The 123,767-nt window shown below is 42.8% G+C and overlaps 2 protein-coding genes across 2 annotated transcripts in view; both read right to left on the reverse strand.

Annotated features, from left to right (window-relative positions):
• LOC142210290 (tyrosine-protein kinase receptor Tie-1-like) overlaps positions 1-1,963 on the reverse strand; it is a 9,994-nt gene extending 8,031 nt beyond the window's left edge. Inside the window, exon 1 of the mRNA XM_075279396.1 lies at positions 1,937-1,963. Coding sequence (XP_075135497.1) covers positions 1,937-1,963 — 27 coding nt within the window. The remainder of the gene's footprint in view (positions 1-1,936) is intronic.
• A 19,768-nt stretch (positions 1,964-21,731) lies between these two features.
• Positions 21,732-119,268, reverse strand: TEK (TEK receptor tyrosine kinase). The gene is made up of 23 exons (XM_075279360.1): positions 119,022-119,268; positions 79,233-79,544; positions 74,188-74,298; positions 72,435-72,587; positions 62,672-62,803; positions 58,045-58,185; positions 57,159-57,284; positions 52,910-53,064; positions 51,455-51,599; positions 48,895-49,056; positions 47,772-47,912; positions 43,404-43,691; positions 41,435-41,731; positions 37,715-37,872; positions 35,677-35,887; positions 34,828-34,938; positions 30,646-30,836; positions 28,657-28,770; positions 27,062-27,132; positions 23,910-23,950; positions 23,063-23,159; positions 22,396-22,495; positions 21,732-22,126 (listed from the first exon to the last, which is right to left on the reverse strand). Exons 1-23 carry the CDS (start codon positions 119,071-119,073, stop codon positions 22,052-22,054), a joined length of 3,384 nt encoding a protein of 1,127 aa, XP_075135461.1. The 5' UTR covers positions 119,074-119,268; the 3' UTR covers positions 21,732-22,051.
• Positions 119,269-123,767: the final 4,499 nt, after the last annotated feature.

Genomic DNA, 123,767 nt, shown 5'->3' on the forward strand with positions numbered 1-123,767 from the left:
TATATACTAACTAACTATACTAGTATATACTAACTGTATATACTATATACTAGTGTGTATATAGGGGAAACTGTTCAACAGCATCATCAATAACAGAATCCTCACCTTCCTCACACAACACGGGGTCCTCAGCAAGAGCCAAGGAGGGTTCATGCCAAACCACCGCACCACAGACCATATCTACACCCTGCACAGCCTCATCAAGACGCATGTTCACAACACCAGAAGAGGCAAGATATTCGCCTGCTTTGTGGACTTTAAGAAGGCGTTCGACTCAGTATGGCACCCAGGCCTACTCCTAAAACTCCTAGAGAGTGGAATAGGAGGAAGAACGTACGACGTCATCAAGAGCTCCTACACCGGAAACCAGTGCAGTGTGAAGGTGAATGGGAAAAGGACAGCATACTTCCAACAGGCCCGAGGGGTCAGACAAGGCTGTAGCCTGAGCCCAACGCTCTTCAACATCTACATCAATGAACTGGCTACAGCCCTGGAGGCCTCACCAGCCCCAGGCCTCACCCTGAACGACCGGGAAGTGAAGTTCCTGCTGTATGCCGATGACCTCCTTCTCCTGGCCCCCACTGAGAAAGACCTCCAAGAAAGCCTGTCCGTGGTGGAAAAATTCAGCACCACATGGGCCCTACCCATCAACCAGAAGAAGACCAAAGTCATGGTATTTCAGAAGAAGGGCCACAATAAAGCCTCCACCACCCCACAATTCACACTGAACGGCTCCACACTGGAGAAAACCAACAGCTACACCTACCTGGGGCTGGAGCTCAGCCAATCAGGAAGCTTCAAAACAGCAATAGAAACCCTGAAAGCAAAAGCCTGCAGAACCTTCTACGCCATCAGAAGACAACTGTACCACCTCAAACCACCGGTGAGGGTCTGGATGAAGATATTTGACGCTGTCATCTCCCCGATCCTTCTCTATGGCAGCGAGGTTTGGGGCCCAGCCACCTACCCAGACCAGTCAAAGTGGGATTCCAGCCCAACAGAGAACTTCCACCTGGAGTTCTGCAAATACCTGCTCCATGTCCATCGCAACACCACCAACATAGCCTGCAGGGCAGAGCTAGGCAGACTCCCCCTATGGCTCACCATACAGAAGAGGGCGCTAGCTTTCCAGGCACACATCCAGGGGAGCAAGCCCGACTCCTACCACTACCAAACCTGGCTAAGCCACCCGAGCAAACCAGACATTCACCAACCAAACAACAGCCAACCACCAAACCAAAAACACCAACAGATGATAACCAAGGCCGAAATAAAGGCGACCACAGAGGCAAACAGAGAGCGGTACATTGAAGAATGGAGAAACGAAATAAATAACTCCAAGAAACTCACCGTGTACCAATCCCTACAAAGGGACTACACCATGGCCACCTACCTGGAGAGAATACGCCACCCCAAGCACAGACAGACCCTGAGCCGGTACAGACTGAGCGCCCACAACCTAGAGATAGAGACGGGGCGATACAGGCAGACGTACAAGCCACGGGAGAACAGACTGTGCCAGCACTGTGACCAGGGGGCCCTAGAAGACGAGACCCACTTCCTGCTACACTGCACCAAATACTCAGCTGTGAGGGCCGTCTACTACCAAAGACTCTCTGCCCACATCCCAGACTTCATATCTGCAGACGAGAAGAGGAAACTCTACATCCTACTGGGAGAAGAAGAGGCCACTGTGGAGATCGCTGCCCAATACGTGGCAAGCTGTCACCAAACAAGAGGAAGATAAGACTCCACGGACTATTATATTTATCCCAATACACCCACCACACCCCACCCCCACCTCCAACCCCCCCATACAGCAGTCGCCAACGAAGAGGAAGATGAGACTCCATGGACTCCAGATGTTGCAAAAAATGTCTGCATGACAGTGAAAACTGCATAGTAACAAATAAGGTCTTAGAACGGCGTAAAATACCTCCGGCACTTGTGCTAAGGTCGCCATTTAAGCCATGTTTACTCGGTACAGTGATATAATGTTTAATAAGTAGTCTCCCACGTTGCGGAAATGCAGAGCTTGCTTTTGTTTTTTAGAGCCAGAGATGGGAGTGGATTGAGCAGAAGGTAGAAGTATAAGATAACTATACATTTTCCATTCCTTCTGTAGCCACTACTGGGTTTGGCTCAAACGCAGCAAAATCTGCAACAAAAACAGCTGCTTTTCTGCAATGTGAGGCCTCATCTTAAAGCTGCTTCTACTGTGAGCTTGAATAAACAATTTTGGGTTGCTAATTTTTTATTTTTTTGCTTTATAGAAGTTTTATACATTAAAAGTGATGTGCCATAGCAGGAAGACTTGTAAAATGGAATTCTATTGTCAATTAGCTTATTTGCCATGCCGTACAGAAAGTCCTAAAATGTATATGTTTGAGAACACTTTATTGTAACACTCCTTCAAATATATGCATAGGTTGTCTGGTGTCACAGAAGAGAACCTAAAGAATGTAACAACATCCATTAGAGATGTACAGGCCATTATGCTCAACCTGTTCAGTGCAGATACTGTTCTTATAGGACATGGGTTAGAGAATGACTTAATAGCTCTCAAGGTAAGAATAAAAACTACTGACTTATATATGGGTGCTGTTTTTTCCCCCCGGGGGAAGGTGTTTTGGGGAGAATTATTTATTTTATTTTTTTTTTAAATGACACATTGAATTTGTCAATTGATAATTTCTTGAAGAAGTCTTCAGTTTATGGCAGAAGTGTGTTTTTCAGAGAACTTGTTTACTTCATGGTAATGAAGATTAAAGTGTACCTCCAGTAATAACTGTGCATAAATGAATAGTACTGGTGAATAGTAGACACTTTTTAATTTTACTAAAGAAATGTTTGTTTTTGGATATTTATTTTCTACACTTTAGTCTATGTAGACTGGAAGTGTGAGAGAGCGGCTGCTAGAAAACTAATTCAAACTGCTTCTGCTAAACTTTTCTACTTTGTCCTATAACACTGCTAGGCTTATAGATAAGAGGCTACCGGTGCTCAGACTGTGGCAATAAATGAATTAACCAGTTGGAAGCAACCTCCTACTTAACCCCCTCTTTCTTCATAGTTGTGTGTGAGGCTGGATATGAAGAGGAGCCAGTCTTGTGTAAACAGATAGTTACAAGGACAGCAGCTTAAGTGGTGAAGGAAGCAATCTCTAGATATTAGAGTTTCTTATATTCAATATATTCATATATCATGCATTATTCATTTGTGAAAACTGGAGGGAAGCTATAAATTTACAAAGCAACAGAGATGAGATTTGGGTAAGTATATTTAAGTTTTCACATAATGGTTAACTACTGTAATTCAATTTTACTTTTTGTTTTACAGCTAATTCATGATACGGTGGTCGATACAGCAATGGTATTCCCTCATAGATTAGGCTTGCCTTATAAAAGGGCTTTAAGAAGCTTAATTGCGGACTATCTACGTCGCATCATCCAAGATGATGGTAAGATTGTGCATAGCTTTAGGTTTCCTGGCTTGGGCAACAAAGACTTTGGCAATGGTGTAGCACTAAAGCAGACATGGGATCTGATATTATATACAACGGTTTTTGGCTTAGAAAACAATGGTGTAGATCTTTAAAAAAAAAACAAAAAAAAAAACAGTGGCTGATGTTGGGTGACAAATCTGAGTTTTTCAACATTCTAGTCTAATTGTATAGATCCTTTTTGTTGGCTTACTTTGCTCCAGAATTTTGGCCCAATTCTGCTAGAAGAAAACGGAACCCATTGAAGTCAAGGCTTTTATTCAGCGCTGAATCCAGCACCATTTTCCTCCGTGTAAATGCACCCTTAAAGGGGCTCTATCAGCAAAATCATGCTGATAGAGCCCCACATATGCGTGAATAGCCTTTAAAAACACTGGCATGCCAGGGCAAATGATTAAGGCTAATGTTGTAGAGCGCATGTTGTATGAATACAAAGACATTCGAGGTTCATACTAGGGGTTGCTATTGTGGTTTCTGAATAGGGGTGGGGAAGTTAGACTCAGAAGAACTTGTAAACAGATTAGTCAATAAGAGTAAGTTTAACCCCTTAGCGACCTTTGATGTACTATTACGTCATGGACGCGAGGTACTTCACGCACCATGAAGTAATAGTACGTCATGGTGATTCCGCCCGCTCACTAGCTGAGCGGGCGGAATCGGAACTGGGTGATAGCTGTTACTGACAGCTATCACCCTTTTCCATAACCTCCGGTTGGTACTTTTACCGATCGGAGGTTTTAACCCTTTGATTGCGATGGTCAAACATGACCACCGCAAACAAAGGGTGCCGCGATCTCTCCCCCCCCGCCGGCACCCCCTGCGGCGAGATCGGGGGGTGCCGGTATCTGTAATATGTAGTCTGGGGTCTGGTTTGTGACCCCAGACAGCCCTGAGCACTCACTTACCTGGTGATGCTCCCGGTGTCTTCTGGAAGTGAGTCTGTGCCGTCCGCACAGCTCACTTCCTGTTTCTAGAGTGAGACACGTGCAGGCTGTCACTGCAGCCTGTGTCTCAGTCTATAGTAGAGGATCAGTGATGCAATCATCACTGATTCAAGTGTCTCTTAGGGACACAAGTGTAAAAAAAAAAAAAAAAGTATTTGAAAACAATTAATAAAGTTATAAAGTCCCAAAAATCCCTTTTTTCTATAAAAAATGAATTCTGTAAAAAAAAACACAAAAAATTAATAAAAACAATACATATTTGGTATTGTCGCGTCCGTAACAACCTGTACAACAAAACTGAAACAATATTTAATGTACACAGTGAACGGCGGTAAAAAATAACGGAAAAAACCCGCCGGAAGTAGTGATTTTTCGCCATTTCACCTTACAAAATGTGCTATAAAGTGATCAAAAAGTCATATGCACCCCAAAATAGTACCAATAAAATGCACAGGTTGTCCCGCAAAAAATAAGCCCTCAACCAACACTGTTAAGCGAAAAATAAAAATGTTACGCCTCTCAGAAGATGGCGATGCAAAAATCACTGATTTATGTCCCCAAATGTGTTTTTGTTCTGCAGAATTAGTATCGCATAAAAAATAACATGAGGTATCGCCGTAACCGTACCGACCCGCAGAATAAAGGTCACATGTTACTTATACGCTGCATGGCGAAAAATGTAAAAGGTAAAACTCAATACCAGAATTGATTTTTTTTCTCTTTTAAATCCAGCAAAAAAAGTTAATAAAATGTAATCAGTAAGTTTTAGGCACCCCAAGATGGTGTCATTACAAAATACATCGTATCCCGCAAACAACAAGCCCTTATATGGCCACGTCAGCAGAAAAATAAAGAAAATATAGCCTCTACCAACGTGAAGACAAAATTGCCAAATTATTAGAACACAACTGGCTGCGGCAGGAAGGGAATATATAAGCTGTGCGAGCGAATATCAGGGGACACCCCAGATTTACAGCTTATGAGGGAAAATATACCAGAAGTGACCCCAGTGTGACTCCCCCAATCATAGGAGCTACTGAGGGAATTTAGTGTCTGCAATGTCCTCCGCACCGCTTATACATTCCCTCTTCGCCATCCGCTGTGCAGTCACGTCCGGGATACTAATACTCACTACACCCCCTGATAAATTCTTTTAGGGGTGCAGTTTTCAAACTGCGGTCACTCCTTTGGGGAATCCACTTTCTGGTACCTTACAGGCTCTACAAACATGACATGGCGTTCAGATACCAAACATCTGAATCTGTACTCCAAAAGCCGCATCGCGCTCCTTCCCTTCTGCCCCCTGCTGTGTGCCCAAACTGCAGTTTATGCCACATGTATGACACTGGTGTAACCGGGGTAATGTCATATGTGAGTATAAACTGATATTAGGGCACATATATGACACTGTACCCCGGATAACGTACGTAATGTCATATGTGGGTATAAACTGATATTAGGGCCCAGCCGGACACAGAAGGGAAGAAGGTTATTTGGTTTTTGGAGCACAGACTTAGACGGTTTGGTTTTTGGATGCCATGGCACTTTTGCAGAGACCCTAAAATTTCCCCTACAAAATGGGGTCACTTCTTGGGGAATTCCAGTTTACTGGCACCTCCAGGGCTCTGCAAAAACAACATGGCACCCAGAAAGTCCCTCTAAATCTGTACCCCAAAAGCTAAAAAGCGCAGTGCTCCTTCCCTTCTGAGCCCTGCTGTGTGCCCAAGCAACAGTTTATACCCACATATATAATTTTTTTGCCCCTCGGGATCGCCCACTTAATAGTTTTAGGAGTGCAGGTCTCTGACAACACAAAGTGGGTGCAATGTATTGGATACCAAAATGGCATATTTCTTTAAAAATTTCAATTTTTGGGAAGCATTTTTAGTCTCAAAATGATAATACCACTTGATACATTCCTTGACGGGTGTAGTTTCTAAAATGGGGTCACTTTTGAGGGGTTTCTATTGTATTGATACTTTAGGGGCTCAGCAAATGCGACATGGCACCTCAAAACTATTCCAGCAATATATGCCCTCCAAAATCCAAATAGCGCTCTTTCCATTCTGAGCCCCAACATGTACCCATACAGCAGATTATGATCACATATGGGGTATTGCCGTGTTCAGTGAAATTGTGTAACAAACTGTGGGGGGCTCTTAATTCTCTAACTACTTGCAAAAATTAAAAATATGGCGCTAAATGGACGATTTTTTTGAAAAAAAGTAATTTTTCATTTTCACAACTCAATGGTAAAAAAATCTGTGAAACACCTGTAGGGTCCAAGTGCTCACTAAATCCCTTGATAAATTCCTTGAGGGGTCTAGTTTTCAAAATGGGGTCATTTGGGGGGGGGGGGTTTCCACTGTTCTAGCACTTCAGGGGCTCTCCAAATGCAACATGGTGCCTGAAACAGATTTCAGCTAAATTTGCCCTCTAAACTCCCAATAGCGATCCTTCAGCTCTGGACTTTACAGTGTGCCCATACATCACTTTACATTCACATATGGGGCATTTCTGTAGTTGGGGCAAAGTACTTGACAATTTGTGGGGTGCATTTTCTTTTTTAACCCCTTGTGGAAATGCATAATTTGGGGTTAAAGCAACATTTTATAGCAAAAAATGTCACTTTTCCTTTTGTTGGGCCAATTCTGTTACACTCCTGTAGGGTCAAAGGGCTCACTAAACCCCTTGGTAAATTCCTTGAGGGGTATGGTTTCCAAAATGGGGTGACATTTTGGGGGTTTCCACTGTTTTGGCACATTAGGGGCTCTGCAAAAGGGACATGGTGCCTGAAAAGTATTCTAGTAAAATCTGGCCTACAAAATCCAATTAGCGCTCTATCCGTTCTGAGAGCGACCGTGTGCCCGTACATTAGGATACCAGCACATATGGGGTATTGTCGTGTTCAGGAGAAATTGTGTAACAAAATGTGGGGTGCAGTTTCTCCTTTAACCCTTTGTGAAGATGAAAAATTTGGGGCTACAGTGACATTTTATTATAAAAAAAGTAATTTTTCATTTTCACATCTCAATGGTAAAAAAATCTGTGAAACACCTGTAGGGTCCAAGGGCTCACTATACCCCTTGATAAATTCCTTGAGGGGTCTAGTTTCCAAAATGGGGTGACATTTTGGGGTTTTCCACTGTTTTGGCACCTTGGGGGCTTTGCAATTGGGGCATGGCGCCTGAAAAATATTCTAGCAAAATCTGGCCTACAAAATCCAATTAGTGCTCCATCTGTTCTGAGAGCGACCGTGTGCCCGTACATTAGGGTACCAGCACATATGGGGTATTGTCGTGTTCGGGAGAAATTGTGTAACAAAATGTGGGGTGCAGTTTCTCCTTTAACCCTTAGTAAATGTGTAAATTCTAGGGCTAAATGAATATATTAGTGACAGAAATTGAAAAATGTAAATTTGACCTCCATTTTGTTTTAATTGTTGTGAAATGCTGAAAGGGTTAAGAAACTTTCTAACTGCTGTTTTAGATTCTTTCAGGGGTGCAGTTTTTAGAATGGGGTGACTTTTGGGGGGTTTTATTAGAAGCCTTTCAAGTTCCCTTCAGAACTGAACTGGTCCCTTGAAAAATGTGTTTTGGAAATTTTCTTGAAAATTTGGAAAATTACTGCTTGACTTATAAGCCTTATAATATCTGAAAAAAATGAAAGGGTGATTAAAATTTGATTGCTACATAAATCAGAGACATGGTTAATTATATTTATGAAAAAATTCGGGTAGTATGACTTTCTATTTGAAAGGCTTGCAATTTCAAAGTTTGAAAACTGCATTTTTTTAAAAATTTTCACCAAATTCCCTATTTTTTCATAATTAAAGACAAAACATATAGACGAAAATTTACTACTGACATAAAGTACAATGTGTTATGAAAAAACAATCTCAGAATCACTTGTGTAAGTTAAAGCGTCTCAAAGTTATCACCATTTAAAGTGACACATGTCAGATTTGAAAAAAGAGGCCTGGTCCTTAAGTCACTTTTGGGCTGTGTCTCTAAGGGGTTAAAAGGTTAGCTGGGGAGCAGAGAAGAGTGAAATGAGGTAATTGGTGGGTGGCCCACTTTTTGGGAGGGACATGGTGGAAAAGATTAGAGTTCAGTGAAAGGAATGGTTGTCTAAGGGCCCCTTCACATGGAGTATACGCTAGCTGATTCTGAACGTGTAAATGTTCCGAATCAGCGGCGTTTATAACAGATCCCATTGATTTCTATGGGAGCCGGCATACGTGCGCTCCCCATAGAAATGAATGGAAAAAAGCATCCCATTCATTTCTATGGGGAGCGCCCGTATGCCGGCTCCCATAGAAAGCAATGGGATCTGTTTTACACGCCGCTTATTCGGAGCGTTTATATGTTCCGAATCAGCCAGCGTATACTCCGTGCGAAGGGGCCCTAAGGCATGCAAACTTGTCCACAGAGGCTCATATTTACTGTGTGATGTAAACTACTGTTCCGCCAAAATTTAGCTGCATCTCATTTTAGAAAAACATATTTAAATGCACCAAAAAACCCTGCCCCACCAATTTTCCTATTTTTAGGCTAAAACTTAGAGCATATTCTGCTTATAGCTGTAAACTAAGCCAACAAATAGGTGGTACAAGCTGACTACAAATCTGCGGTTTTCAGATGTGTATGTTTGGATCTTTAAAGTATGGAATACAAATTGGCTGCATTTCCTGGACTCAACACTGAGCAGGGACCTGGAGTGATTGTGCTACACTCTTCCTCCCTGTGGTACTGTTCTCCCTTACTGTAAGTGTATTCAGTATGGGACATCAGTCCCATGGGGGAAGCAGGGACTCTTGACATCATAAAGGATGCTGGGAGCTTGGATCCTTGCACAATGTTGGATCAGGAAAATCTGAACATCATATTGTATCACACTAACCAAACAAGTCCTAAAGCTGGTTTCAGTGTTTGGAGGATATGACTATAATGAAAGCAATCATAAGTGCCTGGTGCAAGGTCAGCTGTGTCAGAAGAATGTTGGTCATGTTTGATTCAGGAAAAACTGAGAAATTTTTTATAATAATCTTTTATACTCCAGAAATCTGGAGTGCAAGTGGTGGGCAAATATAGGCACTGTGCACCAAAGGCACACGATTTACCACTGTGATGGGTTTTTTGCCCTGCTAGCCTCTTTCAGGTGTAGTAAATGTGATTAGCCAGTGCGTCTAAACCTTAATCCCCTCCTCCACCCACTGAAACTGGCATGAGTTATACCTGTAATCTACCGGGCACAGAAATTTCCACGGGGAGGTGAGAGCAGGGAGGCTGATGATGATGATGACGACTCATCAACCTCCCTGCTCTCAACCCCCCCTGTTTACACAAAACACACAGTGCTAAGTGAACTTCTGGTGCTCTGTGTTAGTTAATTGGCATATCAATAAAAGCGGGCTAATTCAAAAACTGCTGAGAGGATTAACAAATTAAAGGTATTTCTGGAATAGCCTTTCTAAATAAAAAAAATCACTTGGGGGGGGGGGGGGGGACTACTGATGAGCCCTTTAAAGGAGGACATTTCACAACCTCCAGTTCTCGGAATCTGTTAATAGATGCTGCTCCACTGATTCTGGCACAGTTAGATATTTTTCCTCTTATTCCCAAGCGATCAATACCATTTATTTTGGTGCCTGATATGCTATTTAGTCTCTGTACTGTCAGAAGGGCAGTGTAAGGCAGGAGCAGACAAGGGGTGGGATTCTGAGATCTGACATGGTGTGCCTCTGATTGGAGCTCTGAATCTCACCCTTGTGTCTGACACAAACAACATGGAAAGAGACGTGAAGTCCAGCGAAATCCTTATTAATAAAAATTGTTCACTTTATTTAATCCATGATAAAAAATACATGCATCTCCATATATAGTGCGTGGCTCAAGGCGTATGGATGACTGAGACCACAGCAGATGTCAGTGACAGACTTAGACTGACCAGCTTGTGTCTGACACTGCCAACCTGACATTACACAGCTTATATAGCATATATAGAACAAAAACTGCTTTTTTCCTTGGAAACTGTTTGCGCTAGAAAAGACTCCAACTGTGCTGGAATCAGAGCAGCGGCACCTATTCAGATGATATAGTAGTGTTCAAAATAATATTAGTGTTTTCAAAAACATGAGTTAAGCATAAAACCTTTATAATGGTTATTTCCATGAATTGGGAACTTTGCACACTGTTTTCTAAATAAACACATGAAGAGAAATGTATATAATTTAAAGAGGACCTTTCATGGGTTTGGGCACAGGCAGTTCTATATACTGCTGGAAAGCCGACAGTGCGCTGAATTCAGTGCATTGTCAGCTTTCCCAATCTGTGCCCCGGATAAAGAGCTTTCAGTCCCGGTACCGTAGCTCTTTAGTCAGAAGGGCGTTCCTGACAGTCTGTCAAGAACTTCCTTCTCAACAACAGCTCCTATTGCGCTGTACTGTGTGAGCGGGGAGGAACGCCCCCTCCCTCTGCTCACAGTGCTCGCCCATAGACGAGTATTATCAGGAGGGGAGGGGGCGTTCCTCCCCGCTCACACAGTACAGGGCTATAGGCGCCGCTGTGGAGAAGGACGTTCCTGACTGACTGTCAGGAACGCCCTTCTGACTGTAAAGAGCTACGGTACCGGGACCGAAAACTCTTTATCCAGGGCACAGATTGGGAAAGCAGACAGTGCGCTGAATTCAGCTTTGGCTTTCCAGCAGTATATAGAACTGCCTGTGCCCAAACCCATGAAAGGTCCTCTTTAACTACTTTTACATGAAATGACGAAAAATGAACATTGGGCTGTTCAAGAAAATAGCGGTCTTTACAAACGCAAAATTTACTTTTTTTTTTTTTTTTTCTTTCTTTAGCATTCCTGTGAATCAGTAACCTAATGTTTATTTGTATAACCACAGTTTTTTACAACTGCTTCACATCAACCAACTTCTGGTCAACCTGTCAATTGGTATTCCAACTTCTAATTTAAAGAGAAAGCGAGACACCGAGCAACCACATAGTGTAGATATGAGAGATGAGCGAGTACTGTTCGGATCAGCCAATCCGAACAGCACGCTCGCATAGAAATGAATGGACGTAGCCGGCGCGCGGGGGGTTAAGCGGCCGGCCGCAGTCAAAGCGGAAGTACCAGGTGCATCTATTCATTTCTATGGAGCGTGCTGTTCGAGTCAGCTGATCCGAACAGTACTCGCTCAGCTCTAGTAGATATGTTTGAAGACCTCAATAGATGTTAAAAAAAAAAAAAAAAAAAAGTACAGACCAGTTGGCCTCTCACCTGTTGTGGTTACGACAACAAAATATAGGTAGTTGTGCGTGTGTATATTCGATTTCCAGGTGGAGGTGGCAGCAAACCCACTGACAGCACCGAACACCAGATGGAACAGGACAGGCCTATAACAAGAAACCAGTTGGGACTGCACTCAGGTCAAGGAGGATGAACAGTACAAATGTTTTTATTGAACAAAACACCTGTTGATTGCTTGTTCAGCCTCCTTAACCTGAGCGCAACCCCAACTGGTTTCCTGTTATACACTGCTTATCTATTTTACTCTCTTTAAAATATGTATAAATAAATGGGACCATCCTAGGCACACGTTCTGATTTCCTGTGATGTTCCATTTCGCCATTCCCCCCCCCCCCTTCCCCACCCGGCAGAAGCAAAGAAAAGTAGCATTCTATTGCGCATGTGTGGCTTCTGCTGGCGCGCTGGATCCCAGGTGCAGGGAGAAGAGGGGACAGTGGACCTCAGTCATTTCCAGGATGAGAAGATAGGTAAGTATGATGGGGTGGGGACTGGGGGGCTGAGTTAGATAGGTAGATAGGGCTACTAGTCTGTGGGCTGGCTAGGGAAGCCCAGGTGGGTGTTGTAGGGAAGGAAGTGTGTGTGTACTGCAATGCATCATGGTAGTTGTAGGCTAAGACAGCAGGAAGCTACCCATGTAAACAAATGAAGAGAATACCAGGACCTACCAGAGAAATCCAGAAATCACTCAAAACACAGCTAAAGATATTTGGGTGCATTTCTTAACACATTAATGGCACTAACAGACTTTAAAGGGTTAATTTTTTTTAAAAAAAATATTTTTTAAAGGGGTTTCCTGGGCAAAAAAAAGTACTGTTCTTCTGAACAATGTCTTGAATGACCCGTATTTCTTAGGCTTTCAACGAGAAATGTATGCACAACATGTGCAGGCTTTACTCTTAAATAAAAGCCTTTGAGTTCACACCTCTTTTGTTACACAATGCTAGACCTCTGCACTGCTATTATTCTGAACACGCCCCTTTCAATTAATCATTCAAAGAGACAGAGAACTAACAGCCTCGGCATTCATGATCTGCAGGTTTCTAAGAATCAACTGCTCCAACTGGTAAATTGTTTGACATGTAGTAATAGAATTTATACCCAAAACAGTGATTGATCTGGTTAGTCATATTGAACTGCTATTATTGTGAATACTACTGTAAGAACTGGAATTGTTGAAAGTTTTTTTTTTTTCATTCTGACAGTGTTCTTTTTAAAACCCATGCACATGTGATGTCTTCCCGCCACAGTCACACTCCCATCCAGCCCCCCCCCCCCCCAAACTGTGGTATTTATTTATTTCCATATGGGGAAAATATCTTTATATATTTTGGTACCCCTCACATCTGAAAATGCCCAATGTGTTTACAGTCTACAACAGTACAGTTTATGGCAAGTCCTCAATCTAGGTAAAGTGCTTCTATTATAGGCTATTTGTGGTAGCTTGTAAAAGAAAATGGTACAATGAATTACCTGGAAGCCTCCAGTAGGCTCCTAGTACTCATAGAAACATACTACTGCTCCAGGATGGCAATTGGTGTGGTGCTGCCAGTGATCCAATGCCCCAGTTAAATGTGACCAACACATCTGAAGGGTTAATGCCAGTGATGAGAGGGGACCCTGATATTGGGAATGGTCGAAGATGGTGCCTGTTATAGTACTCCTGATTGTTTTAAAGCTTCTTGGCCTGCCAGTACAAAGTTCATATTGAGCCCTGCCTCAAGGACTAAAATATTGGTTATCTAATAAATCCTAAGGAAAGATCACCGATGTCCAACATGACACCTCTAGTAATTAGCTGTTAGAAGTGGTGCTTAAGCCTGTGACATAACATTAAACCTTTGTGTACAGAAACCTGAGTCTAAGTGTATTTACTTGTTTTATTCTGAGTAGTTAGTGGCCATGATTCAAGTGAAGATGCTACTGCTTGTATGGAGCTGATGATCTGGAAAGTGAAAGAAGATACGAAATGCCGAAGATAAGTGGCATCGGCTAAAGAACCACACACTTACCGTACTCTTAATCTATGGATGCCTTAACTAGCAGAACAGATGTCCTGTTACCTTTACTTTCTTTAGTGTGCTTGTTGGATTAGTGAATTGTTAATTTACATACTGTAATGTCCATGTTTGCAGAGCTTATTCATGTTTATACAGTGCATTTTTTGTGTTTTTCCTTTCTTTGTAGCATAATGGTGGTTCTTTCTAATGTTTAATTAATCTTTCCAAATAAAGATTACTGAGTATGTGTGGATTTACTGTGGAAAGAATGGTACGCCATCTTTATAAGGTCTTCTGGTTAGACTAAAATACAAATTCCATAGATGGTTTAAAAAAAAAAATAAAACACACCCAACCACCTTTGGTTAACCTATATTAAAGAGAGTTCATCTCAAAAAGGGTGAAGTTTCACATGAAAGTTCTAAGTGGGTTTGTTTGTTTTTTCCTTAAATGTATTACTTTGACTCTGCACCCTTCATTGTGGGGAGAAAAAAAAATTCATTCCCCCCCCCCCCCCTGGATTGTGCATACATAGTTACATAGTAGATGAGGTTGGATAAAGACATTAGTCCATCAAGTCCAACTTATATCCCTACATGGTTGTTAGCTCAGCTTTTACAGTATCCGAGTTGATCCTACAACTTGCATGAATCCTTGCTACGCAAGTATATCTAGCCAAACCATATATGTACCGAGAGCAGCATGACTGGCTAGTCTGACAGTCTAGGGTTAACACCAATCATACAGGTGGACACTTTTAGGCTGGTCTTACACGACTGTAATGCTTATACGGTCCGCATGTTGCTGATCAGCAACACTATTTGGTGATTATTAACATACACTCCGCAGATGCCCGTAAACTGCCGCACTTGCCCATAAAGATCTATGGGCGAGTCCATGCAGTGCTGTGAATTGCGGCCATTATGGATCTGTTCTAAAAAGTGCGGACTGCGGTTGCGGCCCGGCACATCACTGAGAAAATATCCAGTGGTGTAAGAGGCCGCATTGAGTATAATGTGTCCGCAAATGGTCCATAATTGAAAACCCTCAATTGCGGACCATTTGCGATCTTAAACTATGGTCATGTAAGACCAGCCTTAGTGAGCCTTAACACAGAGTATACGCTCCGCTCATTCTGAACGTAAACTCGTTCAGAATGAGCGGCGTTAAAACAGATCCCATTGATTTCTATGGGTGCCGGGATACACGTATATCACATTGAAAGCAATAGATAAAAAAAGAAAAAAGCCTCCCATTGATTTTAATGTGTACCGTGCATGAGCCAGCACACATTGAAATGAATGGCATCTGTTTTGAGCGCTCACACTCTGACACGTGTATATGTGTCTGAATGCATGGTGTGTTACTCCGTGGGAACGGAGCCTTAAGGGGTGTTTACACTACCGTCTGTGTCCAACAGCTAGTGTTCATGAAAAATCTTGTGGGGACACTAGCTGTGTCCGTGACATTTTGCATTGATTTAAATGGATATCAGGTGTGTTCTTTTACAGTCTGTGTTTGTCCTTAAGTGTCCGTTCCCAAAGATGTCAGACTTTTGGGGTTGAGCCGATCTTGACTTTTCAGGATGAATTTTAAAATCCGATTTCCGATCATTTTTCATTCGAACCCGATCTCGATCCCAATGCAAGTCAATGGGATTTTTTTTTTTATTAATCGGAGATCGGATTTTAAAAGCAATCCTATTCACTATACAGCATGGAATCTAACAATTGTTAGAATCCACGCTGTGTAGTGAATCACTAAAGTAGCCAGAGGATTTTTTATTTTAAATCCTCTGGCTACTTAGTCCCCCCGGTGTCCACTTACCTCCAGAGATGGCTGGTCCGGTGCCCAGTGCCTTCCTTCTTCTTTGCCTCACTGCCGCTCCATGCTGCTCTTCTCTAGAGATGAGCGAGTACTGTTCGGATCAGCTGATCCGAACAGCACGCCCCATAGAAATGAATGGATGCACCTGGTACTTCCGCTTTGACGGCGGGCGGCCGGCCGCTTAACCCCCCGCGTGCCGGCTACGTCCATTCATTTCTATGCGAACGTGCTGTTCGGATCAGCTGATCCAAACTGTACTCGCTCATCTGTGGGAGGAGAGATGTCACGTCTCCCCGCCCTATACCCACCCACACTCTCCTAAGCCACAAGCCCTGCCTACCTAGCGCTTTAAACACTAACCTGGGAGGCGAGGCAAGAAGAAGGAGGGCACCGAAGCAGCCATCTCTAGAGGTAAGTAGCTGCTAGAGATGTTTAGTTTAGCCTTCCATTCCAATGAATGGAGGCAGGGGGTTAAGGCTGTGTGCCGGCTGCTTCCATTCATTCCTATGGAACTGCAGCAGAGCCCTCACACTGAGTATACAGCGTATACTCTGTGAAGGCAAAGCCTTGTGGGAAAAGATCACCGATCTCGATCCCACATAAAAAGATAATGTTCGGAATTCCGATCTTGAAATTTTCTCGATCGCCGATTGGAATCCGATCTTTCTGAACATGATCGCTCAACCCTACCGACTTTTCAAGCGGATAGCAAAACCCGACATGAAGGTGTTTTCTGTCCACTTGAAAAGTCGGACATCTTTGGGAACAGACAGTTAAGGACAGGCATGGAGTGCAAAAGAACGCACCCGATGTCCATTTAAATCAATGCAAAATGTCACGGACACAGCTAGTGTCCACTGATAATGTCCGCACAAGATTTTCGCGGACACTAGCTGTCAGACACCGACGGTAGTGTGAACGCTCCCTTAAAGAGGCCAAAAAAAAAAAAAACCCAAAACACATCAAATGCGCAACACACACACGCACGCCAGTCTTATTTCAGTTTTTCTGTCTTCTTTCACACTTCATAAACTACTGAAAAAATACTCAAGTGTGAATAACTATCTATTTTGTATATTGCGGCCTTTTGTTTTTGATGTATCTTGAAAGTAGCATGCCTCACAAACAGCCCTGCTCCAGGAAGAGCCATGCAGTTTTGGGTGCAGCTTCTTAATTATATGGGTGCAATATGTTAACTATGTCTCACAGGTAAAATTAAAAAACTGAATGCCACATCAAAGCTGAATCCCCCCCCCCCATGGCAGCTGAAAATTGGTTCACATAATTGCAATTTTAGGTGTTAATCTGTTTCTCATGGACTTTTCACTTCGTGAGTGTGGCCAACTCTGTTTCTGAACAGGTTTTAGGCTATGTAGATGGTGCGGTTTCACACACATACTTAATAGCACATGAAGAATTAACAGCACGTGATATTATATGAAAGTTTTGTTACTGTTGGATGTTATGCAAATGAAGAAAGATTCCTTCTACGGAAAAATGCCACAAAAATAGCATATGGAGGTATTTGGGAAAACTGGCATAGGAGGATATTGTGGTCATATTTAGGTCATATTTAGTGCAAGACCCTATCTTGTGGCACAACTTCCATTCTGTACCTCACTCCACACATTGTGCATATTGGGGTGGGGACCCCTTGGCACAACAAATTCATTATAACTAGTTTTCTGGTGTGAGTTGTAATGGAGATCTACACCAGTTCCTAACTCACATAATTTTCCAATCGATGGCAGGAATGGCCAACTGACTTAAAAAGAGGCCAGAGCCTAAAATCTCGTTCCCTATGCCAGTCGGATTTTATTAAGATTAGTGATAGGCCAGACAAAGGGACTCCCATCATTGGGAAAAGTAATTTTTAGATAAGCACATCCTTGCACAGCCTTTACAAAGGCTATTCTACACTTACCTTTAGTATGTAAATTGCCTCAGTAGTGTTTGAATAAGTCCATTTTTATATATATGTTAATGAGCCTCCACTGTGCACCAGAAGGCTGCTGTGCTGATGACTCATCTCTGCTGTACATACACATAGAGCAGACAGTGCACAGAGACACTTCCGGTGCACGGTGGAAGCTCATTAACATATACACTCACCGGCCACTTTATTAGGTACACCATGCTAGTAACGGGTTGGACCCCCTTTTGCCTTCAGAACTGCCTCAATTCTTCGTGGCATAGATTCAACAAGGTGCTGGAAGCATTCCTCAGAGATTTTGGTCCATATTGACATGATGGCATCACACAGTTGCCGCAGATTTGTCGGCTGCACATCCATGATGCGAATCTCCCGTTCCACCACATCCCAAAGATGCTCTATTGGATTGAGATCTGGTGACTGTGGAGGCCATTGGAGTACAGTGAACTCATTGTCATGTTCAAGAAACCAGTCTGAGATGATTCCAGCTTTATGACATGGCGCATTATCCTGCTGAAAGTAGCTATCAGATGTTGGGTACATTGTGGTCATAAAGAGATGGACATGGTCAGCAACAATACTCAGGTAGGCTTTGGCGTTGCAACAATGCTCAATTGGTACCAAGGGGCCCAAAGAGTGCCAAGAAAATATTCCCCACACCATGACACCACCAGCCTGAACCGTTGATACAAGGCAGGATGGATCCATGCTTTCATGTTGTTGACGCCAAATTCTGACCCTACCATCCGAATGTCGCAGCAGAAATCGAGACTCATCAGACCAGGCAACGTTTTTCCAATCTTCAATTGTCCAATTTCGATGAGCTCGTGCAAATTGTAGCCTCAGTTTCCTGTTCTTAGCTGAAAGGAGTGGCACCCGGTGTGGTCTTCTGCTGCTGTAGCCCATCTGCCTCAAAGTTCGACGTACTGTGCGTTCAGAGATGCTCTTCTGGCTACCTTGGTTGTAACGGGTGGCTATTTGAGTCACTGTTGCCTTTCTATCAGCTCGAACCAGTCTGGCCATTCTCCTCTGACCTCTGGCATCAACAACGCATTTCCGCCCACAGAACTGCCGCTCACTGGATGTTTTTTCTTTTTTGGACCATTCTCTGTAAACCCTAGAGATGGTTGTGCGTGAAAATCCCAGTAGATCAGCAGTGCCCTTCTGGCACCAACAACCATGCCACGTTCAAAGGCACTCAAATCACCTTTCTTCCCCATACTGATGCTCGGTTTGAACTGCAGGAGATTGTCTTGACCATGTCTACATGCCTAAATGCACTGAGTTGCCGCCATGTGATTGGCTGATTAGAAATTAAGTGTTAACGAGCAGTTGGACAGGTGTACCTAATAAAGTGGCCGGTGAGTGTATATAAAAACGGACTTATTCCAGATCTACTGAGGCAACTTACATACAAAAGGTATGTTTGGAATAGCCTTTCTAAAGCTATGCAAGTATGTGCTTATCTAAAAATGACTTTTCCCAATGATAGAGCCCCTTTAATAAATCTGTCCCTATGTGAATGGCTCTTCAGCTTACTGATAACATTCTAATGATAGGCTGATACAGAGTATTTATTTATATAACTTGGAATACAGTATTTACTATAGTGGTTGCCACTCTACCTTGGCATAAGGTGTGCCAAAATCTAGTTTGAGATCATTATTCAACTTTTTAAAAGTTAGAGCAGCGTAAAATATATTAAATAAACAGTAATAAGTAAACATGCACCATTTAACACATTTTATGCAGTTCCCTACCAGTTATTTTCAAGCTGAGATATGAAACAGTCTCTATAAATGTGGACCTATGCCTTTGTATTAAATGTATATATTGTGTATATACCTTATGTGCATGTTACAGATTGATATTTTCTGGGAAATTCATAGTGACTAGCTAACCTTAGGGTAAATCAGATATTGATAGCCTGTGGAGGGATGGATTCAGTGGCGTAACTAGGAATGGCGGGGCCCCGTGGCGAACTTTTGACATGGGGCCCCCCTCCCTTCCTGACCGACACCAAAGACCTTGACCGACCGACATCCCCCCCCCCCCCCCCGTGCCGCATTCCTGCACGCTCTATTATGTCCCATAGTGGCCCCTGCACACAGTATTATACCTCATTGTGGCCCCTGCACACGGGATTATGCCCCATAATGAACACCCACAAACAATTATTGGTACTATTCCGTTATCGGGCCAGCAGCAGCGCATTTCAGCACCAGCTTTCGGGACAGCAGTTCAGTTCAGCAGCGGGAATTACAATGACATCCGAGGACTGCTGGCCCGATGCTTGTGCCCAGTAGCCAGTACATCAATGACCCCCCCTCCATCTCCTCCTCCTTCCAGTGCTGCCCCCCAGCTCTCCTTACATCTACCCCATACCCTCTCCCCGCCACATGACTAAGCCGATGCTGGCCCGATGATAGAGGCTGTGCTTGTGTGTAGTAGGCAGTACATCGATCGATGCCCTCATCCTCCTCTTCCTTCCAGTGCTGCCCCCCAGCTCTTCTTACATCTGCCCCGTACCCTCTCCCTGTAATAGGCCTCACCGTAAATCTTGAGCAATGAATGCTACTAGATAGCCGCTGGACGCTGCAGAAAGTTTGTCCCTCCGGCTCGCTGTAGCTCACCGTTCCTATAGTCGGCGTGTTTCTTGTCAGGGCCTGGATTGAGCCCCGGTGTCTTTCCTTTCGGTCTCGGTACTAGCGCTGAGGTGAGGTCTAGTCGTGTGGCGGGGAGAGGGTACGGGGAAGATGTAAGGAGAGCTGGGGGGCAGCACTGGCAGGAGGAGAAGGATGGGGGAGGGGGGTCATCGATGTACTGGTTACTGGGCACAAGCATCGGGCCAGCAGTCCTCGGATGTCATTGTAATTCCCGCTGCTGAACTGCTGTCCCGAAAGCTGCTGCTGAACTGCGCTGCTGCTGGCCCGATAACGGAATAGTACCCAATTATTATACTCTGGGGGATTTTCAGACCCCAGAGTATAATAATCGGAGACCGAGGGGAGATACAGACATAAAAAAAAAAGTTACTTACCTGTCTCCGGCTCCGCTGCAGTCTTTGGTGGTGTTGGCCATCTTTAATAACGCACGGATGTCACATGACGTTTCATGCCCTCCCTCCATCTGCTCCCAGTTTCATGCACCCCTCATCTCTACCCCCATTTTCATGTCCTCCCCTCCATCTCTGCCCCTAGGTTACTGTTGCTCCTCACCACACATACAGACACACACTCTCCATCCTGCATCTCACATCCCCATCAGTTCAATACAATACACAGAGCGCCCCCTGACTACTATTAGATAGTCATTAGTAACAGCAATTGCAGGCAAGTCTGAATACAAACAATGTGTAGAGTACTGATCCAGCTACTGACACTGACCTCCCCCTCCTCCTAATACACAGATCTCAGCACACTGTCCTCTCCCCTCCTCCTAATACACAGATATCAGCACACAGACCTCTCCTCCTAATACACAGATATCACACTTACACACAGACAGACACTCTCCATCCTGCATCTCCCTTCCCCCTCAGTACCTAGCAGCAGATCTCTCCTTCTCTTCCAGGACTGCACGGGCTATAGACACGCCCACCTAGTCATGTGACGGCTGACGTCACACAAGGTCCTACAAGCTTTCCCCCGCTCTTATCTCAGTTACAACAGTTTGTCTGTGATAAGAGCGGGGATAGCAGAGGTAGCTGTCACCGGGCCCCTAATGTTTCGGGCCCTGTGGCAGCTGCCTCTGCTGCTATGGCGGTAGTTACGCCACTGGTTAGATTCCTTGCAAGCCTTCCTATTAGCTGAGTACAACAGCATAGCTTCATATATGGCATAGTAGTCTGAATGATACTGAAGCACTGTACCCATTTCCATTTAAATAAATGGGAACAGCATTTCAGTACAATTCATGGCCGCTAGCTTGTGTACAGAGGAGTGCAGCCCCCCCCCTATATGTAAATGAGCAAAGGCAACACCCTAATTATGGACAAAAAATAAATAATTTACACAATGCCTGCAGCGTTGTCCCAGAGACATAACCACCACTATCAACAATACAGCAAGTGGGCTGTGGAAATCCTCATGGACTAAAACCAGGCTTACAATGTGAAATACTGTACTTTATTCCAACAGACTCAGATCAGGTCATTCAAACACAAAAAAGCGCTATCCACACACTGTACAACAGTTCAGATATCATAGTACATAATCTTTCCATGTATAGAACAGTGTTCCAAATGCTTTATTATACTGATCTATGAAATACCCGGGACTACAGCAATATACTGTATATAGTTAATAGGATTTGTTTACAGTTAGGATTAGCCAATAAAAAACAAGCAAATCAACAATTCTGTTCATATAAGTAGTGTGAACAATAATGAAAACAATTTAAAGATGAAATTATATTTACATAGTTCTTTAAACATTTACATATGTAGCTCCACATAAAACATATTATACAGATTATAGACATTTTTGGACAGACAGAATATTGCACACCAAACCAGTCTAAGCAAATACATAGGACTTCACGCAGCTTCTTCAGCTGAGCAGTCAATGCCAGCATATGCAAACTTCTCATAAAGTGTTGTATTCACATAGGTCTAAAGAAAAACAAACCAATAACCTAATTAGCATAAACACTTTAGGACAAAAGGAAGTTGAATATAGAAATGATCCTGCCCTGCTTGTATGGGTATTCTCCAAATACTTAAACCCTTTAAGGATGCAGTGTGGTTTTTGTTGTTGCTATGCATATTTTCTACTTTTTTTTTTCCTTGGAGGGGGGGAGGGAGTGGGTTTGCTACAAAATAATAGTGAGAAGTACAATGTATAGCATTACATCATTTAACACCGGTTTTATAGTTCTCACCTTCCTTTCCTCAAGCATTCGTGTTAGAGAAAACAGTATTTTGCCAAATGATGGCCGCTCATATGGCTTTTCACGCCAGCACTGCCGCATAAGGTCAAACCTGTAGTTCAATAAATACACAAGTTATTACCACCAAGCAACAAAGACCATGAGGAATCATTTACAATCCCTGCACCCCTCACCTGTCTGTCACTCTCCAGGCTTCTTTCATGTATACCGCCCTCTTATCTCTACAATCCTCGGCTCCTGCCCAGACACCAATTTAGCTTCCATAATTTCTTTCTCATTGCTCTGCTATCCATCCCATGATGCATCAGTACAGAATTGTATGGACAGCTCCAGACTGTACTATATGTACCTGCTGAGGGCAGTGGAGTTGTCCTTTTGTCTATATCTTCCTAAATAACCTTAGTGACTGTGTATATAGTTAGGGCAGGGGTGTAGCAAGGGGTTGCTAATAAGCCACTTTTATGTATGTAGATATAGAGCAAGGGCAGTGGCTATATCTATATGGTAACCAAAATGGGTAGAGCTGTTGGTTCCATTTCTTATGCAAACCCAAAACAATAAGAAATCCTGCACCAATAGAGTTTTTTTCCTCTTTATGTGTGTTCTATTACAGCTGCTCTAAATAAACAGATACTGTAGACAATAAAGACTTTCTTACACTTCATCATCACAGTTTAGTGGTTTCTCAAGTCTGTACCCTTGTGGTAGCTTCTCATAGAGTTCTGCACAAGTCATACCACAATATGGAGTTCCACCTGTAAGCAAATAACATTTTACCATCATCTCATTTTAAAGTCAACATTAGAGCTTTACTGGTCTATTCCAAAATAACCTTCTTAATATTCTGCCATGTTTAGAAGAGTAGATAGTAGAAATACCAAACTGGGTTTGATACAACCCATGATATCACTGGGAAGGGGGGAGCATTAAACCACAGCATTATAATATGCAGTTGGGGGTCTAGCTTCCTAAAAATGCTCCAGATAATCATGAGGGTATAAATTATTGGAAAGATAAGTCAAGTGGTGTCAGGCACACAGATTTAGCCAAGGAGCGTTCCCATTGAGTGCAGTATTTAGCAAACCCCAATAGTTGATAGTGAATGAGTTATGAAAAGGTCACCTCACCCCCATGGGAAGAAGAATGGGTCTGCATATTGTTGTATATGTCACAAGGTAAAATGAATTATCAGTTCTCTTTTATAAACATCCCAAAGAACTACTAAATCCATGCTACAATACTAAAACTTCAATGAGTACCGTATGTATGGATCTGGGTGCAACACTGAAGAATTTCGTGCTAATGGTATCAATGCTTTGAATATGAATGTGCACCCATTGACACAGGGCATATTATATTTTGTATATTTTACATATAGAACACTGTTACAGAGTATCCTATCTATTCTAATATGACAGTAGTATGGTGTAAGGTATTGCAATCCCATGTGACACATACCTTACAAGTGGGAGATCTATTGCATGTATTAAGTAACACATACTTACCCAAACTGACAATTTCCCATAGCAAGACACCAAAGGACCACCTAAAACAAAATGTAAAATGTATCAGTGTCATTTATTGGCCAGACAAGTATGTTTAGGAGAAGGTTGGAAGTTCCACAACATCTGCAAGGAGTTTGTTTGCTCTTTTGGGTTTCTTCCAGGTACTCTGGTCTGCTCTCATACTGATAGAGAATGCAGAGTGTGAGCCCTACATGGAACAGTGACTGACACTGTCTGTAAAGTTCTGTGGAATATGCTGGTGCTATACAAGTAAGCATCCTAATTTTATTATTCATCTCTATTATTTTGGCTGTACTAGAGACAAAACCCAGTGCCGCACCTCCCATGAGGCGACCTGAAGCGAGCGCTTCAGGCGGCACTATGCCAGGGCCTCAGGGAGGGCGGCATTTTTGCTAACCTAAGCCAGTCCAGGACAAGCTGTCCTGGACTGGCTTATCACCGAGCGGTGGTTTGGGGAGGCCGCTGGAGCAGCGCTGCTCCAGCAGCCTCCCCTCACGCTCAGGCAGAGAGCAGGCAGTCTCCGGGCCTACTCTCTGCCAGCGAACGGGGATAAGCCCCGCCCCTTCAATTGACCACGCCCCCGATCCGCCGGCCCCGCCCCCGCCCCGCCCCCTCCTCCGACGTGGGGGGGCGGCTTTCTGCAGTTAGCCTCGGGCGGCGAAAGGAGCAGGCTCACCCCTGACAAAACCCCTGCTGTAAGGATATTGATTTGACTCAAAACTCCCTTAACAAATATTATTGGAGTGCACTATGTTTGGATTATAAATGTTTTTTTCACCCGAGACCCCTAGTCATCAAGAGAACAAGAGACCCACTTAACCAACCTGGAAGACCAAGTGGAAATGCATGTTCAGTGTATCATTTGCGGGCTCTGTTTCATCCCCTCTTTCCCTTGCTGTTGGGGTTCCTCAGGGCTCGGTCCTAGGCCCCCTGCTCTTTTCTCTCTACACAGCCCCCATTGGACAAACCATCACCAGATTTGGCTTCCGGTACCATCTTTATACTGATGACACCCAATTATATACATCTTCCCGTGACGTCACCCCTGCACTAATACAGAACACCAGTGACTGTCTTTTTGCTGTCTTAAATATCATGTCTTCGCTCTATCTGAATCTAAATCTCTCTAAGACTGAACTACTACTGTTTCCACCATCTAATAGATCTGTGCCTGATATATCCATTGTAGTCTCAGGCCTTACTATAACTCCTAGGCAGCAGGTCCGCTACCTCGGGGTCATGTTTGATGCAGACCTTTCCTTCACTCCCCACATTGAATCACTCGCACGCTCATGTCACCTCCACCTCAAAAACATCTCCAGAATACGCTCTTTCCTTACCAGATTCATTCTCGCCTTGACTACTGTAACTCCTTACTAATCGGTCTTCCCCTCACTAATCTCTCCCCTCTACAATCTATTCTGAATTCAGCGGCCAGGCTCATCTATCAGTCTAGACGCTACAGCGATGGTCTGTGCAAGTCACTACATTGGCTGCCTATTCATTATAGAATAAAATATAAAGTTATCACTCTCATCCACAAGGCTCTCCATAATGCCGCACCTCCATACATTTCCTCCCTCATCTTTGTCTACCGTCCAACCCATGTTCTCTGTTCACTCAATGATCTAACACTTACATCCTCTATTATCATAACTTCCCACACTCGTATACAAGACTTCTCCAGAGTTGCACCACTTCTCTGAAATGCTCTACCCCGGACAATAAGATTAACTCCCAATTTCTACAGCTTCAAGCGCAAACTAAAGACACATCATTTCAGACAGGCCTATCACAATTCCTAATGTAAACCCTTCTGTACCGTCATTAGAATCCCCAAAATTTAACTCTCCTCTGTTCCAGCTCCCACATTACCCCACATAATATGATGGCATTTCAGGCTAACTCTATATGTCCAAACACCATCCACATGTTAAAGGACACGAATGGTGATGGATCATAAAGTATTATGTTTGTGTAATGACAGTCACCTCTATTACAAAATTATCTGACCACTCTATAAGCAATGCTGCCCCTGCTACCTCTTGTGTCACCCCCTCTACCTCATAGATTGTAAGCTCTTGCGAGCAGGGCCCTCAGTCCCATTGTGTGAAATGACTTTCTTTGTTATGTATCTTTCTGTCTGTATTTGAACTCTACAAATTGTACAGCGCTGCGGAATATGTTGGCGCTATATAAATAAAATTTATTATTTAAAAACCTGGCACCATCATACGGTATACAGGATAAAGTCATTCTTTTTCCATCGCCTACTCTCTGTAACTCTGTGACTTTCTGTTACAAAGTGAGGTTACAAATGTTTGAAACCATAAAAAGTCATATAGAAATTACCCTAAATAGTCATGGTGGGCAGGGAGTAGCTTCAGTCCAGTTCAAAGAGGGACTGGATGCCTTTCTTGAAGAGAACAATATTACAGGTTATGGTCTCTAGATTTTAAAGACACGTTGATCCAGGGTTTTATATTGACTACCAGACTGGAGTCGGGAATGAATTTTTTCCCCAGAAATGGTGCAATTGACATAAGCCTTATGGGGGGGGGGTTGCCTTCTTTTGTATCTACACAGTAGGGGACTGTAGGGTTATAGGTTGGACTTAATGGACTGTTGTCTTCACGCAACCTCATCTACTATGTAACTAGTCAAACGTCCTGCTTGCTAGTCATATCTCCTGGCATGATGGACATCTCCTCCATAGTCCCCTGCATGATTTCATGACGCAAATGTCAGTCATTCCCAGGAGGCAAATTAAGCAGAGGGAAAGTGTGACTAGGCTGAAGTTCCTCCCCACCCACCGTGACTATTAGGCTAATTTCATATAACTTTTTATAACTTCACGTTGCTGCAACAGAAAGAATGCAGAGGTCCAGCAATGGAAAGGGAATTACTTGATTTTGCACATGATGGGGCCAAGTTATGGTAGAAAAACCATTAACCTTAAGTCTATAGCTGTTAAGTAAATAGCCCAGGAAAGCTCATATGTGGCATATTCATTAAATGTCAGGCTTGTATAAACACAACTGCAACTATGGATCTAATATCTAATATATTCATACATTGGAATACATAGATTATATCAGATGAACAGATAGAGAAAGCAGCAGTACACTTACACATCACTGTTTGATGTATACACACTGTAGTTTAAGGACTCAATTGCCATCCATCGGACTGGAAGTCTTCCCTAGGAAAATCCATAAAATGAGATAAATGTGCTTTGGCTATTTTATTAATACTTCTATGATATTATGCAGATATTATAATAATCTTGCTAGTCATTATACACACTTTGGTCTAACTTAATGCCAGCTCTAGGTTAGGTGACATATTTTTTACGACATTTTTTAGCATATTTAGGCTGATGTCCCACGTGCGGGTAGGCAGCTTTTTTGGTTGCACATTTTTTTCAGCCAAAGCCAAGAATGGCTACTAGAGGAATAGGAAATATATAGGAAGTTCTTATATTTCTACCTTTATTGCAATCCACTCCTGGCTTTGGCTCAAAAAACTGCAGAAAATCTGCACAAAAAAAGCTGCAACATGGGGCCCCAGCCCAAAGGGAATTTACAGATAAGACACTTTTATAATCAACTAAATAAGGCAGCCCACTGATCCCAAGAACTAGCCATTTTGTTAGTGGAGTAAGAGTGACAAGTAAGTCATGCACCTTATCAATTAGGTGTGTAAAATTAACCTGCATTTATTACATTTGTTACATTTAGTGGCATCCACATAAAGATAAAAGATATACAATGTAATCAAGGCTGCTTTAACCATATGGAAAATGGTACATCTGCACTGGGCCCTATAATAGTGGGGGCTCCCTCAACCACCTCGGATCAAATGGGACAGTCCCACACATCAGGTGCTGTCCCACTGCTCCAGTCAGCAAGTAGCCATTTTTACTCTATCAGTGTCCTTAGGATGCAGATACAGTTGAATACAATGATTGATCTCTGTGCCATCATTCAGGCTTCGACGTACAATGAGCTCTGAGCTGGAGATATCATTACAGCTGGAGTCTGCAGGAATTTTTTTTTTTATATTTGTATGTAATATATTGAATAGTCACCGAGGGGGCAGACGCATTATGTGGGGGCTACTTGAGGAGACACTATATTGCTTGAGTCATTTGAAAAGACATTTTGAATGGAGGGCCCACTAATGTTAAAATGGAGCTGAGTGTAGTTGATATTAAAAAAAGGACTGCACCAAAGACACTTATTGGCAGTTTACATGTCTTCAACTGGGGTCAACCAAGTACAAATGCTCTGGTACCAGATAAAACTGAGCACTTTCATTAGAAAACTACACATGAAAGTGAATAATGGCCATGGAAAGTCCATTTTATTAATGGATGTCACATGGCAGCTCTGAATTCAATGTATGTAAATGGGGACTATTCACATGACTGTTATTTGATGGTTCATTGTAAAGAACCGTCAAAATATAGGCCATGCTCTATTTTTGTCCATTTTCACGGTTTCCTTCATGCAATGTAATGTATGGGGGATTGGTGAAAACAGGTGCCCTTTGGTGGAAGACGGCTATAAAAAATGGATGCTTTTCACATCCATTTTGCACCTCAGTTATCTGAATGTAGACTTAAGGAATCAAAGCTTTTGTTAAATGATATTTTGATAGTTTGTGTACCATGATGCACGAGCATGTAAAACTTCATGGCCTTTGGCTTTGACTGCTTACTTACCATTGTTTTTTTTACGTAAACCTCTTGCCCTCTTGATAAACCAAAATCCGCAATTTTTGCAATAAAGTTTTCACCAACCAAAATATTTCTGGCTGCCAAGTCCCGATGTATGAACTAGACAAAAACCAAAAGCATATAGTTATTAATTTTGTAAGTTCAATGCAGTGAAGACCACTTACATAGAGAACCACTTCTGTGACAGATTTTCAATTTCCATGCTAAATAATCTTTGAGACCACCACTCTAGAAGGTTTTTTCATGAGATTTTGAGTGGTCATGTTGAAGAGGTTTCACTGTATTTCAAAGTAGATCTGGCAGCCTAATATGCTCACTGTGCGGTATACAGTCTTTCAATCACTGCCGTGGGGGGAAGCTGGGGAGGGTCCCACCAATGACAGACTCATGAGACTATGAGACCACTGTATTCTTTTAGGAATCCATTTCCCATTGACTTAATAGGAGTATGGACCTGCAGATGTAATTTCCTGCCTTACAGAGGACAGTATATTTAGAAGGCAGATATGCTTTACTAGATAATACAGAAATGGTTTCTACTATAGGAAGACAAACAAAATCTTATAAAAAAGCATGGCAGACAATGGTAACATAATCACAATAATGAGAACTGTGATAAATTGGGCACTTTATTAACCCTTTGCAGGGACGATCATTTTTTTTCCAATTCTATGGAAAAATTTTAATTTTGATGGCAGATTTTAAGAATAATGTGTTGCCATATATTGAGACACTTGATTAGCCTGTGTCCTTATATATGCAGTTATTTGGGCATATTTTAGGTTAGGTTCACAGTACATTACTTTGGCAACAGCGGCCTCTGTCACCTATAAGCTATAATGTCATCTGTCTTACATATGTTATTAGCTTTTCATGTATAGTTTATCATGTTGAAAAAGCATACAGTGTGGTATACATTTTTTACTGGACTCTTTTTATACTTCATCTAACTAAGCCCCCTTGCAGACAACTATATGACTGGTCAGTGTGTTATCTTGGTTTTTCCTGGATAGCACACAGACCCATTCATTTCTATGGGCCCGTATACATGACTGTGAATGATACGGTCACGTGTGTGGGCCAACAGTCCAGGTCACAAAATATGGAATAGGTCCTATTCCTATCCGATTATGCAGGGAAGCAGAAGCACGGCCGATTAATGGGGGGAAAGTGAGGTAAGTATATAATGGGGTTGAGGGTTGGGCTAAGTATGTAGGGAAGGGTTAGCAGTGGGCTGGATAGCTAGAGAGTCAGTGAGGGGGGAGGGGTGTATGGGAGGGAGAGAGAAGGAGAGAGAGAGGAAGGATTGGGGAGTGAGGTGAGAGGGAGGTAGTATGGAGGTTACATAGCAGGAAGCTGAACCAAGTAAGCAAATGCAGAAGACACCAGGAACTCCCAGAGACACCCAGAAATCATTCAAAACATGGCTAAAGGTATATGGGTGCATTTATTAACCCATTAATAGCACTAACAGATTTTTTTTCTAGAAAAAACAAACAAACAAAAAAAAACATTTTTTGGCCCAGAAAACCCCTTTAAGGCCTAAAACAGGGCAGTCACTAAGGGGTTAATTTTCCACAATTAGTGTATATATAATGGACAGAATATAGAAGAACTAGAAATATCTTTACAACGCTACTTACATACAAACATCTAAAACTCTTGAAACGTCATCTTAAAAATGACATACTTCTTACACTACAGCATCAAATAGCCGCTCTGTAATTTATAAGGTGCTTCCAATTTCATCTCTTTAAATAAATCTGTAATATTTTCCAGAAACTTGCGCTAAGCTATGTTATGTAACGGAGAATATCTCATAAAATATGTGGCTACAACATATTTATAAACCATTTTTATGACTATTTATAATTGCTGTACAAACTGGGTCATAACTCAGCCAGGATTTCCGAAATGACATATTTTAAATCACACTTGTATTTTATGGCACTAGAAATTATGCAAAGTATTAACCTGCTTTTGGCTCAGGTAATCCATGCCTCGAGCGACATCTGCTGCAAATTGTAGAAGCTGCTGCGATGACAAGGTTGATGCTGTGCTGTTGGCTATGGCAAATGCTGGGTCTGTTTCCAGTACTCTGCTTTTCCGTAGAAAGTCCAAGAGGTTGCCATGGGGGGCATATTCTATAGCCAAATACAAGTAACCTGTATGGAAGAAAAGATGGAAAGTGTGATGGAGTTAGAATGTATTATTGTAACCAGTCATAAAGTGCTTATTACTGTATTTCCAGAAAATAAAGGTCCCTTTTCTGAGTAAATAAGGAGAGCGATATCACCTAATAAACTCCAGTTACCCACAAAATAATGAGTATTAACAGATATATGTTCCTAGCTGCTGCATCCTGAAGTACTACAAGTGTCAGAATAACAGCACATGCTGCTAATTTTGGACTTCGCTTGACTATTGGCTTCCTCTCCCACTTGCATAAGACTGTGAGTTTACTATTGGTTATCCCTATTTGCATATATATGGGCATAAATAATGTCATATTCCATTTTTTGGCAACAATTATTACACATGATTAAGGCTAGGGGCACATAGCGACTTTGGCGTGACCAAAGATCCCCTGGTTGTCCTGCAACTCCTTCACTAAGGCTGAGTACAGGCGGGGATTTCTGATCAGGATTTTGAGGCAGAATCCGCCTCAAAATCCTGACCAAAAAAACGGCTCCAAATGAAATCAATGGGAGCTGGTCATTTTTTTTTCCGCGAGCGGTCTGTTCTGGCTCCCAGAAAAAAGAAGCGACATGCTCATTCTTCAGGCGGGGTTCAGCCCCGGACATCCGCTTGAAGACACTCCCTCCCGACTAGGCACATTCATTTGGGCCTAATCCAGAGTGGAGTGCCGCAACTGGATGTCGGTGCACCGGCATCCAGTCGCAGCTACCAGTTTTTTGGTCCGGAATCTGCTTGCTTTTTCCTTCAAGTTACAAGTATGGTGTCACTACAATGCTTCCGTTTCAGACACACATTTAACATATTAATATGCAGGTGTTGTTGAACAAATGGAAACACAAAATATAAAACTAGAAAAGACAAAACTAATGGATTTCCAGAACATCATCTATACACAAGCAGGGTCAATGTTTAATAGATCTAATTTAAAAAAGTTGTCCATGAAAAGCCATATACAAGGAATATGGCCGGAAGCATAAGGGAGTGGGGCTCAGTTTCAGGTGTCATTGCTACATTGTATGTAACCAAAACTATATATAGTGTATGGAAATAACTGGTAGAAAAAAAGAAAGTTGGGAAAAGAAAAAAAAGAAGAAAAATGATAACAAGAGATTTTGCTTACACACCGCCAACAGGTTATGCCCGTTTCACACTAGCTTATGTGTTCCGTCCGGTAGGAGTCCACATGAGGACCACCCCGGACGGAATACAAGCGCGACTGCAAGCGCTGTGCAGTTAAAGTACACGGAACCCATAGACTAAAACGGGGTCCTTGTGCTTGCCGCACACTGCCCGCACAAATGATTTGTGCGGGCAGTGAGCAGCAAGCACACAGACCCCATTATAGTTTATGGGGTCCGTGCGCTTTAACTGCACAGCGTTTCAGTTGCGCTTGTATTCCGTCTGGGGGGTCCTCATGCGGAACTCCTTCCGGACGGAACACATAAGCTAGTGTGAACCCAACCTTATTTATATACAGAGCTATTCCTGGAACTGAGGGTTTTTTTGTGATTATTTACAGTGCCTTGCGAAAGTATTCGACCCCGTTGAACTTTTCAACCTTTTGCCACATTTCAGGCTTCAAACATAAATATATCAAATTTATTTTTTTGGGGGGAAGAATCAACAAGTGGGACACAATTGTTAAGTGGAATTAAATTTATTGGATATTTTAAACTTTTTTAACAAATGAAAAACTGAAAAGTGGGGCGTGCAATATTATTCGGCCCCCTTGCATTAATACTTTGTAGCGCCACCTTTTGCTGCGATTACAGCTGCAAGTCGCTCGGGGTAAGTCTCTATCAGTTTTGCACATCAAGAGACTGAAGTTCTTGCCCATTCTTCCTCACAAAACAGCTGGAGCTCAGTGAGGTTGGATGGAGAGCGTTTCTTTCCACAGATTCTTGATTGGATTCAGGTCTAGACTTTGACTTGGCCATTCTAACACCTGGATACGTTTATTTGTGAACCATTCCATTGTAGATTTTGCTTTATGTTTTGGATCATTGTCTTTTTGGAAGGTAAATCTCCGTCCCAGTCTCAGGTCTTTTGCAGACTCCAACAGGTTTTCTTCCAGAATGAACATGTATTTGGCTCCATCCATCTTCCCATCAATATTAACCATCTTCCCTGTCCCTGGTGAAGAAAAGCAGGCCCAAACCATGATGCTGCCACCACCATGTGTGACAGTGGGGATGGTGTGTGCAGGGTGATGAGCTGTGTTGCTTTTACGCCAAATATGTTGTTTTGCATTGAGGCCAAAAAGTTGGATTTTGGTTTCATCTGACTAGAGCACCTTCTTCCACATGTTTGGTGTCTCCCAGGTGGCTTGTGACAAACTTTAAACGAGACTTTTTATGGATATCTTTGAGAAATGGCTTTCTTTTTGCCACTCTTCCATAAAGGCCAGATTTGTGCAGTGTACAAATCTGTACAAATAGGATTGTTGTCCTAAAGACAAACTCTCCCACCTCAGCTGTAGATCTCTGCAGTTCATACAGAGTGATCATGGGCCTCTTGGCTGCATCTCTGATCAATCTTCTCCTTGTTTGAGATGAAAGTTTAGAGGGACGGCTGGGTCTTGGTAGTTTGCAGTGGTCTGATACTCTTTCCATTTCAATATGATTGCTTGCACAGTGCTCCTTGGGATGTTTAAAGCTTGTGAAATCTTTTTGTATCCAATTCGGGCTTTAAACTTCTCCACAACAGTATCTCGGACCTGCCTGGTGTGTTCCTTGGTCTTCATGATGCTCTCTGTGCTTTAAACAGAACCCTGAGCCTATCACAGAGCAGGTGCATTTATACGGAGACTTGGTTACACAAAGGTGGATTCTATTTATCATCATCATCAGTCATTTAGGACAACATTGGGTCATTCCGAGATCCTCAGTGAACTGAATAGAGTGAGTTTCCTGCACTGAAAGTAAAGGGACCAAATAATATTGCACATCCCACTTTTCAGTTTTTTCTTTGTTAAAAAAGTTTAAAATATCCAATAAATTTCGTTCCACTTCACAATTGTGTCCCACTTGTTGTTGATTCTTCACAAAAAATGTAAAATTTGATATCTTTATGTTTGAAGCCCAAAATGTGGCAAAAGGTTGAAAAGTTCAAGGGGGCCGAATACTTTCGCAAGGCACTGTATTTTAATAGTCCACAAATCATATAAAATTTCATTAATCTGTGTTCAGTCTGTTGGAGATCCGTTACTGATCATGTTTAAAAATGATAATATCTATCTTTATATGTCACTACATTATGCCTGTGTATTATGCTATTTTGAGGTAATAATACAGGGAATTATTTTGTTAAAATTTAACTATACTTACAATTTCCTGGCAGTATTTGTGCCATTAATACATTTTGTAATATAGTATATTTATATTTTTGTCTCCTTTCTGTGCTTCTTTATTCTTTCCCTTGTGTCTCTTGAGATCTGTACCTTGCTTCTTACTAAGTCTGGTGCACAGGCATGAGTGTAATGCAAATAAAATAAGGTTGGGGGAGTCACTTCAAACAATTATATCTCAGGTATTATATTATATAGAAATACTTCTGTTGTATGAAAGAGGAGATTCCCATGTTTTCAACTGATGATGTGTCTGGAAATACTACAGCTAGAACTGTAACTTTAGTGTCATAAGAAAGATGTTCATATGACACCAGAAGCAGGGTACAGCTTAGCAAGGGTACCCATAGTGTGAACCAGGGTATAGCCCTCAATAGAGAAACAATGCTAAGAACAAAGAAATACAGAATCTCACAGGAAGGAGCCAATATTTATTAATAAAGTATATTACAACATGTATTAATGACACAATTTCTGCCAGAAAATCACAAGTTGTTAGAAAGTTTAGTTACACTTTAAAAGCTGCTGAAAAGGAGAGTCCAGTAAGTATTAAAATGAACAGAAATTCTCTGAGACATAGAGTATGGAAATATGAATCCATTTATACTGACCTCGATGTTCACAGGCTCCCAGAAGATTTATAATATTGGGGTGACTTCCCAGTTTACAAAGGACTTCGAGTTCTCCTGCAAAATCTCGGTGATCATCCTTCGATGCATATTCTTAGTAACAAACAAACAGATTTCTATTATTGACAGTAGAAAGTTTAGCACATAGTTTGTTAGTTTCTTTTACTTTATTTTCCCTTCAGTGATATATCAGTAGGAAACTAATCATTGGTCTACATATTCAAGTTGTATGTCTAGTCGATTCACGTTGGCAGCTGTGGCATTGAGAAGCTTTCAATAATCTGCAGACCAAACTGTTTAAGGCATAGGTTATAATCTGAGAGCAGCAGGGAACAAGCAAATAATTCATCACTATTTTATGTAAAACACCTACAACCAGAGATATTCAGCACTTTAGCTATGTGAGTCTAGGATACACGCTCATACAGCAACAGGTCACAGGTAGCAGCAAGATGTGAAGAATAAGTTATTAGCAATTGGGGCCACCACAGCAGCATCAAGAAGCTGGAGCTCAGGAAGGTAGGATACTGGTTTGTCTGCATTTGTGTATACGTGTTCATAGACACTGGGTAGTTTGTTAAATAATCTTCCCAGTTTATTATATGTATGCATATAGTGGTTGAGATCTTTGTATGTAGTACAGAGATATCTCAACCACCTGATGTGCCAACAGGATGTACTAGTAGCAAATCCTGGCTAAGGGGCCTAGAATGGCTAAAGGAACCTGTGGGCCAGTTGCAACCTGAGAATCCCCTTCTTGTCCAAAATACAGAAATTAAATATGAACATATGATGTATAGATTTTCAGAGATAATTTTATTGCAGATATACCTTTCATCCTCTTAATAGCTGCATCCATACGGAGACCATCCTTTTTGATACGAGCCTTAAGGACTTGTCCAAAATTCCCTTCACCAATAACATCTTTAAACTTTATATCGTTCCATTCCAACACCGGGTACTCCACTGGATCTGGACTGTTCTTAGCTTTCCTTAAATGGTTGAGTGTTCCTGCATTAAACTGCACAACGGGTTCTTCCCTCTAAATATTATGTAATGTGGATTAGAATGGAGTATTGTCAAGCTGTGCATGCTATACAGTACATGTGCTGCACTCACAATAAGGTAAAGTAATTGGTAACTAACATACAGAACTAAAATATATGAAATTGTAATAGTATTGACCCAAAATGATGATACCACTGACAGTGCTGTGGATTGTTTCACACTTTATAATCCATGTTACTGTCATAATGTAACAAAATAGCTACTTATCAGCCATTTTAATTTACTTCTTTGATCTTGCTAAAATAACCATTATTACAATAAACCTATAAATATTCTGATAGTTGTTCTGCTATCTACCCTGCACTAGGCTCTCCATTGTCTTAGCAAGGACAAAACCCCCCAAAACCGAGCTGATCAGACTCCCACCAATCTAAACTTGATGGCCTATTAATTTTTAGAAGATGGACAGCCCCTTTAAGATTTCCATTCACAAAAACTAAGGAGCTTAGGTCAAGCCCTGAAAAGAAACAGAATAGAATTTTCCCTCCTCTACCGAACTTTACAGTTGGCACAATGCATTCAGTCAGTTAATGTTCTCCTGGCATATGCCAAATCCAGATTTGTCCATCAGAGCGCTTGATAAAGATGCATGATTTGTCATTTCACAAAACATGTGGAACATTGGTGTGAACAGTGGTGATGTCTATTGCACTACCCCATCCAAAGCTTGGCATTGTGCTTGGTGACGCTTACATGTAGCTACTTGGCCGTAAAAAGCCACGCTATGATCCTCACAACTGTTCCTTACAAGGTCTTAAAATTAGATAACCATAACCTCAGATGAATAACAACAGGACAAATGATACCATGTCATATTTATTTATCAAAAAATAAGTCAAAATGGAAAACACATGTGTGAAAAACTAAGTATATCCCATGAGTCAATAGCTTGACTTATATTATATAAGCAGTACAATGATTGCATAACAAAGTCCCTTAGGGTGATGAAAAAATTATATAATAAATAAAACAATATTATATTAAAAAAAGTTCCACAATAACAACTGAAAATGTATCTCCCCCCCCCCCCAAAGTTTTGTAAATAAAAAAAATACACATAATAGGGAGGTGCTATAGTACTGTAATGCTATTTATCCTACATGGTAGATACACTAAAATAAATAAAAAGTAAATTGCTGGGGTTTTCCCATCTGAGAAAAAGTGACCAAAAAGTCTTGTGTCCCAAAATAGCTTCCTTGTTTTCTTAAAATAGTAGTAATATAATAATATATATAAGAATATAATAATATATATATAATAATTATACCGGTGTGTGTGTGTGTGTGTATATATATATATATATATATATATATATATATATATATATATATTTCTAGTACAGAGCAGCATCAAAAAATAACCTGACTCAGCTGGTGGGTGCAAATCCTAAAGATCTGGCAATTGATTCAAGGTAAGTAAGGCAAAAATGTACAGCATTCCTAATATGTGAATCAAATGGGTGAAGATTTATTCCATTGCAATATTTCGGTCCTAAGACTACAGGACCTTTCTCAAGCCTTTTTTTATTTTCTTCCCCTCCCCTGGCCTATTTTAAAAATATTTTTTTTGTGCCCAGACAACCTCTTTATGCGGTTAAGGATAGGCCATCAATTGTATAAAGATGGATAACCCCTTTAATTATTCTGCCAGAATAACCTCTTATTACCTTAAAGTACTGTATGTTTCAGCTAATAGCTAATTTTTTCAGATGAAAAATCTAGCAACATAACTAAACATTTCATGGTACTTTTATACAATATTGTTATTGATGTCTTCATAATATAAATATTACAAAACCTACCACTCCATTCTGGAAAGCTTGGGCCATTCTGTGCTGGAAATTGGCACGTTTCAGTTGAAGCATTATAAGAAATGCCAGTAAAATGGTCAGACAGGTCATGCCAGCGGAGCCTAAGATTGCAATAAGGAGCATATTGCTGTCTTTTGAGTCATAAGTCCCTGAGTGAAAGATGGAGAGATACAGAGATACAGTAAGACTTGTGTATGGAGGGCAGTTTGATGCTTTAGTTTTGTAAAATAATACCCCTGAATTACATTATGTTTATATTTTGTTCCTTGAATAGCCACAGGTGCTGGAGAAAGACCCTGATCATATTGAGGTTAAGGCCCCAACGTTGCGAGCTACAGCCAAAAAGTGCTGCAGAAAAGACGCATTGTGTTTTTTTCCCACAGCGCTTTTCACAGAAAGTCCTCTGCGGAGCGTCTCTATTATGGCAGTTTTGTGTATTTTTCATTGTATAATCCCTTTCTAACGCTAGATTCACACTAGCGTTCTCCTGTCCGTTCTGTGGTTTCTGTCTTCTGCATGCCAGAAGTCGGAAAGCTCAGACCGGGTCCGGCCGTGAGCGGCGGTGAGCGTTTTATGCTCTCCGCCGCGAAAGCGGATTTTTTTTATCCGGACACAGAGTACTGCATGTCCGACTCTGTGTCCAGATTATAAAACCCGGTTTCGCGGCGGAGAGCCTAAAACGCTCACTGCCGCTCACGGCCGGACATCTCTCTCACCCATTCTAATGAATGGGTGAGAGAGACTCCTGCAGGTTTCCGTCTCCTGCCTCTGTTTTAGGCAGGAAACGGAAACCTCAAGTACGGAGTTCACAACGCAGATGTGAACGAGCCCTAATTTAGCTAAAACAAAACCTAACCAAGTCAGCCACACATGGTGAAAATGTTCTAGCAAACAGGTTACATATACAAAAAACATGGAAACATTTAGGCCTCCTAAAAGTTGGTTGTTGCTATTGGTTTGTTGAGTCTCTATAAAAAAAAAAATATGCATATCCAGAAAAGAACCCAGATCTGTGTTTAAAAACTAAAACACCACAGATAAAAATGTATTTCTTTGTAGAGAACATTTAATTTTCCAACTGACTTAGAGGAAACATCTGAAAAAACCCCAACTATGCACAGTTTGCAATTTAAGCCTTAAGGATGGGGCCCCACGTGGCGTAAACCTAGCGAATACTAATGAAAAGTTGGGCAAGTAAATTATTAAGTGGGATAGAAGGTTTTTATATATCACAGTTGATAATGTTAGATGAGTGGAAAAAAGATTCCTTAGAGGTAATCTCGTTTATATGTGTAAGTATAGGCGCAGTCAGTAAAATGCACTGGCATATCAATTCACTGCAAAATGTGTTATACTTCAAAACATACATAGATATGACAAGCAAAAGGGTAACAATTAGGGTTGAGCCGATCTTGACTTTTCAGGATCGATTTTAATTTAATTTAATTTTAATTAAGTGATGACCTAATCTCAGGATAGCTGCAATGAAAACAGGAGGCAATCCCTTGTGAGGACTGTCAGATGTCAGGTATACCCCCCCAAAGCTAAGACAGATCTCACCTATGAAATAGATGATTGAGGCATTAAGTAGGGTTGAGCCGATCTTGACTTTTCAGGATCGATTTTAAAATCTGATTTCCGATCATTTTTCATTCAAACCCGATCTTGATCCCAATTCTGATCCCAATGCAAGTCAATGGGATTTTTTTATTAATCGGAGATCGGATTTTAAAAGCAATCCTATTCACAATACAGCATGGAATCTAACAATTGTTAGAATCCACGCTGTATAGTGAATCACTAAGTAGCCAGAGGATTTTTTTTTTAATCCTCTGGCTACTTAGTCCCCCCTGGTGTCCACTTACCTCCAGAGATGGCTGGTCCTGTGCCCCGTGCCTTCATTCTTCGCCTTGCTGCTGCTCCACGCTGCTTTTCTTCCTTCGCTGCCCCCTCCCTGCCAGGTTAGGAGAGTGTGGGCGGGTTAGGAGAGTGTGGGCGGGTACTGGGAGGGGAGAAGTCACGTCTCCCCGCCCTGTACCCGCCCACACTCTCCTAAGCCACAAGCCCCGCCTACCTAGCGCTTTAAACACTACCTTGGGAGGCAGGGTAGCGAGGCAAGAAGAAGGAGGGCACCGGAGCAGCCATCTCTAGAGGTAAGTAGCTGCTAGAGATGTTAGTTCAGACTCCCATTCGAATGAATGGAGGCAGCCGGCGCACAGGGAGTTAAGGCTGTGTGTCGGCTGCTTCCATTCATTCCTATGGAACTGCAGCGGAGCCTTCACACTGAGTATACAGCGTATACTCAGTGTGAAGGCTAAGCAAAGCATTGTGGGAAAAATCACCGATCTCGATCCCACATAAAAAGATTGTGTTTGGAATTCCGATGGCGATCGTGAAATTTTCTCAATCGCTGATCGGAATCCGATCTTTTCCGAACACAATCGCTCAACCCTAGTAACAATGCTTTGAACGTTTGATTTTCAGGCTCCATATCTCACCATCCACTACAGCTTAAAACGTCAGACTACCATCATTTTATAGACGATTATCTTGGCTATCTCATACATAAATTTGACTTGCAACTATTTAGCATATGAGTAGTAATGCAGATTCTTGTCATGTAACTGCATTGTTATTTTTGTGAAAATCTAAATTTTAATTTTTATTATTTTGTTAGTATCTTGGATTTGGCTTTCAACATTGCCTGAATCCTTCTGGGCATGCTCTTGATCACATTCAAGCATGTCTCATGCAAAATATGACTTGCTCCAAACAACTGGGTTTTAACAAGCCAATATCCTTCTCCCATGCATTCTCCCATGCATTTAAATGGATATGCTCAGGGGTGTTCCTGGGAATATGGGAACACATTCTGTTGTAGCAGAATTAACCTGCTAACAACTGGCACGGTTCTTTTTTTCCAAGGACTATACAGAGGACAAGATGTCCTCATAGCCATTAAAGAGGACCTTTCACCATATCTGGGCACAGGCAGTGTTATATACTGCCAGAAAGCTGACAGTGCGCTGAATTCAGCGCACTGTCGGCTTTCCCGATCCGTGCCCGGTGTAAAGCGCTATCGGTCCCGGTACCGTAGCGCTTTACAGTCAGAAGGGCGTTTCTGACCATTAGCCAGAGACGTCCTTCTGCCTCGCGGCGCCAATCGCACTGTGCTGTGGAGCCGGGAGGAACGCCCCCTCCCGCTCCTGATAATGCTAGTCTACGGACAAGCTGTGTGAGCAGAGGGAGGGGGCGTTCCTCCCGGCTCCACAGCACAGCTCGATTGGCGCCGCGAGGCAGAAGGACGTCTCTGGCTAATGGTCAGAAACGCCCTTCTGACCATAGAAGAGCTACGGTACCGGGCCGTAAGCTCTTCACACCGGGCACAGATCGGGAAAGCCGACAGTGCGCTGAATTCAGCGCACTGTCAGCTTTCTGGCAGTATATAGAACTGCCTGTGCCCGGATATGGTGAAAGGTCCACTTTAATATGGAAAAGGATTCTTTACAGATAGAGTAGTCAAACTGTGGAATACCCTACTCCTTCAGGAAGTAGTAATGGCTGTATATCTGCAAAAGATATACGTATGAAATATAAACGTATACGTATATATGATTTATACTTCATTGAGGAAGGTGGAAACTGTTCAGCATATCCAATTTTTTTAAACCTATGTAGCAATGTAAGAGCTAGGATAAAACGATAACTTACCAATAACTTTCTGGTGGGTTTTTACATCTCGTACAGGATTGTGAAGGCTTTGTCCAATATTGTTCTCAGTACATAACTCAATCAGGTATGAGGTATAAGCTTCAAGTCCCTTCAGCTGATATTGAGTGACAGTAATATTTCTGATCTTTATGTCATGATTGTATTCTGTGTCTCCAAATATTTTATAACGGATAATAACAGTTGAAATTGAGTGTCCCTCCTCAACTGCCCAGGTGATAATCGCTGAGGAATCCGTGATGTTAAGTACATTGATATGTGTCGGTGGTGGAGGAACTTCTGCAATGTATTTGGATAAAGCATTAAGCATTAAATATCCTCAATGTAATATATATATATATATATATATATATATATATATATATATATATATGGGCTATCCACTTTCTAATATTGATGGTATAGCCTTAGGATAGGCAAACAATATTAGATCTGTGAGATCTACACCCAAGACCCCCACAGATCATTTGCTCCAGGACAGCATGGCTCTCGGTAACCTTTGCATTTCTATAGCCTTAGTAACTTTTATTTCCAATGTTGAAGTCTATGGACAGTACTGTAGTACCCAAAGCTTCTGCTATACTTTATAAGGCAAATGAGCAATGTGACTCCCGGCATCTAAACATTACCGGATGGTCCCTATCCCAGAGCAAATGATCTGCCGGTATTCGAGGTATTGGATCTTTGCAGATCTACTATTGATGCTTGGAGCCTAACGATAGATCATCAATATTATAAAATTAGAAATTAGACAACTTTAATATTGAAAAAGGAATCTGTTTTCTGATTGTAGATTATTTTATTCTGTTTTCTGTACAAGATTATGGGAGCTGCCATCTCTGCTCTGTTAATAGCATTTAATAATATGCTTAACAACATCATGGCCTATGAGAGAGTTTTCTACACATACTCTGTGATGGGAGTGCGAGTAGATTAAGTGTGACCTAATCTATTGTCAGTGGTGAATGCAATGATGAGTTTTATATGCTGTTATAGAGATTTGAGCGTTTATTGCAATTCTTATAGAGGTGTTATCTTCTATTGTTACGCTATCTGTCTTGTCTGTAATATAAATGAGGTAATTGCTGCAAAGCTGTAAAAACATGGCTGTAAGTGTTGGCACCCAAGAAATATGAAGTATTTCTCACAGAAAATAATTGCAATTACATATATTTTGTTGTAAGTTGATTGTTTCTTTTCTATGACATCACGGTCCTACTTGAGCATCAACCGTGCTCCACAGAGAGCTGAAAGCCAACTTCTACTGCAGTAACTGCCTCATTTACATAAGACTTCAAAGTGATGATTCTCCAAATCTACAAATATGACATACATAGCAGACGTATGCTATGTCCTCTATTACCTGAATATAGCAGCTGAATATTCTTGGGGAGGTGGACTCCCTTTAACATAAAAACTTAGTTTAAAAATAGGCCATTTTTAGTGACATATTCCCCTTAAAGAGGATCTTTTATCATTTTCAACATCTCCAGTTCTTACATTAATTAATTGGTCTCTGCTGCACTGATTCTGACACAGTTAGAATTTTTTCTCTAGCACCCACTGCTCCTGAGCAATCAATGCTGTTAGTTTTGTTGTCTGATATGATATGTAATCTCTGTGCTGTCAGCAGCGTGGTGTCAGGCAGGAGCAGACAAGGGGTGTGATTTTGATCTCTGACACTGACTTTCTCTAAATCACACTCTCTGCCTAACAATTCCCTTCTGACATTACAGAGCTTAAATAGCACATCCGGCACCAAAACTTACTGCGCCTGTTGCTTGTGAATGGTGGGGGCTAGAGGGAAAAGATGCTAAGAATCTGAATTGGCGGATGTGGTGAAAGATCCTCTTTAAATAACCAACAGTGCTAATGAGAAGTTTTGTTCTAATCAGTTTAACACCTCCATCTGTAATAAAATATTAGAACTTCTGTGGGTATTTTCACTTACGGTCACTGTATGTCCATGTCGATATTGTCTCACTCCATTCTCCTTGTGATTTGGTGTTCACTCTTACTTTGCACTGGTATAATGTCTTTGGATAGAGCTTGTCTATTAGAACTGTAGTTACATTTCCTGGAGATTTTTTAGAAATTGCTTTGTCTATAGCATTTGGATTGTAGCATTCTGCTTCATATACATGTTCTTCTTCAGAGTCTTCCTCATTTGGTAACCAAGTCAGGTTTAGAGAGGTTTGACTGCTAGGTGACAAAGTGATCACTTTTGGGGGAGGAAGGCCTATAAAAAGAAAGACACAAGAAATACTGAGGTTAATTTATAGCTTTGTATGGCACTGTTCAGATTTATAACTGAGTCTTGACAACTGTGTCAAATAAATATACAATTATAGAGGTCAGCTGGGGCTCTGGTGTTTTTATGACAAGAAAATCACTGCAAATCGTGCTATTCTAGCAGTTATGAATACCTGAAAGTCTTTCTGAAACCCAATCCAAACCCCAATAGAAGCTCTGAATGTAAATGTGACTATCTGGGACATTCACAATTTTAACCTGAATTTACACACGGAAATTGAAGGCAAAGAATTGGATTAGAGAAAATTAAAATAAATTTAGAGCACAGCATTGCATAACTATGATAATTAACAATAATATGAATTTCATTAGCATCAAAGAGAGAAACCTCCCTATAGAGATGGGAAACCTAAGTGTATCTCCTCATTGTATCCAGTGGAGTAACAAGACTAAAGCACAAGTTCCAAATGTAAAGCACCATGGTATTAATGGTGCTATATAAATAAATAAATAATATTATTATTATTATTATTATTATTATTATTATTATTATTATTATTATTATTATTATTATGTACCAAGAGTAATTAAAAAAAATAAAATAAAATTTTGCAGGGGGTCTTAGTAAACCTGTTTGTCCAAAATCCACCACCTCTCTTTCTGTCTCTCTGTACATAAAGGGAGAGGACCAAAGAAATAATGACCACCATTCAGACCCCCCACCCCCCACCCCTAACCCTGACATATAATCTATAGTGTTTGAGAAAGGTAAAAAGGTAAGAACACAACGTTGCCTTACTGATCTGATCAAAGCTGGCTTCCCAACATTTTGCTCAAGAGGTAGAAATTGCCCTTGTACAGTAAGAATACTAGCTCTTAGGTGGACATATATTAAAAGCCAAATAAGTCTGAAAGATAGATTGCTTGACCTACTGGGAGATAGAAGCCTTATTAGCCTTTTTCCAGACAATGTGGATGAAAGGGCCCCTCCTTCTGCAGTACATTAAAGGATTGCCAGAAGTTCTTTTGTGTTTGAGGGCAGATGAACATTTTGCAATTGTTCATAGGTGTCCACAATGGGGCATAATACTGTGTGAAGGGCCACTATGGGGAATAATACTGTGTGCAGAGGCCACGATGGGGCATAATAGTGCATGCAGGAATGGGGGGGGGGGGGCATATCAAAAGTTCGCCTCGTGGCCCCAACATTCCTAGTTACACCACTGACTACAACCTATGGGGAGGCTAAACCATCAACACATTCTAGCTGGTGGGGCCCCAGGTAGTAAAAGGTTTAGAAGCCGGGATTTAGATCTATATCATCATGACTAATGCTGTACCTGTATTGCATAATAACTAGCAAGATTAGAGATGAAATGTGTGGCTGATAAATTATAATACTTTCGAGAAAAATGAACCTCTAAGCAAAGGATCACTTTAAAACCATAATGTACTGTATGTTTTGACAGGGTCTGGGGTTGCTAGTTGGGATGGCATAGATACACAAGTCCAGTTTCTTTAGTCCAAAACAAAGGTAAAGTTTTATTTTCACAAAAAAATATAGAGCAGCGACAAAAGGAAACAATACAAAAATAAATACCTGCCCAGCTAGGCTCTACCTAAACATAGAATAGGTTACCTCACCTAGAATAACAGAAATCCAAAAGCCAGTAGAATCATTCAGGACACAGCTCCAAAAATATGACCTCTCTGTCAGCTCTCCAGCCAAGCTCTGCCAAAGTGTTGCTGCTGGAGCTGGCTTCTTAAGCCTCCTTGATGAGCAGACTCTCTGCAGCTGAGTTGCTGTCGGACCATCCCCAAAGTGTGGACTGAAGGGGGGTGGAATGACAAGTCCCACTACCAGCCTACCTGCCATTCCTAAAAATCCAGCCGAGTAACTGGAACTCTGAAATAACCCTCAGCAGACAATAGTTATCTGCTGAGAAACGTTCATTCTGGAGTTTTCTCATCTCACCCACCTTAGTAGTCTGGGTGAGATGTGCACGCCCTCCATTATCTGACCAACCATTGGCTTACAGTTTACAATGGATCAATAAACCAATGTGGATTAAGGCTTGCAATCTCACCATAAACCTTACTGTTGGATTATTAAACACTGTGACTTGGCACATCACAAGTCAACTCATAGAAGTGTATAAATTACAGCTCATGGTTTACTCACTTACATAAGCTTTCCTGGGTAAGCATGGTAATAGTTAGGGCCAGGGTCATACCATACATGAGGTAAGCCTCTGGCATCAAGTGGCTCTTTCCCAGGACTACAAGGGGCGACAGTTGAACCTTTTGCCCTACACTCCTGTAAAACCTGCACACATCTGTATATATGGTGGAAAATGTACATAACTGTGTTCTATAGTAATCCCCATTTACACTGAAGTGTGCAGGAGCCTCCTGACCATGGTCTTCTTTTAATAGAATCTAGACAGGAGTGCATAATAAGTTGCTGTCTGGGATTCCAAGAAACCAGTAGGTGGCACCACCCACTGTGTCCAAATTAAACTAGGCAGGTTATGGTTACATACAGTAAATGTGCATATATTTTCTACTTTGACAATGCAACACCAGAAAATGCCAAGGCTCAAGGAACGCTGCATGGGAAACACTGTGTAAAGTGTTTATGTATTGTAAGTGTATATATGTGTGTTATAAGTGTATATATGTGTGATGGGCGTGTATATGTGTTGTGATTGTATACATTTGCTGTGAGTGTATGTGTATCTGTTTATTTCTGAATAGAGACACTGCACAGTACTACTTCCTGCATGCTGGGGTATTTTTTGGTATTTGCTCTAATTCTTTACATATGGACAGCACACAGTACCAATTCTCTTGTCATCACAGGTGTAATTGAAACTCCTAAGGCCCAATGTAAAATCTGTAATGGGGCCCCATTCCTACCTTATGTCATTTAGAATAGTGTTATATTTTATGTAGTAGAGGGATCCAGGGCCTCGTAGATACTACTACCAATCCTCTAGATATGCTCCTGCTTGTCCTGTATATTCAGACACTGCATACTACTACTTCTCTTGCCATGTATAGGTGCTGCATAGTACCACTGCTCTTATCCTGTATGTTGAGTTTAATTTTCAGTATCTGCGTCTTATTCTGTATATATGGATGGAGCATAGTACCCCATCTATGGTCCTGCATACTGGGTATAATTCTCAATATCTGCTCTTATTCTGTATACATGATTAGTGCGCATTACCACTTCTCTTGTCTTGTACACTGGGTGTAATTCTCAGTATTTACCTTTATTCTTTACATATGGAAAGTGCACAGATTCACTTTTATTATACTATATGCTGGGTGTAAATCTCAATAGCTGTCCCTATTCTGTATATGTGGACAGTGATCAGTAACATTTTTCTTGTCCTGTATGCTGCATGTAATTCTCAGAATCTGCTCTTATTCAGGATGAAGAGGATATTATGGAGCAATTTCACTTTTCTCCTCGGGCAGCAGAAAGGCTTGGTGCAGCTCTGTCTAAGGCTGTTACAACATGTGGATGAAGAAACTTGGTCAGTAAATATGGTGGTGGGCTGTAACGCTGAGTTCACACATGCGTCGGAGAGTCTGTTGCAGACTCAACTGCAGAAACCTCAGAAAATCAGCAGAGAGAAAAGTCCTTCATACAGGTTTCAGTATAAAAACATCAGAAACCTGTCAGGCACTCAGCGGACTCCATTATAGTCTATGGGGCCCATGGGTATCCGTGGGTAATTGCAGTTTTAGCAGTCCAACACAAGTATGAACTTAGCCTAAGACTGTTCCCCAATTGAGATTTAAATTGCAACAGCAAAAGATCCTACAACTGACAAGGAAAGGAGAAGCAGTGGAATCAGTTTATTCAGCCTTTACCTGGCACTATATACCTAAATACCTATATACCTAAATACATAAGACCACTGGTGAGACAATCCAATAATAAGACACTATGAAAGAGAGTAAAGAGGGACAGTACAAGCACAGAATATCCATTAATGACACCACTTATGAATCGAGGCCAACTAGGCAAAGAAAGCTATGTTTAGTCCATTACCAAATGCTTCAGTTGTGAAGGCAGATACTGGACCAGGATGTCCCACTCCTCCTTCTCCTTTACGTCCCAACTGAACACAAACCTTGTACTCAGTTCTTGGCTCCAGGGATTCGAGTTTCACAACTTTCAAATTCGCAGGTACTAAAAAGAGAGAGAACAATGGAAGTTTTATGCGATGGCTCCACCAGATCATTATATCAGTGGTTGGGGAAGTGTTTAACAAGGCAGCACTCTCTGCAAGGCCTCCATTCTCAAACCCGATCATTGTCAGATCTCTCAAACAGTCCCTGAAAATGGTCCAGGCATAGACATGGGGTGTAATCAAGGTGCCATCTACTGTATATCTCAATGGAACTGGTCATACTTGTCAGTGGATTAAACAATCCCCTCTATTGGTGGTCTGTCTGGGCCTTCCGGACCATACCCTCACATATCCATGACTCCCACACCTCGTAGCTGATAGATCAGAAAGGTCTAGATGGTGGGCAGTTTGTCAAAACGACTATCCTGTTTCTTTCAGTCCAGTCATGCATTACCTCTCAAAGCCTGTCAACTGAGCACAATAAAATATCTTTGAGCGCATTGTAGAAGCATGTCTAGCAATGAACAATCTCTCCTTAAGAGGTACACTCCATTAAGTATCCTCTGAGAGCCTTTTTACATGGCAAGGGGAAGCACTTTTACTCCACTTTGTGGCAAGACCCAGGGTCACCTGTACTCACTTACATATCTGAGACATAACTGCATGCTGAGTTTTGCAGCAATCCAACATTTCTATCTGGGTGTGTTATTTTTTTTTTTTTTTTTTTTTTGTTAATGAGTGTAATACATTATGATAAAGAACCTTGTTTTCACTATACTCATCAATATGGAGCTTTGCTGCAATTCATTGCACAATTGTGAAGGGATCACAGTGTTAACCTTATGCTGCAGCCCTTTGTTCTCAGTATGGGCAATCTACCTCCAGCAAATGATATACAGTACATCTACATCCAGATGCACAAAGGGGCTAATTTAATCTGAGACTCATTTTATGGAATATTTTATTCTTCAGTGTTTATTTTCATGTATTTCTGTGAATTGGATGTCAGAGAGTATACATTTAGGCTACATAATTTCTTACCACTTAATCTACTCCATCCAGTTGATGTCTGTGAGGGTTTATACAATACAATTGTAGATACAATGGGACCATCTCCTCCATAGACGTCAGTGTTAAGATGTACATGAAGATAATTTGGTCCACTTTTATTCAACATGGGACCATGCAGGGGGATCGGGGGAACTGAGCATGAAAAAAGAAAGAGTAAACTTTTTAAACATTAAAACCTATAGAAATCATAGTTAGAAAACTTGTCACATATTTGTTAAATGTATGGGAAATTTGACTGCAGCAGCTATGTTTAGAGAAAACCTGTCATGAAAATGCAGTCTGCATGCTGCAGAGTAACCCCTCGTTCACATCTGTGTTGGTATTCTGTCCGGGGGAGTCCGAATGGGGACCTTCCCCGAACAGAATACCAAACGCAATTGCAAGCGCTCTGCAGTAAAAGCACATGGATCCCGATAGACTATAATGGGGTCCATGTGCTTGCCGCCAGATCTCCGCAGGGATCATGCGGACAGGAAAGTAGTTCACAATCTACTTTCCTTTCCGCATGATTCATGCGGGTGCCTGCAAGGTCTTGTTTCACCTCTGCAGGTCTCCGGCCTCTTGTGCACACACTGCACCTCCACACACCTCTGCTCTCTCCTGCACTCCTGCACTCTCTGACCTGGAACTGAAAGAGAGACCCTCTTCCAGTCTGTAGCTCCACCCCTTTTCTTAAAGGGAAGGGATAATGGCTGTGGAACTTTGTGTATGCTGACAGGTTGACTGGATCTCACTATACCTTCACAGTACACAGTGTAGATCACATAAGATGACATTTGTAGTGACACACTCTGTGGGGCGCTACAAATCCATATATAAGAAGTCTGAACGATGACACAAGGAGTCCCTGCATCTCTATACTTCAGAACTATAGACACGTTGTATGCTTCTTTATGGTACCTCCATTTGAAACCATATTATATATTCTCCATAAGCAGAAATGCTTCCAGGGAATATGATGCAATGTAGCATCCAAAAGAACTTGCCACTTACATAAATGGAAGGATAATATGCCATTTTAGAATTTTTTACAAGTATAATTGATTTAAGGAGCAATGTTTTAATAAGCTGTAAGTGCACAAATTACTCTACACAGTAAAGAACAATATTACAGTGACAATGGGTTTATAGAGAACTGTAATCAAACATATTAATTGCACATATTTATAAAAATATAATCATTAGAGATGAGCATACAGTGAAATATTCGAGATTCAATATTCGTTTCGAATAGCCCCTCAATATTCCGCTATTCGAACGAATATCGAACCCCATTATAGTCTATTGGGAAAAATGCTTAGTTTCAGGGGAAGCCACTATTCGCCTAAGGAGGGTCACCAAGTCCACTATGACACCAGGAAATGATGCCAACACCTCTGCAATGCAACTGGGACAGCAGGGGAAGCATGCCTGGGGGCATCAAACATGCCCAAGTACCTGTATTATGCCACTATCTCATTGGGATCCCTGTCAGCTTGCGATATGCAGGAGCTGACTTTTTCCCATAGGAATGCATTGACCAGCGTTGATTGGCCAAATGCCATACAGAGTACAGCATTCGGCCAATCAACGCTAGTTCTGCCGGAGGAGGCGGAGTCTAAGATCGGTCCACAACAGTCTCCATTGTGGTCCGATCTCAGATGTAGCAGTGTTGAGCGCACAACTCTGCTACACCTGAGATGTAGCAAATCTGGCCGTGCGCTGAGCTCTGCTGCACCCGAGATGTAGCAGAGCTGAGTGTTCGCTGAGCTCTGCTATACCAGAGATGTAGCAGAGCTGAGTGTGCGCTGAGCTCTGCTACACCAGAGATGTAGCAGAGCTGAGTGCCGGGGGAGGCGGAGTCTAAGATCAGCCCACAGTCCGATCTCAGATGTAGCAGTGTTGAGCGCACAGCTCTGCTACACCTGAGATGTAGCAGAGCTGGCCGTGCGCTGAGCTCTGCTACACCCGAGATGTAGCAGAGCTGGCCATGCACTGAGCTCTGCTACACCAGATGTAGCAGAGCTGAGTGCCAGAGGAGGCGGAGTCTAAGATTGGTCCACAGTCCGATCTCAGATGTAACAGTGTTGAGCGCACAGCTCTGCTACACCTGAGATGTAGCAGAGCTGGCCATGCGCTGAGCTCTGCTACACCAGAGATGTAGCAGAGCTGAGTGTGCGCTGAGCTCTGCTACACCTGAGATGTAGCAGAGCTGAGTGTGCGCTGACCTCTGCTACACCGGAGATGTAGCAGAGCTGAGTGTGCGCTGAGCTACGCCCACTACGCCCGTAACGATCCATTGAAATGAATGGGATCTATTTTGAGCTATCACATTCTGACGTTCCAGAATGCGCGCCCGTAAACTCCGTGTGAACTTGCACTGACTGTAAAAAGACTACAAAACTGGACAAAACCAAAATGCTGAAGTTTTTAATTATTTTACTAAAGTTTAAAACAAGCCTGTGAAAAATACATTTAAAACATGAGTCAATACTGTTTATGAAAGGTGCTTAGTACAGATCATCATCATACATTTTTAAAGGTTTCCTACCTTTCACATAAATGTGCACATGCTGATCATCTGTCCCTGCTGCAGTCTTCACACTATAGATCCACCAACCTGAAAATCTAGGTACAATCTTTTCTACGGAAAATTGGGCAACTGTATACTGATCGACTTCAGTAGTTGACACAGCCTATGGAAAACCAGAATATTAGTCACTACAATGAATGGATTTATTCAGTCAAAATATAACAAGGTCACAGGGTGTTATTAGAACTGGTATGGAATTGAAAATAGTCAGAGAGTCAGAGTCTGGCACCAGCTTAGGGGGGGGGGGGGGGGCGGCAATGCAGTTCCAGGATGATGACGCGGGGGTGCTCGCAGCAGAGGGGGAACGCCCACCGCACTCCGAGAAGATTGATTTGAATAAGAAGATTATGAATTTTTCTTGAAATTGGCTGCATTGATCACAAACCAAAAGGTATGCCTTAAAGACTACATGAAGATAGGCTTAGTTAAAAAATGTAAAGTCCCAATGATAGAATCCCTTTAAACACAATGGTGTAAACAGCTGTATAAGCACATGATATCTATACTTAGTTGCACGTTTGCCAGATATGTTTTTTAAAACATATATGCTGAAGCAATCGTCAAACAGAGCTAAAGAAAACTTTTATTCTAAACATGGAGTATGCAGCTCTAGCCCCACTTCACTGCAGTATCTTTGAACACATGTAAATTCTTGTAGTGAGGGAACTTCATTTATTTACATGCACATGAGCATAAAATGCATTTTTGTAGGGACTCCATTTGATTCAGTCTATAGCATTTGCTCATTTTGGTGCAATGTATAGACAATCTAGTGAATCTGCTAGAGCTTCTGCTGTGGTCGGCAAAGGAAATAAAAGAAGCAAAAATTTGGAAGGAAGCAACAGATTGGATTCTTCAAGTTCCCCTACCAAGGTTTCTCAGATGCTTACTTTAGTTATTTGGCAAATAACAACTAATGTTGCTCATGTCAGAAATCAACCCAAACCTCTTCTATTCTACTTTCAAATGAATGGGTTTTGAAACTGACTGCCGGCAAGCCATCCACAAGCAGTTTTTCTGGGGATTTAGGCAGGATCACGGTGGACAGATCAATGCGCAAGTATGAACTTTCCCTAAGATTGAACTCAATCTGTATCATATCTGTACAAGGATACAGAACATGTTACATGACAGTAAAAGGAAGATAAACATTGTGCGGCTGTTCTCAATAATACCTCTTTGTCTAGCCATCTTCTCACATAGCCTAGTCACATGACTTTAAAGTAGACGAGATCAATGATACATTTCAATGAACAATTCATTATATATACGGTCTTCTAAACATATATTTCCTATGTAATCTAACATTCTGCATACCAGATATGACATTTTGGAAATAACTTCATATATCATATTGTATGTCTCTAATGATTTCCCCCAAAAACCAATGACAGATTTTCTTAAGAAAATAACCTGAAACATGGTGCCATCTTCTTTGAAAAGAAGGACCTCTTGAGCGGTTGGTTTTGGATAGCCACTGACTCTGCAGGTTGGCTTAAAATCAATCCCAGTGTTCAATTCTAATGTTGTTTCCATCTCCTGTATCTGTGGTGGGATGTATGGACTACCTGCAAGATAATATTCACTTATCAAAAGAGATCTCGGAAAAGCTGTGTAACATAAAGTACTGTGAAATAGTTTGTATTTAGGACGTAAGGAAAGGACAGGACTGACTGACTAGCTCATGTATATGAGAGATGATAACGTGTGCTGTGGAAGGAGTGACCACAACCCAGATGCATTAAACTAGTCAATTGAATACCAATGGAAAAAAAATTTCAGAAGCAGGCGTGCACAAAGAAGTTTGTTTACTGGGCCATTAACCGTCACTAAAACACCATATAAGTGGTTTAGAAGTGGTTATGGAGCTGGTAGACTCTTTCTAAAGCATTCCAAACCTTTCAGAAAACTTTTCATACACCACTGGCATAGTGTTTGTGCATGTGGAGTAACACTATTTCTGGCCATTATATTAATTATATTTTGAACAGTACAGAAGATTTCCCCTCTGCAGGCTATATCTGTAGTTTTATTTCCTCTCTGACCCTGTCAATGGAAATTAGCTGCCATACAATGCACACAGTAAGGAACGTCAAATCTGCTCTCTTTGTCAATCACAAACAGCTCCAGCACTATGTAGGACACATACAGAGGATTACTGACCTATACTGATGTAAATACAGTGCTTTGTTTATGATAGAAATCTTTTATTTAGTTCCAACATCAGGCTAAGCTAAGCCTGGATTTCTTCTCCTGCATGTCTTGCTCAGTCAACCCCTTCCCTTCTCTATAGACTTCTATAGACATGCGTTTGTTATCTGAGTCATGTCCTCCAGTCTAATCAAGATGAATAAAGCAAGGATTTTCAAAGTGAAAGGCAAGTTAGCAAAGGGAAGGAAGGCATCCTTATAAGAGCAGAAAGAGACACCCGTGTGGGATCTGTCTCTGCAAGGATGTCCATCTGAGCACACATAGTTTGCTTTTTCTAGCATGTTTCTGGAGTGGTTACATTAGAGTAGTTAACTAGCAGTTTAGTTAAATGATTTATTTTATGTAACATTGTTTTATGTAACTTTATATGTAAGGCAGGGTTCACACTAGCGTCGGTGTCCGACAGCTAGTGTCCGATGCTAATCTCCGCACAAAATCTTGCACAGACATTAGCATCGGACACTAGCTGTGTCCGTTACAATTTGCATTGATTTAGATGGGACATCATGCAGTGTCCTTTACTGTCTGTGTCTGTCCTTAAATGTCCGTTCACAAAGATGTCTGATTTTTCAAGCAGACAGCTAAATCCTACATGTAGAAGTGTAGAATACTTTATCTGGAAGGGATAAAATAGGGAATGAAGAGAACCTATAGTGACCATTGAAGGCAAGATTAATAGCTCTTAGGCATTTAAGGAATATCAACATGATAGAGCCATCTCTGGTGACTTAAAGGGGTTGTCCAGGATAAACTAGATAATTAACCAACACTTTCTGATAATCTGATGACTTTCCTTTTCACCGCTTCCATAACGGAACATCACCATCATTCTTCCCTCTCCCCTATCTCCATCAATACTTAAAGAGCCTTCCTGTGTCCAGGGATGGCTCCTCCCTGTCTTCTAGCAGTGGGCAGAATAGCTTAGCCAGGGATACAGGAGAGGGTGGGAGGGGCTGGTAATGGGCGGGATCACTATTTAGTGAGTGGGATGAGGGAGTTGGAGGGGCTAGGCTTAGTGAGAAAGGCAGGGTGGGAGGTCTAGGCTTAGTGAGATGGAAGGTTTTGTAACGGAGTGAGAGAGTTAGAGGGAGCTGAGTGAGAGGGAGTTAGTGCAGCAGCTTCCCAGAAATCACGCCAAACACTGCTAAAGGTATATGAGTGTACTTATTAACCCATTATTAGCACTAACAGATCTTTTAAAAAAAAGATTTTCTGCCTGGAAAACCCCTTTAAGTTGTGATGACACCAATTCACAGCTTCCACATTGTCTATATATTTCAACAGAGATATGGCCAAACTTGTGTGCACACCACGTCTCCATTAAAATGTATGGAGAATATTGTTACCTTTAACAAATAGTTTTTCCTCTCTGTTACAGTAATTTTTATTTTGTATGGTGTTGTCGGGGGTGGGGCTAGAACCTGTAATAAGGGAGTTAAATTGGCATATAATCTTACTTATTTTTTTAAAATTATTTTACTTTAATTAAAATTTTTTATCCTTCCTTCCTTCTTTTCTTTCTTACATTGTGTTCCCATAATGTCACAAAAGACCTTTTGAGACATCTGATTACAGTTTTTTTGTGTGTGTGAGGCTGATTTTCCCTGTAACTGGGGCTGATACTTATATCACCAATGGAAGAGGAATACAGCCTCCTGCCCATTACTACAGAGCAGATTTGGGTCCTGTAGGTCCCAGCAGCTCTTATAGCCTCTGATCCTGGTGGATCATGTAACTGCTAGATCAGAGGAGAGCTGCATCATGCGGTGCCTATAGCTCTGTATACAGCGATCGGGAAGGGAGGGACAGTAATAAACAATCCCTGCCTTCTCTTTCTGCTGAAAACTGCAAGGACGTAACAGTACATCTTTGCAGAACAAGAGAGAGACTGCCTGGCATGTATAGTCTATAGTCAGTTTGGAAGAGGTTAATACATATCATTACTACACAAAATAGTTTGCATTATTACATTACTTTTAAAGGAAACCTTTCATGTCCTCATCGATGTACTGTATTATATACTGCTAAAAAGCTGACAGTGTGCTAAAGTCAGTGAAGGTTCTCTTTAAATCAAATGCAGTAATGCAAATTATTTTGTTTTGTACTATTATCTATTTAAAGGGGTTGTCCCATCACAAGGATCCTATTTATATGGCTAGTTTATGTGGAGTTAAAGAGGACCTTTCATGGTCTGGGCACAGGCAGTTCTATATACTGCTGGAAAACCGACAGAAGGGCGTTCCTGACAGTCAGTCAGGTACGTCCTTCTTCAAATCAGCGCCTATAGTGCTGTACAGTGTGAGCGGGGAGGAACGCCCCCTTCCCTCCTGATAATACTCGTCTATGGACAAGTACTGTGAGCAGAGGGAGGGGGCGTTCCTCCCCGCTCTCACTGTACAGCGCGATAGACGCTGCTGTGGAGAAGGACATACCTGACTGAGTGTCAGGAACGCCCTTCTGACTGTAAAGAGCTATGGTACCGGGACCGATAGCTCTTCACCTGGGGCACCAGATCGTGAAAGCCGATAGTGCGCTGAATTCAGTGCACTGTCGGCTTTCCAGCAGTATATAGAACTGCCTGTGCCCCAGACCATGAAAGGTCCTCTTTAAGACTTTTCCTAAATACATTGCTTTATCAAAACTGCTTTGTTTGGCTGCTTTGTTACACTGCGTCTCCATAACCACAGGGCGTGCTGAGCTTATCTCCTCAGTTGACAAGTGACGTAGCTGCCTTCTCTCAGGGGGGAGGGAGGGGCTGACTGCTGGGAGCAGCTCTGAGCTGTTTATGTCTCTGCCACAGACATGTGACATAGCTTCCTGCTCTCAGATAGGGGAGGGGGAGGTGAGTGTTCCGGAATTTCTGAGCTCTTTATCTCCTGCTCTTCCACTTATCAGTCAGTTTAATTGAATTTGGCTGATAAGGGCTGAGATGAGGAAATCCAGCTCTGCTACATCAGCTGCTAAATCAGCTTCATACTGTGGTAATTCAGTTACAACCAATCCTTCATTACTGACTGCAAACATACTGCTATGAAGGGACCTAGCAGAGCAAGTGAAACCCCGCCCACCAATGTGCCAAGAAAACTAGGAAGTAAACAGAGCACACAGCCTGCAGGTTGGTGAACAAGCCAGCTGATAATACCCCTTTAATGTAAGGACTCCCAGCCACCATATTCTCTATACATTTTAATAGAGAGGTGGTGTGCTTTCTAGCAGTATATAATACCACACGTTGATGAGGAAATGAAAGGTTCTCTTTAATACTGTATATCAATGTTATAAAATACCATTTGATACTTCAACAACTGAACCCATGACAGTGGTATGTTTGGAGATCTTATGATTTAGGTATCGGATCTAGGTGTAGACACATGACTGCACCGATGAAAACTTATTCATCTACTTGTGTCCTGTCATCATTATATAACAATACAGTGTTACCTTGCTTTACCTTCATTTTCACACTGCAGCCCACGCCACCCTTGTGGACAAATACACCCTTTGAACCTGTCACATGTCCCCCTGTTGCAGTGACACTTCAACTTGCAGTCAGGTCCATAGGAATCTTTTGGACAAGCTAAAAGAGAAGATTAAGCATTGTTTCATTAAATATCTTCATAATATATTTCATTATTTCAATGCCGGTATGTATATGCAGTATTTATATAAATATACAACTATCTAAGGCCTTGCATAATACATCTGCATTGGTAATCCAATAGGGGAGTCCACATGGGGACCCCCCCCCCTCCCCCAATGGACTACCAAACGCATTGGCAAGCGGTGTGCAGTGAGAGCACACAGACCTCATAGACTATAATGGGGTCTGTGTGCTTTCCATGCGGTCTCCGCAGGGAACATACAGACAGAAAAGTACTTCACAATCTACTTTCCTGTCCACATGACTTGTGGACAGGACGGAAAGCACATGGACCCCATTATAGTCTGTGGGGTCCGTGTACTTTCACGGCACACCACTTGCCAATGCGTTTGGTATTCTGTTCGGGAGGGTCCCCATGCAGACTCCCCTAATGGATTACCGAAGCAGATGTGAACCTGCTGACATGACATCATGACAAAGGAGTAATTTTTACTTTAAACCATAAAGTTGTGCTGTATATGCAATAACTACAATTATCTACAACATTTTGCAAAGGCAGTGTGCTGCAAGGCCTTTGCATACAATATTTATTTACAATATTATTTAGTGTCAAATATTAGTTTTATAGTATAATGTATAATACAGCTATCAGCGGCTTGTTAGGGGTCTAATAATAGAATAGTGAATTATGTGATTCTGTGCCTGACTTAATTTGTTATAAATATATCTATTGTACCCTCATCACACATCAGTCCAGTCCAGCCTGAGGCACAAGAGCAGCCGTATGGATCTATGAGGCAAAACATTTGTGATTTGCAGGTTTCTTTTTCTCCACAGGTCTCCTTACAGGTTCTTCCAAATCTGTGTTCACCACATGCTAGGGAAAATCATTGTACATGGTTAGCATTCTGTATGTGTGTTATCTACTTGTATATTTCATAGAAATAGATAAAAAAAAAAAAATCTATGCACAACAAACACATAAAACCCACTCTCAGGTTTTCTTCACAGAAATATAATTATCTGCATGTAAAGCACCCCCAGTCTTAAACACGTATAGGTCTGTGCAAGTTATTCTATTCTACGCATACCTCTCAACTATCCCAGATTCAGCAGGACAGTCACGGATTCTGGAGCTGTCCCGCTGTCTCGATTGGTATGTCTCAGCTTCAACTCATCTGCGTCCCCCTCTATTTGCCTCAGTTTAAACTGGGGCACCAGGAGAGGGATCATTATACTGTGGGGACAATTGGAGGGGAACAATATAATGTGGGGGCATATCATTTTAAGGTGACTGTAGGAGCATTATACTGTGTGGGGGGCACAAAGAGAAAGGGATGGGAATGGGCACCACCTACTCTATCCTTTGAAAGTTAGGAAATATGATTCATTTCCAGTACAGCTTCTGCTGTTATTCTCTGTGAAAGAAGCAGGTATATTATTTAATCTGGATTTTCTTTCTTTCTGCTTCGGCTGGCCTACAGTATTTATAACCGTAATGCAGATGTTTTCATACAGACTTCAAGTAATGTCAAAAAAGTCGTTAGATAAAGCATAAATATCATACTGATATTTCCATTATCAAGGATATAGAAAAGAAAATTTGTACATAACAGAGCAGCACAAGGAAAAAAAATGCAGCACGATAATATGCAGCAGTGGCAATAGTATGTGGCCGCTATATGGAATAATTATTCAATCTCTATATGGTATTATTACAGTTCATAATGGCATTATTTGGTCATAGAATATGGGTATTATTAAGTCATGTTGGTATAATATAAGTTGTAAGTTATTCTAAGTTGAAGAATAGTAATATTGTTATGTTGATTGATTGCTGTATTAGTCACAGTATGGTGGCATTAGCAATTGTATGGTGGTATGATTGAATTACTGTAGAATGGCTTCAATAAGTTACTTTTACTGAATTCATGGTATACACTGTCTACCAATAAGTATTTGGACACATGTGGTAGAATAGAAAAACAACATTCATTCTTTACGGATGTTATTGATTGTCACAATACTCCCGGATGCCTGGTGAAACTCCTGGTCTATGTGAGCTATCGGATGAGTGCAGTTTCTCTGGCCAGCAGTCATCAGTCTCTATTTCCCAGTTTCGGGGTCTGTCGACAGGGGGCACATTACAACATCCACTTCGTAATCAGATAGGCCACTGTTGATTTTGGGTAATTCAGGTCACTTGCTATGTCCCTTAAGGATCGACCATTTCTGTGGTATCCGACAATTACCCCTTTCTCAAAATCAGACAACTCTGTACTTTATGGCATCTTGCACGTGACTAATGCCAATGCTGTTTCTCATTTAACGGCGGAAGGCGTGATGTACATCCCGACCACAGATATCTTCATTTGCATGGGTGTCCAAATACTTATTGGTATACAGTGTAGTAGTATACCATGAATATTATTAGTCAAGTTGTGGCGTTATTATACAGTCAGTAAGAGAAATTTATCAACATTTCACTAGTTTTCTCCCAGATAGGTGTTCTGTGCCTAGCTTGGCACATATTGCAAAATTCAATTTGCTCCCGCTGCTCTCTAGCCTAACTGACTTAGAAACTTCTCTTTCCCTTTTTGACACCACCACACCTGCACTTTCTGTGTTTCTATAGTATTCCCCTCAGATCAGCAGCACTGGGTAGTTCCCCCTGCACGAGATTTTGGGAAAATTACCAACACCTACGCCTTCTGAACTCTCTAACTTTTTCTCCTAAATCCAGAGATGTCCATTTGGTCCCCCTCTGGGATGTCCCCCCTGGTGCTACCATTCCTCTACTCTTTGTTTCTTTTCCCTAAGAGTGACTCTTTGTTTGCCAGTGTCTTTTTTCCCCCTGTCTTTTACTTATTTGTTCTGCTGGTGCCCCTCTATGTTGTAGCTGGTGTTGCAGCTATGGTTCCAACCATACGTGGACATCTCATCTCATTAGCAAGCTATACCTATCTCTGGTCCCCACGCCCGGTTCTCTTTTCTGACTCTGTTTTTCTAGTCGTCTCTAGTCTAGGTTGGTCTAATGGTGTTTACATGGTTACTATGTTATTTTGTTCTTACCTCTGAGACCTTTGTGCCCCTATGTGTTATGTTATACTGATCACCTTTTCCTGTTATACTGAAAAATTTCTATAAAAAACTGATTCAACATAAAAATGAACCCATCTATTGCTCATAGAAGTACAACCATTAGACAGAATTTTGTGTTTCATTCTACAAATGCAGTAGACGGACTGTGCCAGCAAAGACATAACTTGAAGCATTTGGGCCACAATTGAAAAACTGTAATGTGACCCTTATGTATCTTTTACTAAAGCTATGCCTCTGTGTGTCAGCTGTTTAGAGATTGAAGACTAGCCTCCAATGATACCTGTAATGATAGAAGCAGGCATGCTTCCTTCTGGGACCGCAAAATTGATAGAGGCAGTGGCGTAACTACTGCCATAGCAGCAGAGGCAGCTGCCACAGGGCCCGGAACATTAGAGGCCCGGTGACAGCTACCCCTGCTACCCCCGCTCTTATCACAGACAAACTGTTGTAACTGTGATAAGAGCAGGGAAAGCTTGTAGGACCTTGTGTGACGTCAGCTGTCACATGACTAGGTGGGCGTGTCTATAGCCCGTGCAGTCCTGAAAGAGAAGGAGAGATGTGCTGCTAGGTACTGAAGGGGAGGGGGAAGGGAGATGCAGGATGGAGAGTGTCTGTCTGTGTGTAAGTGTGTGTGCGTGTGTATGTGTGTGTGTGAGTGATATCGGTGTATTAGGAGGAGAGGTCTGTTTGCTGATATCTGTGTGTTAGGAGGAGAGGTCTGTGTCCTGATATCTGTGTATTAGGAGGAGGGGGAGGTCAGTGTCAGTAGATGGATCAGTACTCTACACATTGTTTGTATTCAGACTTGCTTGCAATTGCTGTTACTAATGACTGTCTAATAGTAGTCAGGGGGCGCTCTGTGTATTGTATTGAATTGATCTGATGGGGGGGGATGTGAGATGCAGGATGGAGAGTGTGTGTGTGTCTGTCTGTGAGTGTGTATGTATGTGTGGTGAGGAGCAACAGTAACCTAGGGTCAGAGATGGAGGGGAGGACATGAAAACGGGGGTAGAGATGAGGGGTGCATGAAACTGGGAGCAGATGGAGGGAGGGCATGAAATGTCACGTGACATCCGTGCATTATTAAAGATGGCCAACAGGTAAGTAACTTTTTTTTTTATATCTGTATCTCCCCTCGGTCTCCGATTATACTTTGGGTCTGAAAATACTCCAGAGTATAATAATTGTTCGTGGGTGTTCATTATGGGGCATATTCCCGTGTGCAGGGGCCACAATGGGGTATAATACTGTGTGCAGGGGCCACTATGGGACATAATAGAGCGTGTAGGAATGCGGCGTGGGGGGGGGGGGTTGGTCAAGGTCTTCGGTGTCAGTCAGGAAGGGGGGGGGGCCATGTCAAAAGTTCACCACGGGGCCCCGCCATTCCTAGTTACGCCGCTAGATAGAGGGCATGTGAGCTAGATGCAGTCTGAAGTCTGGATTGGAGGAATTGACAGCGGGTAATTATAAAGCAAGATAAAACTGAAAATAATCTACTCATGTGTGTAGGGTCTTGTTAATTGTAGTATCCTAAGAGAATTATGTCCCGTACCAATCACCATGTGTGTATGCATTCTGTTGTGTACAAATGTCTATGTGGTTCTTGGCAGAGTGTGGAATTCTAGCCAACCAAGGATATGTATTATTAGACATGGGGTTCTTAATAAACTCCTGTGCCAATTTATACTACAGGGCTTCTTCCCTTGAAGCAAGACATTATCTATAAGACAAGGTCATGCATAGCTTTGGACAGGGTTGCTTTGGCACAAACCAACCATACTGCTATAAATGAAAGTTTTTTATTTGCGACAGTAATAATTGACGTATGACCTTGATACAGGTTATTAATACATGATTGATAATGGGCCAAGTACCAGTCAATCAACAGAGTTATGGTGCAACTATGATGTTCTGCTGAATGAAAAGTCCCTTATACCCTTTAATGATACAGGGTAGTTTGAGTGTTAATGATGGGTGACTTTTTTCATTATTTTCCATCTTTGTCTTTCAAAATTCATAACTTCGTTATTTTTCAACATAGTAATGGGAGGGCTTATTCTTATGTAAAAAGCTGTAATTTAATTTCATTACTTTCAAATTAACAAATTTACATAGTTTTGATTACTTTTCTTCATAATTCTTCCTGTTTCATGCAAAAATGTATTTTAAAAAATATACACATAACTCATTTTACAAAATGTACAGTTTTATCAGTTTTCACCATAGAAGGCATGAAAAATTTTGCTGTGACTAATGCTCACCCATTTCACAAGTGGTCCCCATGAAACCTGGAGAGCAAATACACTCCCCTGAGTCCTCATGACAAACCCCACTATTACGGCATTCAGGACAGGTTTTGTTACAGTGCGGTCCCCACTTCTGAGCTCCGCATCCTGGAAAAAAGGAATACAGTTAATAATATTATATAAACTACTAAGTCCCATTAATCTAAGGCCTCACGTAGTGAACTGCAGCCAAAAACCACTGCAGAAAAGGCTGTTGTGGAAATGCATTGCAGTTTTTTTGCAGCATTTTTAACAGTAAGACCACAGATTTTTCTTCTGTGAACTTTTTTCTTTTTTTTTTTTTCTTTTATACCTATATGGAAACAGACAGCATTCAGAAGGTATAGATGAAATACTGCGATTTGTAAAAATGCTCACTTTTTTAAATCCCAGCATTTCCACTGCAGATTTTTTTCTGCAGTGTGTGGATGGGGTTAGCCAGAATCCCATATACTTTGTATGTACTGTAATATGTTGTTTTTTTTTTTTTTTTTGCTGCAGCATTTCAACACAGGACCATGGCCTAAAGGGTTTTTTTCCATCTCCCTGTCTCAGCAGCTTTACCTGCTGTCTTTTCTTTTTCTTTCCTTATTCTTCAACAAGCTGACTGTTTGATGAATAGGACAGTATGAAGTATCTCAATAGATACCGTCATTGCCTATACCATGAGAGATTATTTATTATGATTATTATAAAGCTAATATAAATACAGATCAAATATGCACAGTGAATATATATTAAATTACACAGGTTTATACAAAACACTTACCATGTTTTTATGCAGAACATACTTGCAGTAAACTGAATGTTATCTTTATGTTTACATAGTGAAAAACTGACATTGTCTGAGATTTTATCAGCAAACTGCAAATGGCTGACCTGAAAATACTGATAGCAGAGCTGTACATAACAATGCGAAAACTCAGCCCCCAGAGAGCAGTGAGTCATCATCTGACCTGTTATCACAGGACATGAATCGGACCAAGGGAATGCGGTATAAACAATGGGAGGAATAATTTAACCTGGCAGGCAAATGAAGCAGCATTTCTAAAGCAATGTATTTAGAAAAACTCTTGAATTTACATAAGCTAGCAGTATAGATAAGATCCTTGAGATGGGAATACCCCATATAAGGGAGCGCTATTGATAAGTTGTATCATCCAGTCTAATATTTATATACAGTCATGGCCGTAAGTGTTCTCAACCCTGAAATTTTTCCAGAAAATTAAGTATTTCTCCCAGAAAATTATTGCCATTACACATGTTTTGTTATACACATGTTTATTTTCTTTGTGTGTATTGAAACAACACAAAAAAAAACTGAGAAAAAAGTTGGACATAATTTCACACAAAAATCTCAAAATGGGCCAGACAAAATTGTTGTCACCCTTTCAAAATGGATAAAGTGGATAAATAACTTTGTTTCAAACATGCCATGGTCATTTAAACTCACCTGTGGCAAATAACAGGTGTGGGCAATATAAAAATCACACCTGAAACCAGATAAAAAGAGAAGTTGACTGACTCTATACATTGTGTGTGTACCTCACTCAGCATGGAGAATATATAAAAATATCAACAATCTCAAGATTTACAACACCATCTCCAGAGGTCTTGGTGTTCATTTGTCCATGGTGCTCAACATAATCAACAACTTTACAACCCATAACACTGTAGCTAATCTCCCTGAACATAGATGGAGGAGAAAAATTAATGAAAGATTGCAATGCAGAATAATCCAGATAGTGGATAAGCAGTCCCATTCAAGCCTCAAAGAAATTCAAGCTGTCCTGCAGGCTCAGGGTGCATCAGTGTCTGTGCGTACTATCCATCAGCATTTGCATGAAATGAAGCTCTATGGCATGAGACTGAGGAGAACCCAACTGCTGACACAGAGACATAAAAAAGCTAGATTGCAGTTTGCCAAAATGTACGTGAGGAAAGCGTCTTGTGGACAGATGAGATCAAAATAGAGTTATTTGGTAAAGCATTTCATTCTACTGCTTACCAAAAATGGAATGAGGCCCATAACGGTAAGAAAACGTTACCAACAGTCAAATATGGTGGAGCCTCAAAGATGGGGGCCTTGACTATGTGCAAGGCATCATGAAATCTGAAGATTATCAAAGGATTTTGGGTCTCAATGTAGGGTCTAGTGTCAGAAAGCTGGGTTTGCATCCTAGATCATGGGTCTTCCAGTAGGACAATGACTCCAAACATCCTTCAAAAAGCACCCAGAAATGGAAGCAAATAAAGCACTGGAGATTTCTGAAGAGGCCAGCAATAAGTCTGGAACTAAATCCCATTGAACACCTGTGGAGAGATCTTAAAATTGCTGTTGGGAGAAAGGACCCTTCAAATATGAGAGACCTGAGGAAGTTAGCAAAAGAAGAGCAGTCCAAAATTCTAGTAGAGGTGTAAGAAGCTTTTTGATGGTTATAGAGAGCAATTGATTTCAGTTATTTTTTTCCACAGGTTGTGCAACCAAATATAAAGTGGAGGGTGCCAGTAATTTTGCTCAGCCAATTTTTGGTGTTTTGCATGAAGTTACATCATTTTTGGCTTTTTTTTCAGTTTTTTTTGTGTTGTTCAAATACACACAATTTTCAAAATTTCAGGGGTGCCAATACATAGAGCGATGACTGTTGTCAGAAGGTGACAGGCGTATCACTGCCATACCCTCAGTGTTTGAGAATAACATTATCCTGACAGATGGCGCGCTACACTACTGAATACAGCTCTGAGAACAGAGGAGTCTCCTCTGGTGAAATGTCCACAAAGGGAATTTGGTCATGATTGTGCCTAAATTTAAACCTTTTCCCCCTAGACCAGGGCCAAATGTATTCATGTCAATAAATTGTAGGTGTTTTTTTTTTTTTTATTCATTTACAGATAGCAAAGTGTGAAAGAAACAATACCTGGATCATGGTGAAGAAAGCTGCGCATACTATGGAGACCTGAACGTACTATTGAGACCTGCAGAGGTGAACCTGATGCTATTAGACTGAGAAGATCTCTATTTCACCAAATCCAGAGACCTGATCCTCAGTGGTGATCTACTATGACTTCCATCTACTTCAGCCTCAAGCAGACAAAGGACCAGAAGAAGACATGTCAGCGTTTCTAGCCTTTTACCAGTAATTGGTAATACCTGTCACCTGTATTTTCTGCTGTAAATCCTCACCACTATTATTAATGGAAAGTTCTGCTTATTAATGTTTGATAATTTACATTATTTTTACAGATATGACAAAAGTTTAAAAGTTATTAAATCATTTTTAAAATTTCTAATTGTTGGCCACTAGAGGGAGCACCACCTATGTAATGTATTGAAGGAGTTATCCCATGTATATGAGATGCTGACGACCTATGCATCGGCTAGGTCATCAGCATATGATCGTGTGTGTGTGTGTGTGGGGGGGGGGGGTGACACTTGGACCGATCAGTGACCTGGCAGCCTCTACCTGCCAGAGGTTGTATACATGGTATAGAGCTGGAAGTATATCTGCTAGTATTCAAGTGAATAGGAGCAGAGCTGTAGTTCCCCAGTACACACCTCCCAACTTTCAAAGGACAGAAAGAGGGATAAAATATGCAAATTTAGCTCCATCCACTTCTAAATTGATTCCATCCATTTTGATCCATTTCTCTTTGTGCTCCCTATACAATAATCCTGATATTATATGCGCGCACATTATAATGTTCTCTTCAAATTGACCCCACAGTATAAAGTCTCTTTCCTGGTGTACCCACAGTTTATTGTCCCCTCCAGCTGCCCCAGTTTAATGCCCCCCTCCAGCTTTCCCAACTGTGGGCAACTAGAGGGGGACATTAAACTGGAAACAACTAAAGTGGGACTTTAATCTGTGGAGATAGCTGATGGGGGATATTAAACTGGGGCATCTGGAGGGGGATATTAAACTGTGGGGATATTAATGTCCCCAATCAGCTGCCTACAGTTTACTTTCCTCCTCCAGTTGCCCTCAGTTTAATGTGCCCCTCTATCTGTCCTCAAAGTTTAATGTTACCCTCATATGCCCCCCAGTTTAATGTTCTTCATATGCCTTGCCTAGTTTAATGTCCCACTCATATGCCCCTACAGTTTATTGTCCCCCTCTATCTGCCCCTACAGTTTAACACCCCCTCATATGCCCCCAGTTTAATGTCCCCAAAGTTTAATGTCCTACTCTATCTGCCCCCAAAGCATTGGCCTAACTACCGCCATAGCAGCGGAGGCAGCTGCCACAGGGCCCGGGACATTGGGGGCCCGGTGACAGCCGCTACCGCAGCTATCATTATACTCGGGGGTCTTTTCGGGAGAGGTAAGAAACATAAAAACCACTGTTACTTACCTCTCCACGATCCTGCCTGACGTCCTTTCTGACGTCTCTGACATCACATGAACCTGGCCTGCGTCCCGGGTCATGTGATGTCAGACGTCATTAAGCAAGACGGCAGAGGAGAAGGCAGCGGAGAAGACCGCGTAGGAGCCGGAGACAGGTAAGTAACCGTGGTTTTTTATGTTTTTCTCCCCCATGGGTCCCCGATTATTATACTCTGGGGTATAAACACATGATGCTTCCTCTATTGGCTAACAATGGGAAATATTCAGACTTATTTTTTGATTTTCAATCACAATTTCCTGATTTTTAATATCTGGAAATACAGAAAATAAAAATGTATAAAAAAATACAAACATTATTAAACTGCAATTTGCAGTAATAAAATAATGTTGGGGGGCCACACGGTGGCTCAGTGGTTAGCACTGCAGCCTTGCAGCGCTGGAGTCCTGGTGTTCAAATCCCGCCAAGGGCAAAAAACCATCTGCAAGGAGTTTGTATGTTCTCCCCATGTTTGCATGGATTTCCATCCCATATTCCAAAGACATACTGATAGGGAAAAAAAATGTACATTGTGAGCGCCATGTGGGGCGCACAATCTACAGTTAAAAATAAATAAATAATGTTGGTGACACTTTCCCTATACCAGATTCCTACTGATAGTATTGTCAAAATCAATATAATTCACATTAAAAACACTTTTATTCAAGTTATTACCCATCCAACCATTAGGGAGGGTCCACACCATTAAACAGTCATGTGTCAGAGAATTCATCATATCCATCATTGTATGACTGTTATGGCATAGAAGGTATCACTTCAGAGGAACAGCATCCGAAATCTCACACTAGTACACCTGGCTTCACAGTGTCTGTCTCAAGAAGCAGGAAGGAGGGTGCATGTGCAAGATTTCGGACACTGTCCCTCTTAATTGAGATCTTTGTCATCAAGGCAATTAAACAACAATGGATGTGGTTAAAGCTCTGAGTAGAGATGAGCCCATCTATTCCTAGCAGACATCATTTGTTATACAGTGGTGGCCAAAAAAAATCCACCATCAGTGGATTTTGTCAAATGTACATGATGCATATAAATTGAGTATCTACAAATGATATGTATACCTCCTACTGCGAAATCAACTGAAAAATGTCACATGACATCACGTACAAAATTGCCAAATACTCGTCATCCAGGAGAGAAGAGGATAGAAATGGAAAAAAGACAAGAAATAATTTTCGCTACAATCATTACATTTTGTGAAATGGTGCAGGTTTTTTTGGCCGCCACTGTAAATGGTGATATCATTGCAGTTCTACATATTGATGACGTCACTGCTGAGGTCTGTGTTTGGTCTCTTGGTCACATTGGGGGGAAATGTACATCATCATGCTCGGAAACTCCAGCATCATCACATCAACATTAACAGAAAGGTGCTGGAGTTTCGGAGCACGATGATGTGCATCCCCCCCCCCCCCCCACGTGTAAAATGAGACCAAACACAGACCTCAGCAGTGATGTCAGCAATATGGTGAATGGTGAATCAGAAGTTTGGTGACTGCTACACTGGGACCTAGAACTGGTGCCCTCAGTTTAATATAATTTGGGGTCTGATCAGATCTTTATAAACATTATAAACTTTTCAGGGCGCACTAGATTCAGATCAAATTTATTAGGTCCAAAACTCATTTTACACCTGAATCAAGTGAAACTTTACAGAACTAATATTCACTTATCTCAAGCCCTCTAGCCCTTTGTCACTTGGTTTTGACAATAGCATGAATAAGAAGCTATTAAAGGGCACTCTAGAAGGCTGGTGGAGGTTTACAATCTAAAATACAGGTGACAATAGACGTGTGCTGTCAGGTAGGTATTTTTTTCTTACAGGTCAAACAAATTCACATAAATTGTAATGTGAATAGATAAAAATACAGGATGAAGACAAGCATCTGTGGCTTTGGCTCGACTGCCCCTTTCTTTAAGTGGTTCCTCAATGTTTTGGAATCAGGCGGAGGACATTGTCTTCATTAGAATGGGCTCTTTGAGGTGCTTGATGCAGTTTGGACTCTTCCACAACCTGAGGGTCTAGAGCAGGGGTGCTCACACTTTTTCAGCATGTGAGCTGCTTTATAAACTGACCAAGGCAAAAGATCTCCTACCCACTTATTGTGGGCGGGGCCAGGGAAGGGCCTGTGGGCGGGGTGGGGTGTGTCTGTGGGTGGGTGGGGTGTGTCTGTGAGCAGGGAGCGGGCATGTGGGCAGGGTCGGGCAGAGCGTGAGAGCAGGAGACAGCAACGTTCTGTGGCCGCCCAGGGATCCCCGGTGTCTGCTTGTTCACAGCGCAGGCTGAGAGTTATCTCTGGACACTGGCAGGCTGGGGCTGCGGCAGCCCCGCCTGCCAGTGTCTGGAGATGACTCTCAGCCTGTGCTGTGAACAAGCAGCACCCCGGCTCCCTCCATCCCTAAGAGCGGGGAGCACGTCATCCCCCAGAGCTGCTGCTGCCTGGCCTGCAAGTGTCCGGAGTGCTTGTTCTCAGTGCAGGCTGAGAGTCGACCCATACGTCCTTTGCGATCAACCGGTAGATCGCGATTGACGTATTGGGCAACCCTGAGGAATGATTTCCCTGACCCTAGACCTGGTGAGGTGTGCACTAGCACCAAATGGCAAACTGTATTTTAAGTTTAGATTGTGAGCCCTAACCGGGACAGGTAATAATATGAATGATGATAATTTGTACAGAGGTGCATATTAGACTCTCTGCATTAGCATGCCTTGAATGAATTGTAATAACATCAATTCGTTTTATCAGATAACCCTGCCACAGAAACATACTGACCTGTTAGAGAGATGCCATGATAGTAATGACTTTTTGTTTCTAATGGTAAAGAGGATTGTTCTTTTTGGACTATTCTTTGGGGATTGGGGATCTTATAATTGATCTTGTACTACTAGGATTCGATTTCCTATTGGTATACGCTCACTTCGATTTTTTGAGATTTAGATTAATATTCGATGTCTTGATCTTTATAATTGGATCTGGAATATCGATATGGGATTTTCTAGGGATTTTTTGATTGTTGAAATATATGGGATGTAGGCTACATTTATAATGTGAATTAATAAAATGCCAGGATGAGACACCGTCTGTAGCTTTGGCTCAACTGCCCCTTTCTTTGAGTGGTCCCTCAATGTTCTGAATCGGGCGGAGGACATTGTCTTCATTAGAATGGGCCCCCTGAGGTGCTGATGCAGTTTGGACTCTTCCACGACTTGAAGGTCTAGAGGAATGGTGATTTCCCTGACCCTAAACCCGGTGAGGACTCTGTGCACTAGCACCCCATGGTGAACTGTATTTTTAAGTTTAGTTTGTGAGCCCTAATCGGGACAGGGAGTAATGTGAATGATGATAATCTGTACAGTATTGCAAAATATTTTGCTGAAATAAATAATGGTTAGTCTGTGAGTTAGCTAAAAAGGTTTGGACCTTGGTTGTGACTGGCTTGCAATGTAATTGTTGTAGAAGTTGATACAGTCTCAAATAAAACTATTTAAATCTTAATTTTTGTGTCTGAGCTGTATGTCAACACTTGTGTAGCTTGAATTTAAACTACACTTATTCTACATCTATATAAGCTTATTCTGTAAAAGTAGGCATAGAACATCACTGCTATGTCCTGAAAAATAGTAATAGCACTCGAGTGTGCTGTGTGTACACCTTCCCCTGTATACACACAACACACAGTGTTCAGTGAACTTCCGCTGCTGCAAGGTGGATAATTAGCATATCAATAAAAGCGGGCTATTTCAAAAACGGCTGAGAGGATTAACAAACAAAAGGTATGTGTGGAATAGCCTTTCTAAAGGCTATGCAAATACATGCTTACTTAAAATGAGTTTTCCCAATAATAGAATCCCTTTAATGGACAGAACTCGGATGTCAATCTGTTTTACAACCATTAATAACGAATCCATTGGTTTCTATTGGGTACATAGGTCCAAAACAGACAAAAATATAGCAGGTTTGTTTTTCAACTGACTGTTTTTTCTATACGTCAAAGAAAAGCACCGTGTGAATACACTCGTTCACTTTCATTGCTTTTAAAACGGGGCGGGCCTGTGGGCGGGGCCGTGCATATGGGCGGGGCCGGGCGGATCGTGAGAGGTGGCCGCCCAGGCATCCCCGCTGTCTGCTTCTTCACAGCGCAGGCTGAGAGTTATCTCTGGACACTGGCAGGGTGGGGCTGCGGCAGCCCCGCCTGCCTGTGTCCGTAGAAGACTCTCAGCCTGCGCTGTAAAGAAGCAGACAGCGGGGATGCCTGGCTGCATCCCGCGATCGACCCATACGTCCATTGTGATCGACCGGTAGATTGCGATCGACGTATTGGGCACCCCTGTTTTAGAGCATATGGATGGCATAATGGAGACTTCCCCAATGAGCCAAGGCAGAGAACCACTTGTATTACCACTTGTATCCAAGTATTATGTTGTTGGTCATTTGAATGGCTGCCTTGTGATACTTCTTGTTCCTTGCAGCAGGTATGCTTGGCTGTGCATGAGTTCCTTCAGGCAAAATCAGCTATTTGCCAGAGTTGCTTTTATGAAAGTGGTTATCTTTGAGATAACACATTTAATGTTTCATAGCTGGTGTCCAATGGTGTATCATCCGTCCAGACACCTGTGTTGAAGCTAAAACCAAATGCTAAATTCTGATTATTGAACTTTCGGTGACTTCTGCAGTCCACTACAGATTAAGAAGGGGCACACTCAGGGACTGCACTTTCAGTCTCCCACACTATTCTTATTTATTAGGTACCCATATTGCAGAATTATTGGTGCTATAATTTCCTATTGGCGACGTCAGTGTTCTGTCAAGTTGATGGTCATTACTGCTCATCACTGCATTTTTGCTGAACTGAAGAGAACACCCACTTGTATTGTTTTGTATTATAAAAGAGTGGTCCTCTCTGCCAAGCAGGGAGGATGCGCAGTAAAGGCTGCCCCTTGATAGTACACTGATATTGGCAGATGAAACTAATGGGACTGATATCTTTGCGAAAGAGGTAGCTACTGCAAAAAATAAGCACAGCAGGGGATGCAGTTGAGCAGCAGCTCTATAAGCCTAAATAACACACACAGGGTTAGAGTACCCGATAAATTGTGCAGCCATATATATTGTATGCCATAATAAAAGGCTTAGTCTCCTTTTAAAAGAGCCTCTAAAGCTACAGCTTATCAACAACCAGGGTATCTGGTCTAGATGCCCAAAATACTTTCCTATATTTATATCTAAAACTCTGCATTGACGTGTCCACTACATACACATACAATCCCAGAAGATAGAGATACATTTTAAATGAAGTATTCTTTAATAGGAATAAATAATAATAATAGGTAAACTTACGTCTGACAATTAATCGGGTCAAAGCCATGTTAAAGTGGTTGCCTCCAATGTAACGTACTAAGTAGGTACTGCCATCGCTAGGCTGGACATTTGTTATAGAGTATTCCAACAACGATGGCACTTCATGCTTTGGTACAGAGTGGAGAAAGGAATCTAAATATGTAAAAAAAAAGTTAATTTAATAAAATGATATATTGATAAGAAATTGAAACAATTACAATAACATAATTGCCAACCACCCTGATTTTTTGCTCGATATTTGTGTAAACCCTATCAAAAGAGGCAGAAGTGTTCATTTGGGGGGGTTTGCAGAATAAAAAAAAAATCAGGGATGAGCTTTGGCATTCCCAAGATGTGGGACTGAAATGTTGTTAAACTATGCAATGAGCATAAGTGTGGTAGTGAATTTCTAATTCCTTATGGGCAGTGGCGTAACTAGGAGTGGCGGGGCCCCGTGGCAAACTTTTGACATGCCCCCCCCGACCGACACTGATGCCGAAGACCTCGTCCGACCCCCTCCTACACATTCCTGCGTGTTCTATTATGCCCCATAGTGGCCCCTGCACATAGTATTATCCCCCATAGTGGCCCCTGCACACAGTATTATCCCCAATAGTGGCCCCTCCACACAGTATTATGTCCCATAGTGACCCCTACACACAGTATTGTACCCCATAGTGGCCCCTGCACACAGTATTATGTCCCCAATAGTGGCCCCTGCGCACAGTATTATGTTCCCAATAGTGGACCCTGCACACAGTATTATGTCCCCCATAGTGGCTCCTGCACTCAGTATTATGTCCCACTGTGGACACCCATAAACAATTATTATACTCTGGGGTCTTTTCAGACCCCAGAGTATAATAATCGGAGACTCGGGGGAATAAAAACATAAAAACCCACTGTTTCTTACCTGTCCCGGGCTCCTACGCTGTCTTCTCTGCTGCTGTCCTTCTTCTATGACGTCGGACATCACATGACCCGGGACGCAGGCCGGGTTCATGTGACGCCAGAGACGTCAGAAAGGACGTCAGGAAGGAGGCCTGGCAGGATAGTGGAGAGGTAAGTAACAGTGTTTTTTATGTTTCTTACCTCTCCCGCTCCACCAATCATTATACTCGGAGGTCCAAAAAAACCCCCGAGTATAATGATAGCAGCGGTAGTGGCTGTCACCGGGCCCCTAATGTCCCGAATCCTGTGGCAGCTGCCTCTGCTGCTAAGGCGGTAGTTCCGCCACTGCTTATGGGGTGATTAGATTTTTGTTATTCTTGAAAATACCGTAGATCCATTTACACTTAGGATAGATAAAGATTCTGATGTTTTTATGCATCTTGTATATATCTTGTCACTAGGATTTGGCAGTAAGAGCCTAAAGCCCACGACATATTAAAGATATAGCTGTGATATCTGCTGTCAATACATTGCCTCTACATTGTACTGTACTGTATATAGATACATGGATATACCATATATCAACAAAGCACTGGGAGGAAGTCACAGCAGGATGCCAGTAAAGTGGGCAACAATCATAGGTCAATACCAACTATAACCTTTAAGAAATAACAGCGCCAACAATTACAGTGAGTGTAAGTGAATTCCCTCATAGGATATTTGAAGCTGAGTTGCCTAAACTGTAATGACATGTAGCAAAGCTTCAATATGAACCAGACTACCAACTAAACTGTGAATAATACGAGTACATTTATCTGAGACCCTAAGTGTTACAAGTAAATGTACCAGGTGTCTGACTCACTATTCTTGTAGAATACAGCGTCTTCATCCTTTGGAAACTTCTTGAGAAAACTAAGTGTGACATTGTCTCCTCTACTTGCAGTGACAGTCAGTGAGGTTGGGTTAAAAGAAGCTAGAAAATAAACATGTCAGTGATATTAAATAAATAAATAAATCAATGACAGTTGAAAGATGCTCATCACCAAATATTCTTAAAGGATAACAACAAATTAAAAATTCATTTAATACAATAGACTAGAATATACAGTGGGGCAAAAAAGTATTTAGTCAGTCACCAATAGTGCAAGTTCCACCACTTAAAAAGATGAGAGGCGTCTGTAATTTACATCATAGGTAGTCCTCAACTATGAGAGAGAAAATGAGAAAACAAATCCAGAAAATCACATTGTCTGATTTTGTAAGAATTTTTTTTGCAAATTATGGTGGAAAATAAGTATTTGGTCACCTACAAACAATCAAGATTTCTGGCTCTCACAGACCTGTAACTTCTTCTTTAAGAGTCTCCTCTTTCCTCCACTCATTACCTGTAGTAATGGTACCTGTTTAAATTTGTTATCACTATAAAAAGACATCTGTGCACACCCTCAAACAGTCAGACTCCAAACTCCACTAAGGTGAAGACCAAAGAGCTGTCAAAGGACACCAGAAACAAAATTGTAGCCCTGCACCAGGCTGGGAAGACTGAATCTGCAATAGGCAACCAGCTTGGATTGAAGAAATCAACTGTGGGAGCAATAATTAGAAAATGGAAGACATACAAGACCACTGATAATCTCCCTCGATCTGGGGCTCCATGCAAAATCTCACCCTGTGGGGTCAAAATGATCACAAGAACGGTGAGCAAAAATCCCAGAACAATGCGGGGGGACCTAGTGAATGAACTGCAGAGAACTGGGACCAATGTAACAAAGCCTACCATCAGTAACACACTACGCCGCCAGGGACTCGGATCCTGCAGTGCCAGACGTGTCCCACTGCTTAAGCCAGTACATGTCCGGGCCCATCTGAAGTTTGCTATAGAGCATTTGGATAATCCAGAAGAGTATTGGGAGAATGTCCTATGGTCTGATGAAACCAAACTGGAACTGTTTGGTAGAAACACAACTTTTCGTGTTTGGAGGAAAAAGAATACTGAGTTGCATCCATCAAACACCATACCTACTGTAAAGCATGGGGGTGGAAACATCATGCTTTGGGGCTGTTTCTCTGCAAAGGGGCCAGGACGACTGATCCGGGTACATGAAAGAATGAATGGGGCCATGTATCATGAGATTTTGAGTGCAAACCTCCTTCCATCAGCAAGGGCATTGAAGAGGAAACGTGGCTGGGTCTTTCAACATGACAATGATCCAAAGCACACCGCCAGGGCAACGAAGGAGTGGCTTTGTAAGAAGCATTTCAAGGTCCTGGAGTGGCCTAGCCAGTCTCCAGATCTCAACCCTATAGAAAACCTTTGGAGGGAGTTGAAAGTCCGTGTTGCCAAGCGACAGCCCCAAAACATCACTGCTCTAGAGGAGATCTGCATGGAGGAATGGGCCAACATACCAACAACAGTGTGTGCCAACCTTGTGAAGACTTACAGAAAACGTTTGACCTCTGTCATTGCCAACAAAGGATATATAACAAAGTATTGCGATGAAATTTTGTTACTGACCAAATACTTATTTTCCACCATAATTTGCAAATAAATTCTTACAAAATCAGACAATGTGATTTTCTGGATTTGTTTTCTCATTTTGTCTCTCATAGTTAAGGTCTACCTATGATGTAAATTACAGACGCCTCTCATCTTTTTAAGTGGTGGAACTTGCACTATTGGTGACTGACTAAATACTTTTTTGCCCCACTGTACAACAGATACTTTTACCTGTGCTATTATTGACAGCTTATTGTCAGAACAATCCACTGTCTTGGTCTGGCACTTAACCTATGCCTATTCATTCAACGGAACAAAGGTTACCTTAGGGTCAGTGCACACGGAATCTTTTGGCGCTGATTTTGACGCTGAATCCGCCTCAAAATCAGCCTCCAAAAAAAAGCCTCCCAATAGAACTCCAAAAAACTCAGTGTGCACTGACCCTTAAAGAGAACCTAGCAACCTTTCCACCAGCATCTGCTCTTTAACCACTTAGTGCCAATTTAAATTTTTGTAATTTTTACCTTCCCATATTCCAAAAGCCATCATATTTTTTTTTTTTTTTTTTTTTTTTTTTAGTTTCAAAACGCATATGATAGCTTATTGTTTGTGGGACAAATTGTATTTTGTAATAGCACCATTTATTATCCTTTACAATGCACTGGCAAGCTGGAAAAAAAATTCAGAATGAGGTGAAATTGGAAGCAAAAATGCATTTTCACCAATTTCTTATGGGTTAATTTTTACAGCCTTCAATATGTGATAAAATGATGCCTGTACCTTTTTCATATTTGCATGTGCAGAGCATCTTTTTATGTGGGACAAAATGTAGTTTTTAATGGGGAAGGTCTAATAGTTTGATCACATTTTATTCAGGTTTTTGGCAAAGTGTTGCAAAAAAATCACCATTTGGCTATTTTGATTTTTCCTTATGCTACAGCATTTATCATATGGATTAAATATTTTTTATATTTTAATAGTTCGGACATTTCGGCAACATATAAATACCTGAAATGTTTAGGTTTACTTTTGTTAATTTATTTTTATGTAAACTAGGGAAAGAGTGGTGATTTTTTTTACTTTTAAAAATTTTATTCTTTTACTTTTATTTTCACCCCCCCTAGGGACCTCAAACCCTATGGGGTCTGATCACTCACTGATGTATTGTAGTGTACAGTATAATTCAGTGAGTTCTATTACATACTGCCTACGCTCTATGGAAATATGTAATAGAACTATAGTAATGACCGGCCTTGGAGCCTTCAATAGGCTCCTGACTGTTATGGCAACCAATTGCCTGATGATGTTCCTGAGGGCGGCAATTGTTAAAAAATGTCGTTCTTGCTATTTTCAGCAGTCAATATATGCTGATTAAGCTGTCTACTGTACTGAGATAGAGCAGACAGACACAGACCACCGTGACAGTAAAAAGTCAAATAAACAAATTAGATGCTGAAATTAATGAATGAAGTAGTGTATATTAAACGATGCAAAGAATTGCGCTTAGTTGGGGGGTGATAAAAGGTCTTCTTTAACAGAAGGTCCCATTCAGTTTCTAGCTTAGAGATCTCCTATTATGGCCCAAGCGTCCAAGAAGTGACTGGAAAGTCCTGTGAAAATGACAAACACTTTGGCAGAATCAATGAACTAGTCAGTAGGGTCTGTCAGGTATCATTGGTGTATTTTCTTATAAATCAAAGCCACATACAGATGTGAGCAGAGCAATATATGTAGTTTTGCTATTCTACTGTAGTCCTATCCCAGTATACATGGCTTTGTTCATTCTGTCTCTGTCTACACAGTAAAGCTGAGAAATGTACAGTAGGAAGAGGCCACACGGTGGCTCAGTGGTTAGCACTGCAGCCTTGCAGCGCAAGAGTCCTGGTGTTCAAATCCCGCCAAGGGCATAAACCATCTGCAAGAAGTTTGTATGTTCTCCCCGTGTTTGCATGGATTTCCATCCCATATTCCAAAGACATACTGATAAGGAAAAATGTACATTGTGAGCTCTATGTGGAAATTTTTTTTTATTTTTTTTTTACTGTAGAACAGTTGTAAGCTGAGTTGTAGTAACCCAACTCCATACACAGTTTTTTTTGCCAATGCCGTTACTCCTGCTATCAGTGAAGATTAAAATAATGGAAATATAACAGCAGAGAATTTTAATGACCACTGTGCTCTAATGTTAGATAACTCCTTTCAGGATGCAAGTTTATATTTAATTGGATTTTATTAAAGATTGTTCAAATGAGACAATAAGAAAACAAGAACAAAATCAACAAATAAGATGGTTAGAGGCTTGAAAGCCGTCAATCATACAGAGGACACAGGGAAAGGGCTAGAGTAGAGGGTGGTTATCACCCAACACAGTGAAAACAGAAATGGGCAATGCAGCAATATCATGGTAACAGACATAGGGCTTGTTCACATCTGCGTTGCCCTCTCCGTTGTGCAGGTTTCCGTTTCCTGCATAAAACAGAGGCAGGATACGGAAACCTGCAGGAGTCTCTCTCACCCATTCATTTGAATGGGTGAGAGAGATGTCCGGTCATGAGCGGCGGTGAGCATTTTGCGCTCTCCGCCGCGAAACCGGGTTTTATAATCCAGACACAGAGTCGGACATGCAGTACTCTGTGTCCGGATTAAAAAATCCGGTTACGCGGCGGAGAGCATAAAACACTCACCACCGCTCACGGCCGGACCCGGTCTGTGCTTTGCGTCTTCTGGCATGCAGAAGACGGAAAGCACAGAACAGAAAGTAGAACGCAGGTGTGAACCTAGCGTCACTCGTATTAATAAACTGATAGCAGGATGAACTTCGCAGTCCAGCCACATGGGGCCATCACAGCACCATCTGCTTAAAAAATAAAGAGATAAAAGCATATGGGAAAAGAACATGGGGAGACCAGAAGGCACAAAGTAGGAGAGAAGACAACATGTAGAACAAGGACAGCAGAGGACACACAAAAGGGAAAAGGAAGAGAAGGAGAGGGAAGGGGCTAGCAGAAGGGAATGTCTCGTTTCCCAAAGAAAGGGAGCAAGGCATCTACACATCAGGCAAAGAAAGAGGAAAACTCTTTAGATGAGGAAGTCTTCTAAAACACCTCCCATGGCTGCCAGAAGGACTCAAGTTTGGAAGGATCAGGCGAGCCCTCAGACGCCAGGTCCTCCCTTCTCTTGCTAAGGAGAAGCTCCTATAAGAGCTCAACCAAGGTAAGCAGTGCGGCACCAATGCCTGGGAATGACTGTTCTGGCAGCCGTGAGAAAATGTCACAGGAGGTCCCTCTTTTCTAAGGAGATTTTCCTGGTATGATGGAGAGAAGGGCCTAAGGGAGGATGCAGGTTTATATATACATGTAAACATCAGATACGCTCTGTACCTACAATAAAGTATTGATGGAATGGGATACCTTGTGCTGACATTTTTAAAGTTCGTATCCTTGTGACTGTGTCTTGTGATTTCCACTCACAGTAGTAAGCTCCAATGGCGTCATTTGTCTTTTCTTTTTTCCAAATGACTTTCTTTACTGATCTCCTTTGCTCATCCTGAATAACGTCCAGGGGATCCTGGAGTTTATTTACAACAGCTTCAAAGTCTCTTGCAATGGTAATGGTCTCTGGAGAACTCCATTGAGGGGCAATACAAGTCATGGAGGTTTCAGAGTTTGGAATTAATGGAAGTGAATTCACTAAAATCAGGTCTCTTAAGGCTTCCACCCCACCTGAAATAAAAAGTTATTGAAATATAGATGATGTAAAATAACATTCTTAAAGTATCCAGCATAAAGCACTTAGAGAACATGAGAACATATCACTGAAACAATAAAAGATTTCTACCATTCAAGTGCAGCTATCTAAATCAGACAGATGGAATTATCACTGTAACATACAATATTCATGATATAATATATGTTACATCTGCTACTGATGTCTGTGACTGTGAGCAGAGAGAGCACCAAGTGAATGAAGATGGGTAAGTGTTACAGATTCTTATCTGGTGAGTAATATTACTTTTCCGGGAAACAGTATTACTGGCCTGGGGCCACAGGTGAGCATTAATACTTGTCTGGCGGCCACTGGGGAGCATTTTTATTTGTGAACCACTGGGGAACTTTTTTGCTTACATTCGGTGATACATAGGGCTTTATTTTAATGTTGTTTTTATTTTGCATGTATTTTAATTTTTTTTTATATCCATGAAAATATAAACAAGACAGGAGGGAAAATGAGTCTGTTTTTCACTTAAAATTTTTTTTTTTTTTTTTTTTTTTTTTACTTAATAGCACAAAATACTGCTAAAAAACTTTATAAAATAGTTTTTCCTTTCCGTTACGGTAATTTTTATTTCTTATGGTGATTTCGGGAGTGGGACTAAAATCTGTAATGAGTACATTTTCTTGAGGTATTATTTTATTTATTTAAATTATTTAAAAAATTATTATTATTTTTTACATTGTATTCCCATAAATCCATAATAGACCTTTGGGAACATTTAACTACTATTTTTTTTTGGTGGGGGTAGGCTGATTTCCCCTGTAACTGGGCCTGGTATATTTAGCCCCAGTTGCAGTAAGAATACAGCTTCCTGACCATAACTTTAGAGCTGATCTGGGTCCTGTAGGTGACCGGAGGCAGCCATAATGTAGTCATGCCAGTGGGACTACCCAATCTGTGTGTGAAACTAACACTACTGGTAGTCAACCCTTACCAGGGCCGCCGATAGGCCAGTACTACTGCTACTGGCGTCAGGGGCATGGCCAAATTTAAAAATGGGGAGGGGGGCCCGGGCCCCCTGACGCCGGCAGCAGTCATTGTATGTCCTGTTTATTTCAACTCAGATCTGCATCTAGAGGATGCAGATCTGAGTTAAACACTTACGCGGCTGAAGCAAGGAGCTGACCTGTGTCAGCTCCTCGCTTCGCCGCTGCCGCCTCTCTCGCTGACATCGCATCTACATTGCCGGGTAGCTGGCGGCAGCGGCGAAGCGAGGAGCTGACACAGGTCAGCTCCTCGCTTCAGCCGCATATGTGTCAGCTCCTTGCTTCGCCGCTGCCGCCGGCTACCCGGCAGTGTAGACGCGATGTGATGACGTCACATCACGTCTATAACTGTGCGCCAGTAAGAGAGAGAGGCATGCAGAGAGCAGCGGGGGTAAGTGTAATGTGGAACGTGAAACTGGGGGCAGATGAAGGAGAGGACGGCATGACACTGGGGGCAGAGATGGAGGGACATGAATCTGCGGGCAGAGATGGAGAGGACGGCATGACACTTGTGGCAGAGATGGAGGCACATGAATCTGGGGGCAGAGATGTGGAGACATGAATCTGGGGGCAGAGATGGGGGGACATGAATCTGGGGGCAGAGATGGAGGGACATGAATCTGGGGGCAGAGATGGGGGGACATGAATCTGGGGGCAGAAATGGAGGGGACATGAATCTGGGGGCAGAGATGGGGGGACATGAATCTGGGGGCAGAGATGGAGGGGACATGAATCTGGGGGCAGATGAAGGGTGTATATGAAGCTTGGGGGAGAGACGGAGGGGGGACATATAATTTACGGGTGACTGTAGGAGGATTATACAGTGTGCGGGCACATGAAAAATTAATGAGTGGACGGAGTCAACATAACAGTGGGTGGGGCTAAATTTCCCGCGGCGCACAAAGCGCGCCGCACATTTTGTCCCTCTTTTGGTTCTTCAAAAGTTGGGAGGTATGGGTACAGGAGGCAATGGAAAGATGTTAGAGGGTGGACGGGGGGGGGGTATTATTGGGACATCGGGTGTGCGGCACTGCAGAGAGGGAACTGGGGCAATAATATATAATATATAAGTTTTTAGCTGGAGAACTACAAAGCACATAATACCTCCAAAGGTATGTGTGCTTTGTATTAATAATGATGTAGGCTGCTATGCTACTAGCAGCCTGTTTGGGGGGTGGGACTTTCACTTTAAAGGAGTATTCACGTTGCATTTTTGGCCTCCCTTGTCGGGATACGTTGGTAACTAGTCACAATCAGCTCCCCACTTATCCCTGCACGGAGAACTGCAGGCCCCCCTTTTTTTTTATTGGCCAGTTCTTCGTGCAGGGATAAGTTGACAGCTGATTCTGACTGGTTACCAACGTATCCCGGCAAGGGAGGCCAAAAACGCAACGTGAAAAAGCCCTGAGGATTTATTAGGAGGGCTCTTATAAATGGTGTTGGCTCTCTATAGGCGTGGTCACACGTAGCAGATTTTACCTGCAAATAGAATCTGATTAAGCCTTGTAATGCTGCTAAATAAAGGGAAATGTAATACATAATTGGTATGACGCAAAATAAGGTAGTTTTAAAATGGCGGGGGGGGGGGGGGGGGCAGACACTTAGGCTGTATGGGGCCCCAAAATTCCTGATGGCGGCCCTGACCCTTACTGTTGTGAGAACTAGTTTACTAGTGCCAACTTGTGCAGATAGCTACCTTAAAGTCATTGTGCGATTCTCTTGGGGGTGCAATTCTTTTGGGGTGTCTGCTTTCCTTGATGAGCGTATCTACTACATATGTTGTATTTTATTTTCTTTTTTACATGTATGGTTATCTATACATGTAAAGAGAGAGTACTGAATATAATATCTGTATATATCTGTAATATCTGTATCACTGTAATATCTGTACTACTATCTGTATTACATAACTGTAATATCTGTACTCAGATGATTGTTCTAAACAGATTTTCCCAAGTTCAGTATCCATTCTTATGACAAGTGAAGTTTTTTTGGGTTTTTTATTTGATTTTTATTGAAAGAAACAAAAGAGATTTTACAATATTATAAAAAAGCAGGTGTGAAAACCAATAAGAAACTGTACACACAGGATATGAACAGAGGGACATTGCTTCACTCAATATTCGAGATACGAAGTACACGACACAAAAAGAGCATGCTTATACAAGAAAAAACCATAAGACAGGACTGACATGGGCTCTCAAGGCACATTTTATTTAATTCACAAGAGAGAGATCATATGAAGTCAGGTGCAGGGGAGGGAGGGAGGAACAAAGGGGGGGAGGGGCAAGGATAATCAACAAGAAAAGAAAACAAAATACATATTCAGAACAGTACACCTGGACAAAATCCTAGTGCTACGGTGGGCACAAGAAGTATGAGGCAAAGGAGCCACAGGGTGGACAAACATCTGCCACCAGAACCAGTTACAAAAGGTATACGGAGCCACCCATTGCCATATACCAGCTAAGGATTCGCAGTGGGACCATGCTGGGACTGAGGGGGAGGACCAAAGGGACCATTTGGATCGAAAGCTGGAAAAGGTATGGTTCCCATTAGCCAGCATTCACTCCAAAGTAAAGGCTAGGTCAACGTGGTGAATTAGCTCAGTAAAGGTCAAACAAAGCGAAGATTTCCACTGACGGGCAATCATGGACCGAGCCGCAAGGACTATCTGACCCAGCACCACCTGCGTGCCTGAGGGGACAAGACCAGTGTCCAGAAAGCAAAGAGCTAGACCGGGGGATGGGCGTATAACAAGACCAGCTATAGAGGACATAAAGTCAAACACAGCTACCCAAATGGCTAGGACCGAGGGCACTATCACCAAAGATGCATAAAAGACCCTACGTGACCGCATCCCCATCAACAGAGGTTCGAAAAGGAGGAGTTTATGTGCGCCAGCTGACTAGGGGTCCTATACCAGCGCAACATTATTTTCAAAGCCATCTCCCAGTGTAATGCTCCCCTAGAGACACGTTTTACAAACCCACTAGCCTCGTACAAGTCTGCCAAAGAGATGGGGCTAGCAAGGTCAGATTCCCAGCAGAGCAGATGAAGAGGCTTGACCCGCTCAGTGGGAACAGAAAGGAAATTGTAAAACACGGAAGTCCTACCTTTAGCAGGCGAGGTTCGGTTCCACAACTTCAGGGCAAGTCTGGTGAAAACTAATCTCGAGGGTTCATGGGTTTGGAAAAGGTTACGCAATTGTAGGAATTTTAAAAAGTCATTTTTGGGGAGGTTGAACTCGTTCTGTAACATAGAGAATGATTTAAGCCCCTCATCAGAAATCAAATGAGCAATTTTAAAGAGTCCTCTAAACACCCAACCTTGAAGTCTCAAATGGGGAAGGAAATCGGTCACGTACAGTAGTGGCAGTTTAGATAGTGGAGCCTGGTCATCCCTAGAGGCATTGGACAACAAATATCACCATGCATTCATGGAGGCCCTAATGCTTAACAAGGGGGTACAATGATGGGACCCAGATCTTTAGGACGTGGGATACTCAAAAGCGGGGCGTCTAACAAACTCTCCTCAATCTCCGCTCAACGCCACTTAGAAGACTCATCCCATCCAACCTTAAGTTGCTCAAGGACAGACGCCATGTTGTACTTTTTGACGTCCGGGACACCCGCTCCCCCACTAGTCCAAGGTCTAGACATTACTTTAAAATGCACCCTAGACTTCTTACCCTCCTATATAAAATCAGAAAGTATCTTCTGAAGTTTAGGGAAGAATAATTCAGGAATAGGGATAGCTACAGTGTGAAATAGATATAAAATTAGGGATAACGCCATTAATTAACGATGGCAATTCTGTTCGCCCTGGATAACATTGGTCGAGAGAAGGCAGTTAAAAGGGAGGAAACCCTAGTCAGGAGAGGGACATAGTTTGCAGCATACAGATCGGAACTTAGAGCCGTCAGGGAAATGCCAAGGTAGGTTATACGAGAATCATTCCATTGAAAGGGAAATCTGAGGCTAAGGTCCCGACTCAGAGGGGGCGAGATGACAATAGGTAAGATCTGGGACTTGGAAGAATTAACTTTATAGTAGGAGATCCTACCAAACCTCTAAAGGACAGCAGTAGCTGCACTCAAGGAAGAACTAGGGGAAGTCAAGGCCAGGATAATGTCGTCAGCGTATAAACCAATTTTGTGAAGCTGGCGACCCACAGTAATACTTCCATTATTCCCATCTGTTCGAATGGACTCCGCCAGGGGTTCCATCATTAAAGCAAATATAATGGGAGTCAGGGGGCAGCCCTGATGGGTGCCATTCGAGATCCGAAGAGGTATCGGACAGGAAGCTTTAGGAAAGCACACGGGCCGAAGGGTGTGAGTAAAGAGCTAGGATAGCAGACTTAAAGACAGGGCCGGGGGGCCACACGGTGGCTCAGTGGTTAGCACTGCAGCCTTGCAGTGCTGGAGTCCTGGTGCCCAAATCCCGCCAAGGGCAGAAAACCATCTGCAAGGAGTTTGTATGTTCTCACCGTGTCTGCATGGATTTCCATCCCATATTCCAAAGACATACTGATAGGGAAAAATGTACACTGTGAGCTCTATGTGGGGCTCACAATCTACATTTAAAAAAAAAATAAAAAAAAATTAAAAAATAAATAAATTAAAAAAAAAGACAGGGCCCACTCCAAATTTATCCAGAAGGCTATCAAGGTAACTCTAGTGGACCCTGTCGAAAGCCTTTTCGGCATCCAGGGCCAAGAGTAATCACGGGGCACCATCTTTTTCAGCTTTCTGGATGAGGTCTATAAACCTCCATGTGCCATCTGGGGCCTGCCTGGCAAACACAAATCCTACCTGATCAGGTTTGATTAGCTGGAGGAGAAGGTGGAGGAATCATTCAGCAAGGATTTTAGCGTACAATTTGACGACAATATTCAAGAGCGAAATAGGTCTAAAATTAGCTGGAACGGTGGGGGACTTGCCCGGCTTCAGGAGGGTTACTATGGTAGCAGACAACATTTCCTCTGGAAAGCGTTATTCCTCCGCCGCTCTCCTGAACACCCCCAGAAGATGAGGAGACAAGACATCTACAAACTTTTTATAATAAATCCTTAAGAAGCCATCTGGTCTGGGAGATTTTAACGGCTTCAGTGAAGATATGGCTTCTTTAACTTCTAATAAAGTAATAGGAGTGGCCAGAGATTTAGATTGCTCAGGAGAGAGGTGGGGAAGGGATACCGAGTCCAAAAACTCATTAATTTCATCCCTAGTAGGCTGGTATGTTTGACAATCCTCTCTAAGGTTATACAGGGACTTGTAGTACAAGCGGAATTGGTCCGCAATGAGGCGGGGGACAAAAATCTTATTGCCTTGATCGTCCACAAGATAGGCAATATGGGATTTGGGTTGGGATTGCTTAATTTTCTTAGCTAAAAAGGCACTAGTTCTACTATTATGAACATACGCCTGGCATTGAAAACGCTTGAAAGCCAGATCCTGCTGGCAGGCCAGAAGTCCCTGCAAACGGAGTTGATATTGCCTAATCTCCGCTGAAACAGAGGGGGTGGGGTTGAGTTTATTAACTGTGGAGAGAGAAGACAAGGATTTTAGCACTGCATATATATCTAGAGATGAGCGAACACTAAAATGTTCGAGGTTCGAAATTCGATTCGAACAGCCGCTCAATGTTCGTGTGTTCGAACGGGTTTCGAACCCCATTATAGTCTATGGGGAACAGATACTCGTTAAGGGGGAAACCCAAATCCGTGTCTGGAGGGTCACCAAGTCCACTATGACACCCCAGGAAATGATGCCAACACCTCTGGAATGACACTGGGACAGCAGGGGAAGCATGTCTGGGGGCATCTAACACACCAAAGACGCTCTATTACCCCAACATCACAGCCTAACAACTACACACTTTACACACTCAATACCACCTCTCTGACAGTAGGAAAACACCTTGAAACATGTGTATTTGGCACTTGCAGTGAGGAGAGCTTGTCACCAGCAGTGAATTTGGCCCTTGTAGTAAGTTGAGGTTGGCACCAACATTTGTTTTGAAAATCAGGGTGGATTGAGCCTCTAACCAGCAGAGTTTGGGCAAATTCATGGTGGAGGGAGCCTCTAAAAACCCCAGTTTGGACCAATTCATGGTGGAGGGAGCCTCTAAAAACCCCAGTTTGGACCAATTCATGGTGGAGGGAGCCTCTAAAAAACCCAGTTTGGACCAATTCATGGTGGAGGGAGCCTCTAAACAGCCCAGTTTGGACCAATTCATGGTGGAGGGAGCCTCTAAACAGCCCAGTTTGGGCAAATTCATGGTGGAGGGAGCCTCTAACCAGCCCAGTTTGGGCAAATTCATGGTGGAGGGAGCCTCCAAAAACCCCCGTTTGGACCAATTCATGGTGGAGGGAGCCTCTAAACAGCCCAGTTTGGGCAAATTCATGGTGGAGGGAGCCTCTAACCAGCCCAGTTTGGACCAATTCATGGTGGAGGGAGCCTCAAAAAACCCCAGTTTGGACCAATTCATGGTGGAGGGAGCCTCTAAACAGCCCAGTTTGGGCAAATTCATGGTGGAGGGAGCCTCTAAAAACCCCCAGTTTGGACCAATTCATGGTGGAGGGAGCCTCTAAAAACCCCAGTTTGGACCAATTCATGGTGGAGGGAGCCTCTAAACAGCCCAGTTTGGGCAAATTCATGGTGGAGGGAGCCTCTAAAAACCCCCAGTTTGGACCAATTCATGGTGGAGGGAGCCTCTAAAAACCCCAGTTTGGACCAATTCATGGTGGAGGGAGCCTCTAAACAGCCCAGTTTGGGCAAATTCATGGTGGAGGGAGCCTCTAAAAACCCCCAGTTTGGACCAATTCATGGTGGAGGGAGCCTCTAAAAACCCCAGTTTGGACCAATTCATGGTGGAGGGAGCCTCTAAACAGCCCAGTTTGGGCAAATTCATGGTGGAGGGAGCCTCTAAACAGCCCAGTTTGGGCAAATTCATGGTGGAGGGAGCCTCTAAAAACCCCAGTTTGGACCAATTCATGGTGGAGGGAGCCTCTAAAAACCCCAGTTTGGACCAATTCATGATGGAGGGAGCCTCTAAACAGCCCAGTTTGGGCAAATTCATGGTGGAGGGAGCCTCTAAACAGCCCAGTTTGGACCAATTCATGGTGGAGGGAGCCTCTAAAAACCCCAGTTTGGACCAATTCATGGTGGAGGGAGCCTCTAAACAGCCCAGTTTGGACCAATTCATGGTGGAGGGAGCCTCTAAAAACCCCAGTTTGGACCAATTCATGGTGGAGGGAGCCTCTAAAAACCCCAGTTTGGACCAATTCATGGTGGAGGGAGCCTCTAAAAACCCCAGTTTGGACCAATTCATGATGGAGGGAGCCTCTAAACAGCCCAGTTTGGGCAAATTCATGGTGGAGGGAGCCTCTAAAAAGCCCAGTTTGGACCAATTCATGGTGGAGGGAGCCTCTAAAAACCCCAGTTTGGACCAATTCATGGTGGAGGGAGCTTCTAAACAGCCCAGTTTGGACCAATTCATGGTGGAGGGAGCCTCTAAAAACCCCAGTTTGGACCAATTCATGGTGGAGGGAGCCTCTAAACAGCCCAGTTTGGACCAATTCATGGTGGAGGGAGCCTCTAAAAACCCCAGTTTGGACCAATTCATGGTGGAGGGAGCCTCTAAAAAACCCAGTTTGGACCAATTCATGGTGGAGGGAGCCTCTAAACAGCCCAGTTTGGACCAATTCATGGTGGAGGGAGCCTCTAAACAGCCCAGTTTGGGCAAATTCATGGTGGAGGGAGCCTCTAAAAACCCCCGTTTGGACCAATTCATGGTGGAGGGAGCCTCTAAACAGCCCAGTTTGGGCAAATTCATGGTGGAGGGAGCCTCTAACCAGCCCAGTTTGGACCAATTCATGGTGGAGGGAGCCTCTAAAAACCCCAGTTTGGACCAATTCATGGTGGAGGGAGCCTCTAAACAGCCCAGTTTGAGCAAATTCATGGTGGAGGGAGCCTCTAAAACCCCCCAGTTTGGACCAATTCATGGTGGAGGGAGCCTCTAAAAACCCCAGTTTGGACCAATTCATGGTGGAGGGAGCCTCTAAACAGCTCAGTTTGGGCAAATTCATGGTGGAGGGAGCCTCTAAAAACCCCAGTTTGGACCAATTCATGGTGGAGGGAGCCTCTAAAACCCCAGTTTGGACCAATTCATGGTGGAGGGAGCCTCTAAAAACCCCAGTTTGGACCAATTCATGGTGGAGGGAGCCTCTAAACAGCCCAGTTTGGGCAATTTCATGGTGGAGGGAGCCTCTAAAAACCCCCAGTTTGGACCAATTCATGGTGGAGGGAGCCTCTAAAAACCCCAGTTTGGACCAATTCATGGTGGAGGGAGCCTCTAAACAGCCCAGTTTGGGCAAATTCATGGTGGAGGGAGCCTCTAAACAGCCCAGTTTGGGCAAATTCATGGTGGAGGGAGCCTCTGAAAACCCCAGTTTGGACCAATTCATGGTGGAGGGAGCCTCTAAAAACCCCAGTTTGGACCAATTCATGGTGGAGGGAGCCTCTAAAAACCTCAGTTTGGACCAATTCATGATGGAGGGAGCCTCTAAACAGCCCAGTTTGGGCAAATTCATGGTGGAGGGAGCCTCTAAACAGCCCAGTTTGGACCAATTCATGGTGGAGGGAGCCTCTAAAAACCCCAGTTTGGACCAATTCATGGTGGAGGGAGCCTCTAAACAGCCCAGTTTGGACCAATTCATGGTGGAGGGAGCCTCTAAAAACCCCAGTTTGGACCAATTCATGGTGGAGGGAGCCTCTAAAAACCCCAGTTTGGACCAATTCATGGTGGAGGGAGCCTCTAAAAACCCCAGTTTGGACCAATTCATGATGGAGGGAGCCTCTAAACAGCCCAGTTTGGGCAAATTCATGGTGGAGGGAGCCTCTAAACAGCCCAGTTTGGACCAATTCATGGTGGAGGGAGCCTCTAAAAACCCCAGTTTGGACCAATTCATGGTGGAGGGAGCCTCTAAACAGCTCAGTTTGGGCAAATTCATGGTGGAGGGAGCCTCTAAAAACCCCAGTTTGGACCAATTCATGGTGGAGGGAGCCTCTAAACAGCCCAGTTTGGACCAATTCATGGTGGAGGGAGCCTCTAAAAACCCCAGTTTGGACCAATTCATGGTGGAGGGAGCCTCTAAACAGCCCAGTTTGGACCAATTCATGGTGGAGGGAGCCTCTAAAAACCCCAGTTTGGACCAATTCATGGTGGAGGGAGCCTCTAAAAAACCCAGTTTGGACCAATTCATGGTGGAGGGAGCCTCTAAACAGCCCAGTTTGGACCAATTCATGGTGGAGGGAGCCTCTAAACAGCCCAGTTTGGGCAAATTCATGGTGGAGGGAGCCTCTAAAAACCCCCGTTTGGACCAATTCATGGTGGAGGGAGCCTCTAAACAGCCCAGTTTGGGCAAATTCATGGTGGAGGGAGCCTCTAAAAACCCCAGTTTGGACCAATTCATGGTGGAGGGAGCCTCTAAAAACCCCAGTTTGGACCAATTCATGGTGGAGGGAGCCTCTAAACAGCCCAGTTTGGGCAAATTCATGGTGGAGGGAGCCTCTAAAACCCCCCAGTTTGGACCAATTCATGGTGGAGGGAGCCTCTAAAAACCCCAGTTTGGACCAATTCATGGTGGAGGGAGCCTCTAAACAGCTCAGTTTGGGCAAATTCATGGTGGAGGGAGCCTCTAAAAACCCCAGTTTGGACCAATTCATGGTGGAGGGAGCCTCTAAAAACCCCAGTTTGGACCAATTCATGGTGGAGGGAGCCTCTAAAAACCCCAGTTTGGACCAATTCATGGTGGAGGGAGCCTCTAAACAGCCCAGTTTGGGCAAATTCATGGTGGAGGGAGCCTCTAACCAGCCCAGTTTGGGCAAATTCATGGTGGAGGGAGCCTCTAAAAACCCCCGTTTGGACCAATTCATGGTGGAGGGAGCCTCTAAACAGCCCAGTTTGGGCAAATTCATGGTGGAGGGAGCCTCTAACCAGCCCAGTTTGGACCAATTCATGGTGGAGGGAGCCTCTAAAAACCCCAGTTTGGATCAATTCATGGTGGAGGGAGCCTCTAAACAGCCCAGTTTGGACCAATTCATGGTGGAGGGAGCCTCTAAAAACCCCAGTTTGGACCAATTCATGGTGGAGGGAGCCGCTAAACAGCCCAGTTTGGCCCAATTCATGGTGGAGGGAGCCTCTAACCAGCAGAGTTGGTGGAAATCAGGGTGGAGGGAGCCTCTAACCAGCAGAGTTGTGGGAAAGCAGGGTGGAGGGAGCCTCTAACCAGCAGAGTTGGGGGAAATCAGGGTGGAGGGAGCCTAGTATTAGCAGAATTGTGCAACGCTTATGGTGGATGAGTATGAGGATGCGGAGGAATTGGAGAGGTTGAGTACAGACATGGAGTTTCATGTTGGGGTGCTTTACACAGGTGGGCCCAAAAATGAAGGCTCTATCCAGTGGTGGTTCATTTTTATCAAAGTGAGCCGGTCGGCACTCTCAGCTGACAGACGGGTGCGCTTGTCAGTGATGATGCCACCGGCTGCACTGAACACCCTCTCAGATAGGACGCTGGCGGCAGGACAGGACAGCACCTCCAAGGCATATAGGGCAAGTTCAAGCCACAGGTCCAACTTCGACACCCAATACGTGTAGGGCGCAGAGGGGTCGGAGAGGACAGGGCTGTGGTCGGAAAGGTATTCCCGCAACATGCGCCTATACTTCTCACGCCTGGTGACACTAGGACCCTCCGTGGCGGCACTTTGGCGAGGGGGTGCCATCAAGGTGTCCCAGACCTTAGACAGTGTGCCCCTCGTTTGTGTGGACCGGTGAGAACTTGGTTGCCTACTGGAGGAACTGCCCTCCCTGCCGCCAACGTCACATGCTGGAAACATCTCCATCATATTCTGCACCAATTGCCTGTGGCAAGCATTGATGCGATTGGCCCTCCCCTCTACCAGAATAAAAGACGAGATGTTGTTTTTATACCGGGGGTCAAGGATAGCAAAGATCCAGTACTGGTTGTCCTCCATGATTTTGACAATACGCTTGTCGGTTGTAAAGCACCCCAACATGAACTCAGCCATGTCTGCCACAGTGTTAGTTGGCATGACTCCTCTGGCCCCACCGGAAAGTTCAATCTCCATTTCCTCCTCATCCTCCATGTCTACCCATCCGCGCTGCAACAATGGGACGATTCGAAGTTGCCCGGAAGCCTCCTGTATCACCATCACATCATCGGACAACTCTTCTTCCTCTTCCTCCTCCTCCTCCTCCTCCTCCATTAAACGCAGTGAAGCGGACAGATGTGTGGACCTACTCTCCAGCTGTGACGGATCGGATGCTATCCCTAACTCCTCTGTGTGATCTGAGTTATCCCTGATGTCAATCAGGGATTCTCTCAGAACACACAAGAGCGGGATTGTAAGGCTCACCATCGCATCCTCAGAGCTCACCCTCCTTGTGGACTCCTCAAAGACCCGTAGGATGTCACAAAGGTCTCTCATCCATGGCCACTCATGGATGTGAAACTGAGGCAGCTGACTTAGTGGCACCCTAGGGTTTTGTAGCTGGTATTCCATCAAAGGTCTCTGCTGCTCAACCACTCTATTCAACATCTGAAACGTTGAGTTCCAGCGTGTGGGGACGTCGCACAAAAGCCGGTGTTGTGGCACATGCAGGCGTTGCTGGAGAGATTTTAAGCTAGCAGCGGCTACTGTCGACTTGCGAAAGTGGGCGCACATGCGCCGCACTTTCACCAGTAGCTCTGGAACATTGGGGTAACTCTTTAGGAAACGTTGCACCACTAGGTTGAAGACGTGGGCCAGGCATGGAACATGTTGGAGTCCGGCAAGCTCCAGAGCTGCTACCAGGTTCCGGCCGTTATCACAAACGACCATGCCTGGGCCCAGGTGCAGCGGCTCAAACCATATTGCCGTCTCATCGAGGAGGGCATCCCTCACCTCGGAGGCAGTGTGCTGTCTGTCCCCCAAGCTGATCAGCTTCAGCACAGCCTGCTGACGTCTACCAACGCCAGTGCTGCAACGTTTCCAACTCGTAGCTGGGGTCAATCTAACAGCGGAGGAGGAGGCGGTGGCGGAGGAGGAGGCGGTGGCGGAGGAGGAGGCGGTAGAGGAGGAGGAGGAGGGGGGTGTTCTTCTCGTGTCCCTGCCAGGAATGTTAGGCGGGGAGACGAGGTACACCGGGCCAGTTTGGGAAGCAGTCCCAGCCTCAACTACATTCACCCAGTGTGCCGTCAGTGAAATGTAGCGTCCCTGTCCGCATGCACTTGTCCACGCGTCGGTGGTCAAGTGGACCTTTGTGCAAAGCGCGGAACTAAGGGCCCGCCTGATGTTGAGTGACACGTGCTGGTGCAAGGCGGGGACGGCACACCGGGAGAAGTAGTGACGGCTAGGGACGGCATAGCGAGGTGCCGCAGTTGCCATCAGGTCCAGGAAGGCGGGAGTTTCAACAAGCCGGAACGCCAACATCTCCTGGGCCAGCAGTTTAGCGATGTTGGCGTTCAAGGCTTGCGCGTGTGGGTGGTTAGCAGTGTATTTCTGCCGCCGCTCCAATGTCTGAGAGATGGTGGGTTGTTGTAAAGAAGCGCCTGATGGTGCCTTTGATGGTGCAGGAGAAGGAGATAAGACAGGAACAGGGGAGGATGAGGGAGAAGTCAACAAAGTGGCGGAGGCAGATGAAGTGGTGTCCTGGCTCGTCCTCTGGAGTGCATCGCCAGCACAGTCAGCAGTGGCAGAGGCAGAGGCAGTGGCAGAGGCAGTGGCAGTGGCGTGAACGGCAGGCGGCCTTTGTCCTGCCGTTGCTGCCTGCCACTGATTCCAGTGCTTGGATTCCAAATGACGGCGCATTGAAGTGGTGGACAGGTTGCTCTTCTCAGAGCCCCTAATCAATTTCGAGAGGCAAATTGTGCAGACAACACTATATCTGTCCTCGGCGCATTCCTTGTAAAAACTCCACACCTTCGAGAAACGTGCCCTCGAGGTGGGAGTTTTTCGGGGCTGGGTACGAACTGGAACATCTTGGGAGATTCCGGGTGTGGCCTGGCTTCGCCTAAGCTGCTGACCTCTGCCTCTGCCTCTAGCTACCCTTTTTGGTGCTGCACTTGCCTCAACATCCACACTACTTTCCCCGCTTGACATCCCCCCTGTCCAGGTCGGGTCAGTGTCCTCATCATCCACCACTTCCTCTTCCAACTCCTGTCTCATCTCCTCCTCCCGCACAATGCGCCGGTCAACTGGATGCCCTGACGGCAACTGCGTCACATCATCGTCGATGAGGGTGGGTTGCTGGTCATCCACCACCAAATCGAACGGAGATGGAGGAGACTCTAGTGTTTGAGCATCTGGACACAGATGCTCCTCTGTTAGGTTCGTGGAATCGTGACGTGGAGAGGCAGGTTGAGGGACAATGAAAGGAGCGGAGAACAGCTCTGGGGAGCAGGGACAGTTGGGGTTATTGTTCTGTGAAGCTTGGGAATTTTGGGAGGAAGGAGGACAAGACTGTTGGGTAATAGGAGGAGAGGAGGCAGAGTCTGACTGGCTGCTGGACAATGTGCTGTAAGCGTTCTCTGACAGCCATTGCAAGACCTGTTCCTGGTTCTCGGGCCTACTAAGGTTTGTACCCTGCAGTTTAGTTAATGTGGCAAGCAACCCTGGCACTGTGGAGTGGCGCAATGCTTGCTGCCCCACAGGAGTAGGCACGGGACGCCCTGTGGCTTCACTGCTACCTTGCTCCCCAGAACCATTCCCCCGACCTCGCCCACGGCCTCGTCCACGTCCCTTTCCGGGAGCCTTGCGCATTTTGAATTCCCAGTTAGAAATTGGCACTATATACCAGTAGCAAAAATTGTGGGTGCACGTAACCCCAATATATTCTTTGAATTCCCAGTCAGACAATGGCACTATATACCAGTAGTAAAAATTGTGGGTGCACGTAACCCCAATATATTCTTTGAATTACCAGTCAGAAACTGGCACTATATGGCAGTAGCAAGAAATGAGGGTATTTGTAACCCCAATATATTCTTTGAATTCCCAGTCAGAAACTGGCACTGTATACCAGTAGTAAAAATTGTGGGTGCACGTAACCCCAATATATTCTTTGAATTCCCAGTCAGACAATGGCACTATATACCAGTAGCAAGAAATGAGGGTATTTATAACCCCAATATATTCTTTGAATTCCCAGTCAGACAATGGCACTGTATACCAGTAGTAAAAATTGTGGGTGCACGTAACCCCAATATATTCTTTGAATTACCAGTCAGAAACTGGCACTATATGGCAGTAGCAAGAAATGAGGGTATTTGTAACCCCAATATATTCTTTGAATTCCCAGTCAGAAACTGGCACTGTATACCAGTAGTAAAAATTGTGGGTGCACGTAACCCCAATATATTCTTTGAATTCCCAGTCAGACAATGGCACTATATACCAGTAGTAAAATTGTGGGTGCACGTAACCCCAATATATTCTTTGAATTCCCAGTCAGAAACTGGCACTGTATACCAGTAGTAAAAATTGTGGGTGCACGTAACCCCAATATATTCTTTGAATTCCCAGTCAGACAATGGCACTATATACCAGTAGCAAGAAATGAGGGTATTTATAACCCCAATATATTCTTTGAATTCCCAGTCAGACAATGGCACTGTATACCAGTAGTAAAAATTGTGGGTGCACGTAACCCCAATATATTCTTTGAATTACCAGTCAGAAACTGGCACTATATGGCAGTAGCAAGAAATGAGGGTATTTGTAACCCCAATATATTCTTTGAATTCCCAGTCAGAAACTGGCACTGTATACCAGTAGTAAAAATTGTGGGTGCACGTAACCCCAATATATTCTTTGAATTCCCAGTCAGACAATGGCACTATATACCAGTAGTAAAAATTGTGGGTGCACGTAACCCCAATATATTCTTTGAATTCCCAGTCAGAAACTGGCACTGTATACCAGTAGTAAAAATTGTGGGTGCACGTAACCCCAATATATTCTTTGAATTCCCAGTCAGACAATGGCACTATATACCAGTAGCAAGAAATGAGGGTATTTATAACCCCAATATATTCTTTGAATTCCCAGTCAGACAATGGCACTGTATACCAGTAGTAAAAATTGTGGGTGCACGTAACCCCAATATATTCTTTGAATTACCAGTCAGAAACTGGCACTATATGGCAGTAGCAAGAAATGAGGGTATTTGTAACCCCAATATATTCTTTGAATTCCCAGTCAGAAACTGGCACTGTATACCAGTAGTAAAAATTGTGGGTGCACGTAACCCCAATATATTCTTTGAATTCCCAGTCAGACAATGGCACTATATACCAGTAGTAAAAATTGTGGGTGCACGTAACCCCAATATATTCTTTGAATTCCCAGTCAGAAACTGGCACTGTATACCAGTAGTAAAAATTGTGGGTGCACGTAACCCCAATATATTCTTTGAATTCCCAGTCAAACAATGGCACTATATACCAGTAGCAAGAAATGAGGGTATTTATAACCCCAATATATTCTTTGAATTCCCAGTCAGACAATGGCACTGTATACCAGTAGTAAAAATTGTGGGTGCACGTAACCCCAATATATTCTTTGAATTCCCAGTCAGACAATGGCACTATATACCAGTAGCAAAAATTGTGGGTGTATATAGCCCCAATTCTATTGCTAGGGGACTTGCAGGGTATTTCTGAGGTGAAGGTGGGGGGGCACACCGTTGGAACGGTGATTTGGGGTGTATATATGGGGTATACGGGAATACACTGTCAGTGTGTTCCATTCAGAATCCTGGGAAAGCTGGGTTGCGGCGATTGAGCCCGTCAGTGCCACGTTACACTGACAAGCTTCTCCCTGGAATTGAAGTTATATGTAAGCCCAATATATTCTTTGAATTCCCAGTGAGACAATGGCACTATATGGCAGTAGCAAAAATAGTGGGTGTATATAGCCCCAATTCTATTGCTAGGGGACTTGCAGGGTATTTCTGGGGTGAAGGTGGGGGGGCACACCGTTGGAACGGGTATCGGGGGTATATATCGGGTATACGGGAATACACTGACAGTGTATTCCATTCAGGATCCTGGGAAAGCTGGGTTGCGGCGATTGAGCCCGTCAGTGCCACGTTACACTGACAAGCTTCTCCCTGGAATTTAGCTCTTACAAGAGCTGTTGTGGTTGTCTTCTCCTTCCTATCCTAGCCTGTCCCTGCCTACCCAGAATCTAAGCCCTAGCTAGCTGGACGGAAACCTCCGTCCTCGGTGAATTGCAAGCTCAGAATGACGCGAACCTGGGCGGCGCTGTTCTTTTAAATTAGAGGTCACATGTTTTCGGCAGCCAATGGGTTTTGCCTACTTTTCTCAACGTCACCGGTGTCGTAGTTCCTGTCCCACCTACCCTGCGCTGTTATTGGAGCAAAAAAGGCGCCAGGGAAGGTGGGAGGGGAATCGAGTAATGGCGCACTTTACCACGCGGTGTTCGATTCGATTCGAACATGCCGAACAGCCTAATATCCGATTGAACATGAGTTCGATAGAACACTGTTCGCTCATCTCTATATATATCCCTAGACCGCTCTTCTTTCGCTCTTGCGCAGGCTTGGATGAGAATCCCCCACATATAAGCTTTAGGAGCGTTCCAAAATACATGAGGGTCTGACATGGTAGGGGCATTAAGAGAAAAATACTCTACCAGAGCCTCACAGAGGCGCTCTCTATAGGAGGGATGGTCCAATATGTACCCATTTAGGTGTCATTGGGAGGGCAGAGCAGCGATGAACTTTTCTTGTAGGAACAGGGACACCGGGGCATGGTCAGTCCAGGTGATGAACCCGATAGTGGTCGACTCCGCCTGCATGAGGCCTAGTTTATCAGTAAGGAAAAAGTCGATACAGGAATAAGAGGAGGACGAGGATGAGAAGAAACTGTAGTCTCTCTCAGTACCGTGCTGACATCGCCAAACATCATATAGGCCCTGATCAATCAAAGAGGGGGTCAAGATTGTAGAGCGCCTCTTGGGATTAGAGGAGTCTAGGGAATTATCTAATTGAAATCACCACCAATGATTAACATGCCAGTGGTGAAATATTGAATCTTAGCAAGCACAGACTTCCTATATTGTGTCTGAGAGCAATTGGGAAGGTATACATTAAACAAGGTATATTTAATATTATTAATTAAGCAATTAAGGCCTATATACCGACCTCTGGGGTCAGTTAAAACCGATTCAAGCGAGAAGGCTACTGAGCCTCGTACAGCAATAAGGACACCCTTACGCTTGGCATCGCAAGAAGCTTGATAAGCTTTTTTTCAAGATGGTGCCACACTGAGTGGCTGTCTCGATAGAGAGCTGAGAGCAACCTTTATCTTCCTTTTCACTATTTTTGTCTGTATCTTCAAGAATCCTCTAACCAAGCAAACTAGCACTATGAATTAGCAACTATAAATCGAATGGAAGACCCTGTGGAGTATTTTTTTCCTTTTGTTTCTATTGTTAAAGCATTAACAAGACTCAAGACCTGATTCAGCTGGAGTTTTCCTGTTTGCACATGTGCCTGTTACCATCCCCCAGGAGCTAAGGACAGCATGGACACCATGCAGCATGGAGGAGAAACCTGCATGGAAGTGTGGACTTCTTCTTTCAAGGAGATGATTTTTGGCGTCTATTGCTGATGTGTGAAGATGCCTACAGCTGACTGGTATTTCTTTCTTTTACTGTGAACACGTGGGACTCTGTTACAGCCTGGGAACCTATAATCACCCACCTACCCCAGGAGTTTATGGAAGCTTGGCAAGAGAGCAGCACCCTGTCTACCTGGATGGCTTCAGACTTCTTTGGGCAGTAGAACACAGTGGTAAGAAGAAAGGAGGAGGGCTTGTGATGAAGGACATTTGGGCATTTTTTTTTAATGAAAAATAGTGTTGATGCAAGATACCGAACTATCAGCTGTGAGCATGAGATCTCACTACCTACCAAAGGAACTACCATATGTTATCATGATAGCTGCCTATGTCCGCACCGCTGCAAAAACGTTTCTGCCTGTTATATCTACATGCTGTGACCCCTCCTCGTGTCCTCCAACCACCGTCGGCTGTATTATTAACATCACTCCGCACAGAGAACTAAATGATCCTGCCGGGTTGTCTTTGTTTCTTTCTTTTTAGTTGCTATGATTCCTAGGATTTCTCTATCTGCCATGAGCTTGTATGTGTTTTCTCTCTTGTTATATACTACTGTACCATCCATGAAACTGTATCACTGAAATTTCCCCATTGTGGGACTATTAAAGGATTGTCTTATCTTATCTTATCTTATCTAATAAATATGGGGAAATGAGGGATAAGAAAACTGAGGGCTCTTTCCAGCATGGAAATGAGTTTCTTGGAGAAAGAGTACATCGCAACGAAGGCGACGGGCCTCTCTCCAAACAGAGCTCCTTTTATAGGGGCTATTTAAGCCTCTAACGTTTAGAGATGATATACGGAGGACCATTATATGAATACAGAGGTATGCAGTACTGGGAGACCCAGGTGACTGCACCAAAAGACATAAATGAGCTATGCAAAAATAAATACACAGACCACACAATGTACCAGGTGAAAATCAAGAGCAAAAAATGCAAACAGAACAGCATAGTGTCAAAAAAACACCAAATAACTAAAGTAGTTAAACTGGGGGGGGGGGGGGGGAGGTCAGAAACACTCAGTAAGAATGTATATCAAAAAGGCATACAGGTCGCCCTGAAATAACAACAACAGGGACATAAATTGTAAGGCACCACTGATCAGTCCGTCAAAGTGGGTAGGGGAGTCATTTAGAACCGCCCACCACAGACCATTCTTTGGAAATATGAGGAGGTCGGGCTGAAGTCTCTGGATCAGCAAATGAAGGGTCACCAGGAGCCAGTTTCCATTTACGTAAGAGGGACATTGCTGCTTCCACGTTAGGGACAGAGTGGAACACTCCATTACGAGGTATTAGCAGCTTAATAGGAAAGCCCCAGCAGTATCGCATGCCCCGCTCCCTGAGGATCCTAGTAATGGGCGCCAAATTACGCCTCGCCTGCACTGTGGCTGCTGACAGGTCCGGGAACAGAGAGATTGATGCAAAAGGAGCAGAAAGAGTACCACATTTCCTGGTTTCTGCAAGGATCAAATCTTTGACTTGGTAGAAATGGACCCGCGTCAAAACATCTCTCGGGGCATCTGCTGCAGCGGAATTCGCCTTTGGAATACGATGGGCCCTGTCCAGTGTGAGGTCCATCTCAGTAAGATGTGGCAGGATTTTCTTAAATAGCCGCTTGATATAAGCCAATAAATCCTCCGACGCAATATCCTTGGGAACTCCAAATCTTAATATTATTGCACCTGGACCGATCCTCAGCATCTGCAGCTTTAAGTTTAAAGAGGACCTTTCACCACTTTTGGGCACATGCAGTGTTATATACTGCCAGAAAGCCAACAGTGCGCTGAATTCAGCGCACTGTCGGCTTTCCCGATCTGTGCCCGCTGTAAAGAGCTTACGGTGCCGGTACCGTAGTGCTCTATGGTCAGAAGGGCGTTTCTGACCATTAGCCAGGAACGTTCTTCTGCCTCGCGGCTCCAATCGCACTGTTCCGAGGGAGCGGGGAGGAACGCCCCCTCCCTCTGCTCACACTGCTCGTCCATAGACGAGTATTATCAGGAGCGGGAGGGGGGAGTTCCTCCACGCTCCACAGCACAGCGGGATAGGCGCCGCGAGGCAGAAGGACGTCTCTGGCTAATGGTCAGAAACGCCCTTCTGACCATAGAGCACTACGGTACTGGCACCGTAAGCTCTGTACAGCGGGCACAGATCGGGAAAGCCGATAGTGCGCTGAATTCAGCGCACTGTCGGCTTTCTGGCAGTATATAACACTGCATGTGCCCAAAAGTGGTGAAAGGTCCTCTTTAAGCCAAAGGACTTCTGCCTCAAGGGTAATATGGCATCGACTAGCTCATTATGGGCTGTAGAAACTCCTTCATCTTATTTTCAACGTGGTCAGTCCGCTCCCCAAGAGCGTCAATATCATGTTTCAGCTTCAGGCTCAACACTCCCTCGATCTCTCCAGTTCAGCTGCCAAGAAGAGTTGTCAGAGGAGCAGAAGGATGACCTATGCACCAGACCCAGTAAAGAGGTATGTAAACCGAAAGAAACAGTCACTTACAGGTACCACAGGGGCGAAAGCTCAGCAGCACCAGGCAGCAGGAGGACACAGAGCAGACCTCAAGGAGAGATGAAGAAGTCTTACAGGGAAACACTTTGCTGACCCCAAGATGGCAGATCCACCACAGGCGGGCAGCTTCACTGGAAATCTACTGCTGAGCCATTTTGGAATTTACTAATGCACCAGTTCTATAAGGACTGATGGTCCAGAAACCAGGGTACATTATTGGTGAAATAGGCAGATGTGTGGCCATTGTCAGACCGTGGTACCCTGGTTTCTGGACCATCAGTCACTATAGAACTGGTGCATGTCTTGTTTTTGAGGTTTTCTAGCATCCTAAAAGTACGCCATTACATAGATTTTTCTTCACTCAGAACAAAGGTTCACTTTGCATATTTGCTTCTTGTCCAGTACTAGAGAATGTCCACCCTACCTCCTCTTTCCTGTCCATAAGACTTTCCTTCCTCAGAAAAAATGCAGACCTCAAGGCTAACGCTTCCACACTTTAAACTTTCACTGGGACTTTGTGCTCCAAGGGACATCCGTATTTTAGGGAGTTGCCTAACAGTAATAGATACAGAGACTATGACAAGAGGAAATAACTTGTAAGCAAGCCCAGAAATCCTTTCTACTGTCCAAATCTGTATTTGCATTGACTTTTGCCTTTTACACTGCATTTGCTTTGACATTGTGTTTACATAGTGATTGTTTTAATATTTAGAACTGCATGTGTTTTGTTTGTTCTATTGTAAATTACCTTAAGGCTGGGCCCCCACGCACGTGGCGTTTTACAGTCACAGCAAAGTGGATAGGGTCCTAGCTAATCCCATCCCCAATTTGTGGTAAAAAATGCATTGCAGACACGTGGCGATTTACAAAACCACTTTGGTTTTGGAAATCGCAGCATGTCAATTATACCTACAGATATACCGGCGGTTTCCCAATAGATATAATTGAAGCAGAAAGCCCAGAAAGGAAACCTTTGCGAATTTTCTGTGCAAAGCACTGTGGGAAGAACCGTGATGCATTGCCACTATAGTTTTATCCTGTGGTGCTTTTTTTGCTGCAGTACACCACGTGGCGCCTTAGCCTAATGGGAACCTGTGTTTTTTCTACCATAACTTAGCCTCATCATTATACAAGATGAAGCCATTTTCTTTCCTTCGTTGACATTGTAACCTTTTTGTTGCAACGGAGTGATGTTTGAAAGCATAAAAAGTCATATGGAAATTACCCGAAATAGCCATGGTGAACTGGGACCAGCTTCAGCCTAGTAACGCTGTCTACTTTGCTAGTCACAACTCCCGAGCGTGACCTTTCTCTCATGACGTTAGGGAGTGAGAGGACTGTGAAGGAGATCTCAATGCCGGTCAGTTTTTCTCAGTTTTTGAATAGTCATGGTCTATGGTCAGTTTAATGCAGTTCTCTGCTCTGGACATTTCCTTTTAGATAGAAGAGGGTTCTCCAATGACAAACTAATCACACATGGTGTCCCACTGCTGGTACCCTTAACAAACGTCTGTTATCTGGAAAAACAGCAGCAAGTTTTTGTTTTGATTTTTGCAGTAGAATTGACTCAGTCTAATGGGGTAAGGAGGTTGACCAGTAGATATTGTAAACATTGATAACTAAACTATTCAAGTAACTAACATTAAAGTATCGCAAAGACAGTGATCATGACCCCCTAACAGTCAAAACCGCTCCAAATAACACCAGGGTTTTTTCTTTGTAGATTTTAAATTTATTCCTCTCTGGAATCCGCTTTAAAACAAGAACAAGATCACAGCTCTAACCCGATATCTCCAGAGTTAGAGCCGTTTAACATCTCCTTGCACTCTATTGCACTTTGCTCAAACCCCAAGCTGGGTTCTTCCAAAACTGTGGTGGGGTCATACCACTAACATTAATTATCCCCAATCCATAGGATAGGGATTACAATGCTAATAAATGGTGAATTGACCACTGGGACCCTCATTAATCCCGAGAATGGGGTATTTTATTCTTATCCTGGATGTAGTAGTGGAAGGAGAATGCAGGTCCCCTGTAAATTAATTTCAATTGGAATGCAGGAAATAGCCAAAGTATGGCATTCTGCCATCTCTAGTGCTTCTGTTAAATTGGAGCACCCCTGCATTCTATCCAACAGTACATTTAGAATGGGAGGGGGGGCAAACAGTCCTGTGTCCAGGATCAATGGGGTCTCACTGTTTGGACTCCTAGTGATCAGCAATTTATCCACTTTAATGAAAGACAACATAATGATAGTTCAAGTATTCCTACAATAGTCATTTTGCCTCCAGAGCAGAACCAAACTTTACCAGCAGAAAATACATACAGCAGTTCAGTTCAATATAAAGTATCTGTCCAGAAGCACTAAACCTCATGGGTGCACAGACCATCATTCTTTGTGGAAACTACAACTCCAAGTGTGCATGGAGGGCATGTTACAGTCCCAACACAGTAATCGCACATATGTTTTGTTACGAGCTGTGCACCTGTGTATCCATCACATGACTATCGACTATATATATCACATGACCATGGACTGATTTTTATCAACTGGAAGTAAATAATGAATCACAGAAAGCAAAGACTGATGCTAGGTACACACCTGTACTTGAGTTTCAATTCTCCGGGTCCTCTTGGGGACCTGAAAAACGGAAACCCAATCCACTTAACATGTACAGTGGCGGCCAAAAAATATGCACCACCAGTGGATTTTGTCAAATGTATGTGATGAGTATTGTGAAGTTGAGAGAGGTATAGTGTGGGAGAACCGCTATTTTTCCTCAAGATTGTTGTAGTATGCACAGGCCTTTAGCTTGTAGGTCCCAGACTGGAGTAAAAGTTCGGGCCAGTCCTGCAAGGCAATCCATTCCAGGCTTGGAAACAGACCAGCAGGGCTTTGTAAGTAGCACAGGTGTGCTGGTTAGTGAGAGAGACTGAAACACACACTCAAACAGTCTGGGAAAGCTCTGCTAAAAAGGACACTGTTAAAGTGCCGGGTATGTGTACCCCTTGTTTACTTGTGAACCCTGTTTGTTAGGTCAGAGATAGGCTGACCCCTGGATAGTGAGGGAATAACTCATTTAGTAAGCCGCCGGAGAGGCGTAGGTCTTTATTTTCATTTGTTTGTTTTGACATGCTGAGCAGCACTACCTGTACCTTTAAGCTTGTCTGCTGCAATAAAGACTGCTTTTGGAAAGAAACCAGAGCTTCTGAATCCACTGTACATCACAGTATAAATTGAGTGCCAGCAGATGATACGTATACCTCCTACTATGAAATCAACTGAAAAATGTCACGTGACATGTACAAAATTGCCAAATACTCGCCATCCAGGAGAGAAGAGGATAGAAATGGAAAAAGATGAATCATTTTCACTACAATCATTACATTTTGTGAAATGGAGCAGGTTTTTTTGGCCACCACTGTACTTACCCATGGAAACCTGCAGAACCCATAGACTATAATGGGGTCTGGCAAATCTGGCCCCAAGGTTACACCCCAAAATGGTGTCCTAAAATAGGTACAAAGGTGAAAATAGACCAAACCAGCCAATCCAAGAAAGAGAGAGTGCACCATACATGCCAGGTCAAAACCAGGAGAGAAAAGGTGTATGCAAACCAATAGCATAAGAGTAAGGCTGCGTTCGCACGTAGTAAAGTGGAGTGCAATCTGGCACATATACGGCGTGTCAGAGTTTGCGCGCTCAAAAATATCCCATTGATTTCAATGGGAGTTAAAATTACAGGTGCAAAAGTACGCGGCGTATACGCTCGTAACTCCCATTGAAATGAATGGGATCTTTTTGAGCACACAAAATGCTGACACGCGTATACGTGCCAGCTTGCGCTCCATTTTACATCGTGTGAATGCACCCTCATAGTGCTCAAACCAGTGTTGAGTCCAGGAGTTCACAGAGAAAGCCATATCAGTAAGAAATCGGATAATCAGAAGAGCTAACCAAAAATCAGTAACCTGAGAAACAGTACTATTACAGTGGATTGTCAGGAATTTAAATATGGCGGCCGCTCAGTGAAGACCCAGCGCTATTGCCCACAATCAGTGTCTGCACTAAGCACGGGCATTAACGTCTCGGATAGCTCGGTCAAAGATGACCAAGGCACCATTTTTCTAGTAGTGACACCACTTTGGGGAGGAAGACCAGTCCCCGAAATGAGATCCAGGGCTGGCAATCCATCGCCATGACCTCTGGGAGCCTGTTGAAGACTCCAACACTTGATTTGGCATTTCTATGATCTATACGCAACCTGCAATACAAGTGCTGGTATTTAGCAATGCATTAGCATTGTAATGCATTTGATTAGTGTTCAGATCCCCTGAGGTCTATTAAATGCAGCATTAAAAAAATAAAATAAAGTAGTACTCTGATTGGCTCAGTGTCTCAAAGCCCTGAGTGGCTGCAAACCCAGCCAGTGCTTCACTGAAAAGTATGATGGCTACAAGTAGGGTTGCATATAATATTTCTAACAGGGTTAAGTATGTCTGGTGTACATTTCATATGAATCAAAGGAAACCTGCAACTCCAAAGACAGCTATTTTATTAAGGAATGTCTTAGAACTACTGTATCTGCTTACCCAATGTGCTAGAGGTTCACTGTGTGGTGTTAGAGGACACAGGTGTGAATGGTTTGGGTATATTGGTGTCTTTGTCTCCTGTAAGGGTTGGTTCACATCTGCGTTTGTATTCCATTCGGGGGTCCCAATGCAGACTTCCTCGCAAGGAATACAAACGCTGATGTGAACGAGGGGTAAGTGGTGAGTGATGACTACTATTTTTGAGGCTGTTGAGGAGCACTTAACTCTTTTGTGGCCTAATATGATAGAGGAGAATGAAAGTGAATGTGGTAGTAGAGTTCCCCTTTTATAATCCCATACAAGGGCACATGCATGGGGATTGTTTAGATCAGAATTGGCTGGCAGCAAATAATATTTTTTTTCAGTAAGCATTAAGTGTCTGGATTAAGTAATTAATCCTTGCACATAAAGACTGATTGAACACTTGTGAAGTGTTCATCATTCTACAAGGATGGGTATCACGTCATATCACTGTACAGCAGGACTTCATGGATATATATAAGTATACAGTACAGTACATGTAAGTTTTATACAGGCAGTGGCGTAACTACCACGGAGGCAGCAGAGGCAGCTGCCACAGGGCCCAGGACATCAGGGGCCTGGTGACAGCTGCTACCGCTGCTATCATTATTCTCGGAGGTCTTTTCGGACCCCCGAGTATAATGATCGGGGCCCCCTGTTGGTGGAATACTTTCCATCAACAGGGGGCCCCGAAGCTGCAGCAACGGCTGAGACACAGGAGCTGCAGGTCTGGCTCCTCTCAGCGCTTCAGGACGCTCCCTCTCCCCCTCTCTCCCCCCTCCCTTTCTCTGTCTGTCCCCTGCCCACCAATGAGAGGGCTGAGGAGAGCCCAGGAGGCGGGGCTTATCCCTGCCGAGCTCCTGCCGTCCTGCACACCAGAAGAGAGGAAGAAGAAGCTGCTCCAGGAAACTGAAACTGAAGGTACACAGGTACATACTGGGGTTACTAGGCTTATTAATATCAGGTACACAGGTACATACTGGGGTTACTAGGCTTATTAATATCAGGCATTTGGGGGGATTACTTTTGTTTTAGTAACTCCATGTGCCTCATATTAATAGCAGTTAACCCCATCATGTCCCTCATATTAACCCCTGTGTGCCTCACCATAAGAGTTACTGATATGTGAGACATATGGGGGTAATAGTAATGAAGATACTTTATTATTACCTCCATGTCTCTCACATATCAGTAACTCTTATGTGAGGTACACAAGGGTTAATGTGAGGGACATGATGGGGTTAACTTCTATTAATATGAGGTGCATGGAGTTACTAAATTGTAATGCACATGACCAGATTTTTTATCCACAATTGTCCTGGTATAGCGGTCAGCGGTGACGTGACAGTATTTAGTCCTGTAGGGGCCACTATGGGACATAATACTGTGTGTAGGGGCCACTATTGGGCATAATACTGTGTGTAGGGGCCACTATTGGGCATACTACTGTGTGCAGGGGCCACTATTGGGGATAATACTGTGTGCAGGGGCCTCTAAGGGACATAATACTGTGTGCAGGGGCCACTATGGGACATAATACTGTGTGCAGGGGACACTATTGGTCATAATAGAGCGCGCAGGAATGCGTAGGAGAGCAGAGCCAGCGCTGATTGGTCGAATTCCGTACTCTGGCCAATGCATTCCTATGGATTCCTATATCCACACTCGGCTCTGCTACATCACACACTCGGCTCTGCTATATCAGATGGGCTGACGGGCACATCAGATGTAGCAGAGCCGAGTGTGCACACTCAGCTCTGCTACATCTGATGTGCCGGTCAGCCCATCTGATATAGCAGAGCGGAGTGTGTGATGTAGCAGAGCCGAGTGTGCACACTCGGCTCTGCTACATCTGATGTGCCGGTCAGCCCATCTGATATAGCAGAGCCGAGTGTGCACACTCGTCTCTGCTACATCAGATGTAGGAGAGCCGAGTGTGCACACTCGGCTCTGCTATATCAGATGGGCTGACCGGCACATCAGATGTAGCAGAGCCGAGTGTGCACACTCGGCTCTGCTACATCACACACTCGGCTCTGCCGGTCAGCCCATCTGATATAGCAGAGCTCTGCCGGTCAGCCCATCTGATATAGCAGAGCCGAGTGTGCACACTCGGCTCTGCTACATCTGATGTAGCAGAGCCGAGTGTTCACACTCGGCTCTGCTACATCTGATGGGCTGACCGGCACACGGTGTAGTTGAGCAGAACTGGCTCAGCACTGCTACCAATAGGAATGCATTGGCCAGCCTTCGGCCAATCAGCGCTGGCTCTGCCGGAGGAGGTGGAGTCTAAGGTCGGACCTGAATGGAGACTGGTGTGGAGTGATCTTAGACTCCGCCTCCTCCAGCAGAGCCAGCGCTGATTGGTCGAGTTCCGTACTCTGGCCAATCAGCGCTGTCCAATGCATTCCTATTGGAAAAAGTTTATGTCACAAAAATCACAATTACACACCCGATAGAGCCCCAAAAAGTTATTTTTAATAACATTCCCCCCTAAATAAAGGTTATCCCTAGCTATCCCTGCCTGTACAGCTATCCCTGTCTCTTAGTCACAAAGTTCACATTCTCATATGACCCGGATTTGAAATCCACTATTCGTCTAAAATGGAGGTCACCTGATTTCGGCAGCCAATGACTTTTTCCGATGCCTCCGGTGTCGTAGTTCCTGTCCCACCTCCCCTGCGCTGTTATTGGTGCAAAAAAAGCGCCAGGGAAGGTGGGAGGGGAATCAAATTTTTTTGGAGTTTGCCACGTGATGTTCGATTCGAATCGAACACATCGAACAGCCTGATATCCGATCAAACATGTGTTCGATAGAACACTGTTCGCTCATCTCTAATATATATATCAATATCTTGCAGTTTTCACTTTTAGCACAGGGGCTCATAATAGATGATATTTTCTGTTAACAGAGATCACTTTTCAGTAGCCATCTCATTAGTATTAAAGCCAAGATTACAATATAATGTAACGCCTGATAATTGGCGATGGACAAAAATTTCCTTTTTCCATTTGTCTGCACAATGTCCACTACACAGGTCACAGAGCATTAATACAACAATCTCCCATAGGTCTTACTGCTTCATCTGCAATTTCAGCTTCCTATTGTCTGCTGCTATGGGGCTATTGTAAAGCAAGACTCTAAATGCTGTTCGGAAGTTTGTCATCTTAAATGCCATGCAACCAGCCCCAGTACTTGCAGTGTCCTGTAGGTCAAGTTTTAAGGAATTTTTTGCTATGTACAAATGTTCATCTAGTGCAGTGGCTGGTAACCTTTATTTATTTATTTTTATATCAAAGACAAAGTACTCAGTACGCCCTGAATTAAATGTAAGGATGTTCATCTTCTACATAAGTCATGAAATATAATCCATACTGACAGCCAATTAATTAGTTGATTAAACTTGTACTGTATTTCAGAGTGCTCCTTTTTGGTCTTGGCTTTTGGGTGAATAGAGGAACCAGAGTGGTCTGCATACATTGTGAGATGACCTTATATAGCCCAATCTTTATGTTGAATAGATTCATACAAACCTGTCCAGCCTTGCTGCCCTCTGACTAGGGCAACTCATGCCCATACCAAGGTCACACCTCCCCTAGAGCAGCATAGCTGAGAGAGTCCTGTGCCAGATAGTGCCGATCCTAGCACAGGTACTGGAAGTTTCTGACACGTGATCTAGTGCATCAGGGCATTGCAGAGTCTGGATGGACTCCATTTCCAGTTCTGCATCTCCTAAACATAGCCCATCCTATAATGTCTAGGTGTGTTTGATTGACAGCCTCTCTGCTCTCCAGTCTCTGGGACCCCTTGCTAGTGTTCCTGGTTGTTCTGTCACTGCATATCTGCATATCAGGAAAAAAAAAACCCGTTTTCCATACAAATGTCCCCAGCAATGTTGCAGTATTAGACTATCTAAGTTTATACATCATATTACTTGGTTTAGTTAACCCCAGAAAAATGTCTTGGCATATTTTTGGCTCTTGGTGGTGCAACTCATGCAAAGTTGAATTTCCACCAAATGATATCCCTTTCCCACTAACCTATACTGCTTTTCATATAAATCGTAGAAATGTCTAAAAAGTGATTTCCACGTTTATTAGCAAAGACGTCAAGCAATTGTCTTTTACGCCAAATCTCTTAACCCCTTCCCGCCGATGGCATTTTTTCATTTTCGTTTTTGACTCCCCTCCTTCTAAACCCCATAACTTTTTTATTTCTCCGCTCCCAGAGCCATATGAGGTCTTAATTTTTGCGGGACAAATTTTTCTTCATGATGCCACCATGAATTATTCTATATAATGTACTGGGAAGCAGGAAAAAAATTCAGAATGGGGTGGATTTTCAGAAAAAATGCATTTCTGCGACTTTCTTACGGGCTTTGGTTTTACGGTGTTCACTGTGCAACCAAAATGACATGTCCCCTGTATTCTCTGTTTCGGTGAGATTCCGGGGATCCCAAATTTATATGGTTTTATTTACATTTTGACCCCTTAAAAAAAAATCCAAAACTGTGTTAAAATTTTTTTTTTTTTAATAAAAATCGCCATATTCCGACAGCTGTAACTTTTTTATACGTCAGTGTACGGGGATGCATAGGGCGTCTTTTTTTGCGGGGACGGGTGTACTTTTTAGTTCTACCATTTTCGGGAAATGTTATTGCTTTGATCACTTTTTATTAAAATTTTTATCAGAATCAAAACAGTGAAAAAACGGCGGTTTGGCACTTTTGACTATTTTTCCCGCTACGGCGTTTACCGAACAGGAAAAATATTTTTATAGATTTGTAGAGCGGGCGATTTCGGACGTGGGGATACCTAACATGTATGTGTTTCACAGTTTTTAACTACTTTTATATCTGTTCTAGGGAAAGGGGGGGTGATTTGAATTTTTAATACTTTTTATTTTTTTTTATATACTTTTTTTTTTGCATTTATTAGACTCCCTAGGGGTGTTGAACCCCAGGGGATCTGATCACTAATGCAATGCATTACAATGCTAATGCATTGCAAAAAAATCATCCTTTCTTTTGCAGGCTGCATAGACCAGCCTGCAAAAGAGAGAATTTGCAGACAAGCCTGGGAGCCTTGTAAAGGCTCCCGGCTGTCATGCCAACGTGACGTTGGCCCTGGAGCATGCTCCAAGAGCTGGCAATCACCGGCAAAATGGCGGCGCCAGGAAAATGGCGCCTCTGACCGTGGCGCCGGAGGGGTTAATGCCTCTGATCGGTCCGGGGACCGATCGGAGGCATTAAAGCCAGTTGTCTACTGCTTAAAGCAGTAGACACCCGGCGGCTATGACGGCCGCCCGGCTCCCGGGCGGTCGCCATAGTTACAGACCCGACATACGCCATACTATTACGGCGCATGTCGGGAAGGGGTTAAAAATAATCTTTAAGCATAGTCCTTATGGGTAAACGGAATTGATGGCAGTCAGGAATGTGATGTGCTTTCTGGAATGTGCCATTCAGCTGAAGTAGATGGATTCTTATTTTCAATGAATATTGACCTGTTTTCAATGTCTTTTCAGTCACCTTAATACATGAAAACTAGTACAAATAATCGTTAAAGCTAAAACATACTCTTCACCTTCTTATTGTACATTCAAAGGAGTAAATATAACTCACTGGGCCCCAGGGTAGAAATATTATCCAGCTGATGCTGCACAAGGGAGGGTCCATATACAAGAGCCTAAAGCTTATTACCTGTGTTTTTCATGGACTAAGAGATGGATGTTGTTTTTTCCAGATAAGTGCACCCATCCGTCAGCTGTTATACTTGAACACATGGTAAAAAGAAAGCACAAAATATGAGGGAATTTCCATTTGTTGATGTGAATGGTTGCAGGTATCTAAAATGACCAAGAATGACTACATGAGAACTTCCCACGCTCGTATACAAGACTTCTCCCGAGTTGCACCACTTCTCTGGAATGCTCTATCCCGGACAATCAGATTAACTCCCAATTTCTACAGCTTCAAGAGCAAGCTAAAGACGCATCTTTTCAGACAGGCCTATTACAATTCCTAATGTAAACCCTTCTGTTCCATAATTAAAATCCCTAAAATGAACCCTCCTATGTTCCTGCTCCCACATTACCCAAGATGATATGATGCTATTTCAGGCTAACTTTATATGTCCAAGCACCATCCACATGTTAAAGGTCACAATTGGTGATGGCTCATACAGTTTTATGTTTGTGTAATGACAGTAACCTCTATTACATTGTCCGACCTCTGTATAAGCAATGCCGCCCCTGCTACCTCTTGTGTCACCCCCTCTGCCTCATAGATTGTAAGCTGTTGTGAGCAGGGCCCTCAGTGCCATTGTGTGACTATTTATTTGTAATGTATCTGTTTTGTCGGTACTTGAACCCTTCAAATTGTACATAGCGGTGGAATATGTTGGCGCTATATAAATAAAATATATTATTATTATTACTACTACTACATGAATCTAAACCCTACAGTACTTGGGAAATGCCTGCATGTGTTCTGCCTACATTAACAGAACATGCCATCTATAAAGTCTCTCAGTGTGGCACTCGGGGTATTTGAATTGTGTCATATGCAAACACTGTGGTGGCAAGGTTGAGGGAAGCCTTCACCAGGGGTGGTATGATTTTATAGTGCAGAAAAATAAGACGTAAATGGTTAGATATACAGCCACACTTCTGAACCTTTTCAGCAGTTTTATATAATTCCTTAGTGTATCAGCTTAGTGTACTGAATACTCAGATTAGATCTTCACCGCGCCAGGCCAAATTTAGCACATAGAACATGGATTATAAACACAATGCCTGCACATTGCATGGCTGAATAAAGGAGCTTTCTCTACTGAAATAGCTCCAAAGTACAAAATACTTTGTAAATAGAGATGAGCGAACACTAAAATGTTCGAGGTTCGAAATTCGATTCGAACAGCCGCTCACTGTTCGAGTGTTCGAATGGGTTTCGAACCCCATTATAGTCTATGGGGAACATAAACTCGTTAAGGGGGAAACCCAAATTCGTGTCTGGAGGGTCACCAAGTCCACTATGACACCCCAGGAAATGATACCAACACCCTGGAATGACACTGGGACAGCAGGGGAAGCATGTCTGGGGGCATAAAAGTCACTTTATTTCATGGAAATCCCTGTCAGTTTGCGATTTTCGCAAGCTAACTTTTCCCCATAGAAATGCATTGGCCAGTGCTGATTGGCCAGAGTACGGAACTCGACCAATCAGCGCTGGCTCTGCTGGAGGAGGCGGAGTCTAAGATAGCTCCACACCAGTCTCCATTCAGGTCCGACCTTAGACTCCGCCTCCTCCGGCAGAGCCAGCGCTGATTGGCCGAAGGCTGGCCAATGCATTCCTATGCGAATGCAGACTTAGCAGTGCTGAGTCAGTTTTGCTCAACTACACATCTGATGCACACTCGGCACTGCTACATCAGATGTAGCAATCTGATGTAGCAGAGCCGAGGGTGCACTAGAACCCCTGTGCAAACTCAGTTCACGCTAATAGAATGCATTGGCCAGCGCTGATTGGCCAATGCATTCTATTAGCCCGATGAAGTAGAGCTGAATGTGTGTGCTAAGCACACACATTCAGCACTGCTTCATCAAGCCAATACAATGCATTAGCCAGTGCTGATTGGCCAGAGTACGGAATTCGGCCAATCAGCGCTGGCCAATGCATTCTATTAGCCCGATGAAGTAGAGCTGAATGTGTGTGCTAAGCACACACATTCAGCACTGCTTCATCAAGCCAATACAATGCATTAGCCAGTGCTGATTGGCCAGAGTACGGAATTCGGCCAATCAGCGCTGGCCAATGCATTCTATTAGCCCGATGAAGTAGAGCTGAATGTGTGTGCTAAGCACACACATTCAGCACTGCTTCATCAAGCCAATACAATGCATTAGCCAGTGCTGATTGGCCAGAGTACGGAATTCGGCCAATCAGCGCTGGCTCTGCCGGAGGAGGCGGAGTCTAAGGTCGGACCTGAATGGAGACTGGTGTGGAGCGATCTTAGACTCCGCCTCCTCCAGCAGAGCCAGCGCTGATTGGTCGAGTTCCGTACTCTGGCCAATCAGCGCTGGCCAATGCATTCTATTAGCCCGATGAAGTAGAGCTGAATGTGTGTGCTTAGCACACACATTCAGCTCTACTTCATCAGGCTAATAGAATACATTGGCCAATCAGCGCTGGCCAATGCATTCTATTAGCTTGATGAAGCAGAGTGTGCACAAGGGTTCAAGCGCACCCTCGGCTCTGATGTAGCAGAGCTGAGGGTGCACAAGGGTTCAAGTGCACCCTCGGCTCTCCTACATCAGAGCCGAGGGTGCGCTTGAACCCTTGTGCAGCCTCGGCTCTGCTACATCAGAGCCGAGGGTGCGCTTGAACCCTTGTGCACACTCTGCTTCATCAAGCTAATAGAATGCATTGGCCAGCACTGATTGGCCAGAGTACGGAATTCGGCCAATCAGCGCTGGCCAATGCATCCCTATGGGAAAAAGTTTATCTCACAAAAATCACAATTACACACCCGATAGAGCCCCAAAAAGTTATTTTTAATAACATTCCCCCCTAAATAAAGGTTATCCCTAGCTATCCCTGCCTGTACAGCTATCCCTGTCTCATAGTCACAAAGTTCACATTCTCATATGACCCGGATTTGAAATCCACTATTCGTCTAAAATGGAGGTCACCTGACCTGACTTTTTCCAATTTTTTTCAATGCCCCCAGTGTCGTAGTTCCTGTCCCACCTCCCCTGCGCTGTTATTGGTGCAAAAAAGGCGCCAGGGAAGGTGGGAGGGGAATCGAATTTTGGCGCACTTTACCACGTGGTGTTCGATTCGATTCGAACATGGCGAACACCCTGATATCCGATCGAACATGTGTTCGATAGAACACTGTTCGCTCATCTCTATTTGTAAACTAGTAACAACAGCAGTCAAAACAGAGGTGGGGTATACTTGGCATTTCATGTTATAGTGAACACCCTGGCTGCCAGCTTGGCAGAAGGTTAATGCTGTCCTTTATGTGCCCTTTTTACTTCCTATGCCTGTAGCAAATGTCAAGATTGCTTTTCTGACCTCACCAAGAACTTAGCATTGTCTTTTTCCAAGCCAGTAGGAAATGTGAAATCACGGTGTAACAAAAGAAGGAAAACTGACATGGCTGTTGAGATGGGCATCAGATTTCAGCATGTGCACTTATAGAAACAGGGGTTACACAGCATAAGGGTAGTTCAAAAGCTTGTCAGGTATCAGATATAGACTTTCAGCCACCAGTCTCACTTCATTTTTCAACATAGTGCCCCCCAATGCCAACACAATTTTCCCAAGGCCACTCTGGGCCTTCTGGAAAAGATTGTGTATCCTGGTCCTACAACCATGTACTGCTCATATCACTTTAGAATGAGATGCCAAGCTTTTTCAGCACAGGTTTAATTTTATTTGCAGAAATAAATGAAAGTCACTTGGGGGAAATAAATAGCGAGTAGGGTGGGTGGTTCAGTAGTAGCTCAAAGCAATGGTGACATGGCAATTTTGCAGGTATGACAAGACTCTCAGTGAAATTCCCTGTGCCACTTCATTACAGACAAATACAAGTGCAGGGTCTCCCAATGTCTGTAACATCATCATAAATCTCTTGTGGTGTCGCCATCTTCAGGGAGAGAGACTCAATCACTGAGCAGTTAATGGTTTCTCATTTCCAAACACTCATTTCAATGAATTTACTTTCGGCCCAAAATAATTAAAAAAAATAAATTATTTATTTGCCTGAAATTTGGCAGACTAGTTTATAATAATATATATTTATATACATTTCCAATCTATTTGTTAGCTGTAAATAGTTCAGAATATGAATTTTTTAAACAATTCTTGTATACAGTATAATATACCACCACAACAGTGATAAGCAGTGAACGCATATTGGCAACCACCCTGATGGGAGATGAATAACTACAAAAACTGGAGCAGTTGTCCAGAGTAACCAGAGCCCAGCATTCATTTCTCTAAAGTTGACAGGTAAATCATTATATATGTTTTGTGTTACCTTTCTTTCACATCTGCATTCGGTATTCCGTGTGGGAAGTCCACATGGAGACCCCCCGAACGGACTACCGAACGCAAGTGCAATCGGTGTGCTGTGAAAGCACACGGATCCCATAGACTATAATGGGGTCCGTGTGCTAGCCACACGCTGCCCACCCATCATGCGGACAGGAAAGTAGATTGTGAAGTACTTTCCTGTCCACATGATCCCTCCGGAGATCCCGCGGCAAGCACACGGACCCCATTATAGTCTGACTATAGACTGACATCATGATGCCTACTAGTAACAACACCATGGTCTTCACAAAGGACAGGAGTTTTCTGGGAGCCAAATACTGATGGCCTGCCTCCATCCTGATAATCTTCTCCAGTTCCTGTGGATCAGATACCTGCTAAACAGGTAGGTAACATATGATTTCCATAAAATCGCTTGTTTGACCTTACTTTATTGAAAATATAAGTTAACAAATTTTACTTTCCTTTTATTTGATGATTGTTTTCCTAAACATAATTTTTGCATATGTAAAAGCTGTTTTGAGGTTACACAATGGGATTCTTTTTATTTTAACTCCTGGAAATACAGCCATTATGAACATGAAAAATGAACATGAAAATGAGTATTGTGCATCACAAGTTAGTAATTGATAGCCCATTTTGTGTGATATGGTTGGATCAGCTATTACAGAACAGAGATACAATGCAGATAAATGAACATGAAATGGACAATACTGCCTGCCATTGAATGTACTGTAATCTAGTTCTAACCCTGAAGACAAGCATTTGCTTTTAGGCCCTTGGACACAAAGTATCTCTTGAAAAATCCTGCCATATATATTCTACACATTTGTTTGTGTTGTGATCATCATATGGTTATTGCACAGTGTTTAGAATTATACTAGATACAAGACTGTATAGCACTGTAGCACATTGAAGGATGATGTTTCAGTATCAGAAAACAATAGGAAAAGGAATATTTTGACATTCCAGGATTTTAGAAACCCTCGGCGATAAATTTTTCAAAGATCTCATCTCATGTTTCCTATTACAGCATATAGACAAATTCACTCAATACCCCTCATCTTTATCCAGAGCAGAGGGCCACTAACAATGAGTGTTTCCCCACAGTACTAGGCCTAGACATGGATTACATGCTACTTATTCATTTGAATATCTGCCATTGGGCAGCCTTGGCTAGCTGCAATTTACCCAGGTAATATCTGCTATTTTCTAGGGGTTAAAAAATGGCCCCCATGATTATCTGAGACACCAAGACTATACCCTCTTATAGAGAACCCAGTCTATCCTTTTATATAAGATACATTGTAGCTATTAAGGCACCATACCAGGAACATGCTAACTTACTGATACTTAAACTTACTGATATAGTTAAAACAATAAAGAACAAATATAATGTGGGCATCCATAAAAAAGCAATTAATAATGAATAAAAAAACAATATGTTGCAAAGTTACTCACATTTTCATCAAAGCTAAGAGTGCGTTTGCATTCAAGCTCAAGAAACATTTTTTTTTTAGTAAAGCAATTTTCACATATGACTTAAAGGGAGTCTACCACCAGGAATAAGTAAATGGAAATAAACACACTGCAAGATACTTTAGGGGCACCTGAATATAATGTTTCTTTTCTTTTTTCAATTTGGTCCACCATTGTTAAGTTAAAGTTTATAGAATGGATTATGCAAAAGAGCAGTATAGAGCACAGAGGGCATCTCCAGTGCTCCAAGCTGCTCTCACGCGCTACATTTCGTTTGGCCATGTGGCCACTGTTCATGCAAGAATGACAGGGCTAAGGCCTCGCCTGGCCCTGTATTCTCATGGTTTTGTCACCATTTGCTGTATCAGCGTATGCACATTGCACCTCCCCCAGCCAGAAGTGTAAGGAGTGGTCACGCATGCTCCAATACTGTAAATCACATTGCTTCTATGGGAAAAGACGGCTAGGCAAGACTTTGGCATCTCTGCCTGGCCCTGTCATTCTTCCATCAGCAGCGGCCAGGTGGCAGGAGAAGCCTGGAGCATTGGAAACATCCTTGGTACTCCAGGGTACTCATTTGCATAATAACTTTTATAAATTTCAATTTATAATGGCTTTTGATTACCAGATTGGAGTGAGGAAGGAATTTTTTCCCCTGAAATGGGGAAATTGGCAAAAGCCTCATGGTTTTTTTTTTTTTGCCTTCCTCTGGATCAACACTATAGGGTTATAGGTTGGACTTGATGGACTGATGTCTTTATCTAACCTCATCTACTATGTAACTATGGAGGCATTAATCTGTACCAAATTTGATTTTGTTTTAGGATGCCACATAAATCAAGTACACACTCTTAAAAGGAAGACCCCATACAGCAACCTACCCCTTAAAATGTATGCTATTGTCTTATCGTGTTTTCTTTAAAAAAAATAAAAATGAGTGGTTATTAGAGGACCAGAAAAGCAAGTAAAGAAAAATATTGATCACAAAAACATAGGATAAAAGTAGTGTTGTTACATAACCTTTCACGCATCAAATAATGCAAAAGTTATCCATTATAACCAGGCTCACAAATTAGTCACATTCCAGTCTGAGTGGTGGGGTTATCATTCTGTAAATCTGGCTTACAGGGATGATATTGTGGCACACATTTGGCACACGACCCTTTCCTGTGGCAAACATAAGGCACAAGCCCCAATCTGTGCTTCATCTGTCACATTGAGTGAATGTGGGTGGAGTGGTGTGGGGGTTGGGTCAGGTTGCCCCATTTATTCTTTTATGAGCCACTTATTTTATGATTAATTTGCATATTAAAATATCCATTTACTATTAATTACAACTCATGTAGCCTGACATGACGGGCTAAATTATCAAATCCCACCCTCCAAAATTCTGGTGTCAAAAACTCCACGAATTTGTAACTGCCAAAGCTTATTTGTACCAAAATTTAGAAACTTTTGTATTTTTAAACCACTGATTGAGAATCTAAAAAGTGGGTGAGAAAGTGGACCTAAAATATGACTCGCATGCAAAATACACCAGATTTATCATGTACAACTTTTTAAAGCTTTGTCAAGTAGGAGATGACACAGAAAGCGAAGTAACATCTTAGGGTAAAAATTATTATAGATGTGCTAAATCTATCAAACACTATGTGACATTTCATAGATTTGGTACAAATTACACCAATGCAGACTCCTGACTTTAAAAACTCCCCTCACGATATATCTACCGGGATATGTGTCATATTTCTACATAGTTATTAAGATCAAAAAGTTCTGATTCCCACCATAGTAGTAATCGTATATTATTGAGTATGCCTTGTACATAAACCAGTGTAATAACGGTGTAATAATAGTATCAATACCAGTTATATTGCAGTTTATTGGTAGGTCAATTATCAACAACCGGTAAATATCGTAGAGGAGGCGCATGGGATGTCGCTATGTAACGCACAATTATTATAGTATTAATAATCTTAATTTTAGAGGTGTTCAATTAGTATCATAATCGAGTTGTGATTCTCAAACCGTATATTAGATAGTATTATGAGTTTTCTTACCTGAAACGATGAGTTGTAAAATACAGACAGCAGAAAATGCTAAAAAATCCATGCTTTCCAAAATATATCCATCCAATTTTCACGAGAGTTCATAGAGTTGATGCAGATCACATACTATTTCTTCTTGACTGTTCTGTTCGGTGCGGCTCTAGCACACCGTACTTTCTCCCTGCTTTCCCATGGACACTGGTTTACTACTGTCTCGCTGCTGTCTAAGCACTGGGAGTTGAAGTTCCTTTTTCCTGTTTCCTTTTTAGATTAGGATGTGAAAGGCAGGATCTTTAAGGTATTTTGTGCTAGTCGTTCTTGTAGTACACTCAAATGCACTCAAGAGAGGAATCTAGAGAATGGGTTGAGGCTAGTGGGTATTAATAATCCTTAAAAAGTGACTGAGGTATTCCCATTGTAATACATTTGTGCCACTCTAATGGGTGGCTCATACCACAATGGCAGTGTACAAGTAGTGTACAAGTAGGAGTGGTAATCTAAAATCCCTCAACACGGATGTGAGGAAATGAGAAATTCTTAGAGTTCTTTAGCTATAATAATTGCTCACACAAGCAAATAGCATGTACAGTTATGCTGAAAATAAATAAGAGAAGGTTCTCGATGAGTGACAGCAATAAAGGAATCTTGAATAACTTTTAATTATACAAAAAAAAAACCCCATTAACTTATTGCAACTGAAATATTCCTTGACGGTGCTATTATACATGCAACAGAGCCACGGTAGGCGTATGCAGATTACTACTAATTGTCGTGCAATCCCAGCAACTTCATCCTAGAGAGGTAAGCAAGATTTTCTTGAATTTTATCACAGGATCTATAAGTAACTCTTAGAATTATTAAAGGGGTAGTCCAGTCAAACCAGACACACAGAGAATGAGTGGTCGAGGTTAGAGATGAGCGAGTAGTATTTGATCGAGTAGGTATTCGATCAAATAGTCGAATATTGGTGGTATTCGATCTAGTATGAATATTTCGAATACTACTCGCTCATTTCTAGTCGGGATGTTTTATTGCTGTGGCCAGTGATTGGCCAAGTACTATCTCCTATGTGTAGAGAGGGACAGGTCATACAGACCCATGACGATTTGGAAGGAGGTGTGGGGCAATCTGTGAGCTATCACTTTTTTTTATTTAATGTCATTCTAATATTTAAATAAATATTGGCTGGACAACCCATTTAAGGCTAACCCCCACAGGAGGACCCGCAGCAATAAAGCGCTGTGGGAAAAACCACAGCACTAACTCATTGCAGTTCTTCCCGCAGTGCTTTAAATAGAAAGTTTGCAGAGTTTTCCTCCACAGACTTTCTGTTACAATTATATCTGTGAGGAAACCTCCGGCGTTTCTGTAGATATAATTGACATGCTGCGATTTCCAGAACCTCTCCAGTTCTGGAACTCGCGACGTGTCCGCACAGTGGGTTTTTACCGCAAAGTAGGCATGGGATTCACTTGAATCCCATCCACTTTGTCTGTACTGTAAAACGCAGCGATTTTACCCATTTGCGCCCGTCTGGCCTCAAGGGGTTTTCCACACGAACATAACCACACTTAAATTTCCAGACAGTTAAACAATTTTGCAGAGTTTTAAAGATTGTCTCTAACCATCTTAGCAGTGACAGTCAATTGTCTTGAAAAGTTGTCAATGGATAGGACCATGAAAGTAGAAACTTTCAATGTCTGGCACTTGTTACACAACCAGCCAGGTTATCTTCACATGCATGCATTGTCTCTGCTTGATAATCGACTACAATAAGGAACTCAGGAAGTCATGGCTGGGTTTCTGATAAATGCTAGACTATAGAGAGTTCCTGCACTGATGGTTGTATGTTCTCATGCATGTTTAAATGGTATCAGTTTTCATGAAAAGTTATAATATGGGAAGGGTCTTCATGGGCAGTGTGTTCTATGACTGTATAAGCCTTCACACATGGTGTCTTTTTTGCTGCTAATAATCACATTATAGCTCAAGGATTTTGCGTTTGCCTGGGGGAGTATACAATAAGGAGTAGTGTGCCCCCTGCCCTATTCACTATACCTAGTTTGATTCACTTACATGAAATTTTGCCTTGAGTATCTAAACTATAGAAAATAGCTGACATAATAAATAACTGAACTGCAAATACATGCAGGCATGACACGGGAAAAGAGTAATCTATAAACTCAGTCAGGAAAGCTGCTTGCGGTCTGTGAAAAATATCTCATCTGTAACCACACAAGCAAGCAGAAGAACATACAAGCACATAGAAGACTTTTCTTATACTGTAAGTCCTTTGTAGACAGTCATTAGTTTGCAGATGTGCTTTGAGGAGAATCAACCCATCCCCTCTCCATTCACTGTGTGAAGAGAGAGAACTGCCCCCTCCACTCACAGTGAATCTGTCTTGCAGCTATCAAAACAAAACTTGCCTTGCAACAGGGAATGAATTACAAATTAGCTAGAAGGAAGACACCTAAGTCTCAGGAGCTTTTGAGAATAACATGCTTTATAACATGGTCCAGAATAACATGCTCTATTAAGTAAAACTCGGTTGTCTGAAAAGTTATTGACCATTTAAGTGAATGAGACTACAAAAAAAAGCTACTACTACAAATTGTCCATGAGCAATAAAGCAAATGCCATAATATTTTTAACAATCACAGCACTCTGGAGATTTTGGAGGTCCTTATAGTAAACTATGAACTCCATTGGTATAAAAAAGAAATCCAACACTGGTCTTGTACGCAATGTAAAGGATTTTAATCAAGACAATAGATAATCCACAGGTAATATGGTTAACAAGATAAGATAAGATAATCCTTTAATAGTCCCACAGTGTGACTTTCATTAGACCAAATGACTATCCAGGTTAATTATCCTGCCTACTTGTCCAATAAAGAATGTATATATGGCAGTGGATGGCACCAGGGTAAATCAAAATGGAAAACTCGATCATAGTTGTCAGTTGTCATCAACTGACATATATAAAATTCACTATTGAATAAAACTGAAAAAATATCCATTTCATCTCTGGATAGTCCAATGTCTTCAATTAAAGTCCTATATACAGACAAGGTAACATTATTTAACCACAGCTTGTCACCAGAAGAATTTGATACCAACTGTAAATTATGTGGAAATCCTATGAGTTTATTATATCAGGGCTGCCAAAATCACATCCAAAATGAATTCTTGAATGTATCAGAACAGAAGATGCTTACAGATGATGAGAGACCATATATCAGAAGATAAAAGATAGGCTCTAAGTAGAGCTTTGTGTCCCACATGCCACTTTCTAAAAAAGTGATTGAGTCTGGTTGGGGGCTTAGCTGGATTTAAACATTTAGTATAATGTATGTCTGAATCTGCCCAATCCCAGTTATTAAAAGGTGCAGATTTGGAGCATGGAAAGGAGAAATTGACCTAACTTAATTTAAAAAAAAAAAACGGTGCAACTCCAATATGGTGCACAAGAGATCAAGTCTGGTGTTGGAAAATTCCCCCTATATGCTTACACAAGTCAACTGACTGTCCGCACATTTTATAAGAGAGAATGTAAAAATACATACATATATATATACACTCACCGGCCACTTTATTAGGTACACCTGTCCGACTGCTCGTTAACACTTAATTTCTAATCAGCCAATCACATGGCGGCAACTCAGTGCATTTAGGCATGTAGACATGGTCAAGACAATCTTCTGCAGTTCAAACCGAGCATCAGTATGGGGAAGAAAGGTGATTTGAGTGCCTTTGAATGTGGCATGGTTGTTGGTGCCAGAAGGGCTGGTCTGAGTATTTCAGAAACTGCTGATCTACTGGGATTTTCACGCTCAACCATCTCTAGGGTTTACAGAGAATGGTCCGAAAAAGAAAAAACATCCAGTGAGCGGCAGTTCTGTGGGCGGAAATGCGTTGTTGATGCCAGAGGTCAGAGGAGAATGGCCAGACTGGTTCGAGCTGATAGAAAGGCAACAGTGACTCAAATAGCCACCCGTTACAACCAAGGTAGCCAGAAGAGCATCTCTGAACGCACAGTACGTCGAACTTTGAGGCAGATGGGCTACAGCAGCAGAAGACCACACCGGGTGCCACTCCTTTCAGCTAAGAACAGGAAACTGAGGCTACAATTTGCACAAGCTCATCGAAATTGGACAATTGAAGATTGGAAAAACGTTGCCTGGTCTGATGAGTCTCGATTTCTGCTGCGACATTCGGATGGTAGGGTCAGAATTTGGCGTCAACAACATGAAAGCATGGATCCATCCTGCCTTGTATCAACGGTTCAGGCTGGTGGTGGTGGTGTCATGGTGTGGGGAATATTTTCTTGGCACTCTTTGGGCCCCTTGTTACCAATTGAGCATCGTTGCAACGCCAAAGCCTACCTGAGTATTGTTGCTGACCATGTCCATCCCTTTATGACCACAATATACCCAACATCTGATGGCTACTTTCAGCAGGATAATGCGCCATGTCATAAAGCTGGAATCATCTCAGACTGGTTTCTTGAACATGACAATGAGTTCACTGTACTCCAATGGCCTCCACAGTCACCAGATCTCAATCCAATAGAGCATCTTTGGGATGTGGTGGAACGGGAGATTCGCATCATGGATGTGCAGCCGACAAATCTGCGGCAACTGTGTGATGCCATCATGTCAATATGGACCAAAATCTCTGAGGAATGCTTCCAGCACCTTGTTGAATCTATGCCACGAAGAATTGAGGCAGTTCTGAAGGCAAAAGGGGGTCCAA

Source organism: Leptodactylus fuscus, chromosome 1 (genome assembly GCF_031893055.1).
Source record: "Leptodactylus fuscus isolate aLepFus1 chromosome 1, aLepFus1.hap2, whole genome shotgun sequence".
Lineage (NCBI taxonomy): Eukaryota > Metazoa > Chordata > Amphibia > Anura > Leptodactylidae > Leptodactylus > Leptodactylus fuscus.

Bases quoted from the DNA above. Each gene is read 5' to 3' on its own strand.
- TEK (XM_075279360.1), bottom strand. From the start codon at position 119,073: ATGGATTTTTTAGCATTTTCTGCTGTCTGTATTTTACAACTCATCGTT. The intron at 41,732-43,403 runs GTAAGTGAAAAT...AATACATTGCAG, and splicing joins GACATGGACATACAGTGACC to AAGTTCCTCCACCACCGACA. The intron at 30,837-34,827 runs GTCAGTATAAAT...TCTTCCATACAG, and splicing joins GGGAGCCTGTGAACATCGAG to GTTACTTGTATTTGGCTATA.